Source organism: Perca fluviatilis, chromosome 6, assembly GCF_010015445.1.
Source record: "Perca fluviatilis chromosome 6, GENO_Pfluv_1.0, whole genome shotgun sequence".
Classification (NCBI taxonomy): Eukaryota; Metazoa; Chordata; class Actinopteri; order Perciformes; family Percidae; genus Perca; species Perca fluviatilis.
This window is the reverse complement of record NC_053117.1, coordinates 29,513,371-29,657,549: the sequence shown is the minus strand read 5'-3', so window position 1 is coordinate 29,657,549 and position 144,179 is coordinate 29,513,371. Positions and strand designations below refer to the sequence as shown.

Genomic DNA, 144,179 nt, shown 5'->3' with positions numbered 1-144,179 from the left:
CAATAAAGTGTCGGACGGCCTAAAGCCTTCACACATACCTTTTTATGGTGCATACAATACTAAGCTATTAAAAAAATAATTGTTGACATATTCATATATTTATGCATCATGTTTTAATGTTAAAATACGGCACAGTGAATCCTTAAGCTTAACTGTATCTGTGGATGGCTACCTTAGTGCTACATACTGTACCTATAGGCCAGTAAGCCTATCATCAATGTTGTGTAAATTTAAATAAAGATCTATCTTTACAAATAATGTGTTTGATTGAAGTTTATTTAATTTTTTTAACTATGGAATTGGTGGCCCCCCTGCAGCAACTGAAGATCTCTGCACTAACCCATTCAGCCTCTTTTTTTCTGTTAAACAGCTATTCTGTATATTGTTTCTGTATTTATTATTTCATGTTAATGTTTAATATGTTTGTTTTTTGTATGCACTAACCACCAGGGCAAATTCCTTGTGTTACTTACTTGGCAATACATCATTTTCTGATTCTGGTTTGTGCTTTATCAGTGTAATTATAAAACTTTTTCTTTTTTTTAAATTGCTAAATCTTTACTTACTCTCGTCTGTTTTTTTTCTGTCAGTGGAAGCCTCAGATAATGGTAAGATGTTTTCTTATGGTTTATTTTGCCCCCTGTGAGCATGTTTCAGTTTATTACACCCTCTGTAAACCAACAAACAATTACAGACATGCAGGCAGCTCAGCTCCCTATCAACCCCACATAACTGTACTCAACAGTGTGTATGAAAATGAAATGAGTTGTCATTCCTTCATCTATCTTTTTATTTCCCTTTTTTCAGGGCCTCTAAATGAAATGTTCTTTTACACAGCATTGTTTCAAATGTTCTGCTGTCACATCAGCCTACGTATGTCATGTGGAGGTGGCGTGTGAAATGTATTACTTTTATTACTACAGCTGCGGTACTTGTCGTTGGATCCCCAAGCAGCTCCCGCAGTCTAATAATACCAGCATACTTATCCTGTCTTATTCCGAGTTACTGACATTACAAAAAGAGACGGCCGAGTATTTTCTAAGATGACTTATGCACTTTCATGTTCCATCTGTAGGGGGGGAAATGATCTGCTACCGAAACTGATGGCCAGCGTGATATTTCAAAAGGTTACGCTGCATCTTGCTCAGCGATTGTTTTCCACGGATTTATATTTGTTTAAAGGGGGGTTGTGGTTGTCAGCAATAACAAATGCACTTACAAATAACTGGGCAGTGTGCCATTTAGAATTCATTTAGCAAGACAAGGTAGAGATAAAGGTGCCACCCCGACTGTCTGCGAGCGACACTTCGTAAATCAGAGAACAGCGTGGATAAATTACACTGGTGAGAAAGTCTCCCTTCTGACTCTCTTTGAACAAGCGACAATTAACAAAGCTGGATCAATTTAGATTTTTTTTTTTTTTTTTAGAAAATGTTGCACCAGCCCAAGATGCAGAGAGCGATGAAAGACAGAACATCAATTCAGAGTGTCACTTTACCTGCTTTAAGACCATTGTAAAGGCAGTATTTAGTGGCTTTGTCTGTGTCTTATCACTCCTTACTGTCTTGTGATTAGTATGCAAGAACTCTTAAATTAGACAGGCAATAAACTAGCAGAGGGTTGCTTAGCCGTATATATCTTTTAGTGATGGCTGCTAGAAATTATATCAGATTTATTATGTCCCAGGAAGTTATATGACACCTTCTTGTTGTAAAAAATGAATGAATGAATGAATTGTAATATTGTGGAATTGTTTTACAAAAGTGATATGTCTGAGTAATTATGAATCTCTCTCTGTGGATCTATCCTTAATCCATTCGAAGTATCATATTAAGGGACGAGACAGTGATATTCAAATGCATTATCTGTATTGGTGAATCTGTTTTTGAGAAAAGAGAATATGGTAAGTTTTTCCATTAATATATAAGAGAAAACAAACAGCTCAAGCTCAATTTTTCATAAATCAGTCTGCAGCTTTGATATTCTGATGAATAGAAAATATGTTGGTTTTTTTTAAGATACATTTTTTTATTAGCACCATTTATCATTCAGACATAAAGAACAAATTCCACAATATGTGCCAGGTAATATCAGATGGTGCACAGAACAGAGAAACACAACCCTCTGCGGTCTCGAGGAAAGCAAAACAAACAAACAGAAATCACACTCTCCTCTAGTTCTTGTGGCGCTGAGGTCATTAGATCTGATATTTGTGCTGCTGTGCTTTCCATAGGTTGATAGTTGATGATTTGGCTTTGTTAATCCTTGCTGTAGAGAGCTCAAGCATAACTATGTCTAGAAAATACGCTAACCACTGTTTTAAACAAAGCGAGTGGCCAGCGTTGAGCTATCATTTTCTTGGTTGCAGTTGAGCCTGTTAGCCAAATCTTCCTCTAGAGTCATCATTAAGTAACAAAACAATTTAGTCAGTAGGAATTAGATATCCTATCACATCAGATAGTATTGATGTTGTTTTATGCCAGAACTCATGCACCTGTTCACACTCCCAGACCATGTGCAGGAATGTTCCAGTTTGTTCAGGTTGACAGAACGTACAATAGGGAGTGGGAATGGCTTTCAAGACGTATCTCTTCTGAGGAATCCAATATGTCCTATGGCATATGTTGAAGTGGATATATTGGTGATTTGGGTTCTTGGAACAGGGTTCAGAAAGAAGCAGAAGGATGTCCTGGGGTCCTCAAAACTAGCTCTCAGGTCTTCAAAACTCAACATACCTTTCTCATTGAATAACTGGTCTAGAGTCTAAAAACCTCTGTCCCTCCACTGCTTACAAGCAAAAGGTTTGTTACCAGACATTAAGTGTGTATTGTGCCATATTGGGGTGTTCAAGTGCCACTCGTTGGTGTATTCAGGTGCTCCTCCACCTGTTTAAAGTTGGCCAATGTGTTGGTGATAATGGGGCCAAAGGTTAGCATACACTTTTTTGGACAGGTACTTGCAAAGGCCAGGTCTTGCAGTCTTAGATTTCCAATGAGGGGTCCATCCACACTCTGAGGGCCTGTAGCTGAAAGGCCAACATTTTAAAGTTGGGGAGGGCCAGGCCTCCAGTGTTTGTGGTACATTGTAAGGTAGAGTATTTTAGCCTAGGTTGTTTATTGTTCCAAATATACTGCCGAATTAAAATATCAAGTTTCTTCCAGAAATGTATTGGTGGGGGTAAGGGGATCATTGAACTTAAGAAATTCACACAGGGAGCTATGTTCATTTTAACAACAATACAAAATATGTTTAAAAGCCTTTTATAAAATATTTTTACATGAATAATACAAGTCACTATATGCAAATTGAAATATTTCAGGGACCAAAGAAATGCTCATCAAGACGTACATGGCAAAGACAGATACAATGAAGACTCATCTGCCCACTGAGCAATATTGATCATCTTTTTGTGTGCTTGGGCCAACTTAGTCTGAGCCAAATGGCCTGAAATAAATTATATTATTTTGATTATCTTTGTTGGACCAAGAGTTGAAATGGTGGTTGACATATTTTCATTTAACTCATCTTCTTCAGAATTCAGTGGGAAATAAGTTAAAGGGCAAGAAATTACTTCAGCTTTAAAGCCATTATCTTAACCTCATTGGCTTATATAGTCAATTGTCCTGTTTAGTTACCAAACTTGTTTAATACACTGATGCTGCTTTTTGGTCAATACGCCTAGGAGGCAGAAATGTGTTATGCAAATTGTTTAAATTAAAGCCACTGTGTGCAGAATATTTATGTGATTGAATCTTTCAAAAATATTCCGTTGGCAACATTTTTGTTTGTAGAAGACAATACTGGTGAAATGTGGTGGAGCTCAGTGTCCCCGGGTCAGATCTATTAGGGAACGTGTACCAGAGGGTATCAGCATTCTTACTTCTGCCTACTGAGCTCTAATTGGTCAAGTGTTTCGGAAAACAGTTGTCAGAGGGCACAACACCTGACATATTTCAAAATGCAAAATAAAGTTGGCATGTGTTTAAAATTATATGTTTTTTGTGTATATACTGTATCTATACAAAATATATAACATATACAGGAACTATTTACAGTTGAATGAGGGGTGGGGAAAAAACCAAGCTTCGGCTTCATCCCACTCATTTTCGGACAGATTTGTAACACTTCATAGAGATTGTTTTTCCTTTTGTTGTGTTGCTACGCACTTATTGTCTTTTTATATTTTATGTTAATGTTATTTTTTGTTTGAAATAAAAATAAAGATAAAGATAACTAACCAAATTTGAGGTACCGTATGAGTAGCGATTCAGAGGTCTAGATCCAGGCTCTAAAATAAGTTTAGGATTCAACAAATTGGTAATTGACTGATCTTCCACATTAAAATATCTGTATTACATTATACAAAAGTCTAATTTAAAATGCAGAATAAGCATCAGTCTACCTCAGTTATTAATTTATTTCGATGAGGAGTGTCTATTTGCCTTACAGGCCCAGGGGCCAGATGATGTGTCCAATCATCACCAGATTTCTGTTGCTTTAAACAGCCAGAGAATTTCAGAGAGCCTAAATCAATCCATAATAAATAAACAAATAAATACACAAATAAGTACATGAATGAATAAAATATGTGGCTGGAGGATTGTATGTGAAATACAGCCAGACATATTTACTAATGTAATGCTGATAGCCGTCGTGACATTGATTGGGGCAGTTTGTTTGGAAAATATAACTTCAACTTATGTAAGGTCAGATAAAATACGCAGATTATCATTCTCAGTGGTATTCAGTTCCATAGGCAGACAAACTGTCAGCTAAAAAGCCGTGAAAGAGTGAATACAGATGGGTATGACTGATCCATATTTCTCTCCGCTGTGTGTCTGTATTATGCATGCAGAGTCCAATATTTAACCATGCCAGAAAAGCTGAAATGTGCTGAGATATGCAAAAACTGCAGTGCAGCTTGTAATATTTGTGGCATGATTTATTTCAATGGAAGTCTTTAGGAAAATGACATGAGAAAAAAAAATGCATTTTTTTATCCATAAGAAAAATTGTAGTGTGGTGGAGATTTTCTTATCTTTTATCATTTTGCCGCCACTTTATACCCATCACGCTTGTTGTTTACAAAGCATGTTTTTATGTATTAATCAAAGTCACCTTACCCTTCGCTGTTTATAGAAGCCGACTTAGTTTGACACAGTTGTGCTATCGGTAACAACTTTGTCAGTATCATTGTAAATCATTGCTCATGATTTAGTTTCAAGAGATGTTTCTTGGTCCTTTTTTGTCCTTTTGATAATTGCTGGCAATTTCCCAGACATGAAGTGTTCAATTTGCTCAGTAGAAACCTCGTAATTTTTTATCTTTTACTTTATTGAAAGAATCAATTGAGATCAGCACTTGGCATTGAATGCCAACTGAAAAAGAAATGTTATTTTGCTTAAGGTCTTAAAGGTGACCTATTATATAGCATCTTCAGGTTCATACTTGTATTTTGTGTTTGTACTATAACATGTTTACATGCTTCAATGTTCAATAAATACTTTAGTTTTCTCTTACTGCCCATGGCTGCTGCTCCTGTATTCACCCTCTGTCTGAGATGCTCTGTTGAAGCGCCTGTCTCTTTAAGTCCCCCTCCCGGAAAAGCCCAGGCTGCTCTGATTGGTCAGCGGGTTTCCGCATCTCTGAGTCTCATGGAATCTCTGCTGTTGTTGCACTTGTTGCAGCTGGAGACTGACTGCAACGGAATATATAGCACGACTTTGTACCGTGAGAAATCACCAATGAAGGCTTTTAAACAAAATACTACATAACTGGAAATGTTTCAGGAATAATGTGACCCGAAAGATTACATCTTTCACTGCCAAGCTTGTAGCTACATGCAACCATGTTAACACCGTCTGCCTAGAGCAGATGACCAATCATAGAAGACCAGCTAGTTGCTTAATGCGTCATTTAGCCGAGAGTAGAAAAAACTTCAAACCGCAACATTCAGAACAGTTGCAAATCTGAATGTTTTAACTCACGGGGATTTATCTGAAATATGTTTACCTCATTATTTAAGACCTTTTGACTTCTCTAACCTGTTTGCACTCAGCCCCAAGCTGATATACCTTCACCCTTGAAAAAGGCTATGTTATTTCCTAAAACAAATTGTAGTTTTTAGCAAACAATACTCCTCCGAAATAGATTGGAATTTCAGGATTAATACACATTTGGTGTGCTAGTGAGTATTTGGGAGTAGGTAGGATTGACTCACATAAACTCCAGCTTCTATGTTCATCTTAATGAAGGAGCATGTCAACAATGTGGTTCATTGATGCGTTATATGGGTTTTAGACCACAATGGAGTACTAGTAGCACAAAGGAATAAACTGTATCAGGTTTTGGATTCACACACAATACTTGTTAGTACTATCAATTCATTGTTGGTTTTGGTATTTTCACGGAATTTGTTGACACTAACAAAAATATAGACTATCACCAGACGAATCCTTCCAGAAATGCACTGCAGCTGAACAAGACATCATCTGTCATTGAGGTTTCTTCCCATAAGCATATAAAAGCAAAGTCATGAAACAGGAAATGGCCAAATTGTAAAAGACACATGAGATAAAGGAAAAGATGCCAAATCTGACTATTATTTCATTAATGACAAAAGATAGCGCACATGAAAATAACAAAATGATTGAGAATCAGGTGAGTCATGTAGTCAGTTTATAACAACAGACTATTTGAAGGTTACCCTGAGTATTTCATGTAGGGCAGGGAAAGTGCCCGGCATTATTTCCTGAGCTGAGTGGCAGATACAGTACAACGCTTCAATGCACTCAGAACATTTTACTCTGGGCCCAAGCATGTGGCCTTGATTTAGGTGAATGAGCACAAACCATTTATATTCAAGCAATCAACAGTACACACACAATCACACTGACTCTCTCTCACTCTTTCTCTGTCCTCTGCTCTCTCAGCCAGCAGTGCTCATTACGCAGCTGAGACGAGTGAGAGAAAGAAAAGCAGAGACAGAGAGACCCCAGACACGGGGGAGATCTACTCCCACACTGCGCTGTTCACTCCACGCCAGCGGTCAGAGAGTCAGTGATCCTGGCACCAGCTGCGTGGTGCTCCTTCTCCTCTCTGCCAGGGAGGCCTGGAGTGACAGCCCTCCCATCCCCCGCACACACACACACACACAGCCCCCTACTCATGCAGTGCAGACAAGGTGCTGAGTGTTCCTGCGAGGGGCTTCAAAGGAGCAGGATGGAGGCAGTATCAAGAATTGTGGGGTACACAGGCAGGTAAGGACAGGCCAAAACTGACAAGTGAGGCTTCATCTTGTCTCAAGGTATTGTCCTGATTCATATTGTGCTTGTATACAAACATAAGTTAATGAAGCAACAGTGAAACTATATTATACAAATACTCTTAAGGAATAATGCAAGTAGGGAAGGATGGAAACATACCTCCTGCATAACAAACATAAGGATAATTCAATCCAATACCTTAGCCCTGCTGCAAATATTGTAAAACATATTTAAAGGAATACGCCACCGTTTGTTGAAATAGGGTTATTCACCGTCTCCTCTATATTTATATAGGTGGGCAAACGCATTTTTGTCTCACTGCGTGCATTGTCTTAGTCCGGCACCGCCGCCGCTAGCTTAGGCTCGGCGGGCTGCTGCCGTCCGGTAACCCTTTGCGCCGGCCGCAGAGCCCCATGGGCTGCCGATATCTCTGTACCCGAGTAGCAGTGCTTCGGCTGTAGCCTAATTCCTCCCAATATAGTCCCAAGTCAATATCTGCCTAGGAAATCGTCTAGTCCTAATCTGCATTGCTATTTTTACTCGTTGTGAATACGCAGGCCACAAGAAGTAATTAGGTTTTGTTTTTGTTGTTGGGGTCACTTTTACTTACGACATGCTAACGGCAACAAAGGATTCCATTCATTACACTAAGCTAAGCTAGCGGCGGCGCCACCGGACTAAGACAAAAATGCATTTGCCCACATATATAAATATAGAGGAGACGGTGAATAACCCTATTTCAACAAACGGTGGTGTATTCCTTTAACTCAATGGCAACAACCTTGAAGCAGCTTTAAATCAATATAGCACCAAACAGTAGACAGACAAAGTTAGTGACTAGCTGATGAACACAATTGAGCATGTTTTCGCTACAGAGACCGATATTTTCCTCAGGAGTTAGTGGAGACCAAAACCAGAGCTAAAAGAAGAGGCATATTTGACTTGCATTCACCATGTTCACACACACACACACACACACACACACACACACAGAACTCTTAATGAATGCTAATGTGGCTCTGTATCTGCTGGATTTCTAATTAGCAAATGTTTGCTAAGAAGTTTACCCATATCATCTTAAGAGGTAATAATATGTCAGTGTTATGTTCACACTTTGTTTCCACAGCCCCCATGAGGCCAAAAAAATTGTCATTGCAGGTTTAAATATGCAATTTAATTGTAGTTCAGTCTTGAGTTTGGAAACAGTAAGTGGACCTTAAGTTAAGATTTTTTTGTAAATCATGTGTTTCTGAACACAGTTTGAATGAAAGTCCAATATTGCCTGTAATTTTAGTGCCGTTTTAGTCTCCAATATATGGCTGTGCAGATGCTGCAGTAGGTGACTATACCAGCTAATTTATCAGCTTCTGTCATTTATTACAGCGGGCAAAGGAGATTTTTTTGCTGTGTGCTGCCTGCTGGAAATGGGGTTGATAAGAGTTGAGCCTGTGGGTCATAAAACCAAAATCAACTGGCTGAAAGAGGCAAAAAATCTCAGTGGTGCTGCAGAGTTTAGAGACATTCTAGTCTCAGCTGGTTTATCACTATGCACGACTCCATTCACATTTCTTATTAGAGCAGTAATTCGATCCATTGAATACAGAAAATAATTGTTAGGGGTACTTGAATATACAAATTATACAAATATAGGGGTGTTGTTTTGCATACATACACAGTAGGAGGCAGAAAAAACAACAAATGACTTCAGCTTGATTAATTTACACCTTTTTAACAGTCTCAACATTTGCACTGTAAGCTTCACAGAGGTGTTCATTGCAGTGCTGCTATATTAAATTGCATTACGCTGAGCAGGCGTTCATGACCAAGATGGTTGGTTTTTGCCAGATGTTAGAGTCGTGTGCTTTACCTTACAGATGTTGCAAAACATGGCTTTTGAACAAGCATAAGCGCCATGCTGCTGGCATTTTAACAAGAGTAAAGAAGTTGGACACAATGTCAAATCAGCTCTGTTGGAAAACAACAGGAATTAAACATGTCTGTGCTTCTGCAGTCATTGCTGCAATTATTTTTGGGTAGAATATGATAGCAGCAGTATAAGAAGCCATTTTTTATTCCTTTTCTTTTGACAAAACTCGCTCCAATTCCTGCAGCTGTCTCTCAAGATATGCACTTCACTCACATACACAGGATTATTATAGGGAGCTGTCAGCGTGGAGGATTACGTTAACATCTTAATTAGACCATTGCTTTGCTTGTAGTGTTGATAAGTCATTATTGTGCGTATGTAATTGTAGCCAATTATCAATTAAATCATCTATTATATTGTGAAATTGAATTACACTTAACAATCTGTATTTATTTTGAATCAGGATTCCTCCCATCTTAGATGTGTTCCATTGATATAATTTATATCACATCGGATATGGCAACGACTGCAATACACGATGCACTTCTTTTCCAACAGTTGCACAAATGAAAGCAATAAGCATGGTGTAGGATTTCTCGACAGGTGGGGATGGTGAGATGGGCAAGAGATGACAAGCCCAAACTTGAGGTTTGCAAGTGAAGCTCAGATGCCTCAGGGTCGTATCTAACCATCAATCTGTGCTTGTCCACACTGACATACAAAATTCACAGCAGCAATACCTGACAACAATGCAGTTAGTAATACATGACATACTAAATGAAAACTGGTTCAATGTGTGATATGATGTTCTCAGTGAGCAACACATTTAGAGTTCTTCTTGTAGTAGAAATTGTGTGATTTTTCCACTAATAATATACCATTATGCTAAATGCATGCCATGTGAGAGGAAGAACAGGATTACATCTTGTTGCTTCAGCTATTTAATTTGAACACTCAAGATGAGGATGGTAAGGTCATTTGTTGTTGACAAACTAGATTAAAATCAGCTGAAACAGATAGCAGTGAATTTCAGTAAGTGCACTTGATTGCATTAACAGATTATTTTGATTTGTATTGCCTTGGATGGCTGTCATCAATGAGATACAGAATGACCCCATCTGCAAAATTACATTGTGCAAGTATACAAATGACGCAAAGAAAGCATAGATTGATCCAGGTGCAGAGGGCATATGTTACTTAAAGAAGACCACAGACATCTGTAAAAAACAAAAAAAAATAAAAAAAAATATGGAAAAACACATCGGTAATGTTAAATCTATCATGTTGGGAGAAAACATGTATCCTCCACACATTTTAGTCCCTGCAGTGTTCCTGCTGTGGCTCATACAGGCATGCTAGAGATGTCTGGACCCCCACAGAGGACAGATGGGAACAAATGACATTTCCTGTCAACACTGTAACACATGTCACAGTGTCAGTAAAGGTTGGCAGCAGAGATACTACAGTCTCAGTGTGCTCTGATGAGTGTCAGAGGAATTGCAAAATATACTCAAGGGTTTTCTCACTCTGCATGCCTTAACAACCAGCAGCGCTGTTACTTGGCACACCGAGATAACAACGCTATAAAGAATCATTTTATTCACTCCCGTGCAGGAGCCTGTTTAAATAAAAATAAGACTCATTTTGAGAAGTCATGTGTTATGCTTTTGGCCCTGAAAAGTTAATGCAGGGTTTTGGAAAAAAACTTTCCTGCTAAGCTTCAAAACTGGAGTGCTGAAACTCTAATCTGCATTGTCACATCGATGTTTAGCCTGGAGCTGCTCCATTAACTATGATAACAGGGAGGAACAAACTCTTTTCTCTTGTTTCTGTCTATGGTAGACAGCACTCACTTTTCACTAATACCAGCTGAACTCTCCTAGGGCAACGAGATGACACAGTTTAAAGTGGCTCTCCTCTTCCTATTTCCACCCCCTCAGAGGTTTTAACACTTTCACATACTGTGAAATGTTGTTATTTTAAGAACAGGGCAAACATTTCCAGGGCAAGAAATTCTAGTAAATGCTTGAAATCTTTCAACGTGATTTTTTAATGAGCATGATTCAAAGTAAACTCTTCTACCCAGAGAGCCTCACTGGGAGCGTCCACAGTGAGATCTTGTATCAAATGTTCATTGAAATTCTCTGTCCCAGTTGCTCCTTGAAGAGAATGACTCAGCAATGCAACCCTTTCTTCAACTCTCTCCTAATTTCTCTTGTCTACCGTAATAGACACGAGGCGTTAGTCAAAGTTGTCTATCAGTTTTTTAACGTCTGTTTTATTATTAACTGCAATGGAATACGGTGCAATGCTGTATTTAAATAAGCTGTCATTTTGAACAATAGATATGTATACATGTCAGTCTATACATATATTCTAAGATAAAATATCATATGTACCCTTTTTCTCCAAATTGCTAATGAAAAATAAAAATGGTAAATCATAACATGTTTTTTAAACAGTAGATCTGAATGTATGAGAATCATGTCTTTCACCAAAACCCGGTCCCTATGTGTCTTCAACACAGCAGCCAGCTTAAACATGCTCTATGTGTCTGGATTTTTCACTTCCTCTTTCAAACTCAGCCTCTTTCTTCTCCCAACAGTCCCATCCTTCTGCTTTATCTTCTTTTCCCCCTAAATCTATCTCTCTCGGCTTGTTTTGCTGTTTCCTACTGCTCAAGCCTACTCTCTCTTTCTCTCCTTCTGTCTCTCATTCGTCCCTTATCTTCCTCTGTCTCCTCCCCTTTCCCTTTACCTCTGCTTTTCCAGTCTATCTCTCCCTCAATCCCTCCCTCTTTATGTCTTAAGCAAAAATCCTGGCTCCCATCTTATCTCCAGCCTCCATGTAGCGATGCCAACCATGACCAAAAAACAGAGGACTTACATTTCCTTGGCTGGCTGCCATGTTCTCTGCCTCTCTTCTTCCCCACGGCTTTGGCCGGGTCATGTATCTGCCTGCCAGCCAGCAGAGAGTTGCAGGAGGAGAAAAAAAAACAAACAGGCAAATGGCCTGCTCTACTTTGCCTTGAATTGGCAGAATAGCACCTTCAACATCTTATCTCTTAGGGCATTTAAGCAGTCGCCTCAGCTATCACACATGTTCATGTCTGTATACAGTGTGTGAATATTTGTATAGAAAGTGAATTCTCAGTTTTTGAGCGAGCTAGGCCAGATTCCCAAAAAGTATTTAATGTTACCCTCAAGAGTTCTTCAAAATAGCATTAAAACTTTATCAAAATGAGATTTCTCTTATTTATAGCACTGCTTATAATATGCAATGTGCCCAGTGGATTAATCAGACAAACAGCAGAAGTGTACATTTATTGTTATATAAATTAACCATTTAAATTAAAAAGAATCCCTCTCAGGCTGTACTAAAGGCAGGGGTAAACTCAAAATGAACTAGTTTGTGTGAAGCGTCGTTCAGCAACATCTGAAGGTAAAAGTGTTTATAGCTGTTTCAAATGGCCACGCTCAAAACCCTGCTGTCATAGAGATGGGCAAAATGTGATAATCTTTCAAATTGGGATATAAACACACTTGTGGCACAGTCTTTCCTTAAAAGCATTCATAGTTGTGTACTTAATTTTACATATAAAGTGACACAATTGTGTGAAGAATGAAAACGGAGAGATTAAGGGAGCTCAAACCCTGAGTCTCACCTCACAACACTTGGCCAATCACTGCATCCAGTGGGCGTAAATGGCAGTTTTGGAAGAAACTGTCGAACATAGACACCCCAATTCCCACATCCAAAATTAAGCATTGGGCAGTTTCAGATGCTCTTGGACCATCTGATAAACACTTTGGCATACCGACATCTTGGGGTACTGCAGTGCCTGGAGCTAAATGCTAATGTCAGCATGCTAGCATGCTGAGATTTGCTTGTTAGCACAGAATTGTACAGCTGAGGTTAATGGGAATGTCATTCTTTTTGCATGTTTTCCTTCATAAACTAAAGTACTGAAAGAAAAGTCGGTTACACTTTACTTGAATGTATCTACAGTGACATGACACTGTCATGAATGTGTCATAAACATTGTAAACAAGTCATAAACGTTTAGATTTTAGATTTCTTTATTTAAAAGGGACAGTGCACATTAATCAACATGAGTACATTGTCCAACATGTAAATGTGCCAGATTTAGCCATACAGGCTAATTTTCATCTGCAGTCCCTATTATGATATTATGATATAACGGTTCTTTTAGTAAGTGTCATTCGGTTTTTGTCATGACAAATTATGGTTAGGGTTAGGGTTATAGTTAGGGTTAGGGTTCATGTGTCATGACTGTGTCAAGACATTAGGCTCGTTCGAGATGAACTGCGCCTCGCCTGTAAAGTAGACGAGAGCAGGCGGCAGCAGCAGGGGGCGGTGACAAAAAGCCGCTCTCAAGTCGGACAGTTTCCAGCTGATTCCAGCAGCCTTCAGGTTGAACAGGAAGTGACACAAACACTGTGGTCCGTTCGGGTCCGATTCCTATTTAATAAAATTTTATCAGACCCATATATCCTACACAGTCTCCAGTTGGTTTTATTATGACAGAGTAGCTGTCAAAATTCTCTACATGCAATCTGTTGCTGATTTTAATTAACAACAGACTGTAGATGATCTGTAATCTGAACAGATTTAGTCTCTCTGACTTCTAAACATCACTATCAGCCTCACAACATGTGTTCTGTACAGAATAAGCCTTTAAATCAGACAAATAGCAGTTAAAATCCCTCCGATTCAAAATCAATAAAAAGTTTATATAAAACGTCATCATGTTGAGTCGATTCTGAACCAATCAGCTGTTCGATCAGCTGAGAGGCCGGCGTTTCCCAGCATGCCCTGGGTCCACCTGCGTCCGCCTGGCTCTTGCAGTTGGTGAAAAGCAACTGCGCTACCTGCGTCTCAGAACTGCGGCCGCCTTGGTCTCGTGAGATTATCGTTGCCCACGTGTGCATGACGTCAGAGCAAGTCGGGATCAAGTCGGACACAAATCTAAACGGCATGCATTGGGCGCCGATCGCCGGTAATCGATTCTGCGCAGATCTGGCTCATCTCGAACGAGCCTATTATCATGTGTTCATGACAGTGTCATGTGTTCATGACAGTGTCATGTCACGCTTATGTAGATACCTTCAAGTAAACTGTTACCGAAATCTACCGGTAAGTCTACCTCATAATGGCACTAGAGGTCAAGTCAGAGAGTCACCAAAGTCAGTAGAATGTATTCTCTGAGGACCATTAATGCCTGGACAAAATATTTCATTGCAATCCAGTCAGTAATTATTGAGTTCAGTCCTGAGCAAAGTGATGAACCAATGGACATCCCTGGAGCCACATCACTAGCGTGGCTAATTGAACGTATCAAATTAAAAACAAAAGAAAAGCTAAAATGTGAAAGTTTGCATTTCTTCATTTAAAGCTGCTGTAGGTAAGATTTTGAAGATCCAGGACTTTGCCAACAAATTTGAACATCGACAACTTCTCAGTCCCTCCTCCCTTTCTGCTGCAGCCCAAACCGTCTCCTAAGCCCCTCCCACACAACGGAGTTTGACAGAACTGCCGGCCGGCATGTCAGACAACTAAACACTAACACAATGTTTACTCACCAACCGTAAAACGATGCTAACTAGCAGGCTACCGTTAGCCATTTCAGCATCATATCAGACCGACCACTGTGCAAACGTTACTATCATCCTCACCAACATAGCTTTGTGGACTTTTGACTACTAATAACCAAGTGAAAGATAAATCATTTATGGTAATTATGTTACCTGTCGAGAAGAAATGTGGCTACATCTGCATCGTTCTTCAGATCTTTAAAATCCCGGAGCTCACGCCACCTCTGAAAAGCCACTCCAATATTCACTCGAGTTTAGGGAAACCTTTCTGCAGCTCGTGCGCAGGGAGGGTGGTGCGGGTATGCGTGTGCGTGCCCGAGCAGTTATTGACAGGCCGTGATTGGAGGCTGTAGGTGGTGCGAGAGGAGCTGGATTTTTTTTATATTACATAATTCATGTAGTTCTACTGGAGCATAGGGTCAGTTTCAGCAAATATGACAGAAAGTTGGTTTTATAAGACTTACCTACTGCATCTTTAACTGGTGTTTTAAATTACAAGATAACATCAAATAGTATATTTGAAGCACTTCCCCAGCAGTAGCCATGTTAGGTTATGCGTCAATATAATTGTTTCTTTTTTTTTGGATTGCCCTTGACTTCACAGATTAAGGAACTAGATGTTGGGCACCTGAATTATTCCCAGACCAAAAACTAGGATTCTGAACTGACTGATTGTCTTCTAAATCGACCAGTTAGAAGCTGTAAGCTTTTAAGAATTTCACCTAGAAAAAAAAAAGTTCCTAGCAAGACTAAAAGCTAACACAAAGCCTCTTAGCTCTCACGATGGCTCCTACGGTGAAAAACTTGTTAAGAGCAGGGAGAAGGATTCTTATGGAGCTTTAAAAGTTTTTTAAGCAAATGTCTACAGAAAGCATAGACGTAAGGAAAGTACTCCAAACTCTTAACAAGTTAGAGATGTCATTAGAGATGTATTTGGGAAACTGTCACTGTAGTAATCCTATCTTGTCTTGAATATTATTTCAGCCTCAAGCCAACAAAAGAGTATTAATGGATGCATGGTATGTCCCGGCTGTCATGTTGGGGGGTCACTGATGGGACACATTTGCATCCTCGCCAGCCTGCTTTAATTTAACAACCCTGTTAATATGTAGCCTTTTACTATGGCTGAGGACCATGTTCACTACATTCCAAATCTTTAATCATACTAAATATTTGATGAGAAAGGATTTTCATTTGTGAGGGAATCACAAAACCACAATTCAATGTAGACTAAATTGTGTTATAATGGATTCATGTGAGCGTTCATGATTGACTGAAGGAGGCTGCAGAGATTTTTTTGATCAACAGAGACTGAAAAAGAATACCTCCTCACTTAGATTTTGTCTCTTTCTTGCTCCGAGTCACTGCGAGAACGTTCCTAAATCACTCCTACGCTGACACACCTTAGGATTTTTTTGAGGCAATGTCGTGAGCTCTTTGTAAGCTTTCTCATAATGATTATGAATATTGCCTCCAAAAAATACTAATCATATCCGTAATGGTGAGAAACATTCTTTATGTTGTTTTTGGAAAGCATCATAAGTCAATGCATGTTCCGTGAAGATTCATGGTGAGCTGCGATCTTCGATAAATGTATTTACCATAGCTGCTGAGTGACTCACGAATTTAACACAAATGGAAATTCTTCCGGAGTCAATATGTCATTATGAATAATTCTTTGTATGGGAAATCTTCCTCATAGAAAAAAAAAAACATGAATGGAGAAAGAAAAATGATTTGTTGTGACTGTGGGAAGAGACATTGGATGATATATTGACAGATATCCATTCTAGGCCACAGACAGATATAGTATTTGAAAATCATGTTATTGGTGAAATAATGCAGTCTGCAGACGGTGTCTATCAGTGCCAAGACACAAGGCAAACAAACGCGTATGACTCGGCAGCACTGGGTACTGCAACACACGGCCAATACCTTTTCCTGTATGTTTGTAGCAGAACATAATTATGACACCCACGCACTGACTTTATTGCTACCCAGCTTTCTATTTTACCCAAACATTGTGAGCCTCAGCATTATAAATAATAAACAAAACTGGGAGAAAAAGAAGAGACATAGAAAAGCCAAACCATATTTGCACTAGAAATGATGAATAATTGAATCTGTGAGGCATACACACAGATACAGACACAGACGTGCTTGCATGCACACACACGCATTCACACGCACACACGTTCCACAGACACACACACACACACACACACACACAGGGACATAGTCCACTGGGTCTCCAGTGCCATCTAGAGTTGATTTGCAGAAATGTGCATAAACAACGCTAATATTCGGAGTATTAGGTTTTGGAGTCATGGTGACTCAAAGCAAGAAAGAAGGAGTTTGCATGCTTTCACCAAGTTCATATGTTTTTCCTCCCACTGCTCAGTGATAATCACTCATGTTATGAATATGAGTGGTTGTCAGTTGAAAGATCACACTCATATCCTGATACCACTCTGAAAAAAGGGCAGGTACAGAAAACTAAATGATTGATTGATTGATTGATTGATTGATTGATTGATTGATTGATTGATTGATTGATTGATTGATTGATTGATTGATTGATTGATTGTCCTTTTGGGCTGGATGTCAATAAAGCATGTTATGAGGAAATTAAGTCTTTTATGTTGCACCTATGAGTGCTCATGCTTTTTGCTCACCCTCAGCTGTGGGCCAGCAAACAACAGAGGGCTTGCCGAAAGCGGAAAGTTGTGTGGTCTCCCCATATGTTCTCCTCAATAATGAGTAGATATGTCATTCTTCCGGCTGGCCGCTGCTGACAAAGCGAGAGGCCATGCGTGACATTTTATCAGAGTGTCGACACCAGCAGAGTGATTATCCCTCAGTGCATCGCTGTTGTTACATGGATTGACTTTTTCTGCATTTTTTGAGGATGTTAAGAGCTTCCACCACCATCAGTTGACACTGACTAAGGGGGTTATCCTGATTGTCTCTTTTATCACTTCTCTGTGCAAAATTCTCCAGAATGTGCTTGTCTAATCAAAAAGCTGTTTTGTCTGGTAGTGACATGTCCTATTTCTATCAAACTGTACTTCAAATGTCATCTCATTGTAAGACAATACAGATCACCATTGTAAGACAATACAGATCACATTCTTTTTATTTTTGTATTGCTACAGTTGAATATAAAAAATGCCATGGGTCAAGTACATTTACTCAACTACTTTACCTAAGTAAAAATGTGAGGTACTTCCTACTTGAGTATTTCCAACACACTCCACTACATTTATTTAACAGCTACAGTTACCACTTGCTGAACATTTTAAATACAAAACATATGATCAGCTTACAATATCTGATGCATTTTAGAACCAAACAATATATAAAGTATATAATCAGCTCCACTTTGAGTCTAATATTGAAATGCTGCATTGCTTTTGTAGCTACAATCCAATGATATAACAAAATAATACTAGACCTTTAAAGGGACTATTCTGCATAAATAGTCAAAAGTAAATGGACTGAATTTACACAGCACCTTTCTACCATACCGGACAAAGCCCTTTAAAAATTGCCTCTCATTCAGCCATTCACACACACATTCATACACATACAAGGCTCTGGCCTGCCCATCGGGAGCAACTTGGGTTTCAGTGTCTTGCTTAAGGACACTTCAACATGCAGACAGGAGCAGCCAATAATGCACTTTTATTCAAGTACATTTTTGACTGCAGCACTAACCATGTAGTTGAGTTTTTTTTAAGTACATTCTGGTACTTATCTACCATTGAATAAGAATCACTATTCGGCAAATGCATCAGCAGACATATAGGAATTTGACATGTCGATCAATAACACAGAAGCTCGACAACAAACAGTATATGTGTATAGCTGCATAAAGCATGCTTAAAACAATTAAAAAGATAAAATAGTCCAAAGATGAAATAGTGAGGGGTGGGGGCAGTGGATCAGCTATTTTAGGAGGGAAATGGCTCTTGGGAAAAAAAGCTATTGAGGTGGCGTGAGGTCCTTGTCCTCATCGCACTGTACCTTCTTCCTGAGGGAAGCAGCCTAAAAATGTCACTTGCTGGATGGGACTGATCAGCAGTAATTTTAACTGCCCTCTTCCTGCCTGTGTCCAGTCAGCCTCTATGCTGTGCGCACAATGCACTGCAGTCTGTTCTTCGCCTGGGCCGATGCTGAGGCAAACCATACAGTAATGGATGTTGACAGAAGGCTTTCCACATTGGCTATGTAAAACCTAGACCGAACAAAGCTGGAGACGTTCAGTTTGGTTAACTACCTTAAGAAAAACATTTCACTGTGAGCCCTCTTGATAATGGAGGAACTGTTTTCCTCCAATTTCAGGTTGTTTGTGATGAACAACCTGCCTAGGAATTTGAATGACTCCACCTCCTTAACAACAGAGCTGTTGATGGTTAGGGGTTGGAGAGAGGAGGGGGCTCTGCGGAATTCTATCACCATTTCCACTGTCTTTTGTTGGTTACGCTCCAGAATGTTCTTGTCACACCACGCAACCACATGAGACACTTCCTGGCTATAAGCAGACTCGTCATTGCCCTTAATAAGGCCGACCAAGGTGGTATCGTCTGCAAATTTAATCAACTTGATGGAACTATTGTTGGAAGTGCAATCATTGGTGTACAGTGAGTAGAGAAATGGTGACAGCACGCACCCCTGAGGTTCTCCAATGTTGGTGAACCGGGGATCCGACATCCGTTGTCTGTTGCTGAGAAAATCCATAATCCAGATAGAGGGTTCCAACCCCATCAGTGGTGGAACCACAGATGGGCCGCTCATTAGGAGGGTGTTAAAGGCAGCACTGAAATCTACAAACAGCATCCTTACATAGGAGCCATGAGAGTCAAGGTGGTCCAGAGCATAGTGCAGGCCTAAGTTGACTGCATCATCCACTGAGCGGTTTGCCCTGTAAGAAAACTGCAGTGGATCAACATGGGGAGCTGTGATGGGTTTGAGATGGAACAGAACCAACCGCTTAAGACATTTCATGACCACTGATGTAAGGGCCACCGGTCCGTAGTCATTCAGGTCCACAGGACTGTTCTTCGGTACTGGAATAATGGTTGATGACTTAAAACAAACGGGAACCTTGCATAAGACAATCGACTGATTAAAAATGTCTGTAAAAACTGGAGCAAGCTGACTGGCGCAGTGCTTCAAGGGTGGCAGGATCCCATCGGCCCACCTGCTTTCCTTACATTCTGCAGGCTAAATAGCCGGTGCACGTCCTTCTCAATATCAAAGGGGACTTGATTTTGAGGGGCAGTGTTCTCCTCCTCCCTGAGTGTGACTTCATAATTATGAGGCTGTGTGGTGATGACACCCAGATCCCACCTGGAAGGTCAAGGGGAAGGGGGAGGGCAGGGAGATCTCTCAAATCTGGTATAAAATACATTAAACTCATTGGCCAGTTTAGCAGATGGAGTGACTTCTTGATGGAGTATTTTGTTTTTATAACCTGTCAAGTTGTTCAATGACCTTCAGGCTGAAGAGGAGTCATTAGTGCCAAAACAGCTTTTGCTTTCCTAATGGCTTTATTTAACTTTTGTCTGGCAAGCCTGTATTCATCTCCATTCCCCTCCCTGTAGGCCTGCTCTTTGGTCTTCCTAAGCAGCCTGAGGGATTTTGTGAACCAGGGTTTGTTGTTATTATATTTCACCACAGTTTTGGTGGGAATACAGTTTTGCTCACAAAAGGAAATATATGAACACACAGTGTCTGTATATGAATCCATTGCTGTTTATAATAGGTACATGTAGGAGCACACACAACCACATAGATGCCAGGAACTTCAAGAAACACACGTCATATCTGACAACCTTTTTCCCTATCGGCGCTGGCACAGGAACATACAACATAAGCATCTGTTGTTCCACCGCTATAGACGTTAATGTCGAGTTTCCCATTGGCAGCACTTCAGATGCTGTTTGCAGTGCCTGTGCTCAGAACATGGCACCACTCCAAAGGCTTTCCATCCCTTGCCATATAGTGCCTCTGCCTAAATTTGCAGGTCTGGGTCATTTTTTCCTCACAGGAGAGCGACTAGACTGGGTAAGAGTAGAAAAAAGGTACAGCAGGGCAATTTTAGTTAGTTATAAAATATCACTGATGCTGTGCTTTGGACGGTCTCCTCTATCTTTTGATCCTTTTTTTTGCACAGTAGAGTTGAAACTGAAAAAGAACAGCCAATACTGAGAGGAAAAGAGGTTGAAGGGAAACTTTTAATTGGCTACACAGAGCACAGCTGTGTTCTGTTTTTTCCTCCCAAATTCCATTTGTCACAAGTGCAGAGCACTGTAATAGGGAAGCAGCACCTGAAACTAATACTTACTGTAAACACTGTTGACAGGATTTACAGAGGGACGGTCACCTTCCAGAGTCATCCATCCGATGTCCTGTGTAAGCTAACTAACCAATATAATACCAGAGCATGTTATTCAAATTGTAAACTATCATATTTGTGAAAATGACAGGGGATATGTAACTACTGAATGTTTGAAGGAAGCTTCATCTGACCCAAAATATCTGCACAGGCAGCATTCCAGTGTAACATTTACTTTGATATGTTTTATTCATTCTCCTTGGATCCAGAGCGGGGAGGAGGGGAGGCGATGTTGGGAACCAGACTGTGTTTCCAATCAATGACAGTGTTGCCTCGTTTTTTCTAATCATTATTCAAATGAGAATGATTTGCTTCCCCACCCCTGCGCCTAGTTTCAGTGTAAAACAGTTGACAGCGGAGGGATTTGTATCGTACCCCACTCTCTGCTGAATTGCAGTTGAATGGTCCCCAAGTTCCTAACAATAAGCTCATGAATACTGAATTAGTATTTTATTTTTCCCTGGCTGGCTCGATTGTATTCACTGTCATGAAAGAAATGAAATCCACTTGAAAAGGAGGCGTTTTGGATCATTTGCATGCAAGCTCGGCCCCGTAATGGAATGAAATATGACAAACCAATTTAATTACTGCTTCAGAATTGTCTCGCCTCACAGTATAAATATTGATTCAAGCTTCTCTCTCCTCGGATTCCCTTTCATGTCTTCTTCTGCTGCTTTCATCTTTCTCATAAAGTATTCCAATCTCCTTTTTTCTAAAACACTCACTCTCTTTCTCTCACTGACAAACACTCATTGCTCCAGCCTCTTCCTCAATTTTCCATCTTTAGTCCATCCACCTCTCATCTCCCTTCCACAGCTGCCTGCTCCCCAGTCTGTTCATTCCTTATTCCGCTAGCATCAAGTGATGCATGTCATGTTGTAGGGGCAAAGACCGGCAAAGGAGCAACGAATATGAGATTCTGCCCTGGGTGCTCTTCTGCTCCAGTGTGATGATAGTAGCGCGCTATATGCATGCCTGCACTCTCGCCGTTAACGGCCCCTGAAATTACACACAATTTCCATAGCAATAGGCTTTATAGAAGGAAAATGTTTCCCTGAGGGGGGCCCGGCCTTGCCTTTACAGTGCAGGATAGAGCAGGGAAGGAGAAGATAGGCAGCACGCAAAAGCGCAGAGGAGGAACAGGAGGGGTACTTCTTTAAACTCTTTGGCCCTGCCGCTACTCCTCGAGTGTGTGATGGGTCAGCCTCATAGCACACCTCAGCTCTTTGTTGGAGGGATACCAGCCCAGAGATGTGGCCCTGACTGTGAATTCATTGGCTGTGTTGTGGCTCTCTGCGTGGCCAGCCACTGCCACGATGCTGCAGGAAAAAAAGGTAGAAAATGCTGCTAAAGTCAAACAAAAAGAAAGGCTTTAGACATTGAGCTAAAGAGGCCCTTTTAAGCATTTAAATGGAGAAGATCAGAGAGCGTTGCTCTAGCTCTTTGGACCTTTTTCCCCCCCAAAGCTTTTCTGACTCAAAGGGAAAAACACACGCAGCATCCGTAAAAGCCCAGGCGTTTTGTAAACAACAGATCCTTCCTCTCAAGGACTAAGTGTTTCTCATGTTTTCACAGAGCTCTTAACAGGCTGAATGCCTAACAGGGGTGTCCAAACAAGAGAACTGAATCCTTGTCAGAGTGTTTATCCATGAAAAGTGAAGCATCAACATCCTTCTGACAGCTCTTGTCTCATTTATGTTAAATGGATTATAGTTGTACAAATCACAATACATGAACTTTTTAAATAAGTTTTAATGAAGCCTAAAACCAATTAAGAAGACGGATCCATCAAAGTGTGTGTTCACCACATCTGCCTCACACACAAATGTGATGGTATATGGGCTATTAGTGTGCCTGCCTTTCAGAAAGCCTGCACTTTCAACCCACTCGCTTTCCCCCTTACAGGGTCAGGGAAACATCCATTTCGTAATGGCTTACTCGTGTGAATCATTGCAATGTAGCCTTAAGAAATAGTGACAGTGTTGCCATGACTGACGCATTTTTTAACACTTTATAGCTGGAGCAAAAAGGGAAGGCAGAGACATGACCTGCGGGCAAATGAATCCACCAAACAATGAAGTTAAGGTCAGCACTGCAGCCACGGACACCAGCGCAATACAGCAGTAATCACCAATGCTGAGAGGCAGAGAAAAATAATGTGACTAAATGTGAAATAACACAGTGGTGGAAATGCAAGGGGTGTTAAGAAAAGAAAAGAACGTGGAGAGAAAGCAGATGTTCTGTTTCTGTGATTAAAGATCTCTGTCTGCAGGGAGCTCACCAGCAGCGATTATGCAGCAACTGCAGTCTCAGATTTTTGTCTTCATGTCAGCTTAGGTCTCATGTTGAAACGTTGTGTTTGATCTTTCGTTTAGCTTTTGCAGTTCTGTTTGTGTAATTTGTATATAAAAGGAATTCAAGGATCATTTTAGGGAGAGATCAGAATTTTAGGAGGCAAATCTGATCAACCATAAAAGTACTTGCAATCCAATTAAAAACACTTGTATCAGTTTATCCCTATTAAAGGACTGGAAGTAGTAACATTTGGTAGCAATGCCACAACTCAGTTAAACAAAACAAAGTTTCACTCATCACAGCCAGCAACGTCAAGGTTTTTGGATGGACAGAAAAGACTTCCAGCACAAAACAACAAAACAGAGCGACTCAAGAGAGACCCCCAACTATCCCTTTAAGGGGCAATAACTATGGTTTTTACTGCCCCATAGCACAAAATTACTACAATATATCTGCAGAGGGTTGATGGGGTTATGCTCTAAAAACTCATTTTCTGCCTCATACTCTGTTTTAAAGCAAAATTCCCCAAAGTCCACTGGCATTTCAAGACATTGAAGACATTATAATGAGATTTATTCTTTTTTCTTGCCTTCATGACAAAGCACTATTTATATTAGCTATTATGCCATTTTTATGGGGATACATTACATCTTCACGTGGTGTTTCTGTGGGATCTCTGCTTTAATTACCTGGCTAACTTATCTCTAATTGGAAAATGTGACTTAATTGTTAGTCTATTCCAGTCGATGGTCCCTACAGAGTGTGAGATGGGTTTAGGAGGGAGGAGTGCTGCAGAGATTTGTCAGCAATGCTGTAATTCCTACTGCTCGTCTCCAGAGGTGGATTTAAGTCATCAAGTACTAGCACCTTTAATTTCTTAAGCAGCTTTTGAGATCTGATGAAATTCATGTCTGGGACATAGAAGGAAACCAATCAAAGCTCTGCAACTGTGCTTGTAACACTTCTGCATATGCAGGCACATATAGAAAGAGTTTGTTACAGATGCTGCCCTGTACCAGACATGTGTGTGTGTGTGTGTGTGTGTGTGTGTGTGTGTGTGTGTGTGTGTGTGTGTGTGTGTGTGTGTGTGTGTGTGTGTGTGTGTGTGTGTGTGTGTGTGTGTGAGGAAATGTACAAGTTTAACAGAGCCATTATATTGTACACAAAAGCATTTGGGACTCCATTTAGACCCTTTTTAGTAGGGGTGGTACGGTTCACAAAACCTACAGTTTGGTTCGTATCACGGTTTTAGGGTCACGGTTTTCGGTTCTGTACGGTTCTTGTTATTTTTTCTTTTAATCTTTAACACTCCAGAATATACTTTAGCATATGATATATAGCTAAAATTAGCATATTGAATGCATGTTGCACAATACATGCACACAGTGGCAGTTTTATATATTCTATATATGTTTTATTTCATCATAGGTAACGTGAAATCCAAAATGTTCCCACACACCGGACTATAAACGACGCTGGCGCATCCTCCAACTCCAGGCAGCCTCTCTCCCACTTGACATTTCTGCATGTGACGTGACGTGACCTGCAGCAGCAGCAGCACCCCACTCCACTTGAGGAGCGGTCGACTCGGTGCCTCTCAAAATCTGACGAAATTTTTTTAAACTGACCTTTGTCGATCTGAAATGAAGACAGATTCAGCAACTGCATGGCCTATTTCTCGCTTAAAATGTTTTCAGAAACACGTTTCGGTGAACTATTTTCGTAAAATACGAGATCGTATTCTGAACGAGCCGTCATTAAAGTCTGTTTTGAAATTCGGGAGCAGCAAGACCCATGTGATGCGATTGTCCAATCAGCTGCCATGGTTTGCGTTCGTCAAACTCATCCTGCTCGTCATTTCCAGTAAGTGTTTTAACATAGGTGTCGAAAGTGGGCACTACGGCAGTAAGTGGTTAGTGCACATTAACAGTGTACTGACGAACCGTGCGGCACACACACGCTCCGAACCGAGACTAGCGAACCGAGCGGTTCGGATGTTTTTTCATGAACCGTACCACCCCTACTCTTTAGGCGGGCTCAAGCTATTTTGGTGTTTTAAGTGAGAGGTTGTGAACTTGTCTGTTAGTGACAGAGGACAAACAATTACAGGTTCAAAGGGCTTGAAACAGATTTAATATCCTGTGTCACTGTCACCAATCCTACACCTGTAACCCAGTCAAGGAAAGGGTTAACAGAACCGCAGTTTTGGCCAATCGGAGGTGGTTGTGCCAGACTCCTGCCTTTGGCTGAGTCTCTAATCTAATCTAATCTGTTACAGGGAGAGCAGGAGTGTGGTTGTAAAGTTTAAAGTTGGCAGTCCCCAGAGAAGAAGTTGGTAATTTTATGGCGCAGATTACCCAAATTGAAATGTGAGCAACTGAAATTGCTGAATGTTAGAACATTGTGTCAAATTGGTCATTATTACTGTGACTTATAAAGTGTCAGGTTTAGTTCCATCATAGGGTTAATAGTGTCAAAAAACGTTAGCTGATGTTGTTGTTCAGTAGCTACCGCAGAGATTATCGGCTAATGAAATTACTGATTTAGCGGGGGGGGGTTAACACTTTTGCATGCACTATATCAGTGTCACATTCTCATTAGGGGCTGAGCCCCCCTTAAAGTTTGATCCTAGAATTGCCCCTGTGTGACTCCACTCTTAAAAACAACCAAATGAACATGAGTCATATATATATGCTGGCCAGCGATTAGTCAGGCCATTAGAAAAGTTTGTGTTCCTGTGTATACTGCACTCTATTAGTTGTTACAGTATGTAAAACCTAAATAAAGGCAATTATGTTATAATTGTGCATTGAGGGCACATTTGCAGTGAGAGAATGCTAATTTATGTGATTCCCATACATGTGAAAGTCCGTTGGGATGAAATTAATAAAGATATGTTTGATCATTTAAATCTTTACAGAGCGTAGGTGGGAGCTTGCGTCATTTTGTTTAACATCCCAGAAGAGCTGAAAGAGTAGAGAGCAAACATTTTGAATTCATAAACCAGAACAAATTATATTGTCTTGCATTCTCACAATGAGACATAGGGCCCCTTAACCTTGATGAATATTAAATATTTTATACTACATTATAACATTCTATTCAGATATATTGCCAAACTCTGCGCACTACAACTTGCCCTTGTGTGGTCACAAAACCTAGAAAATAAGAAGAACGAAACGACCACTTATTAGTATATCAGCATCCTGATGATTATGCTGCAAAACTGGACAACTTGCTGGTGGAATGAATAAATTACTTGGGCATTTATAGTAATTTAATACACACAGGACATACATTTAGCAGTATGTGGAATATCATAAGACCTGCTCTGCGTATTGCCAAATCATAGAAAATCCTCATCCTGATAGTGTTTGTCAGTCATACATGTAACATGGTTAATTAAATGTCACCAAGTTGACTCATGTAGCTTATTTCTCAGTTGCCTAGTAGTACATTTTATTTATTATGTATTCCCAAGTTTGACAAGGCATACCAACATCCCTTGTTTGACATTTAGGTTAAAAAAAAGTTTTTTTCATATTCCAAGTAACCAAAGCTTCAGTTTATTGTAATCCCTGTTAGATGCCGGGAAGTTGACAGCTAGTTTTCCCTAAGTAAACCCAGGTAGTGAATTTTTGCAGGTCTAGCAATTTTTCACACATGGAAAAACCAACCCTTTATCTCCATCCCTTAAAATACACATGGGCAGTGGGCAGGAAATATATTTTAGCTTGCAATTCAAAAAGCTTGTCTGGGACAAAATAAGGCAGGCAACATCCGTAAGCCTCCCAGTTACCAGTGCAGAGCATTTCTCTCTATCTGAGCAGCATGTTGTCCCACACAGGCTAATGTCAACTCCGCTGTTACATCTGCTCAGGCTCTTCAAATCCCCTCCTTAATTCCTCCAGCAGGCAGCTGGAATCAGACGAGGGGACATGCCAGAGATAAAGAAGCAGGTGGCGGCCTTGCAGCCATTTAGAACTCTTTGTATATTTTCAAAAAGTTACCATTGTGAAAATAAAACCATTTCTGTAATTCCTTTTTTAAGAAGTGCAAATGTATAACAGGTCGCTATCAGTGATTTTAATGGATATTGCGTCGCTATGCAAGAATGTGTGAATGATATGCTTGCACTTGCATTTGCTCTGCCAAGGGACCAACCAGTGTTAGAAAGTACATCAGCGAGTGGAACATTAAAGAGATTTAAGGGAGAGCTGTGAAGATAAGTAAAATGGCTGTAATTGTATACTAATCCGCTACAGCTATTCCATTACATTAAATTACAAAATTTCACTTAGAGTAATAAGGTAATACCATGGGAGGGGTCACGGTGCGGCTGGGTTTCCATGGCTACAGTCAGAAACCCACAGTTAAATGAACTATAGAGTGGAATATAACACCCACGCACACTACACAGCTTCAAGACTTCAAAATATTTCCCCCATCAACTGGCAAGTATTTGACAGACAGAAACAGAGTCACACTCGTCAATCCCACAGTACGAGTTCATGTAATCGATGGATACATAGAGGATGACATTTGTCTAAACAGGCATGCAGTAAATGTACAGGTAAGATAAAAGAAATGAGCACACATCTTTTAGATGTTCTGGTGGAGGGAGGGCTGCAGAGAGAAAAAGAGATCCATATGGAAACTCTGATAAGCCAGATGAGACGGTCTGCTGGGAAAAAATCATATTTCCCATGACCTGCACATTTTAAAAATGCTACTGCGATCTCACATAGGACCCAATGGAAACACACTGACAAACAACTCAGATACCTAGACCGTAAACACAAAGACCAGCTTTGTTTTCTTCATTCCCTATCACATGAATGACTTCCATTCAGCAGTTGTGTGTGTCCCTAACTACATTGCTCTTTGAGACCAATTATTATTATTAGACAGTATGCAAACATTGAGCTTATTACAGTATTTATTTTGACAAGTGGTCCAAAGAGGGTTTGTTTTTCATTATATATATATATATATATATATATATATATATATATATATATATATATATATATATATATATATATATATATATATATATATATCTGCTGTATTTTGGAGAGTAAATCAAATAAAAAAAATACCAATTAAATGGAGTATTCTTGGCAATTTTTCATCTTGACATATGGCTGAATTAAAATAATAACACCAGTGATTCTCAAATTAAGATTCCAATGTTTTCTACCAATAGATTCAATTGTGTGGAAGATAACAGTCATTAATTTCCATTTAGCATGGTGAAAAGGTGTTGTGTGAAAATCTGTGCAAAAGACAATATCCAGGAAAGCAGGACTACATTTTGAGCTGTCAAATGAAAAAGAATAAGATATCCTGAGGGTATTTTTTTACCTCTCAAGCAAGCCCCTTGAGAGGCCTTGAAGTAAACATCAAGTTTGTCCAAAAAAGCAAATGAAGTGGAGGTGGCGATATGTGGAACGACACCTGCTGAATGAGCTTTTTCTACTGCAGGTTTGACAAAATATAACGATGTCTTCTCTTCCCGGCTGAAACCTTTTGGATGCATGCTGGAATGAACTCCGCTAGCTTGAGAAGTGTCAACAGTTTTTGCTTAAGCAGCATGGAGCTGATCTGAGGACACAGTGAGCCAGCGCTGGCAAACAATCTTCAGTACTGCTCCATAACGAGCCTGAGATCAGCTGCACCTTCCTGACAACACAGTGGATAGAATAAACCTCCAAGCTAATGCTGACACCTCAGAATACAGGTCCTCACTCAAACAATGATGTAAAATATCACGTTTAGGAGTATGCAATTACATGTGTTGTCTTTTTTACACAAGCCTAATCACTGCAAAGATTGAGGGCCACAGAATGACAGGATACAAGCATCATCAATCTGTAACTGTCTCTGAACTCTTGCTCTCCTGGCAGAGATTCAGGCAGTGAATTAATCAAAGGAACCGTTATTGCCAAATTACTGACATGGGTTCAAAGATAAATGTCTCCTGGCTGACGCCAACTGACAGCCCCGAGAGTGATTAATTTCTCTCTACCCTGGTGATTGGCAAGAGATTCAAACTGAGGGTGGTGCATCATAATCGTGCCGCGCATCACCTCATGTCGAGTCTGGATTACAGCACCAATCCCTATTACTTTGCGAGCTGTGCTAAGGTGTACAACATATTCGTGGGTGATTTCAGCTGAAGAGGCACTGAGTGAAGCCCAAGGGTCAATGGCACAGCACTTTCTCAAAGGCCTCAATTTGAGCTGGTGAAAGGATTGAGGTATGTGTTCTCTGTCCTGTCAAATGCAATAAGGAAAGCAAGGCAGAGAAAAGCCCAAGGTTTTCTTCTGTGTGACTGGAGCTTCATATAACACACAGAGTTTCTGTTTGTATGTTTGTTTTATTTTCCTCAAGACCGCAGAGGGTGGGGGGGGTGGGAGAGTGTTTTTGTTCTTGTTCAATTTGTGCTTATCTGTTCTGTGCACCATCTGCTATTACCTGTCACACATTGTGTAATTTGTTTTGCATGTCTGATGGTGCCAATAAAAAAAGTTAATCACAAAAAAATATATAACACACAGAGCCAATCGCTGCTGCAGGCAAGCATGCGGCCGTGTTTTCATAACACAGAAAGGCAAGGCAATTTTTTCCTTCGAAAGACATTCAACTGGATATTAGCATGTGGTTGAATGTGACCTTCCTGCGATAGGTCCACATTGCCATGCACATTCAATACAATATGACATCTTAAGAAATCTAGTGATAATTCTAACAAACTTTTCCGAAATATCCAAATGCGGCACCTTTTTTAAGTGGAGCAAAAACCCTTTTTGATCTTTGCTTGTTAGCCTAAACAGCCCTATCAGTGTTGAGTATTGATATCATTCCCATGGAGAGAAGCAGGATCAATCAAATCTATTTTCTGGCTTCTGTGCTTATCACAAAAAGTTGCAGCAGGGGCTCACGTTGTCATAGAAACAACTGCAGTAGAAAAAGGTTAGCTTGTTGTTGAACTTAGTAGGATGCACGGAGTAACGAGAGTCATCATTATGTGAGATATTAGCAGCAGCACAAGCGGAGAGGGGACTGCTTCTTCTTTTGTCTGTTTGAAAAGCAAGGCCTTATAAATTAATGTGCGCCGGTGCTTGCAAATTTCCTTCCCCCCTGTATGAAAATGCAGGATAATTTGGTGAGACTCACGGACAATATTAAGTCAAGGCAATATACTGCCACAGGTGCACAGATTTGGCTGAAATCCTGCATAGTAATAAATCTCAATGATAGAATTTTTATTTTCAGAGCTCAGAATTGGTTTGTACTTGCCCCACAATGCAATCATCTTGTCTGGCCTTCCTTCAAAACTGAATCCTGTCTGGCCCACCTGCAGTAAAGCTGCGGCACGGTGTGATATCTCTTTACTTGAAGATTGCACATTAACATTCACACCAACTGGTGAGCTTACAGAGCGTCCCCCAATACTACTTACAATCTCTAAGACGTTAGGCTGTTTGTAACTAGTGTTTGCTCTTCCATTCAATTTTACAAAGATGTGACAGCGAGAGATCTGCGATTTGCAGAGTAATTTTCACACATGAAAACCACGTTATTGCCTTTGCCTGGTGCATTATCCAAGTAGGGGAGGACATTTTTTACTTGATGCAAAATAAAAATCATCTCCAGGTCTTGTTTCCAAATGAGCTCCATGTAATTGACAGTTAATTTTTTTATTTTATTTTTTTTTGGGGGCGGGGTGGGGAGGTAACCCTGACTCCGCCAGATGGATTGCTTTGCATTTGCTCGGCATATCCATCTGGGAACTTTTCGTTGGAGAACTTTTGGGAAGGGGTGAAAATACTGGTTAGCTGATTGGATAAACCATCTGTCTATCACCACCTATGTTGGTGATAGATGGGCCAAATCAACCAATCAGATCAAACTCTTGCCGAAACCATTCGGGAGAAGATCAAAAACATCTTTTCCTCCGAGAAAAGCCTCCAGTGACGTTTTTTGCTCAAACTTTCAATGAAGGAATACTTTCTAATTTGGATAAAACTTGCGCGATAGCTACGCTCATCTCATCCGTGGAAGCTGCCATGTTGTTTAGACTAACAGTCGCTTCTTGTTGCGTCACACCTAAACTATGAAGGTAAACCCGCCTCAAAACCAACGCTGATTGGTCGGCCGTTTGGCGAAAGGCTCCAAATTTTCTCTATCTCAAGATGCCAGACTGATCTGCGAGTAGAAAACTGGAGCTCGCAGGACGGTCTCACGAGGCTAGGGGGGAGGGGGGGTAGGGTTAAAGCTCCTGTAATCAATATTTTGATGATAATGGATCAAACAATTATGGAAAAGGGGCCACTTGTAGTGACAAACCCACAGTCCAAAAACCCACTGTATGTTACCTGCTTTAAGGCAACCAGGCTCAGCTCACAGTGTCAGTGACATTACAAATAGACAGACATCTAGATAATCGTAACATATTTCACAATATAGGGGCAGCATAACGATATGTTCGTCTCTGTTTCTTCTCTCCAAGTCACAGTTAGTGCATGGTGTTGATGTCTAGATTACTACTCTTCCAGAGACAAAGAAGTGCAGGAAGTACTAAAGTTAGTTGTCGAAGCTTTGTAAAAGTTTTTGCCTTTCGTGCCACAATGTCAGAGTGGAATCAAAGTAGAATCCAGTGATTCAGTGCTGTGCAAGGTATTTAGATGAGATGAGAAACAATCAGACCAGATCTGAACCGTGAACCAATGTGATTGCTGTAAGGCAGTATCTGCAGCACAGAAGAGAAGATAAGGTGAGGGGCGCAATCTCACCAGAGGCTAGTAGTATGCACTCAACTCAGCTGAAAGTTAATGGCTGATCTGTTTCCCTGCACACATACACCAAACCCCTGGTTCTTCGCCTTCAAAGGCTTTCCAAACTCAAGAACCACAAAGGAGCCTTTTGAAGCAATATTTCCTGGTGTTTCAATAGGACAGCCCAGTGCCTAAAAATCCCTCTTAACTTGCAGATCCCCCAGCAGCCCACTGCTTCACAGATGTTTAATTAAAACTGGACCCGTCTTTTTCCACAGGGATTATACCGTACTCCTCAGTACTGGGGAAATGTTGTAAACATTTCAGATATTTGTTTTTGGAGGCTCACAACATGTAGATGCAACATATAGATGCAAACAACAAATCAGTTTGCATTCACTGGGTCTGCTATTTTTGCATAGCCACACCTCGAGGTGAAAAGTTTGCAGCTCTAAAATATCAAGACCTTGCTCAGTTTGAAACAAAAAAACTTGCCACTTTCTGTTGACGATGTGAACCTCTGGACACGATTGCTAGACAACAGCTCCGTACAAATGCAATACAATTTGGAGCAATATATGTGACAAGAGGTTCCAGGAAAGGCAATTGATAAAGGGGTTACTTGACAACTGCTTTTTCGGAGGGCCGATTACTCATTCTGAGAAGTCAAAGGGATTTGAAGATACAGCAGCTCTCATTCTGGTCTGCACAAACACAAACAACCCACGTGTGAACAAACACACAAACATGTCGTGTCTAAATGCACCTGCCTTTTCCACATATCGCTGAGGAGAGCAGAGATTCCCCCTACAAATCTCTCAGCTGGGCCTATATCAAAAGCTTAGAGGAGCGGCTCATCTGCTGCAGTGAGAATCACCTCTGGGAATTCTCCCCTCAAACATATAGCCGAGAAGAAAGGCGGCTATTGTCAAAGTGTGATCTGATTTGACTTATAATTAAGTTCAATGAGGAAAAACAAAGTGATCTGGAGTTCTTGAAATATCACATCCATAGTTTTAATGAACTGATCCCCGGGTTAAAGTTGGAGATAGGATGTATACATAAAATGGAGACAATATTCAGAAAAACATTATGAATGCTTAGCTGCGTGTTTAAAGCCTGAAAAGGGAAAAATAGTAGTAATTGTTTGATGCTGACAGCTTGTATTTTCCGATATGTTTGCTGTATAAAAATCACATTAGCAGGCATATGGGACATGCCAGGTGTTGTGTTGTTGTACCTATAAAGCTCAACAGTGAACGCTCTTCACACTTTTTGAATGGTTCTGGCTCCGGAAGAGATTTTCCTCGTTTAATTGCTCCATTGTCGTTTCAGAAAATGCTTAAAGAAAGAGCTTAAAAACTGGAACCAAGCCAACCAGCCTCAAGATCAATCGTGACCATAAAACATTTGATTTGGCGCAAAAAAAAACATTTTGAAAATGGAAAAAAGGCAAAGGTACGTGGGTGCGGTAAACATTTCCATGGTAACAGTAAGTTCCACCAATCAGAGACATTGCTGTTATGTTTACAATTGTGGGTAGGTTAATACTTCTCCATGGCATGCGGCAAAACGTGTTTTTCTTAAAGCAATTTTGATTTCTTACAGACTTTTGGCTTTTGCAGGAGCATAAACCATCGTTTCACAATCTCGTAGCTTGTGGTCATTTTACCTTGGATGGTTAAGACATTATGGCTAATAATCAAAATCCTTGCAGAATATGAATGGGATTTTTCACTCCCTGAACCACACTGTTTGGTACTCTTGATCTTTTCGAAGACTGTCACATCCCTGTGTCTACAAGAATCATAGTGTCACCAAGTTGCAATGAGTGGGTTCAGACCGAAAACCGTATAAAAATATGCACATTCAAAAGCCTAAACCTAAGAAAAGGCAGGAGTCAAAAATTCAGGGAGCACATTTGAGCTTTGTGGGGAGGCATAGACACGGTTTGGTAAAGAGATGAGGCAAACAACATAAAAACATGGATTAAGGGCGGGAAAAAAGCCTAATAGTGGTAGATTATAATGGCATTACTACACACAGCAGGCTTGAGGTATCTGTGGGATGATGGGACTGACACTCAACAGCTGAGTCACACAGTAGCTGAGCGGAGGGGCGAGGATCATAAAGACTGCTGCTCGGCTGTGAGCAGAAAAGAGCTCAGCTCCAGTGAGTCATCCTCGACTGGTTTAGACTTTTGTCAATCAGACCATTCTTTGGCTACTGTTTATATCCATCGCTGAAGGTTTCTATATAGTTCAGTGGTGTTTGTACTGAAAAAAAGGTACAATCATAGGACAAATAGTCTATAATGAGGATTTTTTTCCCCATTAGGTTTCTGTCAAGAGTACTGCAGTTGTGCTTTAATGGGCCACCAACATTTTAGTCTTAATGGGAATAAGAGAACATTATGATTAAGACATGGGTAACAAGAACACATTAATCTTATTATGATATTTACGGTAAAGCCATATGGAGATAATTAATACTGCAATTATGCACTATTAGTCACCTTGTTGGAGGCTTTTTAGACACCTTAACTGGTCTGCAGTGATTTTCCAAGTTGCAACACTTGCCCACTATGCCTGAAATAATTTGATTTTTCGCAGGTACTATGGTGATATGCAGGCATGTAATGAGTCTTTTTGGCTTTGCAGGAAAACATCATCACTAATACAAAGGGGCCATTTGTGACTACTCTTTGTATGAAAACTGAAACACAAAATAACTATTACATATTTCCAAATCAATGAAAGGAAAATATTTTATTTAGGTATTAATGTAAGCAGACACTGTCATTATTATTTCCACAATGTTAAAGGAATGGTTTATAATTTTGGTAATGCACTTATTCGCTTTGTTGCAGAAATAAATACAAGATCAATACCACTTTCATATCTGTCCACTAAGTATTGAGCTACAGCCAGCAGCTGGTTAGCTTAGCTTAGCATAAAGACTTGAAACAAGTGGACATAGCTAGCTTGGTTCTGTTTAAAGGTAAAAAGTCACTGCACAGCAGGCAAAGAAAAGGTCCAGCACATAACACTCTGTAAAACTGCAAATTATTGTTTTTTTGCACTATGGTTTTAGTACAGATTAAACATATGAGATATACTTTAAAGTAGAGGTGCTGATGAGCTAATTGTGTTACCCTGGGACAGAGCCAGGCTAGCTATTTCCATATGTTTCCAGTCTTTATGCTAAGCTAAGATAACCAGCTGCAGTTTAATATTTAGTAGACAGATGTGAGAGTGGTATCGCTCTTCTCATCCAACTCTCAATAAGAAATTAAATACGCTAATTTCCCAAAATGTCAAACCAGTGCAATAACTCACATAACTAATGGGAGAACTAATAGGAATTCTATTGACTGGGTCATGTTAGCCGGTAGAGAAAGTTTGAATTAACCCAGTGCACCATGACTGGTGCATGGTGGTCGCATGTAGCTAGTTTATTTTCCCATCCAAGTCAATTTCACAGCCCAGCTGTAGTGAGTTTATTCCCTTTCGTCTCTTTCAAACTCAATTTGAAAGAGTTCTGGGAGACAGCAGTGGCCTCTGTGTTGGTCGATCACTTTTTCTCATTAATTCAAAGGCGCCGTAGATGCTTTCCGATTACGACATGAATAATAAATAGGCCTGTTAGTCTCCTCGTGGTGGGAGAAGCCCTGTTTAATTCAATGTCTATCCATGTGTATTAAGGAAACTGCTTCTCCACGGTAAAAAACCGAAACAGCCTCAGACACATGACATTGTTGCTCCAGACTTAATAAACAACCAGTCAGGATGTATTACAGTGGGTGTTCCAGTGAGGTGTGGGGCACAGAAAAACAGTGTCGGTGTAAAACCACTAATACACACAAAATGGTTTAGGTTGTGGTGTGTCTCAAATAACATTTTTCACATGATATGTGATTTGATGGTTTACTTTTTGCCATTAGATTAAGTGACAACCTTTTTATTTCAGTGTGATTACACCTGTATCAGTTTCTCAGAAAGCCCATGGTGTGACTGGAGCTCCAATTTGCAAAGCAGATTATGACTATGGTGTTGGAAAAAAAAAAAGAAAGAAGAAAACTAAAATGAGCGAGAAGATGGATGAATTAAAATTCTGATGCACCTATCAGTGTGCTGCACGCATAGGTGTACAGGGTCAATGTACAATCAATTTATGAGCTAGAACCTTACACAGATCATAGATCTTTGGCTCATCAAGTAATCGTCATTCAGTGAGGTTTTCCTGATTATCATAGTATTAATGCTGCATATGAAGCCACTATAAATAATTAAATAGGCTGTCTACCCCTATAAAGGACTTCCTTCTGGTCTCATATCCAGTTTGTACAATATGTACTGCTCCTCTGCATGATGATTGTCAAGGTGTTATGTCTCCACCTAAAGGTACCCTGAGGAACTGAGTGGGAGTCCCGTTTCTGTGTGTGAGCCCCACATGAGAAAATGCTGAACTGATAGGCAGGATAATCATATAAAACACTCTGAGCAGCGCATTTAATCAGAGACAATTATATATCTCTGTCACATTTAATGATACATTAGGTACAAGTGGATATGATTAGGCTTGTGAAATTAGTGGAATACTGTATGCATCCAGTTACACCCTCATATCTGTACTGTTTTAAATAAATAGCAGAGTACAATTCACGATTAATTCAGTTGTGTATTATGCATTAAAAGTAGTTTTATTATTCAACTTGAACAATAGATTTACATAATCCCAAAACAAATGTACAATGATGTGTGTGCTTATCTACAAAAAGTTTTTTAATTAGCTAAAAATATAAAATAAAGGGATACTAAACAGGGGGTAAATTACATGAATTCAGAAAGTTTTTCCTTCACTTTCTCTTCAATGTTTGCATGGTATTTCATTTGGGAAAGCAGGGCTTTGGCGGCTTGAAGCTCTCCTGAGAAAAAAAGAGAGTGCAAAAGGAAGTTCAATCACTGACTCACTCAGTGACTCTAGGAAAGCTTCAGAATAGATTACAAAACAAACACAGGAATGAGTGGGAGGAACAGAAAATGTTTTAATGCAACATCTGAATATAATACCTCTAAGAAGGGCAGCATCTATCTCCTCTGTCAAGACTGCCAGTTTCCCTGCAAGAGAGGAGGAGACACGTTCCAGTAATATATGTGTTAACAACACATGGCACATAGCACACAAAGCACACTCCCCTCTGAGAGTAACTGCTTTATTTTAGGTTAAATAAACCACATTAGAAAAATCTAAGACATATTTTGTTAACACAATTAAAGCTATAGTGCGTAGTTTCTGTCTCTCCCATGATGATAAGTAATGACAACAAAAATGTTGTTGCATCCACATGATACAAGCCTTCCGTGATCGCGCACCACCCCATACCTGCCAACACTCCCGTTTTTCCCGGGTTTCTCCCGTTTTTCAGCCCTATCTCCCGGACCGCTCCCGGTTTGTTATTTCACCCGGGAAACTCCTGTAATTTGCATGGCCCAACTCCTTTATAAATAATTGGACCAATATGTTTGTCTAATGTTGACAAGTTGCCAGATCTTGTGTGAAACGCAAAGAAATCGAAATATAGCCGTAACTTTCAACAGTGTTGGGCGCAATAATTTACATGCATCTTACCTAGTCATATCGACAACCTCCACGCTTTTTGTAAGGTGTGTCGCATTGATTTTAATGTAGTGCACGGCGGGGAAAAAATGACATTACCCAGCACATTAAAACTCTTACAGTACACTTACCATGAGATCATTTCTCATTTATTTATGGTCACCATTTTTTATGCATTAGCCATTCAGTGATACTGTAACTACCTTTCTATATATTAGTTTTCATTGTACATGGCCGAGTCCGCAATTCCCGCCCTGGATCCAAATTGCCTATATATGCCTACCAACAACGTGAGTTTGTTTTGTTGCACTGTGAACAGATACACCAGTTGCTCTTCTGTTGTATTCCTGACAAAGCAGCTGCTCGAGGAGTGCTGGAGTGCACTTGCTGTTACCATGGTAATCAGAGGTGTCACACCAAATCAACCAGAACTTAAATCTTAAGGATTACAACTTTAACCCCTAAAACAAAGAAATGCCTCAGCCAGTGAGCAGTTCAGCCATTAAGTGATTTTCATGTCTTACACGGTTTCATTTTAATAACGTTTTGAGGCCTGAAGAAGTAAAACTAGCCAAAAATCTTAAAGGGGTGATAGAATGCAAAACCGATTTTACCCTGTCATAGTTGAATAACGACAGTTTGGAGGGTAACTAGGACATACATAGAACCTCAAAATCCCATTGACACCCCTTTCCTCTGCAAATCTCACAATTTGAAACTGCCTCTGAAAACGGGCGAATCTGAACAAAGCTGGAAGTTGACGTCAGCCTCCCAAATCCTCCTCATTTGGCTCAACCTTCTATCTTTGTAACGCCCCCAAATTTACATAGGCCACTAACTGATCTGAGGTCAGTTAGTCTTCTAAATCTAGGTTGTGCAGATCTCTGCTATTCCATTACAAAATTCACTTCTTAGACTTTTTTATGTGAGAAATCAACTATGTAAAACTCAAATATGGGCCGTTTTATGAAAATTGATGGCTAATTGCAAATTTGGTAAGTCAGTGTCGGACTTCACAAGCTCCACAATCTGCCGAGACAGGCGGCGTCTGATGGCCGGGTTTGCTGCCTTCCCTGTCGGCCTCACCGCCTTCACAGACTCACTGAGCTGGAGCTGTGTCAGGATCTCCAACACGAGCTGCGCTGTGTACTTTAGAAAAGAAGAAAGTTTGGAGGTTTTGCAAGGATATTGAAAATGAACCATGGTCGTAAATGCAGTGTTCCAGACTGTACGACGGAATAGCCTACTGGCCCAGAGAAAAGGGTTTAGAACGAGTATATCGGACGAGAGGGAGTTGTGGATCTAACGCAGCGCTGCAGAGGCACTGGCAGAGGACAGGCTTGCAGGGGTTCACCCTCCTCTCCCCACGCTTACTAGCTACAAGGTGAGTTAATTCTTTGGTGGAGTTTTTTTTATGTCGCAAGAGTAACGTTAGAACAACACTAGTTATAATGAAAGTGTCGAAACGTTTTTATTTTGTCTCGGCTGTTTTCGCCACTGCGGCTCTCACCTGGGCATGTCTGGGCATGTAACAGACAGTGTGCCTGTGTGTGTGCGCTGTGCAGCGGAGTGTGTCAGTGTGTGTGTGTCTGTGTTTGTGTGTGTGCGGTATGCAGCGGTGTGTGAGTGTGTGTGTGTCTGTGTTTGTGTGTGTGCTGTGCGCAGGGCAGCAGTGTGTGTGTGTGTGTGTGTGTGTGTGTGTGTCTCTAACGTGTTTGTATTGGATTCGCTCAACAAATCAGCGCATGTCTCTAATGTGTGTGTATTGTGATTCTCCTCAACCAATCAGCGTGCAGCTCATCTAAATATTCACGAGCATACCATATTTGGAAGAAAAGCTGTCGTTCGAAATAGAGCCAGAAGACAGGGATGCATAAGGGCCAAAAAAAATAGCACCTGGGCCATTTTCAGCCCAACCAATGTTACATACCCCATTAGGAGACCATAAGGAACAGTGCGAAATACCGTATATAATCATTCTATCACCCCTTTAAACAGCTACACATCCGATGTGTCAGCAGCACCAATTAACCAGGTTCATGTACTCAACGTCCACCTGTGCTAAATTATCATCACTCAACTAGACGTTCGCTCAATACATTTTACAGGCACATTTATTTACCTTTTGTGTCTTGGCCTATCTTATTGGCTTCCTCTGGAGTCCTAGCTTTATCAAGGGCTTCATTGATCTCCATCAGCTCCATTAAAAACTCCAAATCAGCCCCGGAGTCGGTGCCCTCTTCTATACGCATCCCCTCCAGCTCCAGCTGAAACATAAGATGGGAGTTCATCAAACTCAACTGCTCCTTCAAATACATGTTACTACACATACATACATGTCATACTAAGATAGTAAGGATGTTTCTCTAGAACAAGCGATCAGACAGACAAAGCTTGCAGTTATAAAAAAATAAACTGTTCATTAAAAGGACTCACCATATAAAGACCACGACTCAAAGGCTTAAGCAGAGTCTGGTAGGCTTTGTTCACAAGAGCAGAGTGGCTTTCTGAATACTCCTGTTCTTTCTGCAAAAGAGGGTTCTATTAAGTTTGCTTCTAATCGTGCTCAGTTCATTCATTAAAAAGGGAAAGCAAATATGTGTTATTGTGATTTCTAACACATATTCACATTAACCAGAGTTACACGTCAAACTGTCACAAAAGGGAATGACATCTGAGCAATTTAACACCTTGTCATCCCAATCCATAAACCACTGTCTCTTTTTTTTAAACACCAAATCCTTGGTGATACTGACAATCAGGTGTATGACATACAGCTTCTCTTTTGTAGTCGAGCAGTTCGGGACACTTCAAGTGATCCAGGTGTAAGTTTGACATGACAGACGTGTGGAAACAAAAATATCTTGGAAATGGTTGGCAGATCCGTGTACATTTTGCAGCTATCAGGTCTGTCAACTCTTGTGAAAATCAATAGTGCCTAGCTCTGGCCCATGGGCCCATCATGGGAAGCTGTTTCTGTAATAACAACCAGTGCAGTAGGTGGCTGCCTTGTAGCCTTGTATAAGTAATGAGTTTTCTATATATGATGAAGACTGAGGCTGGAAGATGTCTAATTAAGAAAAAAATGGCCAGAGGTGCTAATAAATAAAACAGAGTCAGTACAGTATTGGACAGGTTGTGTGTGTAGAAACCATTTAGGCTACCTCTCCTCTCTCACATTCTGCTGAATATGAATAAGCTCTCATATCATATCTTGACAACATTTTGCATTGTGCTTTTGCACCTGCGTGTACAGAATAAATTATGTGCGCAGCAACACACTTCCTCTCCTCCTTGTACTCATAATGCTTATTCTTATGCCAGTCAACGTTTTTTAATAATCCACGAGGGGGAAACAGGATAATGTGAACATTTACCGCTTTGTAAAATAACCTATAAACACATTTAACTTAAAACTGCTCAAATGCATTTGGAAAAGTCTTATTTCTTTCATTGACATTTTTAAAGCTGCACTAGTCAAGGTTTTTATGTAAAATATTGGCCCACCTGTCTCACATCAGCCTAGCCTCAGGCTGAATGTGATTTACTTTATTTTTTTTAAGTACATCAAACCTACTTATCCTCACAAGATCTGGTGTTAGAAAGGTACACTTTTTCTGCCTATAATAAGTTAAATATCAAAAGTGAAGGTAAGAGAAGATCAAATGTATTTTCTAAACAGCAGCGAGGGAATGTTCCATCCAAAGTCAAGTGGGCATGTCAAAATTAGACCTTCTTCCTATCTTTTCTCTTTAATATCTGTCAGTATAAAGCACCATCATGAGTTGTCTGTGTGCATTTTATTGATGACATTCTATAGAATTTCTTCAAGGGGATCTCAAAGCAGCAGAGGTAGAGATATCATGACTTTTAGTCCCTAGTATGGGTCAAGCCCTAGTCTCGCATTGCCAGACCTTCCTCCACAGCGCTGCAGAGGAGGGTCTGGCGAGTTCACACAGCTTTCCGTGATGGGAGAAAAAAGTGCTCTGGTTTATTGGCATTTCTTTAAACCAATCACAATCGTCTTGGGTGGCGCAGCAACGGCGCCACTGCAAAATAGCCTCAGGGAGGAACTTGTTTGGGTGGAACGTGTACGTTCAAAGGTTGTTTTAAGGAGCTTGCACACTGCTCCAACAAATGACAACAAACTCCAACAAACACCAACAGTTGGGTCAGTGTGGGCAGGCCGTCTGTGTTTGTTGGCGTTTGTTGGATGGAGTTGTTAGAGTTTGACATGTCCAGTCTGGTCTGGTGGAGTTGTAGAATGTCGGACCAATGTAGCCCATTTTCCAACGACAACATTCTAACAGCTCGAAATGCTGTCTGAATGGGTGGTTTTTCTGGCAGTTCGATCAAACGCTTGAGGAGCAAAACGGGCAAAATTCGCAAAATTCGCAAAGTTCTTGACACAAGTTAGGATAGACACCCTGTTTTGCATGTTGCAATATCCAAGGTTTACACCACAGTCTCCCTGTGGCTCGTCTTGATTGCTGTCTCTCCTGTACACGGCTAGCATCTTTACGGGCCAGGTAGACCATAACTACTTTGGCCACACTCAACAAGGTCTCCACTTCATCCATGTTTTAGTAAACCAAAACTCAAATAAGAAAAGGTAGGACTAGGTGACAAAAGTCAGTCTTGTCTGTTACTGTCTGGGCAGTGTGGACTGGCAGTTGGTTTTATGAACATTCTAAAGACAACCAACTGACAACTTCCAACAGCTGCCAACTTTAGAATGTTGGAGTTTTTTGGTATTTGTTGGAGCAAGCTCCTAGTCGTGCATAGGGCTGGGTATCGTTCAGAATCTTTCGATTCTTATTGATGGCTCGCCATTAATATCACATCGCAGCAAACGCTGTCTGCGTCAAGTTTTAAAAAACTGTAACCACACTTGAAACCAACCGTGACTCTCTGTGACTTCAACAAAACTGCAAACAGTTTACTCCGTCCGCACCTCTCCGTGTGCGCGCGCGTGCGTGCGTGCGTGCGTGCGTGCGTGCGTGTCGGTCGGAGCTCCGGTCTGTGTCAATATGCAGAGAGGACAGATAAGCTTGGGCTTACGCGCTCAGACGCTTTTGGAACCGAAATTTGGCACCGAAAGATAAAGAATTTTTCGATACTCATAGGATTGGAGTATTTTTTTCGATACCATAAAAGTATCGACGTTCGGTACCCAGCCCTAGTCGTGCAACAGAAAATTCAGATTGGACAGATAGTCTAACTAGCTGTCTGGATTTACCCTGCATAGATCTGAGGAGCAGTTAACCATAGTCCTCATAAATCTACCGGAGTTTAAAGCAAAACGTCGACTTATTGGGACTTTAGCTTATTCGCCGTAACCCCCAGAGTTAGACAAGTCCATACATACCCTTCTCATCTCTGTGCGTGCTGTAATGCTGTCTGACGGCTCCAGCATTAGCTTAGCCTAGCACAGATCCTGCAGGTGAATGGTTCCAACTAGCCTACTGCTCCGAATAAGTGACTTAATAACGCCAACATGTATGAAGGTAAATATGGTGCAAAACGTGAGAGCTTGTAGAATACAATGTGAGAACTTGCAGAACAAAAAAATTGAACTTGTATGTTAAAATTTGCACTTGTAAAATAAAAATTTGCACTTGTAAAATAAAAATTTGCACTTGTAAAATAAAAATTTGCACTTATTCACATTTGAAGTCACAAAAAGAAAAAAAACATGAGAGCTTGTAAAAAAAATCTGAACTTGTAAATTGAAATTTGCACTTGTAGAAAAAATATTCACAAATGTGTAGATTGATATTTGCATGAACACAATGACAGCTGCAAACTTGTAATGCAACATTTACTCATGTACTTTTTTTTTTTTACTCAGGTTGATTTTCCATCACAACCACAACTCAGTGATTACAACCTCTCGAATCTGTCACTGTATGCGCTCTCTCGCATCACAAAGAGGCGAAGCCTCGACTTTGCAACACTTGTTGCGATACATTTGGTGCAAAACTAATTTGTACCTGTGGACTTAGGCTGTGGAGCTCTGAGCCAACAGAACGGGGAAAGCAGGGTTTCTATCGCCAGATGAGGGACAACTCTGTCCGGCTTATTTAGCTATGTCGCATGGAAGCCTGGTTGAATAGCAAGCTAGCGTTAGCTAACTAACCAACCAGCCTGATTCTAAATAAATACCTTTTAATTATCTTAACACTTTTTAACAGTCAAACTGAAACACTGGCGGTGAGCTCCAGGTCCTGCAGACGGACCGTCACCAGCGGGTATCGGCCAGCGGAGCAACATCGCTATTATTGCCAGAAAGCTTCGCTACCGACCTCGACCTGCAGTCGGAGCTCCAGCGGGACACGGAGAGCCCCGCACCCGGTAGCAGCTCACCGCTAGTGTTGGTGGAATAGCAAGCTAGCGTTAGCTAACTAACCAGCTTCTAAATAAATACCTTTTAGTTATCTAAACACTTTAACAGTCAAAATTAAACACTGGCGGTGAGCTCCAGGTCCTGCAGCCGCAGACGGACCGTCATCAGCGGGTAACACGTGCCAAGTTCTGCATCCCTGCCAAGACTTCCATCCATAAGGGGAAATAATGATTTTATAAGGCAAAGTAGCTACTGTTTAATTAAAATGTAGGCTATAAACATTCCTTTGTCATGTTCATCAATGATGATTATAATTTTACAACGTTTAGAGACATCAATGTTTTATCAGACTATCATTTCCTTGCTACCTGGGTGCAAATCTCGCAGCAACGAGGGTTAAGAGATGACACGCATTATTCGGCAAAAATGATTGCTGCTGCCAGCGAGGTGGATGTAATTCTGCAGAAGCTATTGTTGCCCCCAGCGGGTGCAATGATTGGCAGTGAGGCACAACATCAGCAAAGCAAGCTGTGGTCATGGCCGGGGATGTGCCGATGCTACCGGTGCGGGGCTCTCCGTGTCCGCTGGAGCTCCGACTGCAGGTCGAGTTCGGCAGCGAAGCTTTCTGGCAATAATAGCGATGTTGCTCCGCTGGCCGATACCCGCTGGTGACGGTCCGTCTGCAGGACCTGGAGCTCACCGCCAGTGTTTCAGTTTGACTGTTAAAATGTTAAGATAATTAAAAGGTATTTATTTAGAATCAGGCTGGTTGGTTAGTTAGCTAACGCTAGCTTGCTATTCAACCAGGCTCCCATGCGACATAGCTAAATAAGCCGGACAGAGTTGTCCCTCATCTGGCGATACAAACCCTGCTTTCCCCGTTCTGTTGGATCAGAGCTCCACAGCCTAAGTCCACAGGTACAAATTAGTTTTGCACCAAATGTATCGCAACAAGTGTTGCAAAAGTCAGCGCAGATTCGCCACTTTGTGATGGCGAGAAGCGCATACAGTGACAGATTCGAGGTTGTAATCACTGAGTTGTGGTTTTGATGGAAAATCAACCCGAGTAAAAAAAAGTACACAAGTAAATGTTGACAAGTTTGTAGCTGTCATTGTGTTCATGCAAATATCAATCTACACATTTGTGAATATTTTTCTACAAGTACAAATTTCAATTTACAAGTTCAGATTTTTTACAAGCTCTCATGTTTTTTTTCTTTTGTGACTTCAAATGTGAATAATTTTTCCAAGTGCAAATTTTATTTTACAAATCCTAATATTTTACAAGTGCAATTTTTATTTTACAAGTGCACATTTTTATTTTACAAGTGCAATTTTTATTTTACAAGTGCAAATTTTTATTTTACAAGTGCAAATTTTACTTTACAATGCAATTTTTTTGTTCTGCAAGTTCTCACATTGTATTCTACAAGCTCTCACGTTTTGCACCATATTTACCTTCATAAACATGTTCCTATTTACATGTTGTATTTGTCGCGCCGTTTTTGCGCACGCTCCAAATTTTCTATCTACAAATGCCACAATAATCTACGGTAAAATTGTAGCTGCGTACTTGTCTCATTAGCATAGGGAGCAGTAGGATTAACTGTAATCATGTTTTGATGTTGCTTTGATGTCGGCTTGGCGGCCAGACAGCCCTAACAGCACGCACTGAGATGAGAAGGGTATGCATCGACTTGTCTAACTCTGAGGGTTACGGTGAATAAGCTAAATTCCCAATAAGTCGGCGTGTTTCTTTAACATGCTAACACAAAGAAAGCAGAAAGTAACGGACATCCGGCCAAAATGAAAGACATCCGGTGGAATTTACGGCGGCACCTGAACAATCCTGGAAGTGGAATGTTGTGGATATAGACTAGTCAAGCCCTACAACACTGCATCCTACATTTCTCATGATGCAACTTGATAGCACATTTAATTGGACCCTCCCTGCCAGGTAAACATTTCAATAACTAATATCTACACAGAACAATTTAATTAAGAACACTTGCTGACACCACTTTCAGTGAAGTTTGTAAGTCTGTCACCTTTTCATTTATTCATGTTTTGTTTAAATTATTATTTTCCTATTTATTTTTCTTTTATTATTATGTCATATATATTTGTATATGTACAATGTAGGTTTACGAACTGAGATGAAAAAAAACAAACAGTCTATGGTAAACACCCATGTTAGGGACGCTAATTTAGATTTTTTTTTCTGACCGATAGCCGACCGATCATTAACCGTTAGCCGACAAGCAAGAAATTGAGCCCCAGTTCATGATGGACGTGGAAAAATGAAGTGGAAATCAGTGGAGTGCCTCTTTTAAATTACAGTTCAGTTAACAGTTTCCCTCTAAAAATATGAGGATTATATATTTTTCTTAGGATATGTTTGGATTTTTGTTGTCCATATTAAAGAAGCAATTTGAATATGTCACCTTGATTAAGAAAATAACTGGGGCATTAATTAATGACACAAATAGTAATTATTCCTGCCCTATATCCACAATTTTCCCTCCTCTGACCAAATATGCTTTTAAGTCAAAAGTTGAATTTCAGCTTTAACTGCACAGCTTATTTTAGACATGTAAGTCATTACTTTACCTTAAAAACTCTTCAAGGGGTGATAGAATGATTATACAGGGTATTTCACACTGCTCCTTATGGTCTCCTAATGGGGTATGTAACATTAGTTGGGCTGAAAATGCCCTGGTTGATATTTTATTGGCCCTTATGCATCCCTGTGTTTTGGCCCTATTTGTAACAAGAGCTTTTCTTCTAAATATTGTATGTTCATGAATATTTAGATGAGTTGCGTGCTGATTGGTTAAGCGAATTGCCATACGCACACATTAGAGACACGCACTGATTGGTTGAGCGAATTGCCATACACACACACATTAGAGACGCGCGCTGATTGGTTGAGCGAATTGCCATACACACACACATTAGAGACGCGACTGATTGGTATATTGAGCGAATCCTATGTTTTGTTACCAAATTCACTTCTGAAACTTTTTTTGCGAAAATCAACTATATAAAGCTCAAATATGGGCCGTTTTACGAAAATTTATGGCTAATTGCAAATTTGGTACGACGTGTCGGACTTTAGGAGCTCCACACAGTCTGACGAGAAAGCGGCAGCCTGCTGGGCTCCATACACAGCGCAAAGTCACCCGTTGTGGATTATTGCACTACGGGGCTCCGCGGCCGGCTGCCGGCATAACTATAATATATTTACAGTTTGAATTTCGTCACGGCACTGATATCACAGCTACCCCAAGGTCTTAAAAAGCTAACGTTGTGTCCGATTTGAATTTAAGATATTTTTATAAACTCGGTCTTGTTACGAGGAGCAGCTAGCTAACTAGCTATATGTCCCATTCAATGCAATGGGGAAATATCGCAGCTAGCTAGCTACACTTTTGGCATAACTATAATATATTTACAGTTTGAATTTCGTCACGGCACTGATATCACAGCTACCCCAAGGTCTTACAAAGCTAACGTTGTGTCCGATTTGAATTTAAGGTATTTTTATGAACTCAGGGTCTTGTTACGAGGAGCAGCTAGCTAACTAGCTATATGTCCCATTCAATACAATGGGGAAATGTCGCAGCTAGCTAGCTACAATTTCGGCATAACTATAGTATATTTACAGTTTGAATTTCGTCACGGCATGTATATTACAGGTTCCCCAAGGTCTTACAAAGCTTAGCTAACACTTGTCCGATTTCGGATTTCAATTGAATGCATTTTTGTGAATGTCAGAGTTAGGAGGAGTCTAGCTAGCTCTCATTAATGGACTCCAGCTCACCGCAGCTCTATCAATGAGACTCGCGGACAAGAGGCGTCAATTTCCCCGATTGTTTGTTTAAATAACTCAACACACATATCCATTATAAGATTAACTGGAACCTGCGGGCTGCGGTAAAAGATTGCGGGCGTAACAAGCTCACTGACTGCGCTCTCAGTCACTCACCGGCCGCTGGAGCTGCAGGCCCTGGAGCTCTGTCAGGGCAGCGCCGTGTGGTAGTTCCAGTCACCCAGAAAAGGGTGAGTTTGTGCGGGTATTGAGCACCGGGCCGCCGGCCGAGCTCAATCGAGCTCACAGCAGGCCGGGGTCTGTGACGGAGGACAGGCAGGGCGGCGATGTAGCAACCCAGGCAGCACCTGCCACTGAACTCCGACACACAGTTGGACACAATTTGCAATTAGCCATCCATTTTTGTAAAACGGCCCATATTTGAGCTTTACATGGTTGATTTCTCGCATAAAAAAGTTTCAGAAGGGAATTTTGTAATGGAATAGCAGAGATCTGCGTGACCTAGATTCAGAAGACTACCTGATCTCAGGTCAGTTGTGTAGCAACAACATAGTTGTGTATGTAAATGTTGGGGCGTGACTGTTCTCTTAATACACCCATGGGCGTGACAAAGGTACAGGTCTTGAGATGCTTACGTAAGCATCTAGCTTTGTTGAGATTTGCCCGTTTTCAGCAGCAGTTTCAAAATATGAGATTTTCATAGTAGAAGGGCCGTCAATGGGATTTTGAGCTTCTATGTATGTCCTATTTACCCACCGAACTGTCGTTATTCAACTATGACTATCGGTTTTGCATTCTATCACTCCTTTCAAGTAAATTAAGCTGTTAATACCACAGTTCCACTGTAGCAAGAGTTAGGAAATACATGACGAACAGAAGACTGCTCGCTTGCTTACTTAACATTTACTTGTAACGACTTTTACTTACTTAAAACTCAGCATTCAATTTGTTTCGCAAACTTTATTTGTCCCACATTTTTGGACTCTCATGCTTTTGCCTTTTAGTGTTTTTAATACTATTTGTGCTGACTTACTTATCTTTAATCATACTTTATTCTTTTCTAAAGATTATTCTTTTGGGCTCCTCCGCCTCCAATGGACAGGGCAGCCAGGTGAAAAGGGGAGAGAGAGGGGGAAGACATGCAGGAAATCGTCACAATTCGGACTCGAACCCTGGACCTCTGCGTCGAGGCACAAGCCCCGCAGTACATGTGCACCTGCTCCACCCACCCACCAACCCGGCCACAATCATACTTTATTCTTAATCTTTGAAATGGACATAATTTGCCCTTGTTTCGTTTTCTTCCTTTTAGATTTATAAGTTGCCTATATTTGTCAATGTCTTTCGAACTCAACTTGTGATTTTTGCCCAGAGTTATTCCCTTGATTAAATCACAATGAATCACACTAACAAAACAACAATGCACAGTCAGGTGGCCTAAAAGAGTCTAACCCAAATTTGTGTCTCACACTTGTACTAATACACCATGTAACTGAACTGATCTCTATTCAGATTCCCCTCACATCCCCCTGCCTACCACAGATTTCTGGCTGAAGTTGTCTGGATGTAGAGACCGCTGGAGCTGCAAGTATCTTTTCTGCAGTTTGTGTGTGTCCAGTGTGAATGTGTAGTCACTGAAAAGAGGCAACACATGGTAACATTAAATGTTTTGCTTTACAGGCTAACTTGATAAATAAAATGTTGAGGAGTAATAAAAAGATTAGTACTCACCAATTCATTATTTTAAAATAGGATGTCCCTTCTTCTGGGGGCTGGACTACTTTGCATGACATGCAGAAGAATGCAGGTGTTGTGTCAAGAGGCTGTCTGCAGTTCCAGCAGTTCTGTTGGACTTGACCTGTACAGTAATTCCTGGGTGAACTGACTGGGTTACTGTAGTAAATGAGCTTCCTTTCCTTTCCCAGTGATTTGAGGTGCATGTTGCTGTTCCATGTGTCCTTGAGAAAGCTGATAGACATAAAATGTGCTGAACATGTAACAGTTTTGTAAACAGACTGTCTGTTCGACATCGGCCAATTTGGGTGCACTAAAGCCCGGGATAAGCACACAATCCGCAAAGAGTTAAATGGCAACATCTCCGAAATTAAAATACACGATTTAGAGCCGTTGTGCAGTCAATCAAAACATGATCTTCCTCTTACTGTCCAAACATCAACAACTTTCTTCCAGAGAGATAGCCTTATGTCAATGGAGATGGCGGAAGAGCGTTCTTCTTCTACGTTTGTTAAAAGCACCACACTGCCATCCGTCGTCTTGGCGGAGTAAGCGGAGAACTGTCTCGGAGGTGCTGGAGACTCACTTGAAAAACAACAGCTAACGTTAGCAAGTGGAGTTGCTAGCAAACGCAATTTGTTAGCAACTGTTGTTAACATTAAAGTAGCGTTGGATTTAATCGCAACACACCAAACGTAGTAAGTTGAACATCATAGCAGTTTTAATACATGTTAGCAATTCATCACTGTCATATTAATTACAGCGGTTGCTATGGTGGAAACTTCTGAAGACACAGAGAGAAAGCCGGGGTGTAGCGTTAGCTGGGTTAGCGTACTAGCTAACGTGTTTCAACAGCAAACCATGTTATTGTTTGAGGTCACTTTATGTAGCTAGCTAAGTAGCGTGTTGTGAGATACCAGTGTGCTTCCGCACAGATAGCATGCCACATTATTTAATGGTACATTGAAAAAGAATCACCCATCTTTAACTCTCTGTTGAAAAGTGCCTGCTCAGCTAACGCTAACGTTACATAGCCAGATGACAAAGACACCCCTCCCATGCTAACGTTACGAGCGGTGAGTGATGGATAATAAGTACTGTAAGATTTTATTCTAAAATGTGACCGGTCTGGCCCTAAAAAGGCCAGACTTAAGCTTACTCCAATTCTATGGTCACTGAAGAGTGTTCGTTTACTGGTAGATCAGAGGAAAATACACGGGATTCAAATTAAGACTCAAGATTCGTCCAGTTAAAGTTAATAACAAGCTTTAGTGAATGATATTGCAAAATACAAAAGCGTATGCATACGGATCAGATTACTTTAAGACAAAACAGCCTATCGCTTTAACCTAGCAGACAGACAGAGATTCCCCCAGCATCTGATGCCGGCTAACCCAGAACCCTCACTTTTTATCCATTTTCTCTGCTTCATCCATGGTGCTGTTATCAGTTGGACGTAGTCCCGGTCTTCTGGCTGCAGCCGGCTCCTTAACGATATGTAACACACTGTATGAAAACATGACCCTGAGTTCTCTCATTCTCAGCTCAATAGAGACAAGGCGCTATTGTTGAGTCCGAACACCTGTATGTTTTAATCTCCTACAAACTAAGGAGTTTCCTGAGAGCCAGGTCATTTTCATACTCTGTCACAAATCACGCGCTTGCAGAACACTGACCATTGTTGTCTCACCCTGTTCATATGGGAAAGGAATCCTCCTTTTGGTTCAAGTTTGAATTATCTTTGTTGAGCAAATGCTGCATCTTCAATTTAATAAATCGTATCACTTCCCAAGACCAGATGGCTTCCTTGTGGCCAAGAAGAACAGAGAGAGAGAGAGAGAGAGAGATGTCAGGTCATGAAATCTGAGGCCTTATACTATACTCTTAACAAAATAATCCTACAGTACATCCATCTAAATTATCATATATCTGAAAACACAACACATATACCACGATATATTACACATTTGTTAATAAGAGCAACCGCCAACATAGTGTATTGAAATGTATTGTTGTTTAAACATAACTTGAATCAGTAATACGCATGCAAGTAACTTTATTTACGCTTTTTGCTTAGGTATGTCACTCCCAAGTATGTTAAAAAAAGAAAGAAAAAAACAGCTGAAACCAAATGTCTATCTCCCATTTTCTTTTTCAGGTCTTCTATTCAACCCCATAGCAGTGAGAAAGGCAATGGTCCATGAAGAGTTTTGGATACACGGAGAGTGGCTTGTCCACCAAGGTCATCATCAGACACTGGAGCACCGATAAAACACTCAAAACTGGTGAGTATTTTATTTACTTAGTGTGGTTGTTGTGCTGCTATGTATTCTACCTATACCAGGCTACAGCACTGCAAACAGTATGCAAAAGTTTCTATGAACTGGGGCCAGTGTAATAATTCTTATTTGGCCAAGGGTCAAACTAGGCGTCTTTACAGTTTCCTAACAAAGTGCAAGCTCTTATGAATGCCAACTCCGACTTCTTTTGTGTATGTGTAGGTGTGTGTTTTTGGAGGGTGTGGGAGAGCAAAAGGTGACGGTACAGTATTCCAGAGAGATACTAGTTGGAGACAGCAGCTTCTATAAGGTAAACAGGATCTCCTCCTGAAGGTCGCTTCTCAAGGCCCCCACAGACAATACTCTGGGTATTATTAACGGAAATGGCTAAGAATAGAGAGGAGGGGAGCAAGGTGGCTCCTCTGGCGGTTGTGTTGTTTGGGTTAAACAAGCCAAAACGGAACATCATCTTTAGAAGAGTGACTTCTCAAGCTTACATGCTGGGTGTGTCACACTCACACAAGGCTGGAGGTTGATATGAAGGGCTTTATCTGGCTCTTGTGTACAGCAGCGGCATAGGAGTAGTTGTGGTTCTCTCTTTGCTGTTTACGTATGGAGTTATTGAGCTTTACAGTTTGGATTTGTAAGTAGAAATATTTTTCAAGTGCATTACTAGCCTTTTTATCAATTCTTATGCACCGATTATGTTGTTCACATGTGCTTTTTTAAGTTTGGTTATATTTTATCCAACAACTTGGAGTAATAACTTAAATGGATCTTGCTGCCTGTGTGCCAGGTGTAAATATGAGGCTCATATAAGATTCATTGCTAATCAGGGGTGGGCGATATGGAAAACAGTCCTCTATCACGTTATATGTGATTCTTTTTCACATTATGATAATACATTTTCTGGAACATAAATTAAATATTGTTTATGGATAAAATAACCACATGGAAATATAATTATATTGCCCACTTCTTAGTGATGCATCTATGCAATACCATGGATCTGCACCATTACTGACACATAGGATATTGGCCAGTATGACTGATCTATGTTACCTTTTTCTTTATCACTGTTTATTGCATAACAAGGCCATTTTTAAGACATTTTTTCAATGTATACTTTACTTTAAGTATCAGAGTACTCTATACAGTTTGAAGCACTTAGTTTTGGTGTCATAGTCAGCATCAGAAAAGATAAAGTGGGCTCAATGCATCCCTGCTAATAATGCTGCCCTCCCAATGAAATTCAGGTGCATAGTTTTTTCTTGATTAAGCCAATCTGATAGTTAATTTACTCATTTATTTTATGTATAGTCTGCGTACACTTTCTAGGCAGCTGCCTGTGGGATATTTTTTTTTTTTCATGGGGACAACCCATTAATAATTCTCTTAAATCTTGAAGGGACTAAATTAAAATGCAGACACATTGACTTCATGTTTTATTGTTGGTTGCTTTGCCATTTGGCAACAACATTTGAAAATGCTATGTCCAGTATGACACTTCTTTTGAAAAGCAAGATTAATTGTGTCTGTTTAAAAATAGTTAAATCAATAACATGGTAGCCCACTCAGTAATGTCAATAAGGCATTTCTTTGTCACAACAAGTTCAATACTCCTTCAAATTAACGAATGTTCTGATGAATGACCTTGTTAGTTAGTATTGTAGTATTGATTTTTTTGGCTTGGTATTGTGTTGTGGTCCAGGTAAAGGCTGTTAAGGCATTAAGGTGGTGACACACCAAGGAGACGGTAATAGGCCATTGTTTCAACTTGGGCCGACAGTGAGTGTTCCGTTGCCTTAGTTTTTGCAGTCTGTCCCGCACTGTCACCCCTAGTTGACCCTCGTTGGCTTTTTTTCAACCTTTTCAATATGTTGAGTTGGCATCAGAGCCGGTCTGTTAGAGAAATCACTCTGATTGGCTGTTCAGCTTAAGCAATTAGTGCACGAGAAAAAAAACACAAGAAAGGTGAGCAAAAGCAAGCAAACAACTAAGTCAAGAGGGCATACACGGAAGGCTTTTCTCATTTTTCATCTTATCTGATCAATCCAATACACAATAGGGCTGTCAACACTGGCCAAAAATGAAATTTTTATGTTCCTTCTTAAAAACACCGGTTCGGGCGCCCTAGTAGCTCACCTGGTTGAGCATGCACCCCATTTTCTATGGCTCAGTTCTTACCGCAGTGGCACAGGGTCGATTCCGACCTGTGGCCCTTTGCTGCATGTCATCCCCCTCTCTCTCCCACTTTTCTATCTTAAGCTGTCCTATCCAAAAAAGCCCATAACAGCCCAAAAAATAATCTTAAAAAAAAAAGGGTTTAACCATTCAAATGTTTTTTTGCACATTATGTCCCTTAAGAGGGTAAATGTACATAGATACATAACTTATGATACATGTCTTTCTAAATGTCTACATACATACTACAAAAAAATTGAATAATGTCCGTAAAACTTTATTTAAAGACTGTAGACCTCTCTCCCTCTGCACCCAGGTTGGTGCTAGTTTGAGAATTGAGCCCCCTAGCAAGCAAGCTAGCTGACTAACCAGCCGGCTGGCCACTAACTTAGTACAATTTAACAACTTAATGGTACATTCACATCTTGTGACACTGTAGGAAAGAACATTGCTATCACAAGATGATTGACAATTTTGTATGGCTTATTTTCTGTAACCAGTATAGCATAAAAGCATGGTGGGTTAAATTAGCAAGCTAGCTAACTAGCCACCTATCTGCTGACATGCAGAGTTATTTCCTCTCACACAGGCGCAGAGCTTATGTGCTAGTTGGCCGTCGACTGTAGTCTTTGCGGTGTGTTCAATTGCAACTTTTTGGCCAAGACACAGGCGACGTGAGGCTACACCACAGTTGGCCTTCATCGCCACTAGTTCTTTGCCATCTGCCTAGTGTGTCAGGACCTTTAGGGGGAAGGAGATTTTTATTTTTTATTTTGAAAGTAGGGTTTTATATATAATTCAGTATATCACTGTACTCACTTATGATTGTCCTCAACTCTTATTTATTTATTTATTTTCACAGATAAACCATGATCCCCATCACTGAGTTGCGGTACTTTGTGGACACACAGCCGGCATACCGCATCCTGAAACCATGGTGGGATGTGTTCACAGACTACATCTCCATTGTTATGCTTATGATTTCTGTGTTTGGGGGGACACTGCAGGTCACCCAGGACAAGATGATCTGCCTGCCCTGCAAATGGGTGGTCAATCAGACCTGCAGGAAGAACTTCAATTCTACTCTCTCCCCATCATTGTTCTTGGAGCCCAAAGGGATCCAGTATGATCTGGACCGCCACCAGTACAACTATGTAGATGCTGTGTGCTATGAGAATAGATTGCACTGGTTTGCCAAGTATTTTCCTTACCTAGTATTACTTCACACCCTTATTTTCCTAGCTTGCAGCAACTTTTGGTTTAAGTTCCCACGGACTAGTTCCAAACTAGAGCACTTTGTATCCATCTTGCTGAAATGCTTTGACTCTCCATGGACAACTAGGGCACTGTCAGAGACGGTGGTCGAAGAGAGTGACCCAAAACCAATGAAAATGAACGGCTCAATGGACCACAAGGAGTCCGTTATCAGTGAGGATGTTGAAGCCAGTGTTCCTATGCTCCAAAGAACAAAGACACGCCTTGAGCAGGGCATTGTAGATAGAACAGAAACTGGGGTTTTGGACAAGAAAGAGGGTGAACAGGCAAAAGCACTCTTTGAAAAAGTCAAAAAGTTCCGTATACACGTTGAAGAAGGAGACATTGTATACAGACTGTATATCCGTCAGACTATCATCAAAGTCATCAAGTTTATTTTGATAATCTGCTATACAGGGTATTACGTGCATGATATTCAATTCAGTGTTGACTGTTCGGTGAATATAGAGAGCCTGACAGGTTACAGCATGTACCGATGTGCTCACCCCTTGGCTACACTTTTTAAAATATTAGCCTGTTTCTACATTAGCTTAGTAATGGTGTATGGTTTGATCTGCATGTACACACTTTCCTGGATGCTTCGGCGCTCTCTAAAGAAGTACTCCTTTGAGTCGATACGGGAAGAGAGCAGCTACAGTGACATACCCGATGTGAAGAATGACTTTGCATTCATGATGCACATGATAGATCAGTATGACCCGCTGTACTCCAAACGCTTCGCTGTGTTCCTCTCAGAAGTAAGCGAAAATAAGCTGAGGCAACTCAACCTCAACAATGAGTGGACGTTGGACAAGCTCAGGCAAAGGATTACCAAGAACTCTCAGGAGAAGTTGGAGTTGCACCTTTTTATGCTGAGTGGCATTCCAGACACAGTATTTGACCTGATGGAGCTGGAGGTTGTTAAACTGGAGCTTATCCCTGATGTCACCATCCCGCCGATCATCGCCCAATTGGTCAACCTGCGAGAGCTGTGGCTTTACCACACACCAGCCAAAATCGAAGCTCCTGCATTGGCTTTTTTGCGTGAGAACTTGAAGTCTCTGCACATCAAGTTCACTGACATCAAAGAGATTCCCTTATGGATCTACAGTTTGAAGAATCTTAGTGAGCTTCATCTCACAGGGAATCTCAGTGCGGAGAACAACCGTTACATTGTCATTGATGGGCTCCGGGAGCTCAAGAGGCTCAAAGTTCTTCGTCTGAAGAGCAATCTCACCAAGCTACCTCAGGTAGTGACTGATGTGGGCTTGCACCTCCAGAAGCTTTCCATCAATAATGAAGGCACCAAGCTGATGGTGCTCAACAGCCTGAAAAAGATGGTCAATCTGACTGAGCTAGAGCTCATTCGCTGTGATCTAGAACGCATACCACACTCAATCTTCAGCTTGCACAACTTGCAGGAGATTGATCTAAAAGACAACAATCTAAAGACCATCGAGGAGATCATCAGCTTCCAGCACCTTCATAGGCTGGTCTGCCTTAAGCTCTGGTACAACCAGATTGCCTATATTCCCATCCAGATTGGCACACTGACCAACCTGGAGAAACTGTACCTTAACAGAAACAAGATCGAGAAGATCCCCAGCCACTTGTTTTATTGCCGCAAGCTGCGCTTCCTGGACCTGAGCCATAACAACCTAACTGATATCCCTACAGACATAGGCTTCCTCCAGAATCTTCAGTACCTGGCAGTTACTGCCAACAGGGTGAGTACTTGAATAATTACTGTTTTCCATTATTTAAATCTTTTTGGATTGTACGTTGGATTTTTTTCTGAAAAGTGTTTGTTACAAATACTAATATCTCTCCGTTTGCCTCCCAACACAACACCCTCCCCACCTTGAAATAAAGATTGAGCTTCTGCCTAATGAGCTGTTCCACTGCAAAAAGCTTCGCACTTTGAACTTGGGGAACAATTGCCTGCATTCTCTGCCATCGCGGTTTGGAGAGCTGACCGGGCTGACACAGCTGGAGCTGAGAGGAAACAATCTGGAGTGTCTGCCTGTGGAGCTGGGCGAGTGCCGACAGCTAAAGAGAACGGGTCTCGTGGTAGAGGAGGACATCTTCAACACCCTGCCCACAGAGGTCAAGGAACAATTATGGAAAATGGACAAAGATCAGGCTTGAACAAGTCTGTGGCTGTGTGTTAAAAATACTGACCAACTGGGCGCTGACACAGAAGGAAGACCCACGCTGTCCTAGAAGGCTTGTTGAATCAGGCAGTAGTTCTGCTGCAGTGTACTGTCAGTAAGGGTAGGTATCGAGAACCAGTAACAGTTTGGTAGAACCAAAATACTGATAGATTCTGATAGATTTTCAGGCCTTTCCATTATAACCAATGAAGGATGCTTCTTTTAGCAACAATGTAGCAGTGCCATTGTGATCAGCAGCGTGCATTTCCATGTTAGGCTTCTCAGTTATGGTGGCGAAGTAAGCAAAACTGTGGAAATTAAGACAGAATACATTATTAAAATAATCTGTCCAGTAGTGTTAGTTTTACAAATTAGATAGGATGGTGATCGTTAAGACATCTGCCTCTTAATTTCTGTGTAGGGATTGTCAAATTCCGAACTCCCATTCTTATCGTAACATGCAAAGTAATTGATCATGGAATCGTTTTAGAGGAAAAAATGTGCAAACGTTCACTCACAATATTTGACAAGTCATCTGATTAAATTACCAAATGTTATATTGGTCTATAGGGAATGACCATACCAATTACAAGCAAACTACACAGTCAAGTCAGCAATCTTTGAGATAGAATAGTGGCTGTTCCATGTCTTTTTAATTTTCCATCTTGTTTGTCCAGCACTGACACAACCTAAACTAACTCCCTTGTCATTGTTTTTCTGCTGCAGAGGGAAGACCATGGCCCTCAAATACCTTCATGTGTGCTTGGTTTGAAAATGAACGTATAACAATAAATAACAAATCAGGGATAACTAATGATAAGTCATGTCAAGCAAGGTTATTGATTCTGAGATTCTTTTGTCTGAGAAGGTGTTGTGTAAGGGAGAGGGTCATTGAGGAGTGCCAGTGCTGTAGAGACTGATGAGTTGTCTGTGGTTGGCCTGAGTCTTGGTAGCAGTACAACATGTGGTATTAGACTAGAGAGTGCAATCCTTACATGGAGCCAGTTTGGCGGAGTGCAGGGTTAATTGGCATCTTATTATTAAGCAGATACCTCACCCGTACTGTCGGTATACTATTCAGTGCTGAAAAGGTTTTGAATGAGAGAAGTCATGTCTGCATCAAAATAATTAAACTGAAGCTTATACAGGAGAACACAATATTGACATTAAAATGGACCCTCGAGATATTAGTAAAGAGTTTAGATGAATACAGATGCTTACCTGAAACACTGGATTGGTTTATCCTTTCTGGGACTGGTATACAGTAAGCACTGGCCTACTTGTATGCCCTGATAGTTGAGTGTTATTGTCTGCAAATAACAAGTAAAACATACACGTAAAAATTCAACAATATATTTTCTAAACACCGGGCCTCGTGTTACTTTCAGTTTGTTATTATAACTTTGTAGGATTAATATTACTAGTGCGGTGCCCTTTAAAAAACGTGCCTGTTTTTAAACGGGTTGATTGTTCGATCTGTGGTATTGCTGCTTGCAGCTTTCTCGAGAACCGCTCATCTAAACATCCCAAAAAAAATTAACACTCGCCTCGGACTGCACTTCCTTTCTGTCCATTTCACATTAATGAGAAACACCGTGTTCTCCGGAGAGAAGAGGGGTGAATACCTCTATATATAGTTAAAATAATACTTGCTCTTTGGTGGATTATGTGCTTACCAAATTACAGGAGATGCTTGGACAGAATATTTTTTGCCCGGTACATCTGGCCAGTAATTGGAGCTGCGTTGTTATTTTTCTCCTTGTTGTCATTTTTCTCCTTGTTGTTATTTCATTGTTTTTCCTCGGAATTCTGCTGATAGAGACACCAGCTCAGAGCAGGACTTTGTGGCAAGCAAGTTTTTAAACTTTTTATCTTCTTTTCAACTTTTTGTTGACTCATCAGTTTGTTTTTACTTAGCTGTCCCCATGCACCAAAGACCAGAGCCCCGTTTCAGGAAGGAGGTTTAACAAACTCTGAGTCCAACCCTGAACTCTGAGTTTTCGGTTCCAGAAGAGCTGATTTGAGTTGGTTCAATCAACTCAGAGTAGGTTCACACGCGTGCACCACCACTATAAAAAGGCAACATGAATGGAGCAATGATACTACGATTCACCATGGCAACAACCACAAACAAACTGGTCGGCGGAAAAACTCATACGCACATACAGCGAGTGTGAACATAGGTTTCGTTAAAAAAGCAACACAGCTGCGGCTGCAAAAGAGAGAAAATTTGCGTGGGAGAAAATTGCTGCTAGAGTAAATGCATAATTTCCAATATTAATGTTATATTAATATCTTTAATCATAAGTATAATATTACTGGTGAAATGGTATTGAACCTATAATCTATTTCATTTAGGTGCAATCCTGCGGGCGAAAAGTACTAGGTACTAAGGCTGCAGCACTATCATTAACAGAATTATAATCCATAATCTTTTATTTCAAAGGGTTTACATCATTCACCTGCAATACTGTGGAACTCCTTTTTAATGGCTCTTACTGGTTTTGTGTCCAGGAAAAACGTAAAAAAAAAAAAAACGTTTCAGAGCAAGTGACTTCTGACGGCGCTTTGCTGGTGGCTTTACTAATATGCTCCGCATGACCAATGTTGTAAAGAAAATTGCTGTAACACAAAGAATGTGCAGGGATGTAGAGCATGTCCACGATGGGTGATGTTAGTGATATGAGGACGAATAAGGTTATGTAGGCTACATAACTGATAGAATGGGAAGAAAAACGATAGCGCTCAAATAGGTAGATTAGTATCTGGAGATGAAAATGCATCTATAGTTGGGGCCTCAATATCATCTCCCGACGCATGTTTAACTCCCTGCGAAGTAATACGGCTTCTTCATCAACGGGATCGTCGACAAAAGGAAATGCCACGTTTTGAGTATAGTTTAGTTAATAAACCAACCCTGTTTTTTTTTTGTTTTTTTTATTCATGCAGATAACAAACTGCGCTAAAATGTGCCTGATACAGACTGACTGAACGAATGAGGAAATGAGAAAGGGCTGTGTCAGAGGGAGGAGACTGAGAGAAACTCTAGGTTTATTGAAGAAAACCTGCTCCCGACCATGTTAGGTTCACAGGCTCAGTTACCATAGTAACTGACTCTGAAGTTAAGTTACCTCTCTTTCTGAAACGGGCTGGAGTTACCCCTCTCTCTCAGGTTTAATTAACCTCCCTTTCTGAAACAGAAAACCCAGAGTTTCCCTCATCTCAGGGTTAACAGACTCAAAGTTTTCACTAAACCTGCTTTCTGAAACGGACCCCTGCTCGAGTCAGTCCACAGAGCCCTGAAGCCCCGCCCCTGTTGCTGCAAGAGCACTCCCTATGCTTTATTAACAGTTTACACAATTAATATTGAACATGTCCTGTGTCCAAACTGCAACAAATTCGACACACCCTGTCATTATTTACAGAGCAATGCACCAGCCATGTGTGAAGTATATCTGATGAGCGGTTCTCAATATATTTTAATGACAGACAGCCGGACATACACACTTATGCAATGTTCAGTGTAAGTGTTGTTCACCTGTGCATGATATTACAGCCATCTTTAATCTAAAACTATTGAAATTACTCTATTGGATTCATTAAAGTGAAGAAAATAAGTAATGGAATCCAAGTTTTTTTTTTATGTGAAAGAACAATGCCTTAATTAATTAATGCCAATAACCTTAATTTCCCCACAGGGATAAATAAAGTTAACTATCAATGCAACAAGGTCCAAAATGGCCATTTCTTAAACTCCATCGTAGTAAAATTTTAGCTTTTACCTCCAAAAGTGTAAAGCTGCGTTCCATTGAATGTTAAGAAAAATTGCAATTCCTACAAATGATTTTGTCATTGGCAAGAAAGATTAAAGGTGCAATATGTAATACTGACAGCTAGTGTTTAAAATAGTTACTGCAGTACAAATTCAAAACCCTGGAGAGAGTCGTCTCCCCCGCCCCCTCCTCTCCAGACTCAAAGTTCACGTTGGTTGCCAGGCTGAGACCGCAGCATCCGTAGTCTTGCTTTGCCAGACCCTCCACCAAAGCGCACTGAAAGAGCATCCACAACAATGTTGCTAGACGCTTGTCTCTCGCATAGCCAGACATGACTTCACAACGGAGTAGCTAATGTAAGATACTGGCTATATATATATATATATATATATATATATATATATATATAGTCATAGAAGCCCGTGCTCATGCAGAGCTCTGTACCCAAGACACACTTCCTCTTCTTTAGAATTACGGTAGGAACCGCTAAAAATAACACTACCTTGCCGTCCTCTCCACCCGACTGAACAATTTATTGGCTTACAATTACGTCAACAATCGCTATACGCACTGCAAACTTGCGGTCCTCTGTTCCCAATTTCCAGCCCCCCTCTCTTGGCTTAAAATAACTCACCGTTGTCGGCTACGGCCGCTGAACAGGCTACACGTTGTAAACAGCTGTTGGCCCGCTTGCCTGGTCCTCTGTTAACGTTAGCAGGGTTAGCATGGCGGCATTTGCCAGGACCAGTCGGGATTACTTTACTGGCTGTTTGTTTTTGCGAGTAACCAAACTCGATGCTCTAGCTATATAATTCAGTGGGAGTACACAAATATTGAAAATCTCAAGTGAGATTAATGAGATATTATTTTTTGTTGTAGCCTCACATTGGCTGTGCTAACTTTATTCCTATTGCGGACAACTACTATTGTAAAAGTCAGAAGGGCATTAGCGTTATTATTAAAATAATCCAGAACATTTTCTACCACTTGTATTTTTTAAACGATATCAAGAAATTTAGCAGTTTATATTTTTATTTTATTAATTATGGAAGTGACAGGCTCATTTGGCGAATGGAAATGTTTTAGTTTTTTTAATTGTTTGATGAATTGTTTGCTCGTAGGAGATCTTCATTTCTCATCATTCTTAATTTTTTTTTCCTGTCATGAATGGGCCTCCATACTTTTCAGGACAGGTCATCTTAATTGTTATTTATTTCTCGGGTTTCAAAGTGTGTTAGTTTGTTGAGAAATGTTTAATACTTTTAGCCTGAGGGTGACTTTTCTGCTCTCGTGTTTTGCCACAGTAAGCAGCACCATGCTAAAAATGTGGAATTCAAAATCAATGCACAGCTCTGACACAGCACAACACACAATAGGGGCTCTCATGTTTACCCCGAGAACAAAAATATATCAGTGCTATATGTTTTTATAAATCTAACTGCAAAGAAACGTGGACACTAGCATTATACAGTACAGTAACTGGGTTGAAAGCGAATAGTTTGAGGTATGTACATTTATTTTAGTAACATGTTTAACTATGCTATATTGTGCAATATTGCCTTTATTTATACTATGTAAACGTTAGTAGTGATGTAGTTATCTAATGTGCATTGGCATTCTTTGTGTCACATTCAATTAACTAACATGAGGGGGAGAATTTCAAGTTAAGTAGATTAGAGGAAGATTTTTGCTCCCTGAGAATGCTTTTGCACTATAGCACCTCTCCCACAAGTTACATTTAGGTGAATGCAAATAATGATATACAACACATGTTTTGTATGTATTCTGTCTGGAAAGGTTTGACTGAATGACTGCTAGCCTTAAGATAAAAATGGTATCAGTATCAAGTATTTTAAAGCTACATTGTGTAAGAATTTCTCCCATCTAGCGGTGAAATTGTATATGACAACCAACTGAATATTACTTTCTAGCCCCTCCCATTCCGATCGCGTTTTAACTGCTACGGTGGCCGAACCCAAAATTAGCTCGTATTATCTCCATAGTTTACATGCAGCTGTTCTAGCCACCCCACGTCTTGTTGCTTTGCCGGTCACGTTGTCGTTTTCATTCTCTTTTTCGCTTCCCTGGCGAGTAATCTCCCCCTGGCATTCGTCACAGTGCCACTGAGTTTAAAAGCGCAAAAGGCGGAGGTATGTCCCTCTTTGGCTAATGTATTTTAAAGACGGATGCGCAAAATGGCGGCCGTCATTCGAGCGAGTCGCTCGTATGTATTCTAAATGATTCTGAATGGCAGATTCGACGCTTACGAGAATACTTTGATTGGTTAGTGGAAGTAATTACACACAAATGAGCACATATGTGTGTGAAAGAACAAAGGGGGGTTTTGCCAAGAATCAACTCAAAAAATTACACAATGTAGGTTTAAGTTTATTTTTTAGAACTACTCAGAAAAACAAATTATTTGACTTAAGGTAAATACTTTGTTTTTCTATGAGTAGTTCTAAAAAAAAAAAAAAAAAAAAAAAAAGATTTATCTTAAGTCCCATCTGGAACATTTTAAATGACATCCAGAACACCTCAGCAATACCCCACAGATTAGGACAATTAACTATCCTAATTAAGACTGACAGAGAACATGATGTCCAATGTGAAGTTTTTCAGTGAGCACTACAAATAAATGGTCAGTACGTTAAAAATGCAAAGTGTAGGTTGCTAGTAAAGTCGTATCAGTAAATGGAATAGCTTTTTGTATCTCAAAGTTATTGTTAATATTTTTGTTCTTTTTTTCTCCTTTTTTATAATTCTGACTAACTATTTTTTTCATTTTGACAGCTATTGTATTATTACAATATAACTACATTTCTCAGGAAACCAGCTAGTACTACTCACTTCTTTTTTTGAGTTGATTGCCTGTTTTTTATGACACCTAGTATTTTATTAATTTAAACAATTGTTTTTTACAGTTACAGTTTTATATGCATTTCTATACATTCTTTTCTAGTTTGGTGTGTTTAATATTAACTGCTGGTTTTAAAAGAAAATGTTTGTGTTTTTAAAGAAACCACTTGGTTTAACATTGATTCTGTGGTTTACTCAATGACCATGTAAGAATTGAGCTGAATTTCTCTTAAAATCATTATTTTTGGGTACAAATGATTTTCCCAGCTCAAATCCAATCATAGTTGATGGAAGTTGGCTTCATGCAGTGTTGGGTTGCCAAAGATTTTTTTTCTTCTTATTATTAATAAGGAAATCATCAGTGTATCAGTATTGACATGAATGATGTGGCAGTGAGTATTCCATTTGTCTGTCCCATCTTCCCCTGCACACAATCCACTAGAGGTAAAATAAAATAATCTTGGTTGACCTAATTTGTCTTTGTGTCTGTTGGGCAAGTGTTTAAATGTTCCAAATGACTCCGTTCTGTTGTATTTTGTTGTTTGGTTGAGAATCTGTTAACTGCCTAGCCCTGTGTTTGGGATTATGCACCGCTAAAGCACAAAATCAACTGACATGATGAGGGCTTTCAGGTGTTGCATGTATTTAATCAAATGACCCAATAACAAATCTGGTACACTCACACAGAGAAACCAAAAAAATCGGTGTACATTTTACAGAGAATGGGGGGGAAAAAGTGGGGGCTATAACGGCCTAGAATTTTTGACATGGGGCCCAAAAGTAGGTAAACTTGGCAAGTTTTAATTCTCCGCAGAGACTGCATGGTTCTTGCTGTTTCTATTGAGCTTTAACAGCTGTGTGCTCAGGTCACGTCTCCATAATGTCTGTCTATAGGGCAGAGTACAGCGTAACAGTATAATTCTAACTATGTCACTTTCATTTAGCCATGTGTGCCCTTTTTAAGTGACCGTACAGACCTTACGGAACCATTCATTGCTGTCCTACTGCACCTACACGGACATGTTTCTTCGGCACACTTGTTCGTAGACGCAACGTTTGAAATGGTAAATTTGATAGTTAACATTTACTGTAGATATCTGTCAACATGAAAATAACAAAACAGTTTAAGAAGCAATTAACTAATGATGTGTATTAACGCGAATCCGTTTTTATCGGAGCCAGTCCAGAAACTTTCTTTTTTGTGAACGTGCTTATTTTTTGCAGTCTGGCTAACAGGCTAACGTTAGGTAGCTAGTGAACAGAAATGAATGTGCCTCTTAAACGTTAACGTTAATGATTTTGTTTATTTTGTAAATGTTACAGGCTGTTACCTTTCATACAGATCTAGGAGAGATTAAAATCGAATTGTTTTGTGAACGGGCACCGAAATCATGCGAGGTGAGTCAACTTACGTTACAGTTAGCGTTACGTGCTCCAGCTCTTTGGCTGCTGGTTTCTGTTCTGTCAGAACGGGTATGAAAGTCTCTTTAAAAAAATGTCATGTTTGGGTACGATTTAGTAGAAAATGCATTGCAGACACCCTTTTGGGATAATAAGGCTAACGTGTGACAAATTTTAAAGGCTTATCTTTTACCCAAAAAAGTTATGGAATATCCTAACATTTTTTTATTATTATTTACAGAACTTCCTTGCTTTGTGTGCCAGTGGGTTCTACAACGGCTGCGTCTTTCACCGCAATATTAAAGGTTTCATGGTTCAAACTGGAGATCCTACAGGTACGGGATTGGTGCATCTGTTGCATTTCAACACTGAAATGTCAAAATTCACGTTCTCACTTTCTGTTCGTTGATACCTGTGTTTTGATAAAAAAAAAACATTCAGGGACAGGCAAAGGAGGAACAAGTATATGGGGCCGCAAATTTGAAGATGAGTACAGTGAACACCTAAAAGTAAGTAACTACTAACTCCCGCTTGTTTGCCTATGTCAGGAAGAAGTTTGACATAATATTTAATCAGGGGTCAGTCTTAAACATTGTAACTTGTGTTCTTTTGCTTTCTTTTATTTCAGCATAATGTAAGAGGAGTGGTCTCAATGGCAAACAATGGCCCCAACACAAATGGCTCCCAGTTTTTCTTCACATATGCCAAACAGCCCCATCTAGACATGAAGTACACAGTGTTTGGAAAGTACGTAACCTTTTATACAGATAAATGTTGCTTATGTGTTTTGACAGTTGGTTAGTGTGTGCTTAGTCTCTCAGACGTCCCTCCACAGCGCCGCATGGAGGGTCTGGCTAGTTCCCGCAGCATTCCCCGGATGGGAGAAAAAGATTCAATGGTTTATTGGCATTTCTTTAAACCAATCAGAGCCTCGGTGCCGCCTCAGGAAGGAACATGTTTGGTGGAACATGTGTACATTCAAAAGTTGTTTTACTCGTGCAACAGAAAACTCAGATTGGACAGATAGTCTAGCTAGTCCTCTGGATTTACCCTGCAGAGATCTGAGGAGCAGTTAACCACAGTCCTCATAAATCCACCGGAGTTTAGAATGCCAACACAAAGAAAGCGGAAGGTAATGGACATCCGGCCGAAAGGAGTGAAATCCAGCGGAATTTCCGGTGGCAACGGAGCAATCCCGGATGTGGAACGTCGTTGATTTAGACTAGTGTGTGCTTGACAGTCACCGCAACATGACATCATGACTTTGCGTAAACCTACACGCTACTTTCCTAAAGCCAAGTGGCGTGTTATCTGTACGCATTTCGAGCTGTCCGCGTGTATGTCTGCGCTGTATACAGCAGACGACAGTCTGCAACGTCACAGAGTAAACGTACACGCCACGTGGCGTGTTATTGCGAGGCTACATGTTATTGCGAGGCTACGGTTGGGTTTAGGAAACGTGACATGTGGGTTGGGTTTAGGAAAAGAAAAAACGTGGAAAGGAAATGTCACACGCCAGAACCGGTTGGGTTTAGGAAAAGAACAAGTGGGTTCCCGCTCTCCTGGGTGAAAGTCCTGTGTTTTACCCCTCCTCCACCCCGGCTAAACTCCCTACACGGATTTTCAGCCTTTTCATACACCTCGCTATGGCGTCAATTCACACACAATCGCAAGGTAATGTAAGTCAATGGAGGCAAAACGGCGTTGATAAACGCGCTAAAAAGCAAGTATGCGTCTTGATAACACGCCAATACTGGCTTATGAATTGGCGTGTCATACGTACGCCACTTCATGAGATCAGTCTGGTTACTGATTGATTCAAATATAATCTATAATTGCTGCTCAGCTGACCTCTTACTCTCTTCAACATGTAGGATTATAGATGGCCTGGAAACACTGGATGAACTGGAGAAACTGCCTGTCAATGAGAAGACATTCCGACCCCTGACTGAAACACGGATAAAGGATGTGACCATTCATGCAAACCCTTTTGCTGGATAGACGGATTCCTCTTCAAATGTGCGGATAGGCCTTTAACACAAAACTTGGACTGTGATATTTCCAATAAGCCTATTGATACAGTGTAATATAGCTTGCCGAAGTAAAACTGGATAACTTGTCAGAGGCTAGAAAGTTGTAAAGAAAGCCCACAGATGGCAACAATGAACAGGACACTGACTCTGAAACTGTAAAATGCGGATTTGTCTTAACAATGACGTTTTTATATCAGCATTTTCTGATAGTAATGACCCAGAATTTGAATGTAATTTGGGTGGAAAAATACTGGTTTAAAGAAGTAACACCTTAGTCTCTGTCCAAGGAGTAGTGCCAGTTTTTGCATCCCGTAGAAAGTTTCAGGGGTATGCTTTCTCCAGTTTGTAGCTAGGTATGGTAATGATTTTTAAACCTTGTGTGGTCCTTTGGGTCCTGGTGACCCGAAGGACAAAACGAGGGTTAATACAGCACTTTAGTGCTTGTTTGTACAGCATTTTGGTTAGCTTAAACTGTGTTTAAATGTGCTCTAGAAACAAACTTTACTTACTTTACAAGAAACAGGGTTTAGAGCGCAATTCTCAACAAAATAAACAGAAGTACATAACCCTTGTGTTGTCCTTTGGGTCCCTGTGACCCGAAGGACCACACAAGGTTAAGACCTGTTTTGCGTCCCCTTTAGACCCATCTTGATGTGACAAAACCCTTGTGAATGATGAATTATAGGTTATTATTCTCTTTATCTTTACATTCACAATCCAGTCCAAAAAAAAAACACGCCTGACTTTCTACAGCACTGCTATAAATATTCTGATCCTTTTATTTCTTTTCTTGATAGGCTATGTAAATAAATTGTCAATGTTTTGTATTAAATACAACTTTTATAACTCTGTTTTTAGTGTTCTTTCAAAACGTTTTCTGTTTGCAAAAATGGATATTTTCAAATTTCACCACCTAAAAAGACAAAGTTCTCAACGCTTGGTTGGAGGTCCAAAAGAAGGTGCAGAGTTGTCGTATGTGAACTACAAATCAGTAAATACGTACTACGTCATCAGCGGTGGACGAAGCATGTCGGAACAGCATTGACCTATATAAAAGCGGAACAGTAGCCCTGCTTTTAGCAGTTTCATGTTCATGCAAACTACATGAAAAGCCCACAGAAAGCATGGCTTCAGACGATGCATTCAAAGTAAGTCCATGTGGTTTAATGTTTCCGGGCATTTTATCATTGCTTTTTTACTTTTTCCAGTATGAGCTAAATTACAGTTAATTTATTTAAGGCAGCGTTACTGTGCGGGCACCTGACTGTGACTATGTGTTCCAGGTGTCTTCTCTGAGGGGGAAAGTGACCCTGATAACGGGTGCCAGCTCGGGCATTGGGGCAGGCACGAGCGTCCTGTTCGCCAAACTCGGAGCTCTGCTGGCCCTTAACGGCCGCGACGTGGAAAACCTCAACAAAATAGCCAAACAGTGCACTGACTGTGGAGCTGCCGAGGTAACTCTTATATAGTGAGCTGTACACTAGCTATATAGATACAATTTAACATGCTGACAATGCCAAAGTTCCGTTGAATGTAGTGTCGTGTGGACCGGTAGAAGCCTGAATATGAAGAGAGTTTGGCGTGGCGTAGCGTTTGTATAAATATAATAAGTAAACTAACAAACAAACAATTACCAGAGCCTTACGCAAAATTACGAATCCCACTATTGTCACGCCAAGACCCGCCCTACGAAGCAGCTCGATTGGCTGTGGTTAGGCATTTGACCTCGAGTGGTTACGGTTAGGGGTTAGGGGATTGGTCAGGAGATAGGGCCATGGACGACTGGCCAATAGTAGTGTGTGAATGCTATTGAAGGGCGGGTCTTGGCGTGGCCATAGTGGGGGGAAAAATATCGCGATCCTCACACATTCAGTTACCAGGGGATACTGAATGTGTCCGAATGTGTATGATACATTGACATATATAAAAGATATGATAGGCCTGCAATCAATATGTTTGTCCCCAATGCATTGTGGGATGAGCATATAGCATATTTTAATAATTTTTTTTAATGTAATATTAAGCATAATTGGAAACACTGTACCTTAGGATCAAACTAAATTACATTTCATGTCAAATATGCAGGATGTAAATACATGTACACGATATAAAGTATACATGTAAGACATACAATTGCAATTGAAGACTAGCAATCAAGCTTAATTTATCATCCACACATTACTGCCTTTAACAAAGCCATTTGTTCTGTATTGTGTGAATACATTTTGGAAACAAAATTGCCATTGTGGACGGAACATAATGAAACAATGAACGTCTACGTGTTTACCAGCCTTTGCTTGTTCCCGGAGACCTTACTGATGAGGAGACCGTGAAGAAGACGGTGGAGCAAACTATCGCTCACTTCGGCCGGCTGGACGTCCTCGTCAACAGCGCTGGTATCCTGGCCATGGGCAGCATAGAGACAACGGACCTGGCTCAGTATGACAGGATCATGAACATCAATGTCAGGTAGGATTTCAAACACCTGGCGTCACCGCAGAGACGCATTACTGCTGAGTCGACAGTAGGAGAACGGTTGCAGTGGCGGGGATATGTCAGGTGAGATGGCTCTTAAATGTAGCATTCAACTGGAAGTTGGCTGAAGTGATTTACTGTATATCAAAAAGGACTTGGGATAGATGCATGTTATATTTTCATTTTTTTAGTTACGTCAGCACCTGAACAAAACTGAAATCTTTTTGGTTTTATTTTAATATTTGAGCGAAAACAACCAAATGTTTTGAGTGCCACGATAATAAGGGAGATAGAAATTACGAAAAAGAGCATTTTTATTTAAAAAAATTATTCATATGTGCTGTTAGTTTTTTATGAATCTCACTGTATGCACAGTATGTGTAACATACTTGACTGAATCTAGATTGGCTGTTATACACTATATATGTATGCATGAATGTGAAGGGGCATGACTGCAAGACACTCATAAAGACAAAGACATAGTGTCCATTTGAAGTGGAATCTGTAGTTTTGTAGTTCATAAAATCTCATAAAGGACATCTCAAATGTATCACTGCATTTTATGTTATGTGTTGCATTCAGATGTGCTGCTAACAAATGTGAACATTAATAATACAGAATTGCATCTCAGAAGTGAAATATAATTAATGTTGTGCTCACCCACTAGATCAATCTCTGACCAACTAATCTAAATGTGTGAATGTAGGCGTGATACTGCTGTTATCCTGCTGGTGAATCCCATCACAGATGTTAGGAAGTAATTGTCCTTTAACAGCCTCGAGCAGGAGAGGACACAAGACTAGTGGCGCTTTTCCATTACATGGTACCGGCTCGACTCGCCTCGACTCTACTCGCCTTTTTTGGTTTTCCATTACGAAAAAAAGTACCTGGTACCTGCTAACAGATACTTTTTTTAGTACCTCCTCAGTCGAGGTTCCAAGCGAGCTGAGGCGAGCCGAGAAGGTGACGTGAAAACCTGCAGGCTGCTGACTGGTCGGAAAGAATCGTCACTGATCACTGCATTGCTAGCGACAGACGGCATTTTTAAATAGTTTAGCCAGCGGTGTTTTTTTGCTGCCGGAGGCTCCACGCAGAGCTTTCTCCGTAGCATACCATAAGTGGCCTGATGTTTATACTTGTGCGCTGGTGTGTGCATGTGTGATGTGTGTGTGTGTGGGGAGCTGGTGAGCGAGGGAGAAGTGAGAGAGTGACGGCGATTATCTCCGCAGCGAGTAGCGACTCTAGAGTCAAATATATGTGAGAGAAACAAAGTGTCTCCCCTGTTCTTTCTGACCACGGTGGGAAATCTGGAGCAGTAAACGTTAGCTATCTCTTTGATATCATGTTGTTTACGGAGACGGAGAACCAGGAAATGAGTCGGGGGGAAAGCCGACGCTACTAAGCCACGCCCACGGCAGTCGCTATGACGACCAGCCACGCTGAGGCGGTACTAAAATCTGCAATGGAAAACGGACGCACAGCGCTTCGAGTAGAGTAGAGTCGAGGCGAGTCGAGCAGGTACCATGTAATGGAAAAACGCCATAGTATTACTTACTCCCCAACTTGAGTTAGAATGTCCCCTAACTGTTGTTTCATATTGCAGAACTGTGTACCACCTGACTCACCTATGTGTTCCCCACCTGATCAAGACCAAAGGCTCCATCGTCAATGTCTCCAGTGTCAATGGACAGAGATCAGTGGGTATTAAGCAGCTGGCCACATACTGTATTTTCCTCTACGTGTTGCCCCACACTGTTTTCTCTCTGTAGTTCCCCGGTGTGCTGGCCTATTGCATGTCCAAGTCTGCCATTGATCAGTTCACACGTTGTACAGCGCTTGGTGAGCGAGCCATTTTGTCTCTTCATATTGTATGTTCAGCATTTTAAAAGTTTACAATATGAATAACATAAATCATTTTTTTATTTCAGAGCTGGCATCAAAGCAAGTTAGAGTGAACTCTGTCTGGTAAGTTTTTTCAGTGAAAAATCTTGACCTCATTCATATTTCCCTGCCCATTCATATTTTGGATATGTACAATTAGTTAACACACATCCTATGAATTAATACTAATTTTAAAAAGCATTGATATCAGTTTCTGTTTGAAATGAAATGTGTGATGCACCATATGTTGTGTCCTTGCTCCTGCTGCATCTCTTCAGCCCCGGTGTGATCATCACAGATGTCCACAAGAGAGCAGGACTAGATGAGGACCAGTATGCCCAGGTAACACATCATGTCAATAAAACATACTGTAGGGATTCCTTCATCCTGGCATCTGATAGCACAGAAGACAATAGCCTTGTGTCAAAGTAGTCCATGTCCACGACGTTCCACTTCCTGGGATTGCTCCGGTGCCGCCCGAAATTCTGCCTTTTCGGTCGGATGTCCATTACCTTCCGGTTTCTTTGTGTTAGCGTTCTAAACTCCGGTCGATTTTTGGGGACTATGGCTAACTGCTCCTCAAATCTCCGCAGCGCAAATCGAGACAGCTAGCTAGACTCTCTGTCGAATTTGAGTTTTCTGTTGCACGACTAAAACAGCTTGAACGTACACACGTTCCACCAAAAACAACTTCGTCCCCGAGGCTATTTTGCAGCGGCAGCGGGGCTCCATCCGGCCCATAGCGCCGCCGATGACGATTGCGATCGGTTTAAAGACATGCCATTTAACGAGAGCACGTTTTCTCTCCCGTCCCGGAATGCCGTGTGGACTAGCCAGACCCTCCTCCGCAGCGCTGCGGAGGAGGGTCTGGCTATGCGAGATTAGTGTCAAAGTTACATTGAGTGTCTTTCACCGCCAGTTTCTCACAAAGTGTAAGCAGACCCATGCCCTCGGTCGACCAGGCGAGGTGGAGGAAGTGGCCCACAGCATCGCCTTCCTGGCGTCTGATGCTGCCAGCTTCATTACTGGAGTCAGCCTACCCGTCGATGGGGGCCGCCATGCCATGTGCCCAAGATAAGATCATGCATGTAAAGATACAGCAGTCTGCTAATATAGTGCTTTCAACCTCTAAGTCTTCCTGTGTTTTTGTATCACAAATCCATCCCCCTATTGCCACTAAAAGTGGGGGGAGTTGATAGGACACCATTTTTCTCCATGTTTACAGTGGTGGCAGCTGTCAGGATTTGACCCTTCCAGGTGTGAAATGAAGCTAAAAATGCACCGCCAGAAATAGGCATAGTTTAAAATGCATTTTCTTTTCTCGCTTTGTTACGAAATTTTCTTTAAAAATAATCTGCTTATCAACAAAGGTTTCAGACTTTTATTGAATTACCTGTTGAGTCATTAGACTTCATTTTCGCAGCATAAAATGTCTGTACAGACCAAACACTGTAAGCTCATTTGCTGGGGTAGTGTCGTGTCGTGCACTGTAAGAAATCCTCTGAGTTTATAGACTGGCAGGACCAACCGCCATTTCTGCACCTTTTGAGTGTCAAATGCATAAACAGTAAATAATAAGGATGGTAATGTCCTAAAATACAGTTGATTGTCTAGCACAGAAAAAAACACTTACAGACTAGAATCCTTCAAAAAATGACTCAAAAATGTGATTAAAATGTGACGTGGGTGACTGGTTTTTGAACTGAAAAGCCAAACAGAATTTAAATAGAATCCACTGTAGATAATAAAGGTTGTATGACTAGGAATGTACATTTTGACAGATTAACAAAAAAAAAAAAAACTAAACTTATAGTGTCAGACTCTGTGTCAGACAGTACAAAGAATATTGAAAACGTTAAAAATACTAGCTTGAAAATATAATTTAATGAATTTGGCCCGTGTGTATATTTTACAACCTTCCCTTTTTTTTTTGTAAAGCACAGACATAGCTTTAGTGAGAGCTGACAAGAGTTTATCAGACGAGTGTCAACTGTTGCAGCACCAGGTGTCACCTCTGTGTCATCCCAGATTCTATCCGGTAACGTCTTTGTTTGCTGCGAGATGAAGAGGTGCAGTTCGAGGTAGCATCTTGACACACTTGTCTCGGTTCACACTGTGGAAAGCTTCGATCCATTTTAACATGGAAAGTACCACACAGCAGTTTGTGTAAGGATATCGGTATAAAGTCAGCACTAGACAGTTTATTAAGAGGCTCAAAAAAAAAGATTTACCTGGAGACAGTGCACCTGTGTGTCTGAGGCACACTGTATACCTGAATGAGTGATATGATGTTGATACTGTATATGCCTGAAGGCTGTGGAACAATAACTATTGCACTTTATATTACAATATACAGTACATACACATGTATAAATAATACTTCAACATTACAATAGGAATTATTGCATTTGCAGATGTAACTGTTCCATATTTCTGTACAGATCACTTTTGAACGTTTTAGGTTTTTGCAAAATCGGGTTAGCAGACCGTGAAGAAAATATGATACAACATGGTCCGAGAGATGACAGAGTGAGACGTTCATATTACTTTCTTCCAAAGGGGGGGGGGGGCTGTTCAGGTCTTGTATCACACAAACAAGTCTCTGAAAGAGAAGCTAATAATTGTTTTCCATAGGCTGATTAGTGCTAAAAGTCTTATCTCTGCATTTTCAATGGGCCTTCTTTCTCTGGCGCCCCCTCCTGTTTCTGCAGTCCCAGCATATTTTGCAGAGAGAAAATAGGGGGGGGGGGGGGGTTCTGTTGTTCTGGAAACCACAGAAGCAAGACCCCCTCGTCCACCCTCCTCCATGCAGTCACTCCTTTTGAGGATTGTTCCCGGCCCTTCCTCAGGGCCCTATAAGAAGCACACGGGTCCAACCTCGAGGTGATAGCGTGCGCCAGGTTCTGTGGTCGGCAGGTTGTACACATCGACGATGGGGAGTAAGTTTGGGTCCTGGGTCTGAAAGACGAAGTGGGTCTGATGCCAGCGGCCGTCTTTGATCTGAAAGTGAAGGATGTGTTAGGTTTTGAGAGAGTTTTATGGAGTTACATGTAAGACCCCACAAACTCTTTACGTCTGGCTAAGAAAGTGTTACAGCACGTAACTCTAAAATCCTAAATTGTTGTTTACGTTTCTTGCTGTGTACAAAGTAAACAAGATAGAATGTGTTAATTGTAATTAGTGAGCTTTAGAGGTGCTGCTGGTTGGTGGACCTTTTTCAAATTTGGACCAAGCCAGGCTAGCTGTTTCCTCTTGCTTCCAGTCTTTTTTTGACAGGACAGCTAGGTGAGAAAGGGGAGAGAGAGGGGGAGGACATGCAGGAAATTGTCACAGGTCGGACTCGAACCCTGGACCTCTGCGTCGGGGCATAAACCTCTCAGTACATGTGCGCCTGCTCCCTCACTGAACCAACCCGGTCACGTTCCCTGTGACGTTTTTGACCTCTAGTAGCATAATGGAGTTGTTTTTCTATGTATGGGTTTTGTTACTGCTCTCAAGTAAACATGGATGTAAACAATGCTGGATTTTGAATGTAAAAAAGGATTATGAGAAAGAAAATGCCTTTGAATATGTTTGTTAGACCTTGTTTTGGTGGGTAACACTGAATGTAGACTTAACTTTGTTCACAAGAAAACTCCACAGGGCATGACATGAGATTGGTATTGGTCTTCTCATCTAACTCTCAGCAAGAAAACAAATGTATTTCCCCAAATGTTGAACTATTCCTTTAAGGATATGTAGATTTTGGATGAAAGGGTTGAGTTCTGCATAACCCTTCACATAAAAGTTCTACTTTGAATCCATGCCAAAAAAGTAGCGGAGCTTACCCAGCAGTCGTCCCTGGGTATGAGCGGCTCCAGGAGGTCTCCTGGCTGAATCTTCTCTCCTCTCCAGGCCCTGAAGCTCACGGCCCCCGCTGAATGCTGCAGGGAGGGTCCTGCTGCCCACACTGGTGTGTTGAGGCAATGGATGGTGATGTGCTGCACAGCCTCAGTGCTCAAAAGGTGGATGAAGTTCATCTGGATACGACCCACTCCTATCTCCAACTATAAAGCGAGAATTTGTGTTTCTCAGATATTCATAATTTAGAAATAATAATAATAATAAATTTATATAGCGCATACCAAAACCATCTAGATTGATAAATAGCACTACAGGTAAGAGGAAAAAAATGGATTTTCAATTTTTGGGGTGAACTGTCCCTTTTAAGATTCCGTGCAATAATTAAAAAGAGCTCCATTTTATAGTATGGAGCCAGAAAATGAACAGCTGTGTCCCTTACATTTTAACATGAACAACATTAAATTCTAAGCTTCTCTACTTGAGAAATCCTTTGAGAACTTTCTCCACTTGCACACACAAGCAGTCATGCATTTGATATTCATCCACATAACAAGCTCCTGAAGTGATATGAATTTACATTTCACTGGGGGGTTTGTCTAGGTGAAGCAAATGGCTAGATATAGAAGTGATCCGAACCTTGGATACTGTGATAGGTTTCAGGCAAGTCTGTCCTCCACCAGTGAAGTTGCACAACACCTCAATAGTGTCAGCAGGGCAGCCGAGGTTAGGGTCGATCCAGTAGGTGCCTGTCAGAGAGTAGCAGCAGAGGAGGAAACGGCTCTTAACTAAGATTAGATTAGAATGGATATGTGCACAGAAATGACCAAGCAGTTTAAATGTCTCCTCACCATCGTACATCCTCTGTTCACAGTTGTACAGGTCTCGGCAGATTCGTGCAGGGTTATCACGGGTTCCCAGCGGGTTCTTGAGACTCTGGATCAGAGTGCTGAGATGCTGCAAGGTCTTGAAGATCTCTGTGCTCTGGTCTAACATTGGCAGGTCCATGCTCTGATAGTTCTGCTTTGGACATAAATATTGGCTTAAAGTGATGGTTCGGAGTAATTTCACCCTAGGGTCCTTTGCACCATGACCTCGAGCCAAACACCCCCCCAGAAGCTTTTTTCACCTGGGTCTAACATTGGGAGAGTTAGCGTAGAGTAGCGTTATCAGCTGAATAGCTTAGCGCAGAGGCTAATGGACCCACGTTTGTATCTCGTAAATGACCCCACTAATAATGCCCGAAATGATACCAAACTACACTAGTACAAACAGGTTATGCTCTCATAAAACGATGGATTGGAAAGTTTGTAAGTACACCAGAAGTTTATGAACACTTGCCTGCTCTCTTCTGCTCTCTGTTGTTGCTGCTGCTGCTGCTACCTGCAGTTAGACGAGTGCTTAAGGCCGTCTACAAATTACTACACCGAAAAGAGATACAACAAAAATATTTATTAATTTAATGATTAAATAAGGTAATGTCTCCAAACTTACCTCAATTATTAATTGTCTCCTGCTAGTTATACTACAGCACTTGCTTAAAAAAAAAGTTAAATTAAAAAATATTTTTGTTGCATCTCTTTTCGGTGTTGTAATTTGTAGACGGCCCTAAGCACTCGGCTTACAGTAGCAGCAACAACAGCAGAGAGCAGAAGCCAGCAGGCAAGTGTTATTTACATAAACTTCTAGTGTACTTACAAACTTTCCAATCCATCGTGAGATATACTAGTGTAGAAGTTTGGTATCATTTTGGACGTATGAGGAATGTTAGTGCTACAAACGCATTCAATGGCTCGCATAAGCTATTCAATGTTAGACGGGTAACATTAGTGTTTGGCTTCGAAAGTCCTCAAAAATATCCAATTTAATACTCAGGTGAAAAATTGCTTTTGTGTGTGTCGAGGTCATGGTGCAAAGGACCCTAGGGTGAAATTACTCCGAACAATCACTTTAATTGAACCCAATTTATTTTGTATTCTCTTTTAGATTAGAAAACTTTTTTTGACAGACTTAAGTTGGATCTCTAACTTGCTCAAGTTCATACAGACTCGGTGAGATTAATAATACCCACTAGGACCCAACAATCAACAGTGAATATTTGCAATGAGCATAGTTTCCTTCAAAACTAACCTCTGGCCTGAGTGAAGCATGGGAATCGATGAGGACTTGAAAGGCAGCACCAAGAGCCTCATTTCTCTACCAAAAGAAGACAGCAAGGCAATAAGGTAACCCCAGCCATGGTCATTTTTTACTTTTCAGTTGTTACTATATCATCATTCCCAAAACCCTGACTTGACAATAAAGAGAAACATACTTACAAGTGAGAGGGCAGAGCTGGGAAGACCCTGAAACCCAAAGAGAGAAGCGTGTATTACATGCACCAAGTATACTGACAAACCTTTGTTTGTTTTTCTTGTTGGCACTTTTGTAGCAACAGCCACTCGGTGTATTCAGAAAACAGTTCTGTACATCCTAATATCCACTGTTGGTGGTGGGTTCTTTCATTCTCATTTAATATGCATAGAAACAATCATGAATGCACAGGAAATGAGGCATGAACGCACAGGAAATAATGCAGAGAAGAAGAGCCGCTGGCTAACATTTGTTTGAATCAGATCACAGTGGAAAACAAGCAGAACTGTAACTTGTTACATTCTCTAAATAACACACTTGATATGCTCACAGTGTAACTAAGAGGGAGTTTTTGCTCTTCAAATGATTTTCCTGCAGACTAGATGCTGCACTCACAGCTGATGAATGAACAATATCAAACACTTTTTTTGCATTAGTACATTTTTACTTTTATGAATACTCCGTAGAGTCAAAACACTTCTGTTCTGTGCATTCTAAATCAGTGTCTCCAGTCTTTTTTTTTTTCTTTTGTCTGAAAGTTTGCTCTCCTTGATCTTGATTTCTGGAAAGTGCCTAAAGAACGCTTTTTTAACATGCATAATTATGTGTTTAGACACTGACATCTAGATTGAATTAGGACAAAAAGGGAAATGTGTCACTTATACAACATGACAACTTACTGGTGGTCCAGGTGGTCCACGAGGGCCACGAAGTCCCTGAAAAATGTAATCACCACATTAGTCTTCAAATTATTTAGAACTTGGCCTTTATAGAAGAAGATAAAGGAGTTAATTCATTTTCTAGTACTGGGCAGACCACAGGCCTGTGCAAAGAAGAATGATTAAGCTACAGAGAGAGGTGAATAATTACTCACCCTTGGTCCTTGTAACCCCTGTTGGAGATGAAAGAAAAAGTAATCAATATTCACGACAGGACAATTCCCCAATAATAGAACGAGTTTGAGAGCAGACCACACCACCATCTTTGTGCTACCAACTCAATAGACGGTCTTTATGTACTGTATGTTGAATTGCCCTCTTGCTTCTATGCAAGCCTACACTCAGAAATCTTATTTTTACACAGCAAATCCTATTTTCACACAGCAAACTCATACATAAATGTTGGCATTTTAGGAGTGAGCTTGTGAAATATGCCTGTGTATGAGTGCTCAACAAACCTCTTAAAAAGCTTGAGATGAGCATGCAGCCAACATTTATCACCCTGACAAGAATTCCACAGCAGCTAAGTGTCACTGTGAGTGGAACAACAAACAATGGAGCACAATAGGAAATGAAAAGTGCTGAGGGCAAAGGAGGCTGAGTGGTATGCCGTCTCCATACTAAGTATCCTATTCTGTGCTCACAGTACAGACAGAAAAGGATTCATCAAAACAGCGCCACGCACCGTCTCCCCCCGACTTCCTTTGTCACCCCGGGGTCCCTGATGGAAAGAAAGGAGACAGCGAATCACTCCATCAGTGCCAAAAAGCAGAGAGAAGTCACATAAAGCCTGGCAGATAGGATGAGATATGAGGTACATACAGGATGACCGCTGGGGCCAATGATGCCAATGGGGCCCGAAGCTCCCTCCATACCCTGGAAAGTAAAGACATGTTAGGGACTGATGACACATATGATGGAGCACTACTTATTTTTCATTGGAAGTGTCCACTTTGGGAGATTTCAGTGTACTGGCATTGGCTGAAAGACTGCACCAAGTTACTAAACAATCATTAATCTTCATCTTACCAACAAACCACGTGGTCCTTTTGGTCCCTGTATCCCTGCTGGGCCAATGTCTCCCAGGGGTCCCTAGAAAGACAAATATTTGTAATTTATAATGGTAATTATATGGTAGGTTTAAAGGCTAAACCGGTATTGAATACTTAATTACTTTTGTTGACCGCTATTAGTAACAATTTCAACCCATTTCTCTGCAGTTAGCCAGTGGCACCCATCATCTTAAATGCTAAAATAGAGCACAGTACCACACAATAGTACCATAACAGAAACTCACATCTGAAGTTTGATTAATGTAATAATTCCAAGTGGAAAAGTTTGATAAGAAACTACTGTAAACAACTTCATCTCTCCTCTTATTTGGAAATAGGTCAGTATTGTTGCCGTTACGCGATTACAGCCATATAACATCACTCCAGGACTTGAGATGTTTGAACACTTTGTTTCAGAGCCTGCACTTTGATCTGATGACTTAACTCTGATTATCCTTATTCATTACTTCCGAGTTAGAACAATTACTCTAAACTCCACTGAAACCTGACACAAAGCTCATCTGCTTCACACTCTCGTTCAACTCCCGCAGTAGGAAAATATCCAAGATCACCCTCAGGGTTTTAAATTAAAGAGTGAGACTCCAGGAAAGCCTGTTCTGTTTCTTCAGCTGGCAATAATCTATAGTGCAGCAGTGCTGTAAGTAAAGCAGACTTATGGTGTAGCAGATGTCATCCTGGGGCATGTTACAGTAATACATAACAGCTTTTATATACATTTTTTACTGAAGACAATATAATGTAATGTACCTCCAGATAATTTTAGACATTCAAACTTCACAAAAGTACTTCAACCAAAAGGTGAGTTAAACCCAGAAATGACTTTTTGGGTCATTTTACCTTTCTCAGAGTTATATCATTAGTCTGGCCTAAGAGATAAGAACTTTGTTCAGGCTGGAAAACTTTAACCTTATAGGTCTGACAGTCATCATTTTGGTTGTGAATGGAGCTTGATAGGTGCACACATACCTTTGGTCCAAACAGGCCCAACACCCCTGGAAATCCTTGTTCACCAGTATCCCCCTGGTAAACAAAGGGCAGAAAGTATGGTAATCTTCATCACTGAACAAGCAAAAAAGTTGTCATGTAAAGTAAATGTATTTGACAAATCAGTGCTCACTGGTTGCCCTTTAAGTCCCTGGTCGCCTCTTTTTCCTGGCAATCCCATCCCGCCGATCCAGCCTTTTTCCCCTGATGCACCAGTTTGGCCTGGAAGACCCCTCTCACCCTGGAGAACACACACAAACACACGTAAACACATGCACCTCCTCCACACATTCCACCCAGTAACCTCTGAACAGACACCCAAACAGACCAATAGAAGCCATATGGTCCCTCACTGGCTTCCCACCAACAGACACTTCTAATTGCATTTAGTAGGAAGCACCACTGCAAAGAACTGAACCCGGATCTCAACTGTGCTGGTGCCTTTTCCCCTACATGACTATGGTGACCCTTAAAATCTGTTTTGAAAGTTTCATTATCACAAGATGCAGTAGAACTACAGTTTACCTTATAACAAACTGTCCAAATCCAATAAATGTTTGGGTGTAGATGACCAACATATGACCAAATCAGAATGCAACTTTATTCCCTAACCATGAGCAGTGAGGTGACAAATTGCCTGATATCAACAAATAAAGCCTCTGTGTTGCTCACAGTCATGCACATGTGAATTTAATCTTATATTGGCAAAGCCATGCAAATTAAGACCGTGCCAACTCATATAATATTTACAACACTAACTTCCTAAAAGTATTTATTTGAATATGAGGTCTTTAGAGATGTGGTTTAAATACTCTATGCAGAGTTTGGCATTTGAGATCAGAAAACACTCCAAACATTAAGGCAGCACTGTGGCGCCAAGGGAGACAACCCTGGCAGATTAAAGCTGAGCTGGCAATTTCCACTTGATATTGGCAATAAAATTGCCCGCATTTTGAGATATAAAAAGAGCTTGTGCTATAGACTAACATTAAGTTCTTTGTGAATAAGATCAAGACTTTCTAAGCTTACTCTCTAAGCTCAAGCAAGTTAAGTGAAGAAGAAACATTACAAATTGTCCACCCATTATTCTTACCTTTTGTCCAAAGGAGCCTTGACTTCCAGGAAGCCCTGTCACACCAGTTGTACCCTGCTGCCCAGGTTTGCCAGGTAAGCCCACTTCTCCATCTTCTCCCTGCTCCCCCTAAACACACAATATGGTTGGTGAACAATAATGAGAGCTGGTTTTGGGATCGTTGGATTTTGTATTTGACCGGTGCACCACTGACAGCGTCCTCACCTTGACACCTTTATTTCCATCTTTACCAGGCAGCCCATCCATGCCAGGTAGGCCCTCAATTCCCTCCCTGCCAACAACTCCCCGTGGGCCAAGAGGACCCTCTGGACCCTTGGAAAAGACAATCGGAAATGTTTACGTCAAAGCTTGCATTGGTTTTAAATAGTATCATGTAGCTCGACTGTGAGTTATGTCTGATTTTATAGTAAGACAAGTAATGCATCCAACTCACTGGTGGTCCTTTGGTCCCAGATGTGCCTCTCGCCCCTGATTTTCCTATCTGACCCTGGCGCATAAAGAGTTCATGTTCCACAGTTCTGACATGGTTGCACGGCAGAAAATACAGTCCAATAATATTGCGTGAAGTAATTGAGTTTTCTAATACAAAAAAACAATCATGCCACTATTTTTATGTCCTTACTTGGTCACCTTTGGATCCTTTCAGCCCTGCTTGTCCCTTTGGCCCAGGATGTCCCTAAAACGATCATTACTGTTTGATTTGAATTACACCGATTGTGTTTGGACAATTTGACAACCTGTCTATACATCGGAGTTTTACATTTTAAGAGACATAAATAAGATACTTACAGGAAGCCCTGGGGCACCAGCTTCACCTCTCTTTCCATCAACACCTATTTGACCCTGAAAAACATAATTTTCTGCATTTCAATCTAAAGAACATCACTTAAACCTAATTGACACTATACCTGAAGAACAGAGCAAACAATGTGCTGGTTTTCTAAAGTGACTTACAATGTGTCCGAGGTCACCTGGCTCTCCTCTCTCTCCTCTGTTTCCAGGAGGACCCTGGGTTCACATGGAAACAAAATGATGAAACAATCCCGACCACCACTAACAAACGACACAGGACAAACGGGTAGGTGTAAGAAACTCACTCTGTCACCTTGGGGACCTGGCTGACCTTCTACCTTGCTGTCGTCTCCCTGTTCACCCTAAACAAGCGATATATAGACACAGACAAACAACCACAATCAATGGAGTTTCCCTTGAAACCCAATGGTCTGTGCAAAACCAATGCATGTTTTGGTTGAAAGAGTACAACAATGGAAATTCTCTTTATGAATGGCAAATCATTTCATGCGCTATTAGCCAGAATGATCCCATTTCACATAAATGGAGCCAATGTCTGTTTCAGGGTCTATGGGAATCATTAAACAATAACCACGGATGTGTGTATGATTTTAATAGTCATGTGTGGTGCATGTGTCAAATAAAATACATAAATGAAGAGCCCAACAGGCATCTAAAAGAATAATAATAATTAGTGATGGCCAGGGGCCGAGCAAAACTGACACTTACAGGAATGCAAGCAATATAATGTAGCATCCATGCTTTTAATATACCTGTGATAAAGATCTGTATTTATCCGCAGCATGTTTTAGTGCCAGGGTTACCTGGCTCTATCAATTGACAATCATACATATTTCAACGACCCGTGTGATAGCATGAAACTGTTTTAATTAGAAAGCAAGCACAGCCATTATTTTGTGGATATTGGCAAAGAGAAAATAACAAATATCCACATCCCAGATGGCTCCTGCCCAGGGACTACAAAAAATGTGAATTAGCGCCTCACTAAACTCTAGTGCAGTGTGTTCTATTGTGTGCTGTTATGTCAAATAAACACAAATGATGTAGCTAATATGCCCCAAATCATAAGCAGACCAGTTGCTTGGCTAATTATATGCATTTGACAGCACTGAGTTAATTGAATGTGTCCTAGTTCACATCATGGATCTATTAGATCTAATTAGGGTGACTTTAGGAATACTGGAAGGACAACAAGACAGACAGAGGATGCACTAATTAGGGACACAACTGAAGTACCAATGCAAAAACGGACCACTAAGACAACGAGTTGCCTGATAGTTTTACATTGTTAAATAATGCAACCATTACAGGCCTGCAGAGATCTAGACACAATCAAAGTGCAGACAGCTATTAGGGACAGCATGTAAATGTGGTAATGTACCTTTTCACCTTTTGGCCCAGGAGGTCCCAGGGGGCCCTGCATTCCCATGTGACCCTATAACAAAAAAAGAGTTTGTGACTGTAACCTTCACCCCCAATTTACTGTGTGAAATATTACGTTTGTGATGTAGAGAAACACATGGAGGTGAGGTAGTCCAGGTCATCGCTTCATCTTTTATTGCCATGGAGAATGCAATTTTGTGATTCATTAGTCAAGTTGTAGTTATGTGTGTCAGCAATTTGATTACACACTCTACAGTCGTCTTAAATCTGCAATGAACAATTTTTTATCCTCAATCTACTATGTGCATACACAGGTAATGACCAGTAAGATTGCTATTCATCATCAGTTTTGTACAAGCAATAAGAGAAAGTTTGTTTTAAAAAAATGAAAAGCTTCTTCACCACCCCAATCCTTTAACTGGCACGTCTTCTTCGTTGGTATGGGTAGTTAGAAGAGAGGTACATATAGGTAGCTGCTAGCATAAAAGGCTTGCTAGAAAATGCTGCATCACTCTATCATCACTATTTGTTTGCTTTTATTTGTTTGTATGGCCTCCAGAGAACATTAATAAGTTGTTTTGATGTCTACTTTTTGCCTTGTATTGGTCAAAGATAAGACAAAAAAATCATTAAAAAATTATAAGGTTATACCTCTATCCACAATGCCATTAATCAAGATAATTAAATTGTAACCCTGGTGTATTTATCACACAGACAGACAGACAGAACTACACAATAGAGTAGAGGATTCCCCCGACTGTGGAGTGAAGAGGAAGAACAAAATACCAACAAATGAGATTCAGCCTGTGATTCATCAACACCAGAACAATGCAAGCACAGTATCTACTCGCAAGCCAATAGTGTCATTCAATAATGTTCTGTATGAAATATAAACCCTGATGAAACACCTTACAAAAATCAATCCAGGCTTGGTTGTGAGTAACTAAGCATTTCTTGGTGTAAAAATTTAGAAATAATATCAAGAGAAAATCCCACACACTAAATGGACCCCAAACTGATTCACTGAAAACAGCTATGATGTTTTCACATTGTGGGCCCTATCTTGCACTCAGCGCAATTGCCTTTGTACACCGACGCATGTATCATTCCTATTTTGCACCCGACGCACAGCGGACTTTTCCCTCCACAGACGCACGTCGGTAAATTAGGGAATGTATTTGCGCTCCCGGGGGGGCGGTTCAGCGAAAAGAGGAGGCATGTTCAGGCGCAAACGTTCCCTGGTGCTATTTCGCTGTTTCAGAAAACAATTCCACCACAGACCAGGAAAAATCTGGTCTAAAGTCAGTGGCGCTAGTCTAAAGTCTAAAACCATACATAATTACAAGGAAAAATATTCCTGAAAATGCGCTTCAGGTGTTTGGATAGGTCAGGAGACACTTACAGTACAGTCCTCAAAAAGTCGCAGCATTCTTTGTGGCTTGTTGTGTTTTATACAACATTTCCATGAATCATGGATGTGTTGATGACATAAATGAGGAAATATTAGAGGACTTAACGTCCAGGAACCTAAGGCCATTTTTACAATTCCTTTTCCGTCTGGTTTTATTTTCTAAAAAAGCTTGTAAAACATCAACCCTGTTGTCTATAGTCAATCAATGTACATCATTTCTTTCAGGAAAAACTGGGCTATTAGAATATTTGAGCTGTAGTGAGGTCAATTGAAAGTAAAAAAAGGTTGTATGACCTTAAAAACAAATATATAAATAAAACGGAAAATGAATCTCACAGATATTTATTGATATCACACACAGAACAATAAAAGCTAAGCCAATCTCCTGTCTAAATCAGTTCCCATATGTCTTGGGTGTCAAACTGTGAAGAAATAAACATTATAACTTATATAGTTGACAAAATATATAAAATTTTTCAAAGAAAGTCAAGACGCTTTTGCCAATAATCAAAATAATAATGTTCAAATGTATGTTGATACACACACACAGCAAGCATTTGTGTTGTCTAAAACAGTTATCCTATATATTTGGAGTCATCCAGTGCAAAAATAAACATAATGAACATTATAACTCACATAAATGACAAACTATTTACATTTCTTCAAAAAAGGCCCAAATGTATCCCAAATATCTAAACAGTGACGCCATTCTTCTCTGTAGAACGGTCATAGACCGTAGTTATCTCTTCTTCACTTTACTCTTTGTTCTCGCTCCTATTTCCTGGAGTGAACTCTCTTTTCGACTATATACTCTTTGTGTGATGGACCTGCCTTCCCATTGGTTGAAAAACGTCAAAACAGTCTTGCAAAGCATCATGGGAGATTTATACTAGACTGTAGCAGCCGATAGCACAGAGCTAGCGGCAGAAATGATGGAAAATTGATAAATTACGGACATCGAGTGGATAAATCTTGGATGTAAGTTTGGATTTATTGCTGAACAACTCTGAAAAAAGGCACAAGTTCCAGGCTGGATAGAAAACCTTCTGCAAAGGCTACGAAGACAACAAAGACACCCCCATGACGGCTAGCTTCTTAGCTTCTAGCTGGAAAAAACGGTAAGAAGATCGATAAAAGTTTCATTAAATAATCTAAATATTAATTGGAGGTGCCGTGTGACGTCGTGGATGATCCCGTAGGGCTCTGAGGGTTTTAAGGAGACGTGATGTTGAACTATGGTGGGATTGGACACTCCGGTGGGATCTGGTCCGGGAGTGGCAATGCGCTCCTGGAGTAGACGGAGATGGAGTGGGGGGAGGAGGAAGGGGCACAACAGGAGCAGGTGGTGCGTTTGGAGGCCCACGCTCCATGGCTGCAGCAATCCTCTCCAGACTTGATGATATGCGCCCGAGAGGCTGCAGCAACATCGCCACCCGCTCAAGACGGGCATTTATTACTTTGCCGCATCCCGGACAGCTCCCGCTGGCGTGCGCCAGGCAAATCCGCCGTCATAATAGCAATCCGCCATGGAACAAGCGCGCCTGCTCTTAAAGGGAATGTGAGATGATGCTCTCATTGGTTTATTGCACGATACGCCCAAACCACACCTAGCTACTTCAGACCAACCCATTTTAGATTTGCGTCGGTCGCAAGAGTCATTTATCCCGCCGGTATAATAGCAACAGCGCCCGAGATCCGCCCACAAAGCTACTTGCGTTTCACATTTGATACTTGCGTTTCAGATCGTTAAAACAAGGCCCTACATCTTCATCAGGTAACGTACCTGACCTGTCAACAAGGCAACCTACTTGTATTTGTTTTTTTACCTACACACCCCTGATTATATTGTGCATAGACTACTATGTGGCATAAAAATAGAAATATAAAAAGCTTTCTTTCCATACAATAAATTAAATATAAATAGAGAAAGAAGGCCTTTCTTTTAAATGCTTAATAATGTTGATTGTCACTGTTTTTAACATTTATGAATAGACAGTTAGATTAAAGCCTTTTGTAAGGTTTTGGAAGTGCTGTAGGCCCCTCACTTTCATAACATCCTGCAATGAAATTGCATTATGTCATCACTGTGCTTACCTCGTAACCTGATATGCCTGGATCTCCTTGTTGGCCCATTCTCCCCGGGGCACCCTGGGGAAATGTATGTATTTAGCACACATCCACCAACAACCAAGCAAGTCCTTTAAACCATCTGTGGATGTCTTACCACTGGCCCGATGGTTCCTCTCGTCCCCTTCTGTCCGACAAACCCCATTACTCCCTGCTCACCAATTGACCCCGTCTCACCCAGGTGGCCTTGGTGACCCTTGCTCCCCTGGAGAGAGGCCATCAATGATCAGGTATGCAGTGAGAGTGCAAACTTCCCCAAACAGTTGTATGGGTAGTTTGACAATTCAAACATTTAACACTGAAAGTCAATTTGATGAGCACTTCCAATGTCAAGCGTATGTAGGTTACGGACCACTGCAGCAGAGAACCACTTGTACAAGGCAGTAAATTGAGAGACATCCCAGAGTAAAAGGTCTACTGAAGCCCAAAGTAAGCGAACTGACAAACCTTTTCTCCTAGTTTTCCTCTTTCACCAATTTTGCCAGGTTTACCCTCCTGACCCTGGTAGAAGAAAATCGAACAGGGTTGTAAGTTGACAAAAAAGAACCGTCTTTGTTTGGGAATTGAATTAAATTTGGAGTTGGCTGCTGAGACACTCACCCTTACACCAACCAGTCCGGGAGATCCAAGAGGTCCTTCTTTTCCTTTTACACCGATTTCCCCCCTGTCTCCTATAGTGCCTTCTTGACCAGCATCCCCCTTGTCCCCCTGAGAAGAGTAGTACAAGTCCAGTTAAAAAGGTGATCGCAGAGTTGCGGTAGCATAGCCAGGATTTTGGCCTGTTAAATAAAATATTCAGACTGTAACAATCATTATTTATATCTAATAAAAACTGTTCACAAGTCAAAAATAGTAAATACATAAATGACAAACAACCTTCACTAAATGTAATATATCAATGTAAGGTCTGTCTGTGCTTCAGGTTTCCATGATATTCCACATTATCAACTGGCCCACTGTCTGCAGAAAGGTTATTGCAAAGCCTGGGGTTCCACAACGATGAAGCAACGGAGCTCGGCCCCCCATATTCCCCCATGAATTTTGATAGTGGAACAGTCAGTAAAGGCCTGATCCGATGATTGTAGAGTCCTGCCTGTCGAGTATGGTGTTAAGAGTCTACCAATTTGAGCAGCAGCAGTAGGTTGTGAATAAAAACTTAAATGTGATCTAGTATTCACGCGCCGCAAAGACATGAGGCCAGACCAGTGGAGATCTGAGCTCTACAGCAGGCTTCACATAAAAGTCTTGATGCAGCATTCTGAACTAGCTGCAGTTCATACAGTGGCAGCTTAGACATGTAAACAGAGAGTTACAGTAGTTTAGACAGTGTTAGACAAAAGCATTTATTAGTGAGACACAACAAGCTGTAGTTTGGAAATATTTCTAAGATGGAAAAAAAAGAATGTTGGCCAAACAACACTTCATAGCAGACAAGCAGTTTTGTATACGGCTAACATGTCCAACTGACATAGATTAGTTCAAGGGAAATGTATAGCAAGGCCCGTCTGTGTAACACAAGAGTAGGAAACAAGACCCAAAAGGATAATGGTCTGTCCAAGTGGAAATATTTGAATAAAAAAAACAAGACTGGACAGAGAATTCAGCCCTTTGGAACATGAATGCATGACTAAAAGGAGCAGAAGTAGAAAGATAATTCCATACAGAAGCTGAGAAACACCTGTCGGGAAGACAGGATAAAGACCAGCGCAATGTGGTCCCACCTACTGAATATTCTAGTGAACAGCATGAAGTATACAACACACAGACAAACCTGTAGTTCGATTTTCTGTTAAGATATGGTTTTAGTTTTGACTTCACATTAAATTCTCAGTAGCCTCTGCTGTATTTCAAGTCCTGTATCCAAAATCCACCTTGTTTCTTCAACTTGTTCTCCCTCTTTCTCCCCATTTCCTGGTCACCCTGCTTAACCTAGGCAGCCTAATGATACGATCCCAATAAACAAATATGGCTTCTCTCTGAAGCAGCTGATAATGCAGATATACAGTAAAACAGGATTTTGCTATTTGGTAAGACCCACTTGACACTATGCCTGGAAACAAGAATTAGGTATTGAATTAGCTACAGACTGCTGAGAGGAGGCAGTCAAAATAATGTTAAAATCCTCCAATTATTTGTTGAATTTCTATTTTAAATTGCACAGAGTAATAAAACAATGAACCATGACAATGCACTGATTTTCATTTCCCTAATAGTTAACAACACAAGCTGCAAATCCCTTTTGAGCTGCCCTTTTCCATCAATGAGCTGCACTGTGGCCAAGCACCCCTCAAAGTAGTTTACTCTCCAAACTAACAGAAAACGTCCTGTAGAGCTGAACAGACTCTCAGGTTGAGTCTATTCTAATCCTCAGTGTTCTCTGTGCTCACAGTTTACCACTTTCTCTAAGCCAAACAGTGTTTGTGGGTCTGTCAGCCATACATTCAGTAGTCTGGTTCTGCTGAATAGGCGGACACTCTGTGCTCTCCATCTTGTTTTTCTGTCACAGTACTTGCCAGAATTTAGAGCTTTTAAAATAGCCCCACTATCTGTTTCACTAAGCGCCAACACAATGCGGCTCCAACTGTACAAAGGCCAATACCTCACAAACAATAGACGACTGGCCCTAATTACAATAAGCTGCTACAGTAAACTGGAGAGTTCGCTGGGTTCACAGACATATAGGAATCAGGAGAGAATTAATCCATAGTTATTGACAGCAATTTGATTACAGGCCAAAGTCTTGAAGCAATGTTTTACATTTACTGTGGGCCTTCACACTAAAAAAACCATTTGGCTTGTTAAAGTTATGAATAAATCAAATTTTAAGTTACAGTATGTCTTATATTTTTTAACTTGCCTTGGCTCCATCAGATCCACTCTGTCCAGGGTCCCCATCAATGCCTGGCTCACCCTGATAGACACATCATAAAGATATTATGGCTGCAATATATTTCAGTGTTATGAGGACAGTGATCACATGAAACAAAAACAAATGCGTAGCAAGCCAAACTGGCAAATTGGCAAAACTGTATTTAAGTACAATTTGAAAAAGAAAGGAACCACTTGGTTTACTCTGTGTTGCAGGTTACATATCTACTTACATATTTTTGAGGGCTTGCCGAAATAAATCAAGTGCACTTTAACTCATGAAGACTCTACAGAAAGAAAACATGGGATACTCACTCTCTGGCCAATCAAACCCTGCTCCCCGATGTTGCCAGGTAGACCGATTGCACCCTGTCAGGAAAAAGAAGCATGATGGTTATGTCATTGGTGAAGTGTTCACCAATGACATCTCTTGATGTATAGCCTTTGCTTCCACCATGGTTGTTTTTTGAGTAACATTTTTTTTATTAGTAAGCACATTAATCACATTTTGTAGTTTTTATTTGATTTCCACATAGGTAGGTAAGAATAACCTTTCTCAGTTTTACATTGCCAAGATTTCAGGCAATTGCAAAACTGGAGAAGTTGATTTCTGATTACCTGTTTTGTTTCCAATACAACTGCTAATAGGAGTTCCAATGCCTAGGTAAGTAGAAGCAGTGGGCGAATGGCATTAAAGAGCTCATATTATGCTAATTTTCAGGTTCATAATTGCATTTAGATGTTTTACCAGAATAGTTTTACATGGTTTAATTTTCAAAAAACACCGACTTTTTGTAGTACTGCACATTTCTGCAACTCCTCTTTTCATCCTGGGTGTTGAGCTCTCTGCTTTAGCTACCGAGTGAGGCATTTCACTTCTGTTCCATCTTTGTTTGGAGTCGCACATGCGCAATACCTAGGTAAGGACTACTAGCCAGTCAGAAGCAGAGTAGGGCAGGGCCTGACCATCAAGCTAGTGTGATCCAAAACATACCGCTTCAGCTGGTAACCTATGACTTTGGCTCAGCCGTACAACCTAGACTGGAGCAAGACGTTGCAGGGTAAGTTATTTCAATTTTAACAAAGTGTTTCAAACGTAACGTTTTAATTCTGCACTGTCTCCTGGACGTGGCGATACAACTATCTGAACTCTTCGTGCCTCTGCTCTAACTAACTTAGTTTGAGGACGTGCCACACTAGCAGCTAGGTGAACATTATAACGTGCGTTACCTAGTGACGCAGCATTTGTCACGAAAGTAAATGCCAGACTACAATAGAGCTGTTTGGAGCAGTTCATGAAAAAAACATTTGTGTGGGAGATGGTAAACTCCCTTTAAGGGGGACTTTGGGCTTTTTCACTTTGTAAACCTATTACATGCACACACACAAAAAAATAACACAATAAAGGAAAGGGAAAAAGCCAGAAAGCATAATATGAGCACTTTAAGGCATACCACAGCCACACGTAAGTAGTTTATACAGTTTTGGTCACATACCTAGTTTCATGAACCTTCATGCAATTTAACTTAGCTATCTTGTTAGTTAGGTACCTAACTTCTAAGCCAACCTGCTTAGTAAACAGTAGTTACATATCACTCTCCCAATGCCAGTAACAAATAATCCTGCTAATAATTTCTGTACAAAACATAATTTCTGTGCGTTCTTTTCTTCTTTGACCCCCGCCCCCCCCAAATGGCATAACCATTTCCTGCAGAAAAGGCTATTGTGATGTCATCATCTCACACACATGTTCATGGTGTGAAACACAATCACAGGTACACTTTCACCAGCCCGATATCTCAATAATCAACAGCATATCATCATCTTCACCTTCTCTCCAGGTTCACCAGACAGTCCTCTCTCTCCATCCTTCCCTGGCAGCCCCTGTCAACAACAATTACAGCCTTTAGTATTCTGTGCTAACGTAAAAGTCAGTAGGAGTTTACACCAGCTGTGTGATCAAACTCACCCTCGGCCCCATCTCCCCCAGTGGCCCAATCGTTCCTGGTGGCCCTGTTGGTCCCTGCAGCGACAAAACAAAAGCACCAATAAAAAGGTTAGGAGTACTTTCTAATCTTGGACAAATGCTTCTGAAAGTGACAGTAAAGGAGGAAAATGTGAAAAGAAATAAGAATCAGGCAGAAAGTGTGGATTTGTGGAGATAAGTTAATCTGCAGGGCTAAGAGCCTTCAAAACACTGAGCCAAAGATTCTGTAAATGATGGAAACAGGCCTGCTGTTATAGAGACCCATTCAGGCTACAATAAAGCTGCCTTTCCAGGAAGGGAATGCTGTAAATCAAATTGTCTCGGATTGACTACTCTGCTTGTGTCTGTGAGACTTGGACAGAATGAGAGAGAGAGGATTAGGTTGTAAAGGGCTTTTTGACCAGGATATAGGGTTTCTAGGAAGCACTGAATAAAAGGGGAAAATCAGTGTTTGTATGCAAAGGGAAAGAAGAAAGAATAGATCACAGTAGGTGCTGGAGAGCCACAGGTCATTATACATAATGAGATACTATGGTGTCTGCCTATAAAGGAACACGCCAACTTATTGGGAATTTAGCTTATTCACCGTAACCCCCAGAGTTAGACAAGTCGATACATACCCTTCTCATCTCCGTGCATGCTGTAAGGCTGTCTGACGGCTCCAGCGGCATCAGCCCATCACAGAACAGGCAGGTGAATGGTTCCAGTAATCCTACTGCTCGACGAAGTGACAAATAACTGCTCAACATGTTCCTATTTACCTGTTGTGATTTGTACAGTGGCGTGTACAAAAACAACGTAACATGAGACACCACCACCTTCTATCCGAAAACAAACCGGGAACTATATTCTGCGGGCGGAAGAATATAGTACTTGGCGGAGTGATATGCTCGCAGCAAGCCTGTCTGAGAGTATATTCGGTTTGTTTACGGTTGCAGAAGACGGCTGTGTCTCATGTTACGTGTTTTGTTTATTGTGCAGATGCGACAAATCACAACATGTAAACAGGAACATGTTGGCATTATTTTGTCACTTATTCGGAGCAGTAGACTAGTTGGAACCATTCACCTGCAGGATCTGTGCTAAGCTAAGCTAATGCTGGAGCCGTCAGACAGCATTACAGCACGCACGGAGATGAGAAGGGTATGTATCGACTTGTCTAACTCTGGGGGTTACGGTGAATAAGCTAAAGTCCCAATAAGTCGGCGTGTTCCTTTAACATATGCTGTAACTTCTGCAACCATATTTTTACATAATTGAACCAGATGGAGTGAAAAAACACAGAGAAAAAACATTAGCATAGAAGGTATTTGATAATGGGGTTGATTCTCAAATATGTAACCAAAATTAATGTAAATAAATAATAAACTCACTGGCTCTCCTGCAATTCCTTTGGCCCCTGGAGGTCCCGAGGGTCCGTGAACACCCTGAAAACAGCACGGCCAATTATAACACATACACTAGTATTCATGCACATGTTGAAATTCAACAACACCCACTAGAGTAACAGTTTGCCACACGCCTCACTCATCCACCAGTGTTCCCCAAAATGAGTCCACCCCAAAAATCAAGACTGACCTAAAAGAGACCTCTGTTAGCCCCAATCACTTACTGGAAATCCCTTAGGCCCAGCTTCACCTGGCTCGCCAAGCTTTCCCTGCAGCAAAATGACACATGGAAAAATAAGTTCTACTCTCAGAGGATAACATTGAGTTAGATTTAAATGGTGTTGTTTGTTATTACAACAACATGTCAAAACCACAAGGGGATAACCAGGCACAGTCAGCATAAGACTGGGGCTCAGTTCACTTTCTTGTGTGTTCGATTGGATTGGAGGAGCACCATAAACAACAGCACAGTTGTACCAGATGGAGATGTGCATCCTACATGATTATGTATTATTATGTAACATCAAGAACACAGTTTATACCAAACTGTATGAATGCTTCTCTGTGCATGCGTTCATGAGACTATTGTACTCTTCACTAGGACAAGCGTATCAACATCACTCTATTTATCCTGGATACTAATTCCTCGAGAACTTCAAAAGGCCAAATGTAACCCTGATTGTGCTAATACTGCTAATAATGTCATTACTGTTAAGAGGGGAAAGTAAAGTAGTTCAATTTTTCCTACCATCTCCCCGGGGAGGCCCAATTTTCCTGGTGGACCATCAGGGCCCTGCAAAGAAAACATCCAACTCAGTTAACTGAGCTCTCTGAAATCCCCTAGAGTTAAAATGTTCCCCACTGCCAAGCACAACCAGCACCATCAATATGTTAGTACTCTTTGATTTAAGGTTCTGTTGTTAGATTTGCAGCTAACAGAGAGCGTCCTCTAAAGATTCTTCAGATGTTAAAAATAGTTGCTTGTTAAAGTTCTCATGCTTTTGTTTATCCTAGCTTTCAATGGGACATATTTGATGTGTGCAATTAGGAAGTTGAAGCACAGACATTTCTCTAAGGCAGTTTCGGCATGTAAAGTAACATTATCAATAAAAGAGCCACAAACTGGAACTAAATCTGAGACTCTGAACATGGTTTATTAACCGCTCTCGACTTTGACTTTCTGACCATGTGCTCACCTTTACTCCAGTGGACCCTTTCTCCCCCACTGGGCCATCAGGACCCCTCAGACCCTGTAGAAAAAAATTTAAATTTTCACTAATGGAAAGCTTGGGCAAATCTGGCCTTTAACCGACCTAAGGCACACGTTGTTTAACATATTAAGTCAATGAATTTGGGCTCTTAATCTCCATTTTTGTCATCCCTATTGAGTGGAGCCTGGGAGGCAGTTCTCTTGGTTTCATTGTGGTTTAGCCCACATAGAAGAGACGTGAATTAGCTCCGAAGCATGCCCTATCCACAATGTGTAGACTTTGTCCCCATTTTTCCACGATCACACACAGTGGCAGCGCCTGCACACTGCCATTATTGTAAAGACGCCTTGGGAAAAGGTCAAATCCTGCAGCTGATTCATCCTCGCCTATAAAATTCAACCAAAATATTCACTGTCAGAAAACATTAAAGGACTGACTGTGTCTTTTGCTGGTTGTTCATGTAAGCATCTTATATAAAAGTGATTTAAACCGAGTCAAAGCAGAATACGGCTCCTACCTATACAAAGCCTTGACATTTTCAGTGCTGCTTGGTAATAACCAGACTGTAAATATTAATTATTATTAATATTAACAGTCTATGGTAATAACAGACAGATTTGTTCAAGACTGTTGTTAAGAGACTGAAACGTAGATGTGTTTACTTAGGAGGGACACTATTATATATTTTTTTGTGGCTGTGTACGATTGATGACAGTTATCAGAATTGTGAAATGTGTTAAAATATGAAGTAAAGATATTAATTACATCTAATAAGCTTTCTGATCATCCAAACAAGTATTTTGAAATATTACATAAAAAACTGACCTTTTGTGCTAGCTTTTTTTTTTTCTTCTTTTTTTAAGATTTTGTAATGGCATTTTAGGCATTTATTAGATAGGACAGCTTAAGACATGAAAGGGGAGAGAGAGTGGGAACGACATGCAGCAAAGGGTCAGAATCGAACCCGTGACTGCTGCGTCGAGGATTAAGCCTCTTTATATGGGCGCACGCTCTACCAGGTAAGATACCCAGACGCTCTCTGCCGGCATTTCAATAACTTTTGTTGTTATACAAAGACATCAAAATTAAACTGAAATTGGTAACTTCCCTGAAAAAGTCATTCTAGTTCATAGAATGACCCGTTTTGTCTAATAATGAATTACATTTGCCCATAAGAGGGATAGTGTTACTTTTTTCAAGTGCAATTAAAATGTTCTCTTATCAAGACACACCTTTATTGTACTAGGGGAGTCATCTGTCACTGTCACCTAAACTCAAAATAATCTTTAAAAAGCACATACGTTTTTGGAGGGGAAAACAATATGGACTATATGACTTATAAGAACAACATGTTTTATAGTGCAGAGACATGTACCATCCATCCATCCTTCCACAATCAGTTTTTCAGATTAATTCAACCCCAACAGACACATTAGCTGGACACTTACTTACTTTCCCCCATGCTTTTTTTTTTTTTTTTTATAAAGTGCACCAATTTAAAGGCGTTTTACTGAAGAGTTCAGTAAAACGTACAGTTTCAGTCAGTTTGGATGGGGACGTAGGAATTTTTAAACAAAATTGAATGACATGGGTGACATGATGCTTAAGTATGACTGAAGTATGACTAAACCCTCTTACGGTAAAAATTAAAACCATAACAAGATATAGGAGCAAACTAGAAGTAACAGGATTGGATACATCAATACATCCAAGTAGCTGTCACTACTTTTCTTGGAATCCTATGATTAATTTATTGTGCTGCAGTGCACATATTGCTTTCACTCAGACCACATCTTTTACATGTGTGCCCTGAGGAATAAAGCTATTATCTTCTTTTTATCTTTTTGTTTTGTTCTTAGATTTCTTTATTTAAAAGGGACAACGCACATTAATCAACATGAGCACAAAATCCAACATGTAAATATGCCAGATTTAGCCATGCAGGCTAATTTTAATCTGCAGTCCCTATATCACAATTTTAATAACAAATCATTAGGCACAGGAATAGTTTGTTACTGTTGTTTTCACAATTCTTGTTGACTGGGAATTATTTCAGACAGTGTTATAAGGAGACTGGAGTATAATTGTGCTGGTATTAATTCTATTTCCCAAAGCCTTAATGTAATTTTAAGCTATTATAGTTATTAATATTACATTTGTGACTGCTTGTGATGTCAGGAACGCCATGTTAAACCAATCAAAATGAAATGTCTTAATTATACCACTTATTCATGTTAGATCAATTATTCATTCAGTCCAATAATCCTGCTGTGCAACTATGGGCTATTTTCCCAAAGTAGAAAACTAAATTATGGAAAAGCCAGTGAACACAGGAATCATCCTGAAATAATGGCAGACACAGCAACACACATTTCCTGTACAGAAACTTCAGGGTGTTTTGTAGAGCTTCTTAGCATGTCTGACTTGTTAACCACATGTTCAGAATCAACTTGTTGTTACTATGTACACATACAGTATATAGTAATTTATGTTTATTTTATGTTTTAAGTCTCTTTTCTTTGGATAAGTTTGCTAAGCAATCCTTGCTGTGGTGTTTTTGCTCAGCACTTCTAAGAGATTTAATTATCTGTGGATTTTATTAGTGAAGTTTAGAGCTCCTCTGCTTTGTGCTCTTTCATGGTCTGTTTTTCTCATCTTACCTACTGTAACGTTACACAGTTCTTCCCTTTATTTCAAATAAAATATTGTTGCTGCTGCTGGGGATGAAAAATACATGATTTCCTATACAGGAAAATGTAATCTTTCTTGGGTAACACCTACCAGCAAATATAAAACAGGACTTAAAACAGTACAGACAGGCAACGCGTTCACAATGACAATTCTATCATGCAGATGTTTAGCAGGCATGTTCAACATCTTGGTTTACCGTGTTAGCATGCCAACATTTGCCAATTAGCACTGAACACAAAGTAAGCTGAGGCTGGGGATCACGAATGTCTTGATAAAATGTCATGGCGATCCATAAGATAGCTGTTGACATATTTTAGTTTGGATCAGAGTGGCCATCCCTAGAGCGTTGATGCTAATTTAACGAACTGAATTGATTTGTTGCGTCATATTATTTGGTAACAAACATGAGTTATGTGTCACCTAATGGGAATATAATATTATAACCAATTTGAGACACTTACCCTCCTGCCTTTGGGTCCTCTGATGCCAATGGATCCCTGTGAACCAAGAGGCCCCTGAATGTGTGTGAAAAAATAGTCTTTGAGTTTGACTATAGCAAACTATGGAAACTAAGATACAAGAGACAGCCTTCTAAGTAAGTGGTTCCCAAAGTGGGGTCTGGAGACCCCCAGGGGTCCTTGAGGGACCTATAATTCTAACCATAAATAAAACAATGACAGAATGTATGGCTATGTTGGTGATGGGTTTTATACACTTTTTGTAATAAAACGTCTAAAAGCAAAAATCCTATCAGATGGGGCACCCTGGGACAAAATCTTATTGAATAGGGGTCCGTGGTCTAATTTGTGTCAGTTTAGGGGTCCTTGACATGAAAAAGTTTGGGAACCACACAACAGGCCAGTGTAGTCTCTGGTTTACATTCAGTGCACATACAGCTGGGACAATGATAACAGTAAACTTACTGGAATCCCTTGCAGTCCAGGTGGCCCCGTCACTCCAGGTATACCAGTGTGACCCTGATGGACACAACATTACTCAAATGACATCTATATGATTTATTTTACAGATTTCCGACAAAACTGAATGGCCTTATATTATCTGCCTATTAGATGATTCTTATCGATTCTTATTCTTAACTTGAATCAGTCCCCAAACATATCACACCCCCAGCCCTTACGTATGTACAGTACAACTAAATTCCCCCTGGTACGAGAGACAGCGTCCAGACTTACTCCTTACCATCGGCCCCGTGTCACCTGGCGGCCCTGGGGCGCCTGTTTTGCCTCGATCCCCCTGGAGAGACAAAAGCCACAATTAGGGAAACATTGATTGTTTATTGATAGATTAAAAGATTAAGTGTTCAGTCTACAAAATAGTTTATATAAGATTAGCTGTGTATGACTTCTTGTTTCAGCACTAATCACGTTACATAAACAGAGAGTAATTTCACAGATTAAAATAGACGTTGGTAAGCAACAACTTGTGATGTTAGCAAAGTGTGACGACGTGAGACCATGCTAACCTTTTCACCTGTGATGCCAGTCTCTCCAACAAGCCCGACAAAACCAGGTAGACCCTGAAGGAAAGAACATGTGCGGTCTTAACTTTTTTTTCTTATTTCTCTTAGCTCTATTGAAGTTATATTTCTCACAATAGGCTGCACAGCTTTGGGATCCGAACAAAACAGACACACGGTGAGCATCAAACAGAAATCAGCAGAAAGAGGAGAGAAAAGCCGTTACCCTCTCGCCAAGCTTTCCGACCTCGCCAGTTATCCCGGTCTCGCCCTACAGCAAAGCAGCCAATTAGCATATCACAAACGTATTCATGCCTTTCATTTTTAGTTCAAATCAGTTTAAATGTGCTTGGAGGACCATTCCCCTGTGGTAACGGATAATTAACATCTAATTTACACATATTCAGATGCTATTCTATGATAAAAGAAAGCCGGGGAGAGGATGTTCATTTAAGGATGACAGTGGTTCGGCGGTGGATGTGAGACTATTGGGTCTGACCTTAAGTCCATCTGGGCCTGTCAGTCCAGGGTATCCCTGCCTCCCAGGCCTGCCCTGAACAGAAAACAAAAATGACACAGAGAAGTGTACTGCAGCTCCTCACAACAAACAATAAACTCTCTGTATCTCCTGTAAAAGGTGCAGTCTGTGAGTCTGCTGTCCCTCGAGAGGCCGTGGCACAAAACAAACCAAACAATTGATGCCAAAAACAAAAGCATCCCTTAAAACAACTTAATGATCCATAAAACACAGAGCCATTTGCAGCATCAAAGGCTTCTTATTGCTCACAGAAGTCGTTGGGTCATTTGTGTTTGTTTGCAGTATTCACTTGTGGGTTTAACTTTTGGGAGATGGCAGACTGGAATCAACCATTGCAAAATTAGAAAGTTTCATTGGAAAGGTCTACTCTATTGTTTAGCCTGGGATGACTCCAATTTCACATTTGTTTTTGGACCCAAGATAGTCACTGTGGATTTTAGTCATGCTGCAGAATGGTTCAAAGCCATCCTATTTGCCATATCATATTTTATATATATATATACACAAACAAACTATTCATTTTGGTTTGACAGTTGCTTTTGTTTGTGATTGTGTGTGATTTTTATGATAGAAAAGAGCATAGCAATTTGCTGACCAATCTGGTAATGAGTACACATCGTCCAATAGGAAGTCTTTCAAAACAGCTTAAGAACAATACAAACATCAGTCAGCCAAAGGACTTAGTGTCCATAACAGGTCATAGCTGTTTCTCTGAAGCTACATTTAGGCAGAGACACATGGTGCACTTGTGTGTGGATCCTAAACTTCTACTGTTATTTTTATTTTTTTTTACTGATTTTGAGTCACAGGGCTTATCCAATCAGCACTCACCTCGAGTCCAGCGGGTCCAGTGGGCCCAACTGGTCCCTCATCACCCTGACAAAAGAATTGTCACTAAAGGTCAGAGAATTAAAAAAAAAAATCTTTTATTCATTTTCAAGATATAATAAGTCAATGCCACCTGAAGTCCAGGTGTTCCTCTTGGACCTGGCAAACCTTGGATGCCTTGCTTTCCCTGTGGATGAAACACAGAGAGTGAACTTTCACTTTATTTCTACTCACTCAAAATTCATATCTAAAGAGTTAATGACACTCTGACCTTAGGTCCTTCGGGGCCATTTTGTCCTGGTGGGCCAATGTCACCTGGAAATCCCTGTGAAAAGGACAGGAAATGAACCACAGCTTCATCACCACACAGTGGCACACAACATTGTATCAACAATGATAGAATAACATAAATATAATGCATATAGTCAAAATATAATAGTAAATAGAATATATCCTACCTCTGGGCCAGGAGGGCCAGGTAAACCATCAGGGCCATTTTCACCAGGTTTGCCCTAAGAATTGTCACAAATGATCTAATTAGTTACTTAATAGTTATTACACAGATCAGAAACCTCAAAATAACTTGAACAAAATGCCATAGGCTAAATTAACTAAATGGTTTGACCAAGGAACATCATGTATGTTACCAAAACAATCTTATATAACCCTGAAACCCTTATATAACCTTATTTTTCACACTTTGTGCATTTCTAGGTCATGTACTGTATGCAAGTTTTATGGAAATGCATGTTTTCCATGCTAGAATCTCAAATCAGATCAGAGAGTATTCAAAATATTAAGGACACTTCATAACGCAAAAGTGCCAACGTTGGTGGATTAGTCTTAAGGCTAAGGCAGCATGTTCTCCTACATGCATGAGTGCCTGAAGTTTGCTTTTGTATACATTTGAAGATTTCCATCCATTTTCTTCAAAGGCAGCAGCATTTTTTCTTTAGTGCATCCTAAGACATACTTTGCCCTTTTAACACATCATCATGCTTTCAGAACAAAATTCTTATCAGATGCAGCTAAGGAAAAAAAAATCGAATCATAACAACTACTAGAGTACCCCATTTCATTTATTAGTCACCCACTGAGAACATACAAGCAAGAAAGCATGACAATAAATCACTTAATGAAAGAAATAAGTATAATCTCAATATAAAGTAATACTGTGCAATGTAAAGATAAACTGTCTTATCACCAATGACAGAATAACTTTTAATTTAATAATTTAATCAGAAATATCCCAACTCTGTGCTGAGGCTATGAACTACATCACTTGGCTCCTGTTACCTAGTCTACATGTAGAGTCAATTATGTTGTAATGGGTGGGATGTACATGCATTTTTGTATGTGATTTCCATGCCAGAACTTTTCTTGAATGTGAGATAGAAAATACCTGTGGCCCAGGTTTTCCACAAGGACCCGGCAACCCAGGTGAGCCACGCGTACCCTGTAAAATAAAAGCCAGCTCATTGTTAACAAGTCAACAAGACAAGTAGGACAAATGTAATGCTGCTTGGATACAGAAACACACCAACTACATTTCTATGATAGGATTCAAAGAAATGGTAAATGGACTGCACTTCCTTAGCGCTTTTAGAGATCAGAACAAGGCGGTTTCCATTCATTAACCAATACACACAAACACATCGATGGTGGTGGAGATGCCATGCTAAAGGACACTTTGACGTGAAGATAGGAGAAGCCATGCATTAAACAACTGATCCTATTATTTCTGGATGGCCCATCGTGCCACCTGAGCACAAACAAACATACACTTACCTTGTCCCCTTGGAATCCACACTCCCCTGGCTCTCCTGGTAAGCCAACATCCCCCTGAGAAAACACAAAGCAACATGAAAAAAAATTCAAAAATTCATTCAACATGCTCCACAGGAGTGCTTGGTTACACAAGTTGGCATAATAGCTTTGTATTATCTGTTAGCTTTCTCAGGAGTCAGAAATACAAATTTTGTGATTTGTCGTCTATAGCATTCTTGTATATAGTAGGTTAGTAGTGAGAAAGACGTATGCAGATCACCTTATCACCTTTCAGTCCTGGTTCCCCTGGGTTTCCAGGTACTCCCTTGGAAGCACAATTTAAAAAAGAAAACAAAAGAAAACATGATTAACGATTCAACATGATTAATGAGCAGTCCTGGCGTTTCCCTGTTCACTAAGGTTTACACATTCAGGCCGTGGAACATTTTAATCACCAACCACTCTTCACTTTGTCTCGTCAAAGTGAGCTCAACAGCTACTTGGAGAAATTCTGGTTAACCAATCAAATTGCCAAAATATACCCTATTTATGATGGATCCATACCAAAACCAGACAGACATTTGTATAAAACCGCATAATTTACCTTGAGTCCTGGCGCTCCTGGTAAGCCCATTATTCCGACAGGGCCCATGTCTCCCTGCACACATCAACACACACAAAACACATACAGTACTTACAACGCTGAATGTCCAGAATACTTAAGTCTTAAGGACCGATGCTCATAATGCACAACAAACACATACACATACTTTCTGAGCTAAATGGCTCAACAGAAAGATGTGGAAGAGATATAAGAATAGTGAGTAAGGAATCAAATGCTTTTATATAATAGATATAAAGAGGGACCTAAAGAGAAAGAAAACACAATATATGTATAAAACAACAAGGTACCAAAGTGTTTAAAATCACAAAACATAAAGTTATAAAATCAGTGAGAAGGACACAAGAACACTCACGATAAGACCAGGGACTCCACATGGGCCAGGAGATCCCAGTTCACCCTAAGAGGAAGGGAGAGGACAAAGAAAGAGGGATAAAGAAGAGATGCAACACAAGCACACAGTCAGACAGAGGTGTAGAGATGCAGGGGGAGGATACACATGATAGCAAACGTTTGAACGTTTCTATATTTTGTTTGTTTACTAGTGTTTTCCTCCCTCACTATCCTGAGTAATGTGTTTCTCCACTCATTTTAGCATAGTGAGTGAGCACTTGGCACTTGACACACAGACCGACTTGTTCCAAATGATCTACCCCGCAGCCACATGCCATGCCTACATCCTCTCCAAGCTACGCATCCAATGGACAGATGGATGACACTCAGCCCAGTGTGGCCTTCCTGTCGCCTCCTCTATTCCTCTATGAATGAAAAGAGATGAATTCAGCCAAATGGAGCACCCCCCTCTTCCCTCTGGAGGCAGAGGAAATGAGGTCTGGAGGAGGCTTTCAGAGGTCAGCCAATCACAATCTAACACTGACCCTGTCAATCATGAGCAGTGAGGGTCAAACTAAAGTAAAGGAGAGGCAAGTGAAACTGCTGATGCTGCCCTCATATATGTATCAGTATGGATTACGATGAGTGAGTGAGCTACTGAATGACTGCACAGACCTGCCTCACAGTCAGTCGTGCTGTAAAACAATGTGCAAGTAAGCTCCGACTCTGTAACTGTGTAATGTGTCTACTTTTGCATCTCCCTTCATGAGTGAATTTTTTAATTTCTTGTAAAGCACACTGTACTGCATTTGTATATGACATGTGCTACATTACATCTGAAACCTGGTGAAATCTCAGTTGTGTGTAATTTTTAAAGATTTGTACTGTGCCAAGAGTTAGTAAATTGTGCATTAATCTACATAATTTCACTTACTGGGTTCCCATCAGGGCCAGGAGGTCCCCTCTCTCCAAAGTCACCAGGAAACCCCTGAGCACACAAACAAACAGGACGGTCATGTATGTAACCAGAGGGGAAATCGAGCGGCTTTATCATGTTCATACCTTCAAAACACTGGAATTTGGATATCACATGGTTTGTCAGTGAAGTTAGCACACCAGTTAGCACACCATGCACAGAGGATCAACTAAGTGTTTCCCAAAACAGACGTTTGCAGAGCAAAGCCCAAGCAAATCCCCTAAATTGTGCTCCCAGCGCTTCATTCCTGGGAGACCGGCAGGAAATTCCACGGCTGAGTGTTTCCGAGCGACCGAGTGTCTGTTTGTGCATGCGCTGGCAGGCAGTGCTCGGCAGCCCGCGAACCAAACCCCCAGGACTTGCCTAAATGGCCGAATAAAGCTGCTTGGCCCAGAAACTGATGACTGTGTCCTTTTTTTTCCCTTGGTGCTCGTAATTCCATTATAGAGGGAGAACAACAGACGTGATGCAGCGACGAGGCCACATGCTCAACGTGTGCTTGTCAATGTGCCAAGGTCAACATGCAACCAACCGCACGTCACGGCTCAGCACTCGCCTACAGAAGGCTATGCTTAGATTAATGAGAAATGGCAGAGATCTCTCATTGTCTGTCTGCAGACAGAGAAGAAAAAAGATTAAATGAAAGTATGAAGACCTCAAGAGATGGCAGTGATAGGACTTTTTGTGTGGCAGACTGCTGATTTAGAACATTAGGCAAATGTGGATAAAGTAATGAGCAGTAATTGGTGCAACATGAAGCCCACAAAAAAATTTGGAAAAATTTGCCTCTTTCCAAAAATGTCAATAATTGGATTCATCAGAAACACATGCAAGTCTTTGTTCTCAACAACTTTCAGCGTGGCTGGCGAAACACTTTTCATTATGTGATGGGCCCGATGGAAATCATGTCATTGTGTTTTGTACAAACTATGGCATTTATTAGATAAAAAAGTTTGAAAGACCACTTTCCCATTTTCAATCCATAAGAATAAAACAGGAGGAAGGGAGCTGTTAAACACCATAAAATACAAACAGTCTCAGCTTTTTGTGGCTCGTGTTGTTTTGGGCTTTGGGACATGTGGATCAAACATGCAAACTCCTTCTCTTGTGTGTCTTTCCAGATTTTGCTAAACAGCATTACTGCTGACTCAGGACTGAAAAAACTCCTTGCGTAAAGTGACTGACCTCACTTTTTACCACAGAGGATGGGAAATGGCTTGCTCATGACTTGGCTATTATGAGCATATTTTTTGGTCTCAGTTTATGTCACTGACCGCTTCTGCTAAATAATATTTTCAACAAAAAAACGCATTACAACCAGACTAGGCCTGGGAAAATAGAAGATTTACACAAGTGGTTATTTGCAGTATTACTATTTTCCATGTAAGCCTGGAAGGATGGGAAATTTACTTCCAGGCGCCAATGACGATAGACTTCCCTGATCTGTGGATAGAGACTCCAGAGATCCAAACCCACAACTGAGACATCACATTATTATATCAGTCACATGAAACAAGCACAGTAATAAGCACACTCTTAAACATACAATTTTTACTAATCAACTTCAGCCAGAGAAAATTAATCATAAAAGATGTATAGATGACGAGTCACTGACTAACATTGGGCCAGGATTTTTTGATTGTAAAAAGGGATCTAAGTGAGAATTTAAATACAATCTGCTGACACATGAACATTTGTGTTTCCAACACATTCAGTTACACGATGTATGGTGCATATTCTCCCCTTATAACAATCCCTATAGTAATCCCTAGCATCACTGTGCCAGTGTGGAAGTTGCCGGAACTTTTTTTAGCAGATTTACGACTAAAGCCAGGAGGGGCTTCACACTGAACTAGAGTCTCTGTCAGAGTAATGCACTTTAAATTAGCTCTGCACTACAGTAATAGCCCATAGATCAACACAAACACCCTCACTTTCACGAGGCTGCATTAAAAATGTTCTCTGAGAAGTATGTTGAGAGAAAACTTTACCGGCCTACCCATCTTGCCCTTCTTCCCATGAACGCCAGGAATTCCCTGGAAACAGGAAAGAAAACAAGAGTTGAGAGACAGAGAGAGAAAAATGGATAAGGAGCTAAAGGAGATAAAAGTGCATAATGCAAAAACACAGACGATGATAAGGCTATGCCATTAGCTACACTAGAAGCCCTGTGAGGCTATGATGCTCCTTACACAACAGAAAACAAAATTGTTGTATGGACCAAAAATGGAGAAACAAATGTTCTATTCTCAGATCATTATCACATGTTGAAAAATAGAAATATTGAGCTTCAAAGTTCAAGAGCTTGGCAACAGCAGGTCCATTTACAGGTAATATGTGTTCTTGAGCTTTCAATAATATAATCTTCATCGAAAAAATGGATGAAAGGTCCTTAAAGTCCTAAAATGGAAATCTACAATTCCATCACAATTAGCAAATGTCATCTGCTGATGAAGATTATGCCATATGGTCGAAAGATCAGCTACTAAATGCTCCTTTGTTTGATCAACTAAATCATAATAGTTTATCTTCTGTAGGATGGTCATTTTAGGACAAATCAGACTCAGCTTGTCAGGTTCAGGTTCAAGTTCTACATTGTGGCTCAACTTTCAGACTGAAGTGTACTTTGTCATCCTCAGCTGCACTTCAGCTTAGCTGAGCTTTGAGCTGAATGCTACATTAGCATGCTAATTTGCTAAATGAAACCTTAGCATGTTAGCTTTTTAGCATGCCATGTCAGCATTCATCTCAAAGCACAGGCTGACAGAATTCAGTCATCCTGTTATAGCGAAAAGCAGATGATATTCATCCTCTCAGGACCATGCTGTAAGTATCAAGTATCAATCCCAATCTTTGTGACATGTTCTATTTAAAGTGTTGTATCACTCACTTACACGCTGAAGGGCCAACAGTGGCATAACCTCACTTGGCTAAAGTAGCTAAAAACAATTAAAAGCAGATATCAAAATTCCCGAGACATTTGGTGCCACTGTTTTGATCCACAGCTCTGGGGGTTAATGGGAATCTGAGTCTTGGTTGATTTAAAATAAATTTAAATCCACCTCCTACATTCTGACCTTATCCAAGACAGTAGGAGAGGTTGGGGTGTAGGTTGTTATTGGCCCTAGGCTCAATCCAATACAATATGAAGGAGCCTGTGCTACTCTGGGCTTATAATAGTGATTTGGTTAAGCGTTCCTGCACTCCTTCAACAATAAAATCTATTACTATTACTATTTTATCATTTCGGTCCATGGGCAGTCATATAATGCAACCCAGTAGGCATTTTTTTCTCACAGCCACTAATACTCACTCTCTCTCCATCAGGACCAGGAAGGCCAAAAAGCCCAGGGATGCCAATGTGACCCTAGAGAGATGAATAAAAGATGGAGTGGAGGAACAGATAAAGCAAAGATAGATAGAAAAGCAAAAGAAGGTGGACAATGAGACTTTACAGAGATGATGGACATTGTGAAGAACGGTTTGATGTCAACAACACTAACAAGTCTAAAAATATCTACAAAGACTTCAGCTGTGATGCTTTCTTCTGTTACAGCACCACAGGCTTTTTGCTACGGTGGAGTGGTCTTGTAGAGCCAAGCCTTGAGGCAAGTGTATATGCCCATGGACTGCATGGTGCTGGCTTCCACGATGTAGTCCAAGGGCACATACCCTCACATCAGGGATCTCTGAAGAACTCGCTGCTAAACCTGCTCAATGGAAGAAGAGGAAAAAGTGGCAAACAGGGCAGAAACACAAATTACAATGACATTTAACGAGAAGCTGACATTCAAACTGATTATGGTTATGCTTGACAGGAGAGCAATATAGTTTTATGGATATTTGCCTAACATAAACAAGCACAGCAAGCACGGAAGGGATTTAAAGAAAGCCAGAGTTAATTGCTCTTACAGTACTTTAAATATACTAACAAAACCATATGTCGTTATCATCGTGGAGTTAACAAGGGCAGGAGAGTGGCGTTTATGACATTGGCCTTTTGATGTACCCACACTGGTTAGGTAATTCATTTAGCAGGCATTTCACAGTTCGTTTAAGAAAGTGAAAGTTCAGAAGCTTTACTACTAGGAGAGCCATGCCTCTCTCCCCTGTGGCCTTCAGTGGAAGGTGAGTTAGGGTGCATGACAAGAACATGAAATACAGGTAAACAGAGAAATTAATTCTGAGGGTGCTTTAAGACTTTAGGCCTTACAGTGATATATATACAGTATTTACTTTCAAAGCACCTTTTTATTACCAAACATACTGCCTTAAAGAGTTTAATAACACAAATCCATGCCAAAGCTGTAATTTTTCCAACATCTACTTACCCTGACTCCTTTTGGCCCCATTGTCCCTACAGGCCCAGGTAAACCCTAAATGTAATACATGACAAAACAAATTTCTGTGGTTACAAACAGTGGCAGAACTTTATTTGTGTTGCTGTCAAAGTAGTACTTAAGTGGAAATACTAAGAAAAAAAATCTCACTACTTCATGATAAGCACATTCATCCAGATGTTTGCATTTGTGGTGTCAAAACTGAAAGCAGCATTCACATTCATTTCTCAGAGACACAAATCCGCCAGCGCAGAAAATCTTCCCCCGCAACTTTAAAGATCAACTCTCAGCTCAGAAGAACACCCCACAGCAAAGTACAACGCCTTGACATAAACATACAGCAGTGGTGATTCACAGCCCACAGATGGTAGGGGGTGCTAAAACCTAATCCATCACACACAACCAAGTGTCTATAGAGATCAGAGTTCATACATAGTAAGTGCGCAAAAGCACAGAGGCAAACACTGACAAACATTCGGGAAAGGACATGTGAGCAAGCAGCAGTTTAAGTTTTCTTAAAGCTAAGAGGAAACCGATTTTAAATGCAGAGAAACCCTAATGCTCCCCAGCTTTAAAGTTAAACACTATTCCTAGAAGTGGAGCAAGGAATGACGCTCACTGTTTGGCAGGACAGAGGAAGCTTATTTGTAGCCGGAAACCTGTGGCATTCGTCACACTTTTATTACCTTTTCTGTCTTCAGAGCAGTGCTTACAATGGAAACCTTTGGACATTTTATTTCCTCGCTAGACCGGAGGCATCCGTCGCTTAAATTCAACCACAGGTGCTTCTCAACAGCTTAGAGCCTTTTTCCTTTCATTCAGCTGCAACAAACTTTTTATTTGGATTGACCAAATTTGATTCTTTGAGGCTGACACTGAGATGCCGATGGCCGAGGTTCTTTGCCGGCATCCGATATCTTTAAATTTGATTATTTTGTAGGTACAGAAAACATACAAGGATTGGGTGTTTCACCAATATATCCCGTTTTATTCATCATTCTGACAGTGAGCAAAACTTACTAGCTGTAATTTGATTTATTAAAAGGCCATAATATTTTCAAAAAGCTGAATTCATAATAGAGATGATAGCCTAGCCTCCATTTATTATTTTATCTTCTTCTGCGTGTGTGTGTGTGTGTGTGTGTGTGTGTGTGTGTGTCTGTGTGTGTGTGTGTGTGCGTGTGCGTGTGTGTGTGTGTGTGTCTGTGTGTGTGTGTATGGGTGTGTGTGTGTGTGTGTGTGTGTGCGTGTGTGTCTGTGTCTGTGTCTGTGTGTGTGTGTGGCCCTGCTCAACCAGCACAGCAACACTAGATTTACTGCACCTGCCTGCCAGGATAGCCTTTGGCCCCAGGGCTTCCATCATCTCCCCGTTTACCCTGTGGAGAGAGAGAGACAGAAGAGAAATCAGCACTAAAGGGACTAAAGAAGGAAAAGGAAGGGAAAAAGCATTGAAGGATGGAGGGAGGCAAGCTGTATTATATAGGAAATAAGGTTTCTTTTATGCACACATGGTTTCTATTGGAGCCTCACTGATTGTAATGATTATAAGCTAAGAAAGACTGATCAAAATGGAAAACAAGCCCTTTATTCATGAAGCCGTTTATTTATGAAGTAATAAACAACAGCCAATTGGTCCTACAGAGGAATTTACATCTCTCAGCTTTTCAATAAAGACCTTTTGTTTAGTCGAGTCAGTGTTGCCTAAAGAAGAAGGCGCCACTATAGACATTACCACTCAAACCATTTCATTAATTCAACAGTAAGTGCTGTTATAATGTAGTCGAGCCACATGCTGTTACAGCAAGACTACTGTGAGCACAGTTTTGTCTTAATATGATTATCCTCATCAACGTAAAGTATAATACATGAGTCATTCCTTCCTTGTGGTGAGACCAAACCAAATGCATCCCCCCGGGAGGAATGTTAAATTCTACATGTATGGGGAGAGTAAAACGGGATTAGTTAGTGAAGGCATGCAAGAAATTATAGGCTGCTTGCACAGTATACTGAAAGTTCATCACAGTCATTATACACTGCCGACAGTTGTGTTTCTGCCAAAAAACGATAATTTATGTGTTATGAGAGATCAAAAAGTGAATGTATTATTACAAATTATATGAGAAATCTTGTAAATGGCCACAGAGAAACAGTAGTCATAGCAGCAGCAGTAAACGTTGTAGCACTAATGGAAGCATTGTTGCATCAAAAGGAATATTGTACAGCAGGAAGGTTATTATTGAAAAACAAGCCCAGAGAGTAAGGTAATTCAAGACCCTGGCAAATAAACACATTATTATCTGGTTTATTAAAAGTCTGATAACCAAGTACATCAAATCATTTGACCATAAGGGGAACTTAAAATGTTGTTTTTTGTCTTTTTTGATAGGTAGTTACATGTTTTGATCCTATCTTATATTGTACTAGTACAAGGACACACAAGTATGTGCATGAGGTGATGCTTTACACAAACCTGCTGACTGCAGAGGGTGTTTTGTGCATGCAAACCACGCTATTCCACTGATCGACAATTGGTGGCAGTAGCACGCAAAGAAACGTAGAAATGTTCTAGTCGAAGGCAGGGAAGAAGACTGCCAAACGCCGCGAACATGGGCCATGTCCAAAATCACACCCTCGTTTACACATTCACTTCTCCCTATATAACAGACACTCAATAATTTACTTTTTAGATTTGGACACTTAATCATCACTGACAGGTGTAGAGTTGCATAAGAGCAATAATTGCATCCATAAAAAATGCAACACATTGCATTGTGGGATTGTTAGGAAAAGGTAGTGCACATGCCATGAAAATTGTATCCACTGTGAGCGTTTTTGAAAGCACCATATAGTCCATGAATGTCACTCTCATCAATACATTTTAGGGTAAATATGGTGCACTATATGGTGCGGTTGTAGTTTTTAAAATTATGTATGAGAAATAAAATGCATTTAACACTTTTGTTGCATACAATGCATTTTGTTGGGAGAGTAACGTTTGTTCACAAGAAAGCTACACAGGAAACCTTTGAGTAATATACAAGTTCCACTAAATTAAAAGTCATTCAGGAGTTTCTTTAGTAACCAAGAAGTAATGTCTTTCTGGCACAAGGTGTTACCCGTTATCTTCAACTAGCTTGAAAAACAATGAAACCGACATTACTAAAAAAAAAATGAACAAGGCTTAGAATGCATTTCAAGGCCAATCATAACTGACTGTTCTGCATGTTAAACCATGTGCTATTACATTTTCCACAGAAAAGAGTGCATCGTCTCAAGAGAGAGAGCACTGGAGGAGACAGGAAAAGTTTTCTTAGTTTTCCGTTGTGACACAGCACATTCTTCTCAAAGATAGTACACAGGATCTGGACTCAGGAGGAGGGGAGATAGGGAGAATTAATGACCTAGGGGTGTCCAAACTATTTAGCCTACTTGTACCTCTGCCAAAAATCTTTCCTTCTCTTTTCCCGCCAAGATTCCCGAACAACTCATGGCTCTTCTCTCGAACCAATCCCCCACCACTCCACACTTCTTTTTGTAACGTCCCGATGTGTCTGTATTAATATGTTCTCCTGTTTTGTAACTATAAATGGAAAGACTTGCTGGAGTGTTATGGGAACTGTCTCTGGAGACTCTTGGCTCTTCTATTCGATAGGTAAACATACATTGACATACAGCTAACAGTGCGGCCAGCAGACAGACAAACAGCATGCAGTGGATTTAGTCAGCATGATAACACTTCAAAGAGACGGAGGAGGGATTGTGTCTGTGAAACCAGAGAAATCACATTTTAGTTGTTTTCAGATGCCTCTCCCGCTGTTCAGAAACTCCTCTTTGGTTGATTGTTTTTTTACATCTCAATAAAATTCACACTCTCAACTCACATCCTGTTGATCAAATTTTAAAAAAGGGGCAATGATGCATCTTATCTCAGAGTTTACTGTATGTATTAGAAATTGTTATTTATTATTGCATTCTAGCACTTTCCCGTGATATGTATTGACCTAAGGGGGCGCTACAATTAGAAACATTGGAATTACTGATGTGTCTATTACTGAGTAGCCCAAAGGGGAGCTACATTACAACTTGGTAAACTGGTGAGGATATTGAGAGAGACATTCTACATAGTGTACAAGTACTCACAGGTTCACCTGGGAGACCAGAAGGACCAGGATGGCCTTTTTGTCCCTGTTGAAAGAGAAACAACATGTTAAGAGTGTGTTAAATCAATGGTCAAACTCCATCTAATTTTTGTTGTTGGAAAGTTTATTACATTGTGTTCAAGAGCATCTCGGTCAACACCACAGAGTCTGACATTGTGTTATTTTCAAATGCCTTAGAGAGGAACTGACTTTGTTTCCTTATAAAATAAAATAAATTAATAAAGACCCTGAAGGTTTAGTTTAAAAGGGTTCACAAAGACATACTTAATAGCTGTGAAACTACTAGACCACTTATCGGCAACATTGGCTGGTTAACCCTGAATAAAACATTTCTTTACGATTTCTACACAAGACCAATGCCATTTGTATCTACTGTTGCAGCACAACTGCTTGGTCGTTTGTCTAATCCTTGCCACCAATGCACTGTGACAAAACAATTTAGAACAATCTTGCATTAATTAAACCAGTAAACCAATTATACAGAAACAAGTGAAACCCAACAGGGTAATTAATGGTCACGTTCATGCCCTGTGGTCTCAAATGAGCATGCCAGCTGGTTACAAAATGTATTAATCTTTTCACAATCAAGGCCTACAGTAGAGTAGATAGAGTCATGTGCAGTTGTCTATGAGGAAAGAACATCGTCTATTCCCCTCAAGTGTGAAGTCATTAACCACAAACTGTGTTGACCCGTCGGTAGCAGAACAAGTAAACCAGAGGCGGTCAGAGGCCAATGAAAAAAAGTTTTAAAAAAGAGTATCAGTGTAAACAAACAAGTCACCATGAAGAGAGCCATACTGACTGACTACACTCTCAAGCCTGCAGCCACAGTGTACAAATGAGGATTAAAATCTCTCTATGCAAACGTCCTGAGAGAAATTTGGTAGAATTGATGTAAAGCAGGGTTTACAGCCTACTTTACTGAGTTTATGCAGGCCTGATTGACAATGATGAAGAATGGGAATCCAACAAATTGTAAAAACTTTTATCAGGATTGGGGTAGTCTCGCTTTGCTAGACCCTCCTCCAAAGCACGCTGAAGGAGAGTCTGGCTACTCCACATAGCATTCGGGGATGGGAGGAAAACGTGCTCTGGTTTAATGGCATTTCTTTAAACCAATCAGAATTGTCATGGGCGGTGCTAAACTCTGCACAGAGCCGCTGCTAAATAGTTGTGCGAAAGAAAATTCAGATTGGACAGATAGTCTAGCTAGCTGTCTTATTTTACCATGCAAAGATCTGAGTAGCAAAGGAAACAGAAAATACATGCATCTGGGGGGCGGGGGGGTGGTAGTTTAGTTTAGCACATAGACTGGAAACATAGCTAGCTGGCTCTGTCCATGTTTTAAAAAGTACCAGTACCTTATTATGACTGGTTTGTTTTGTCCATGCAAAAACTTAAGATTGTTTCCAATGTTTCCTGTTCCCATTCTTAATGCTAACCATCTCCGACTGTAGGTTCATATTTACTGTACAGAGTGTTATCGATCTAACTCTCGGCAAGAAAGCAAATATTTCCCAAAATGTTTAACTATTCCTTTAAACATGGGCTGGTGCTCTTTTAAACTGTTAATGCCCTGTGAATCATCTGACATATATTTAATGGAGCCGACATGTTCGTTGGCTTTGGGAATGTTGAACTCTTGATCAGAATTTAAAATTAGGTTTGAAAATCATTTGGCTGCACAACATGAGCTCATAATGATGGACCCACCATGGGTCAGGCACGGTTGAGAGGCTGAGGCAGAGTGAGACTGACATGCCTGAAGCTCTGAAGTAAAATCATACTGGCAGCCTGACGTCCCATGTTGATCAAAAGGCTAATATTGGTCCCATGTATCAACTTAACTCAGAAGAGTACATTCATAACATGCCATTGGAACATTTCAGAAAATATATCACAACTATCCCACAGCTACAAACCAATCAACTGAGACTGAGGACTCTGATGTCATCATGATGTGAGAACTGATCATTAAACTATCAGCAGGAAGTAGGGCTGTGGAATTAATCGAAATTTTAATCGTGATTACGATTTCGGCTCCTGATGATGACAAACACGAATAATCGGGGAAAAAACTTTTATTTTACACATTACGTTTTGCAAGTAAACTCTTATTTTGTCTTGTGTTCTGAATGAAAAAAAAGGCTCAAATGGCAAAAGCCTGAAGAGAAATGTCACAGTACAAGGTGTTTTCACTGTTGATATGTTTAACTGTTTCACCTTTTTTAAGTTTAATAAATGCAACATCCTTCCAAAAGACAATGAGAAATCGTGTTAAATACACATGATTTCAATATTGACCAAAATAATCCTGACTATGTTTTATTTCCATAATAGAGCAGCCCTAGCAGGAAGCTAAGCTTGTGCATTCTCAGAAGTATGTAACAGAGACAAAAACCACTCTTCTAAGAGAGAAACTAATCTTTTACAAATGGCCAGACCTTGTTCCTGAGTCCAATAAAAAGTCATGACAAAGAAAGAAAGAAATCAACAAACTTTGAAAGGCAACTATTTTTTAAGATTAAAATTCTCTGTCACATCTCCTGCAGATTTTGGACGCGGAGTGAAGCCAGATGCTGGTCTATCGGCCACAGTAATTCTATCAGACCCTTTTATACTTCAGTTCTGTCAAACTCTTTATTGATGATTACTTGTCTGTTTATCTACTGACAGACAGCACTGTGCTTCAAGTTGGAAATATCTGACAGTACTTTTGGGAGTAGAGGAGTCTCCGGCAGGAGCCAAAGCACTGCAGCCACAAAAAGACAAAAGAATGTGGCTGAGCGTTCCAGCGAGGCCAATACAGCGGAGTACAGTAAAAGTAAAACAAAAATAAATGTGTGCGTGCGTGCGTGCGTGCGTGCTTGCGTGCATTGTATATATGGACAAAGGATCACATTCTTCATTAGTTCTTCCTCTTTATGAAGAGCAAACAGTTTAAATTAGTGTACTGTAACTCAAACCAGATCAACCCTGCAGCCAACCAGCAAAGTGCAGCAGCAGCAGCAGTATCGCCCCTGCTTACAGAATAAGTAACAGACTTTCATTGGCACAAAAAAAATGTTGTTCTTTCCATAGATTTTTATTTTTATTATTACACAAAAAGCTACTCCCACCTGGCAAGCTCCACACTCCTTTCTTGGATAAATCAGACTCAGCAAATTTAGGTACAGTACGAGAATGTTATTATACAAAGCTGAGGCGCAGGTCAGGAAAAAATCTTGAGGGCTGCACAGCTAATAAAAAGTTGAGCGCTGTTCCAGTGTGCCATGATCAGAGCTGGCTGTGGTGTTGTGGTTTTGACACGCGCACACACACATACACACACACACACACACACACACACACACACAAACACACACACACAAACACACACATAAACACCAGCCTCTTCTTACTTTACAGTGCAGACCGTTGACTGACTCCCAGGCAACCTCCCCATTACATCTCTACACATTTCCCACAGTGAGAAAGGCTTTCTCTGGCAGCGGGCCAAGGACTGAGCACAAAACTCAGCAAAGAGGGTCCATAAAGCTGCGGCAGGTCATGGTTTTACTGGCTGGTTGGACAAGAGCAGGCAAGAGAAGGAACCTCGAGCTCCATCTGTGGCAGATTATGGAATTTCGGTGTAATTTGAATATAAAAGTGCACTGTAAGGAGTTTTGGCTTCCAGTGCCAGTGAGTTAAGAACAGCTGCAAGCAATGAGGTGTCTGGTGGCTTTCAGAAGAGCCAAGCTGATTGCCTTGCTTTTATTAGCTGGATACAAACTGCCTTTAATACTTTGTATGGCTGTAAGCAGTTACTTCTGGGGATCCGAGTGTCTTTTAGGTTAACACAGACCTGATCAGAGGGATAGAATCCCACCTGAACTGATTATCAGAACAGAAAAGGGATTTGTTAACCACTTGACCTCAGCCAGGAGGCTGGTCCACGCCCAGCAAAGATTCTCAATTTCCATAAATCAGCAGGAAGAATTTCAGCTTTTTCCCATGACTCCACGTTCCATGACTCACAAGGCGAGAAGAGGTCTTCCTCTTTCGAGCTGGAGTCCTCCCCATTATTACACTGAATGGAGGATCCTTGAGAGCACCAGATGGTTTTTCACAGTAAGCGCTGTCCAATTGCATAATAGATTTTAAGAGCTCCCGCCAACGCATTATAACACTCTAGCTATTGTGTCTCAAATGAGGACAGGAGTGTGTATATGTGTATTAGTCTAAGAAACAAAGTTGCTTACAAAAGGTTTTCTCACATTGTGTGTAACAGTTGTTTTCTAATTAGCATTCTTCTGGCATTCAAAACCTGACCTTACTTTGACACCTTACTGTACTGACGCACAGTTTTTGTTTCTCATCTCTCATCTTCTTCATCATAATTCTGACAGCAGACTGCAAAATGAGTAGTGTGATGACAAACTGCAGAGCATAATAAAAAAAAGAAGCTGCCTGAGGATTTCTTTCAACAAGCTTTTATTTTTCTAAACAGATGGTGCTGCACTCTCAGACAGAAAACTCAGCAGTGATTCCCTTTGCAAAGCTTGTCTGTAACCTGCAATTCAATTTACATTTATTTGAACACCATATTAATTCAATTCCTATCTAAATCTTGGAGATTCCCTGCCACAAAGTAAGTAGAGTGGGTCCCCCTGCTTGAAAAGCTGATAAGCCTTAATGAATTTCATACCTTTTGGGTTTCAGTGGAGAGTTGTTGTGTCCCACAATGGTGTAAGTGCTGTTTATGAGGTTTTCCCCCCGTGCTAACAAGATAAATCTGGGGTAATGCTGAATTTGTAAAAAAAAAAAAAGCTTACATGGCAATTAACTGCGCACATTGTTGCCCTCTCCAGTGTTGGCAGGTAATTGATAGCAAAGATGGCAGAGTTGTTGTGGACGATTTTGTGAGGCCTGCTATTTATTAGAATCAGCCATAGCTAAAGACAGCTAGAAAACATTCTGCTAGATTTGTGCTGTTAATTACAGGAGGGAAAATAGACTTGGATGACTTACACAGAAGCATTTAATGAAATCTTGATCGAGGAGACTAAGGATAAGCAGCACAGTTTAACAACAATGTGGTGTTGTGTAGTGCCATCCTAACTCTGAGGCACTCTCCATCTCCAAGACGCATTCATCTCATCCTGAACATATGTCAGGTTTGGGTTATGCAAAGATATTAATGGCGCCATATTCGAAAGGAGACGGTCCTGGAACACAACATTCCCTTATCATGAAGCAGCCCAGACTCCCTGAATCTCTAGCAACACATGCATTGACCACAGGACAGGTTTAGTGAAGGAGTAGGACGAATACATCTTCTCGGCCCCTGACCTGTGACCAAGGAGTAAACTAATGTTAACTAAGTTTCTCATCTTACCACAACGTGGTTGTGGTGTTTTGTAAAAGTATTTTAAGTACGAGCAGAGAGACATGTATCACGCTACTTCCAACTTTATTCTTCTTCCCTTCTCTGCACGTACCATTTCTTCATCTACGCACATAACATTCACGTGTCTCCTCACTATGCACTCTAGCCCCCCCAGTGTTCACTAACCGTATAAACAATGGTGTTTTCAGTAGAAGGCACATTATCCTGTATAAGTTGTGGCAAGTTGTGTTTCCCTAAAAGTTCTGAGAAAAAGAAAAAACCTTGTAGCATACAGCTAACTCTTGCAGGAAGTGAAAGAAATATCCCAAAGTTATAGTTCATGCAAGGTATCATGGAGCTAGGAATAACGTTGATGAGCCATATGTTACACTGAAGAACATGTTCCATTGTTAAGATGAACATAGAACACTTTGAGTAATTACCACCACCATCCTGCTGCTGTGAATACTCACTACATCATCAAGTGTGTGCACTATTTACTCCTGTTTGAGAAATGTTTGAGCCCTTTAAAAAAATATAAAGTTATTAAGTTATTAAGAAAATATATAAAGTATCTGTGAGCTGTTTTAATGTTTTCCATCTTCAGTAGGAACCACTGGGTTTAATGCCACACAAAGATGGCAAAAGTACTCACTTCCCGTACTCAAGTAGAAGTACAGATAATTGTGTTAAAAAATACTCAGGTAAAAGTAGAAGTACTGATTTAACTTATTTACTCAAGTAAAAGAAACAAAGTACAGGCTTGGAAAATTACTTAAAGTATAAAAGTTAAAGTAGCCATGCCAATGACAACCATTTTTTATGCAAAGCTACCTGGACCACACAAATGTTAATAGAGTGCAAGCTGACAAACTTCAGTGGACATGGAAAAAAACCTCTTTATATGCTATTTCCTACATTTTAAATGGATGTCACATATATGATTACTGTGACAGAGACTGGGACTCCAGGTTAATAAGATTCTGACTGAGTAGCAAGATATGAATTCAATTGTGATTCTGTGAGAATTCACAGATCCAGGAGTCATTCTTGATGCCTACTACCTCAAACATCTCTCTCAGATAAGACCAAGGATGACTGGGAATGTCTTGCTGCTTGTCTGCCGAATCTCTGGGATCTCAGTTTTCTTCATTTTCAATACTACTATGTGCTAACGTTACCGCTATCAAGCCGCAATGATTTGCCACGAAGGAAATGAAATCTGAAAAATCTACTTGAGTACAGTAACAAAGTATTTGCACTTTGTTACTTCCCATCTCTGATACCACAAGCAGGGTAACGAAGTTGGGAAGTATTGAGAGTAGGTTTGGGTATCGTTTCGGTTTTTTCTGATACCGGTGCTAAAGCAATACTGTTAAAACGGTGCCGGTGCCTAAACGGTGCCTGAACCGATACTTTTTAATAAAGTAAAAAAAACAAAAAAGAGAAAAAAACAACAGTCAGCAACATTAAAGAACAGCTTGTTTATTGCTACGGCCATATGGTCAAAATCAAAGATTTAATAATAATGTAATAACTATAACATAACAAGAACTTATTTCACCAGTAAATTGCTGTTGAACAACAAAAACAACCACCAGATGGGAAAAGGGTATTTTACAATAACTCTGAATGCACCACAAGGCTACCTGTTTCAAGTGAACGCATCGTCTGTGTTGTTTTTCCGACAACGGCAGCTGCAGAGCAGACTGTTAGGTCCGGGGACAGGGAAATACAGTCACACTTTACCCTGTTTAACGTTAGCTGTCAGCATTTTAACCGTGTTTAATCCAGCTGCTAGCTAAAGGTAGGCTAACGTTACCTGCTGTCGAGTGTAGTGTTAAGTCAGGCACCGAAATGAGGCACCAAAATTTTCGTTCTTATTCGGTCTCGTTACTACCGTTAACGTCGGCACCGGTGCCCTATTCGCACCGCATTTCAGTACCCAACCCTAATTGAGAGATAGACTACCACATTGCTGCCTATGGTCTTTTCATTGCATCTGTTCTGATAATAACAAAATACTGCCAGCTTTATTCGTTAATGGAAGCAGGTATTATGTTTTACAATACTCCACCAAAATGAAAAATATTCATATTGTCTTAAACAATATGGAAAAACAAAGTCAGTCAGTTGCAGAGTACTATGTTATTTGCACACTCTGCATTGCATCTCATTTGAGATGTGTAATTACTGTGGGGTGAATAACAGGATAAAATGCACAAGGCCATGGAGAAAACGCTCTGCTGCTTCCCGTTACTCCTTGTCAAGATAACGCATATCAGATTACATAACATGTAAACATGTAATAAAGTCAAATCATGTAGACTAACAATCCAGTGCAGGACCAGATCACACAACTAATCATAACTTGGCCTACTTTTAAGAAAAACTGTTCTCCAGAGAGTGAATGACATAACATGCATTTGGAGGAAGTATGTGAAGCTTAAATTTCACTCCGTAAACTTTAGCTCTGCTCAAATGCCTTCATCTTTTTGGAGGCCTGTGATACTGATGATGTAAAAGCCCAGACATTCAAACCTTTAGTATTTCGACCCGCAGGGGAGCCTGATCACAGGTGTTCTCCTTGACGCCTGCGTTATGTTAGGCTGCTTTCCAAACAAGAGCTCAAACATCCATGTTTGGCTGGAGTTTCTAAACACTTTCACAGATATCCCCCCACAAAGGCAGTTCAGGGTGTGTCAGGGTTGAGAGGATGTACGTTTGATTTAGTGGCCCTCGATATACACAACTCCACTCATTCAGTCGCTCATTCATTCAGAGTGTCTGATTTATGTCGGAAAACATTTTGAGAACAGTAAAACAAAAAGGGCACACACACAAAGTACAATGTGAACTGTTACATATAGCCTATGGGACAAGGCCAATGAAATCTTACGGATATCAGTTACTTTCTTGTCGAATTACACAAACCAACACACAGTTTAAGCTTGTGACACAAATCAGATTTTCTACCTTTCGTCCATCTTGGCCATGCAGTCCAGGGGGGCCCATGACACCAGGCTCTCCCTAGAAGGACAATTTGGGTTAAATTCAATACACCAACATAATTTGCATTACTGTCTGCTAATAATTGAGTAGTTCTATGAAAGGAAAGAGGACAATATGCATACTTTTAGTCCTTTTGGGGCTTGACCAGGTGACAGTCCATAATCTCCTTTTTGGCCCTAAAACGTAAAAACACAGAACATTTTCTTATTCATACTTTTAGAGACACTTTTCCTCCAGTGGGTACGAGATGTTTCCTGTTCTGCACCAACGGTCGCTGCATATTTTCTGCATTGCCACAGCACTCCACTTCACAAGGCGCAGAGGAGTTCACTGTTTGCATTTAACCTACCAAAGAGTAATGAGTTCATCCTACTTATTGGTGAGTCTAGCAGTTGTATTTACAACGTGCAATCCATTTATGCCCTCCAGTGACTCGGTTTACACCAAGCCAGCAAGAAGTGATGGGGAGTGAACGTGTACATTCTTCTCCCTTTTCGGGCAGTGGGAATCCTGTCAGTGCTTTCTGGGTCAGCATTCAACATCCAATCCCACTGTTGAAAGATCAGCCCAGAAATCTACGCAATTATAATGTAAGAGGTCCATGGAGACATAGATAATTTCTTGTGTTAGCGCTTATTGTATAATAAAACAAGGAAATGTTGCAGCACTGAGTTGGTTGGACCGTAACCAAACAGCAGCCTGTTATCGGCTGATTGCACATGTTCTGACACATTTCATTTAGCAAATAAAAAGTTTTGGCATGGAGAGAAATCATGTTTTGTGCCTCACTTTGGTGCGATCCTGAAGCTAAGACTTCATTTTTAAGGAGTATTGGGGGTATTTCTTTCCAGACCTCTTAGTGCAGTACTGCAGTCATAGTGGAAAGACATGCACTGCTTCAAAAGGAGAATCTTTTATTTTACAGGGTTAATGGTGAGAGTACGATAGGAGTTCCCATCTATAGTGTATCGGCCCATTTAAACCTACATGTTCGTGACAGCTACAACTTGGCATTGAAAAGTCTTTGTGGGAATTTTCTCTGGACTGATTTCTTAACAGAGCCAGGAGTGCAACTCCAGCCAAGAGCTACCTACACAAACTGAACACTGTGTCTTTTCACTGTCTAAAGGTTTTTACCTTAACTACATCATCTGAAGTTCCAATTCAAAGAGAAGCTAAATGAGGTAATTTCTTCTAAAAGCTGAAGACCCTAATAAGCACTTGTACTTTCCACTGATTATATTGCATATTTTAGGCCATCATTCATTACATTTTTAAGTCTACTGGTAGGCTACTTACAGCAGTTGGTAATTGGTCATCATCTCATCTCAATTTATCATCATTACATCCAGATAAAGTGACATATTCAAAACAAAATTCAGCTAACACAGTATGTTTTCATCCAGCTTGTTCATTTTTCTTAAAGCAGCGAACTGTGCCAGACCAGGCTGTCTGCTGTTTGAGGTTTGTGTGCAAACTGAGCTGGGTCAGGTTTGGTTAGGCTCCAGTAACACATATGTGCAATATAGGAGTTATGGTTTTTCCCTGGTTGAAGGAGGCCAAAGCATGGTATCAATTATGTTTTTTTTTTATGTTTAAAGACAGTGTGGAAAATACTGAAATTCAATCCATTGTTATGAATTAGGTGCAGACTTGAAATATGAGCAATTTTCCATTTTATTCCAGCATGGTTTAACAAACAGACTCCTTTGTGATACAAGACTGACACATTATGGAGCTAAGCAGCCCTCTGTGTTGACAATTCAAATCAGCTGGAACACAGACTCATGTCAAGTACTTGCAAATTAGTGAGTCAGGAAGACTTAAAACTGCTGTTCTCTCCTGAAGGGAAACAAATGGCTTTTTAAGAGGCTAGAAGAAATGTACTGTGAACCTCAGATATGCAAACTAAGTGAAATCACAAACAAAACATTGGATGAAGAAAAACCCACAAGAAATACTCGTTCTTCAAATTTACATTGTCGTTTCATCAGTTAGATATGGACCAATGAATGAGGTTGAGAATGAAGAGTATTAAGGCTGTATGTACCATAAAACGCTCTGCCATACATTTCATTTTACTTTATTTACATCATCTCTTGCATCCCTAAGAGGTTGTCTCATATCTCGTCCTAGATCCACTTTAAGGATCCAGCAGTGTATTGACAAGGCAGACAGTATAGGCTGAAAGATACAGCCACGTCAAAATGTATAGTAACTTATTTAAAAGGCCTACTCTGTCAATTTCTGACCATATAAATTACGGGAATATGCAATTATACATATTTTATATAAACATGAAAAAGCATTTTGTTGATCGTCAGATTATCATAACTGAGATCCAAATCTGTGTTCTTGATGTAAACAAACCACTAACAGCATCAGAAAAATCTGCTGTATTTAAGACCAAAACAAACCGTTAGTCCATTTCTCAATACTTTCAGACTTCCCTACTCTGTCTATGGCCTGAAACAACTGCACACTGTACTTTTCTAAATTGTGTATTTGATAGGTACTCCTTTCCAACAGATTAATACACATTTGGTGCATTTGTGATTTACAGCACCAGAACAGTGTACAGTATGTGTGGTTTTTCTTAATGGGGTTTGCTGACATGTTACTATTACATATTACAAGATGAGCCTTTTTTCGCTTCCTTAATACAGATAGGTAGCATTTGACATAAAATTATTGATTTGTACCTTTACTCCAGGAGTTCCGGGACGACCAGGGTTTCCATGGGGGCCAGGAGGACCCTGAAAACAGAGACACGCATGACTGAGGAAGACACTGAGTAAAGGTGATCATCAGGGTCATTGAACAGGCCTCTGTTTCAGCAGCAAAGGGGGGTGAGTTTGTACTATATGTGAGGTTTTCACAGATGTATGCACATATTGTTCCCTTTCCACTGGCTGTCTGTGTTATGGGACAGGTCAGATGTGCCCCGAGGTCCCTTTGTGTTTGTGTATAGGTGCTCTGTGAGTCGTACTGCATCTCCTGCCTGCCTTGCCTGTCTGCCTGCCCGTCCAAGTTATGACATATGGATGTGATTTTCCTCATCCCTAAACTTTTCCACTGGTTACAAGGGTCCCACAAAGTTAAGGCCACTCATCTATCACATCATATTCCCCAATGGCTTTGTGCCACAATCTGTAGGTATATATGATATATAACGTGCTTAGATGTAATTCATTGAGCCATCTGTGCCAAATGCTTTATCAAAATGGACTATCTCCTGCAAACATGTTCAGATGGCCTGAACAGGAAGCTACTGTATCTACAGCCCAATCTTTGAGTTGTTCAGATTTTCCATCGGTTGTGAAGAGAGTCGTTTCCCCCCGAGCTGGAGGTGAAAGTGAGGGATAGGATTACTCTGAGTCAAACAAACGGAGGAGGCCAAGAGGTGTAAGTGTACAGTTGGATGATCCAGCCCGTCCCTGTTATCTATCTGCACTAAATTATCAGACTGTGGTGAGGAGTCAAACAGCTCGAGCAGCTCCTCTCCCCTCAAACTGGCTCGCTGCTGGACATATGGAGACACTTAACAGAAGCTCATCTACAGATTTCCTCCTCCTCTTCTATTCAGAGCATTCCCCTTTTCAATCGCTTGATATTAAATCGTATGGTAGTCGTTATCCCCGGATGGGAAGCAAAGGGAGGAGGAAACGCAGAGAAAAAGGGAGGTCTGGACGGAATATTACAAATTGCATTCTCGCAGTACATAAGATGAGGTGGTGCGGCGCTGATGACAAGACGGGTGGGTGTTGTGAGGGAGAATGAGTCCCTTTATCCATCTATCTTCGTGTGGGTGAGAAAAGGAATGAAGAACCTCTTTGCCTAATTATTGAAAAGAACTCTGGACAAGAAACCATTTCGAGACCAACAGCAAATAAAACATGCACATGAGCGCTAATGTAAACCCAGGTCAGCACGCACACAAACATACACACACACCTGAGGCCTGCGGTTGAAGGGCACCTGTATGCCAGAGCTGTGACCAGGTTTACGATATGGCTGAATGACTTTACAGGACTGACACGTAGAGTGCTACTGTTTTTATAGGCCATTAACCCTGAACAGACCTACTAACACCTTCACTGGACTGCACATAAGGAAACCGTATGTCTTTAGCCAGAGGATTATTCAATATAATGTATATAGTAAAGGATCTTAACTATTATTTATTTTACCTTGGCAAAACCCTTGGTGCTAACTAAGTGCTAATTGCTTCCCTAAGATCAGAAATTCTCTTCTCAGAGAAACAGTGCGGCCAGTAGTGAGACTGGGGTTGCAACAAGCCAGGTTTTTCTTTAAGCTGTCATTATTATTTTTTTATATATATTTTTTATTTTAAGTCTATTATATGTCACAAAATTGTGAAAAATCCAACAGTCCAAAACATACAAGTATTTAAATGCTCATATTTGAAAATCTTTAACCAGCAACTGTCCTTTCTGCTTAATAAGGGACTGATTATTAAAATTGATGGTTAATTTTCTGAAGATCAGATTATTGGCAAAACTTTTCAGTGCAGAGTGCATCTGTCTTTTCTTTTTTTCTTAAATATTCTGTTGATGAATCACATGTATGTTGTTGAAGCTGGTGCTCTTTTATGTTATGCACTTATTTCAAAACAGACTAATATTGCTGCAGTTGGAAATATAAAATGCATCTCCTTTGCACCAGAATGTAATGCAGTGCAATGTAGTGCAATGTGTGGGGTAATGGTTAAATGACTGGTGTGTTACAGTACATTAACATTTAAGTAATACATGGAAAACTGTTTAGATTAAAGGTCGACAAATCTAAAGATTTACAAACACAGTTTTACTGTCAATACTCTGGAACAATTCAACGATGAAGTACAAACTGACTGCTGGCATCTTCTGTGAACCTGTTGCCACTTAATTTTAACTCTCTAAACGTGCTCCCTAAGCAGTAGCTGTAGTGGAAACCGTCAGTGTTACCAATAATGACAGAGAATAAGTTAATCAAGCCTCTGAGACTGCTCATTTGTGCCTACACATGTACTTCATTTCAGAAGAATCTAAAAATTTTACAACATTCATAAATCTGTTCAGTTTTCTGCACCAATCTACCACTGGCAAAAGCAGAGCTTCCACTGCTTAAGTCTCCATAGACTCCTTATTAATGTCATAATAGTGTCAACCATTCTTTAAGAAATTATGCAAATGTTTTCAATTTCACAGAAACCCAGCTTCACAGACTGACTGAACACTGGCAGGTCCGTTTCTCTGCACAAAGCCCTCTTTGATCCGCTCTCAAGCCTCTCCTTCAGGGCTGAGTGAACTCCGGCGCTCTGCCGGGGTTATGGCTGTGTCGAGGAACGTGGACGCTCTCACGTGTAAGAGATTCTGCTCAGTAGAGACATGACACCTTACTGTCAGAGACGTAAAGCCCTAATGGTGCGGTGTCACCCCAACTGCTGTTTTGTGATGAGTAAGAATCCCCCGCACAGGTCGCATTGTTTACACTTTCTGTGCAATAGCAACAGTTACTAATTTCAGATCATATCTTGGTGCAGCTTTTTCTACATCTGATTTGAAAGGTGAAAGTGAAATGAGACAAGGGCATTCCAAAGATTAGAGTTGCTCATTGCAATACATTTATTGCAATCCAACGCTACCAAGTCTTGTACTGGTCTTAGCAGTCTTTCCAGTAAATTTCTTTAAACTAAAACATAGTCTGGTTTACTGGATGTACAGTGCTGGCATAAAGCCTAACATCCGGCGCAAAGTCTCCCCCTTCCGCTATTTCCGCTATCTATTTTGCAAAGGCAAATTAAATTATATGACGAATAGACAGACATTGGGGCAAAAAATGGCACAGCATAATCTGTAAGTTTAGCCTTCATAACTTGGCAACACATAGAGGACTACACGTAACATTATTTTGGTGCTTTTCAGTGTGAATCCAACCATCAACCAAGAGCAGTTCCAAAGATTTCACATTCAAACTTTTTTCCAGTGTAAAATTATTTTCAACTAAAAAAATCAATCTTTATCTACACAAGTTTCTACTTAATTTTCCTGAAAAAATGACGTTGACAAATAGAGACAAAAATGTCACAACTATGTTGCAAGTTTAAGCTTCATAATTTCACAAATAAAGATGACATGTTGTACTACCTAAAAAAGGTATTTGGCGCTGTGACATTTCAATATAAGTAAATATATTACCCACTAGCAGTACTTAGGATTGAGAGTCACATCCAGCCTTCTTTCTAGTAAATATCTTTCAAACAAACCTTGATTTAAAAGTTTCAACATGTCTTCCTTGAAAAATTGACACAAACTGTACAACAGTGTTCTATGTTGTATTACAGTAGGACTTTACTTTAAGGCATAAAACTTAAAGCAACCTTTCAAGACAAAGTATCGGAGGAAATAAGCAAGAAACAAAGTGTGACAACTTCTTGAGCAGTTTGGGAGTTACTGTTCATCAACTCTCTGCATATGAAAGTATGATATGTTTAAAATATAAAATCCTCTACTATAGTGAACGTAGCTTTTATTCCTACTGTTTGTACAAGCAATGCCCAGACCAGAGTCCACTTTAGAGCTTTGTGTAGATCATGTGTGTAGCTGTGTGGTATTTCTTGCTAATCACGTGAACTATCCAGAGAAAATTCTCATGGTTCAAGAAAACAATCAATAAAAACCAGAACTGTACCCTCAGGTTCTTTTTTTTCTTTTCTTTTTTGTTGCTCTGAGTCGGTGTGGCCTACAGTTGGGTCTCAAGAGCTTGATGATGAATGAACTCTATAGAGGTTGGTGTACTACTGCATAGAGCTGCTGAGCTCCAGACAGGGTCTTAAATGCCTTTAATAAGATGGGGACAAAGCCCTCTTTCTTCCTTGTTTAAAGAGATTGGGTTCCCACAGCCCGCCCCTCTGATGCCTGATCGCAAGGCCCAGTCTCAAGGGCTGTGGCAGGTAGCTCGTACGCACGCTCCTCAGGAGCACAAGTACTCTGCAGGAGTACTTCAGCAGGAGCTCTGCAAAAGAGCAACCAAAACATGTATCTCTTCAGTATTTCACTGCCTTAAGTTCTAGCATATTTATTTTAGCTTAGGACTCACTGTGATGCCAAATTCAACTTCTGCTTTGTTCATTTTCATATATGGGATGTGAAGAGGTAGTTTAAAGGGCAGCCACTACATACTGAACCATTAGTTATACAGTCTTAGAAAGGAATTAAAATAACAAACCATCCCTTGGGACAAATTATCTCCCAGTGTTTTCTCTCTTCTTATATTTCTTCTGAAAACATGATCTTAAAATAACATCTGCACTCAGTCTGTTTGGTTCCATCAGGAGCTCACAGTTTTAGACTGACAGAGATATGGCACCGGAGGACTCAGTCTAATACACTAGAAGCATTCACCGATGGTAACGTAGGAGCTATGCCTAATTGAAGTGCCGGAACTGTTTGTGTATGGGATAAAAATGACTTTTTCTATACACTAACAAAAGTTACCTTATTTTTTCATGTCCATCTAATACCTACCATATGTGTTCAATTAATTTAACATAGGCAACCAACAGATTTGTAGCGTAAGGTTGTGTGCTCTCCAGCTTAACAAATGGACCTTGGCAGCAGAGACGCACAGCTTGATCAAACCCAGAGCCAAAGCAAACTAAAGTCTGGCTGAATAATGCTCCGTAATCCAAAGATGTCACTGTGTGCTTTATCAAAATGCATAAAGGTCTTCCATCTTAGTGCACTCCTAATGATGTAATCTCACTACAATGCAGATTAGACATGATTAAGGCATCATTAAGATACAGTGAAATACATTATGGAAGATTTTGGAGGGGAAATGAAAAGTGGAAAAGGAAAAAAAGAGGAACTGTAGGAAGGTAAATGGGAAACTTGTCACTGGTTGGGAGAAACTCACTCTTGGACCCCTCTTCCCTGGCTTTCCTGGCAACCCTGGAAGTCCTTGGAGGCCCTTAAAAGAAAATACAAAATATGTCAAGGATAGAGTGAAGCAAGTCTATAAATACAAAAGAAGCAAATAAGAGTTGCTGCCTTTTGTCGTGTCATTTCAAGGAAGTCATGAACAGCTTGAAAAGTAAAAGAGAGTTTCAAGTGTTCAGAGTCAAAAAAGAATCATGTAAAAGTCTCTCAAGCTGGATAATAAGTCAATACATCTTGAGCTATTTTCTGATTATACGTTAACGGGAAGTTAGCTGAGAGTTGCAAAGCAACTCAGTGAGTGAGATGCTGGCAGGCATAAGGATGTCTTGTTAGAGGCTAGAGCAGTCCTGTCCTGTTGCAGCCAATATAATTTGAGCCCAAAACCACTACAGTACACAGACTGCAAGTCTGACTCATTGCACTGGCAGGGAGGTCGGCATTGGTTCCAGCCACAGCCAATCACATTAATTATGGGCATCAGCTAGCTTTAAAACAATTTCATACATGGATTAGCAAAGCTCCGAAAGGTCAAACCTAATGAGGGGTCAATCTGAAGAGCCTGAGTTTGTTTGAGGATTGTAACTTATTTTCCCATGACTTCAGAAGGTTGAAGAAAGAGGAAAAGGAAATGGGCCTAAAAACAGCTTGAGGCAGTCCAGCTGAAATTGGGCTACTGTAATAATGTCAGATGTAGGCTATAGAGCACTTTTGTTTGACTCGGACAGGACCAACAGCTATAACTATACTCTTTCAGCCAGTACACATTAAGAAAAGCCAAAAGGCTTTCAGCAACCTTTAGATTCTTTAGACTGCAACCAGCAGGCTGTCCACACATGATAAACTGTTTAAGCTGGGGTGGGCGGAATAGCAGTGCTGGAGCTCAAGTCTTTATAGATAGATTATAATACCTCAGCTCCGGGTATTTGCCGATACAGAGTAACGAACCAATACAGGTGCTCTGTTTTAGCCAAATTGTAAGCCTGTATACCTCACTGCTTGAAGTATTGGAATCATCTTCATGTAAGGTAACATGGGATTGCTGTGGCACTAAGATGTCTGTGGCTAGCCATGACTGAATAGATGTGTCTGAAAACTGAATTTTATAATGGCATAACACAGAAACTGTATTTACTTGTGGATTGGTCACATCTGGCCGATATCAGATCTGGTTGTCGGCGAATATAACGATCCGGCGTATCGTATTTGTGCATCCCTACACAATAGAGCACAAGCATGCAGCTGATCATGTGTTGACAGCCTACAGAAACCCCTAAATGTTTTCTTTGAAGAACCCCTCCATTAGACTTAAGACCTTACTTGATTATCTAGGCATCAATTTTTCTTTTGATGCTTTCTTCTGCAGAGCTTAGGCCTGTTGAAGAATTCATCAGCACTTCTGTTATTTATCAGATCTGACAAGCTATGTTTAAAAAAGGTTGCAGTAGACTCATTTACTTTCAAAGACATCCCTGCTCTTGTGAGCACTTGAAACCTATGCCTTCTTAAACAGACCATGGCCCACTAATGTCAATCCCAATCCCAGTGGAGGGGGATGAAAAACTCAACAATGTGCTTCTAGTCATCACTAAAATGATTCAGAAGACACTATTATAACATTGCCTCAACATAATTTAGAATCTATACCTGACTCAGCAATCTGTTTAGACTTTATACTAAAACATTAACAAGCAATACAATGGCGAAAGCCCTCAGGAAGGTAACCTTTACCATACCCCAGGGACTGATGAGCATCAGTTACAGTACTTCTCTTTCATAAAATAGTGGGCTTCACGGCCATGCAGAGCTGTGGTTTCCCTCACTGCCAAAGCAGCAAAGCTTTACTTAAAACATTCTTTTGGTCAAACATGACCCAATACAAGACAGAGAAGTCCTTTAAACAATGAAAAAATTTAGGTAACGTTGTGTTAGAGCTGGGCAATATATTGATATTATATCGATATCGTGATATGAGACTAGATATCGTCTTAGATTTTGGATATCGTAATATGGCATAAGTGGTGTCTTTTCCTGGTTTTAAAGGCTGCATTACATTAAAGTGATGTCATTTTCTGAACTTACCAGACTGTTGTAACTGTTCTATTATTTGCCTTTACCCACTTAGTCATTATATCCACATTACTGATGATTATTTATCAAAAATCTCATTGTGTAAATATTTTGTGAAAGCACCAATAGTCAACACTACAATATCGTTTCTGTATCGATATCGAAGTATTTGGTCAAAAACATTGTGATGTTTGATTTTCTCCATATCGCCCAGCCCTACTTTGTGTTCAACAAAGGACCGGTGCCTGACAGGACCACATGGTCAATATAAATGGATACAGTCTACGGCCAACACTGGTTGATGAATGACTAGATGAAATACTCCCAACTACATTCATCCCGCTTTGCTCTGAAAGGTCAGTCTTACTCAGCAGTCTTAAGATGATCTAATGAATTTCTCTTTATTAGTAATGTTTCAGTTGTAGCATTTTAACACTGACGCTTGTAGTGTGATGTGAGCAGTTGTCTAACAGGTCTAACATGTCTTTTCATGTCTACCATCACAACAATAATACTGTAATGTAATACTCCATGTCATGGGTCTGACACACACTTAACACTCAAGCCTGTTATAGTTATAGTGAAATATTTTTAATAAACTATACATTTTATTACATTTTTATTAACTACACACACACACATACATATATATATATATATATATATATACACACACATATATACATATGTACACGTACACACACACACACCTATATACATTTTATTTGATTTCTTTAAAAAAATTGTAAAGTCTGTATTTTAAAGAACAGAAAAGACACTTTTCCATGTCCTACACTCCCACCAAAAAAGTCTATGGTGCTTAAGATGGGAAAAATAATATAGCTCTAAATAATGGGAATAAAGCACTACCTTTATATTGTATAACCCTTTATATTCTTACTCTAAATGGTTAATTGTGCACAAGTGCTTTATCCTTTTTTACTTTTGACCCTACTTTAAGTATCCATTCTCTGAGCAGTCACACTCCCTCTCAGAGGAATCTAACACCTCACTGCCAGCCCCTCCACTCAGACAAACACTAACTGGCAAAGGCCAGCTATGAACCTGACTATTTCTACCACTGCTGCTAAAAAGGAAATCACACATTAGATAGCAACAATTGGACAGGGATAGAAAGTCTTTAACAGCACATGCGCAAGTATTTCATGCAAGACAGGGAATGGAGCAATCCTGAATCATTAACACCAATCCAATAAGCAAACATTTCAGAGATGCAATGCCTGGTGACTGCTCGATTCACAAAACCACGCAACCGCTCGTCAGCATCTACGTCAGCAGCAGTTCTGGACATCAAAGAAGGCAAACCGACATTTAAACAACAAACTGTCATACTCAAACGTTGTCATTGTGATCCAAACGTTTGTTCGGAAGTTGGCCCAAAGCATAGGAAAATTGCAGCCAAGAGTTGAAAGTTGCATCTATTACAATTCAAATGACCTATTTCATTAGTTATTCATTCATAAAATAAACAACAAAAGTCTATACTGTAAACAAGTTATAAGATAAACAGATATTACTGCAGTGCATCCAAAGAAGCGCTTGCTGTGGCTCAAAGTTGTGAGAAACATCCACGTACTCATGCATGGGTTTCAGGGGCAAGTGTGTGTTGTGTTTGTTTAATGCTTGCACACTCACCGGCGGTCCTGGTTCTCCCTTTTGTCCAGGTGGTCCAGCCAGCAGTGAGAACTGGGTCGGTGCCAGGTCAAATGTTTGGAAGCCATCTGTTGCAGCTGGAGTGACTGGAATAAGTGAGGTGGGCTTGACATTCTGCACACTGGTCACTTTTGGCTCAGGTTTCTTTGGAGCTACTGTGGTCAAGTGATTTTTCTGGGGAAGGTGGGCGTTTGAAGGAGACCCCTGCGTAAAAGCAGCTGCGATGTGGAGGTTTGGCTTTATCTCGGATGGTCGGGTGGAAGCAGGTAAATCCATTCTTTCGACAGAAGGTTTCTGAGAAATAGTATCGCCTTGCTTTGTGTTCTTTCCAGCACTGCCATGTGAAGTTGGTTTAGGGTTTGGTGGTGTCATGCTGATCCTAAGAGATGTAGTAGCAGTTTGAGTCGGAAACTTAAACGGAATTTCCAACCCTGGATGAAACGGTGGAGAAACAGACACAGCACCAGGTTTTGGAGTGCTCACAGTCTGATACACAGATGTTTTGTTCAGCATCAGCGAGCGGTCAGTTGGGACAAGAATCGTAGTCCTGGTGCTTTCCTCAGTCAAGGCCAAAGTAGGTCTCCTGGCCTTTTTGGATATCTCTGTCAATGACAGTGGAGTTATATGAGTGAAAGTGATGTTTGGGTCTGTGGAAAATAGAGGTAGCAAGGGTGGAAACATGGGCCGATACGTGTCGGCTTCTCTGCAATGTTTCTTAATGTAATCACAATAGTTATGAGCTGCCTTAGCAGAGGGATAAATGTCAAACTGACAGATGGCACCTTCAAACGGCACCGAGTTGTGGTTCATTTTGCCCAGCAGGAAAGAGCCCTCTGCATCCAGAGCCACCTCTTTTTTTGAATGCAAATCTGCATGTGCACTTCTCTTTCCACAAGAAGTGTGTAAGAGCACCTGGTGGCCTTGGATATCCAAAGCCAGACTATGCCACTGGCCATCGTGGACATCATAGTCTAAGCTCACAGAGCTCCTCTGCCCCACGTGTACCACCACCTTCCCTGGTACAAACTGCACTCCGAGCTGCAGTTTCCTTTTTTTAGACAGAATTGAGAAAAGAAAAGCGCTGTTGATGCGATGAACAGACAAACTGAGGATCAGGGAGAGATTGGTGGAGCTGTAGGTAGCAGGGATAACAGTACGCAGAGGCACCTGGATACGTGCCCTGGGAGTGAGGATAACTCCAGACTTGAAGGGGATAATGCCATTAGGGATGGATCGAGCGCCTGAAGATGACGACCCGTCTGATCTTCGCCCAGAAAACCCAAGCTGCTGCAGGACATCCACATCTTCAGAGAAACAAGAAAGAGATGTCAGGGACTCTTAACTTTGTTTTCTTAAAGCGCCTTAAGATACTGAACAAGAACTATCTTTTTTTTTTGACAATATGAAAACATTTCTATGATTGACTTCTAAGTTGATATAACATAACAGATCAAAAGAATTTCGGCTATTTTTCCCAAATAACTTTAATAACTTAACACTTTGGTAAAGGCACAGACACAAAGGGTTTTGCAGAATTGTATAAAAGAAAATTACATTACTACTTTCAAAATTAAAAGTAAAAAAGAAAAAGTAATTGTATAACATTTCACTTTATATGTGCACTTAATAAGCTACTGTATTTGAAAGAAGATACTGTATTAATTTGCACAAGACACCTATTAACACCCTCCCACCTGAGTGCAATGATCTGCATCAAACTATAAAATGAAGAAACAAAAGTGCAGTAATATAAGTGATAAATATATTGTAATGCCAAACTGGGAGTTCAAAAGTTTAAAGTTAGACTAATGGCAATCCTGCGGCAAAACAACTTAAAAAGGCTGCATATAATTTGCCCACATCAACATCCAGTTTTAGAGATTGCCGCAAATTACATAATTGTTACATCAGTCTCAATTAGAACAGTCTTGGGTAACGGAAGCTGAACGGGTCTTTGGAGAGGACATTTTGGGGTTTATTAATGCAGACACAGAAAAGCCATCTCACTTTATCTGGTAATGTTTGTTGATTAAAGATGGTCATTCGGACGGGGGCCCAAGCTCATGACAACATACTACAGTGTTTTCCTCACGTTTAAATTGCTAAGTCTTGTGTGTTCTGTGTTTTGCTCCTTAAGCTAAGTTCCCACTACAAGACTTTCAAAGTCGCCATTTTGCTGTGCTGTTCACAATACACAACGTGCTGTCTTGTTGTCTTGATTTCACACTACCTGACTGACCGGCGACAAGGGGTCACACACTACTAGATCTTTCCCCAGGAGGAATCCCCACGTCTGGTCTCCAAATTATGTTTTGTCCCAAAACACACAAGAGAAGTGACACGGGACATGACCAACGCTGATTTGCCTCCGATCCGGGGCTTTTGTCGGGAAGCTGTAAGTGGAAAATCAGGGCTAAAGTCCTGTAGTGGGAATTTCCCATTACTGGATCCACAGCTTTGTGTTATGGTTTTTAATTGAAGCCACATTTCACTGTAGCAAGAAACAGCCTTTATTCAAAGAGTATTCTTTACAACATGTGCAATATACATATATATACATACATATACACACACACACATATATATATAAATAAATAGATAGATAGATAGATAGATAGATAGATAGATAGATAGATAGATAGATAGATAGATAGATAGATAGATAGATAGATAGATATAGCAACAGTGATTATCAGCCTTTTCAACTTCAGCATCTCATTGTCTGCTGGTGACCACCCATTACAGTACACATAGAGAAGGATAACATACTGGTTGGGATACTGAATTGTTACAATTAAGTATTTTTCAAGAAGTAAAGCTAAAATTAGTGGGGAAAAAGCATGATTTTTAACTCTAAATCATCTCTCAACTCCAAAAAAATGACGTCCTTTGCAACCCCAAAATCCAACATGTTGGTCCCAAACCCCAAACCGAGAACCACTGAAATATCAACACCAAGGTTATGTTAAATCTAGGATATTACTTTTGAAAGCATGCTCCCAAAATTCAAATCTGTTTTTGGTACGAACATCAAAACAGACTGGAAATGTTTCCATTATCATACTATTGTTAGGGACCGTTCAAGTTCAGGAAAAGTTCAGGAAATTTCAAACAAAAGCTTTTTGTTTAGTTTAAGGTTGAAAAATAAAGAAAAATTGATCATCCCCAGCCAATCAGCGTATCCTGATTACAGTACATTAATCCTCGCAGTACATGCAATGTAAAAACTAAAAGCTTACATATAGATCTCAAATATACCGTCCTCTTCCGGACTAATACAAAACAAATGTGGGCAAGACTGAAATAAACCGCTAAATGATTCATTACAGCTCAGCGGATGAGAAACAAGTATAGACACTAGACATGTTAGGGAGGGAAACCCTGCTCAGTGTGTGCAGGCAGTGGGAGGTCAACTCGATTGAAAAACCCACACATGGAAAAGAAACATCAAACAGAAACTGAAAAAGACAAAGATTTTCTTGAGCTGAATTTCCCATATAGCACTCATTTGAATTGTTAATATGGTATGATGAAAGCAAAATTGTTCTCTCATAATGTGATTTGTGATCTACTCTCAGGGCTTATCCTGCACATCTAAATCTTAGCAGGCAGGCAGGCAGCCTAAGGCCTTTTGTGACCTCCTGATGAGCTGGGGAAAAAAACTGCTTATGTCACATCCTGAAGACAAAGCAATGCTAGAGAAGGAAACAACTTTTCTCAGAAAGCAGGGACATGCACTGACTTACAGTTTGCATTTCCACTCTACATTCCAGCAGCTTTAACTTTTACACCGTATTTGTTTATTCAGAAAAAGCGCTAGCACTAAGACAACTGGTTCTTAAAGGAGACATAAAATGCTATTTTTCAGGTTTATACTTTTATTTTTGGGCTAGAACATTTCTACATGCTTTAATGTTCAAACATTACATTATTTTTCACATGTCTGTCTGAATATACCTGTATTCACCCTCTGTCTAGAATGCTCCATTGCCGTTTTAGCACCTGTCTCTTTAAGCCCCTCACCCCAAAAGACCAGCCTGCACTGATTGGCTTGCGAGGAAAATATGGCGCACCTTTGCAGTGAGGTATTTCTCAAGCCGTGGGTGGAGATACTCAGATGGAGGGGCAGTATATTCTAATGAGAATGCAAGTGAAATCGGAAGGGGAGCTGTTGAATCCCATGTTTTCTGATCTAGGCAGCCCATTGTCTTATTTCACATTTTGTGGTTAGAAACTCTAGATACCCAAATTAACAAGATCTCTGCATCCAAAGATGTTTTGGGGTTAAACTGTGTTTCTCAAGAAACAGGGAGTGAATTGCTGGCCTCTGACTCAGCACATTAATGCATCCACCAGCCACAGCCAGATACTGTATTACAAAAATTCTGAAACTCAGTCAAAAGTTTTCTCAAGTATACTTTCCCCATGTCACATTACAAATGGGATGTTTTTTTTAAAGGATCTGAGTGACCAATGCGACACAATCAAAATTCCTTACATCAGTGAGTGTATCCGCGTGGTTATTATCTTTTTACATATGAGTTATTTACTATCATCAAATGGATGCATAGATGGCATTAAGGTGGAATGAGAGGGTGCCAACCAGTGTGCCAACCCCAGGGTTGCTGGTTTGATTCCTAGCACTGACATGTGAGCCATCATCTGGAAGCAGGCTGGTATTACATCTACAATGACATACTGAGCCCTCAAATCTGCTCCAAGGGTGCTGCACTGTGGCTGACCTTGATGAGTAGGCAGCTTATGCATGTGTAGCTATGGTAACTGTGCAAAAAGACAAAATTTAAAGGCCTGTGCATATTGACAGTTAAGTTTCCTTCTGGTGTCTGAGGTAAAAATGTAGACGCAGCGACCCATGTGGTAGAAATGACTGCAGTACACCAACAATGGAGTATGGCCAGCACCACTTAAAAAAGAATCAATAGCTTATGATTGCAGTCACTTTCCATATGCATGACTTTTACTACTTCTTATGAAATGAGTAGACAACATAGATGCAAATGATGCAGAACAGTGTGCAGGTTTTTTGTTTTTTTCCCAGTGTACCCTGCTTTATTAAGGGCCACATTTCATTAGAATCCGAGAGATTGCAAATTAACACATCCTTATATATAAATCGGGTGTCTCTAAACACTCAGCAGTCATCATTTCAATTGCCAGAACTAGTTATCATTGAGAGCAGTAGCTTCTAGAAACTGAGGTGAGCTCAGATTGAATAATATCAGGCAGATTTTTGATTGACAGCAAAATCAGACAAAAGCATGCTTATAAGGCTCTTAAATGATGTAACAGAAAGCTGACGGCATCAGACTTCAAGACGTAGCTGAATGTGTGTCAACATGAGAAAGAGTGCACTTCAACATAGCAGAGAATACTTTGGGTAACAGGGGAGACGGATCATGTAACACCTTGGAAACCTTTATTATATATATATATATATATATATAAGTGAGGAGTAAGAGGCTTGTTTGGGCTAAGAGACTTTTTTTGGGCCATTTCCAATTAAATCCAACAAAATACATGTCCAAAACATTTTTTTTAAATTGCACATTATAAAAAATCTACATGTTTTCATTGTGTGGTATACACAGTGAATGCCCTACTTTCAGATAGTTTTTAATGTTTCTACTGAGAGTATGGGATGTAGTGAGAGCAGAGTGTGATGTGTCTTATGCTCATGTTGCACAAAAAACAATTCCATGAATGGGAACCAATATTCTGAGGGGCGTCTGCAGTTTTAAACTAATCCAGTTCAAGTGTTCAGTACACAACATCCACTTTACGGGACAAGGGCGGCAAAGAGCTCTAACAAAGACTTACAATATTTTCTAGGGAAGAGTAAACATAATGAATCAGAGTTTTTGGCCTTCATAGATGAAACAGTGATGCTGACAGAGGTAGCTTACCAAGCTGTTAATGGAAAATGTAGATGCTGATCACATTGGTCATAGATAATCTCTGGATAAACATCAGCACAACAAGGGGCCCGTGTTGGGATAATTACTAGCAGTGGTTATATTCACTTTCTTTATCCATTTTGTGTCCTATAGCTATTCAACTTCATATAATGAAAATATTACCTAGTTTATCTGAACAGCCTCACTGAAGTATATTGCACAAGGCATACCTGAAAGTGTCAGTAACCTCCAATTAGGGTTGGGTAACGAACCCTGTACTTTTACCAGTATCGACTGAATTGGTTCACGTAAAATCAGACGGTGCCAAATATGGTGTTTGGTGTTTTTAGCCCCCAACGTCGCCTTCCAGGCAGCGCGGCAATGGTTATAGTAAGGGTTAAGGTGAGGGTTAGCTGCCTGGAAGGCGACGTTGGAGGCTTAAAACACCATTGAGCGCCAAATTTCGGTACCTGAGAGCACGTAAGCGCAAGCTTATCTGTCCTCTCTGCATGTTGACAGAGAGCGGCGCTCCGACACACACACACGCAGAGGTGCAGACTTCAACAAAACTACGTCGGCTCTGCAGTTTTGTTGAAGTCACAGTGAGTCACAGCAATGCCGATACAGTGGTTTCAAGTGTGGTTACAGTTTTTCAAAACAGACAGTTTGCTGCGATATGATATTAATAGTGAGCCGAAAGCAGTCGCGGTGCTGTTGACGTTACACTTCCTGTGAGACAAGCAGGCGCAACAGTGGTTTCTATGCCCTGGGGACTGACTGACAGGCTGAGGTTGTAAGTAGGGATGCACCGAATATTCGGCCACAGAAAACTTTCGAAAATGTTGTGATGACGCAAACAGAAACCGCGAAATCCGTTCCACCTGCAAAGCGTCTCCTAAGCAAAGAGGTTGAGACGGACCACGGAGTGAAAACAATGAAAAGTACGCTCTTAGAGTCTGTCAGTACACGTTTCAGTGAGATCTATTCGGATCCTCTGCACTTCATCGCGACTGTACTTGATCCGCGTTATAAAGACCATTACTTGGATGCGGAAATAAAGCAGGGCGCACGAGAAATGATCCAGGCCGCGATGGATGCGGAGAACCCGCGTGGAGACGGAGACGGAGCAGCGCACGGAGCAGCGCCCAGCGCAGGAGGAGATCAGAGCGCAGAAAAAAAGACTCGTCTCTCTGCACCAGATGAGGGGCATGCACCCTCGTTGTCTGATATGTTCAGTGAAATCCTGCAAGAAAGTGCCTCAAATAATAATATTAATAATAACAATAGGTAAGCTATTCTGTTCTTAGGCTACTATATACTGTATGTGACTATCAGATTGTAGCCATATTTCTGCTAGATATTTTTTTAATTAAACTTTAATATTAATTGATACAATTGCAATGCCTTGATTTTAGTAAAGTTAGTACACAGTCATAGCCATAAATGCAATGGTACTAATAATTGGCCGAATTTCTTTCGGTGTTTCGGTTTTGTTTTCCTCTTTTCGGTGCATCCCTAGTTGTAAGGCAAGGCAACTTTACTTCTACAGCACCTTTCAGCAACAAGGCTTTATATGAAACATTAAAGAGCAATTAAAAATGGTCATGATGAAAATAAAACAGGCTAAAAAGAATAATATACAAATACAAGAATAAAAGTTGAATAATTATTCAATTTAATAGGTTGTAGGGACGGGTTTGGGAAGAGAGAGGGAGGGGTTTTATTTGTATTTAATTTCTGTCAGTGTAACATATTCTAAATAAATAACATAATGTTCTAATTAAGTAGGATAAATAGGTTTGGAATTATTTTTACAACTGAAATAATCTTTTTGTAATTACAGAGGGAAAGTACCGAAAAAAGTACCATTGGGTACCAGGAACCGAATTTCAGGTACCGGTACTGATATTGGTTCAGATGCGAAAGGTACCAAACCCTACCTCCAATGAATCAATTTCAATTTCCTCTTTCCCACACTAGCTGTGATGCACATTTGTAACACTACCGGCTGCAACACAATATTATTCACCCATCCTTGTCCTAAAGTTGCTTACCTTGTGCTTGTGCTAACTTTAGAGAGCAGGTGCAACAGAGTATAGTCCAAAGAATCAGAACTCTCCTAAAGAGAAAGACAAAAAAGTTAGAAATTACAAATTATTATAGTCAAGGTACAGATAAACTGTAATGTCAGGGTCTACATCAATGGCAGGATTTACCTAGCATGCATGTCTTTATGGTGGAAGGAAACCAAAGTCACCTGCGCAAACATGGGGAGAACATGCAAACTCAAGACAGAAAGGCCCTGCCCGGACCAGGGATTGAACCCAGTACTTAGCGGTGCCTACTTGCTGTAAGGCAGCTCGGCTATTTTAATCAACTAATAGTTTCAGCTCCTAATTAATCCCTGATTCGCAATACTGAATCAGAAGTTGCCAAATTTAGAACAAGTCTAAGTTAGAACATCGAAAGATAAAATTATTTCATTTGCCATTAACTCCTGTACTTGCACCTGCTGCTGCTGCCGAAGAGCAGCAGCAGCATCTCTGCTTTGTTCAAAGAGTCCAACATCTGTTTTAGGACAGCAAGCTTTGTCTTATCTTGCGGCCTGAGCAGATAAGCTACTGCTCAGCAGGGCTAAGTGAATGCTCCAACAGGACCACCTCTGACAAACCTACAAAACACTGCATCACCTTAAAACCTATGATTCCAAGTGAAAGATATTGTCTAATGTAACATAATTCATATAGCAACGCTTCATTATATCTCTAACACATGAACCTTTCAATAACTGAGGAAAACTGCCTTGATTATAACTTGTATTATGCACTTTTTGATTGCAGATTTTGAAATAGATCTAAAAAAAAAAATTAGATTTTTCTCAACCCATAAAAGACCATGTAGTCCTTCAACTGGAATGGCATCAACTGTGTCGGTATCATCTCATCAGCCAATAAGCAGATTATTTTACACCACTGATTTTTCTGCAACATTTCTTTCTCAAGACAAGCGATAACAGGAGTGTTGACTGCTCACACAGAGATGGCATGCCTCTAAAGGTGTTAAATTAGCTCTGATACATATTTACACTCTTGGAGCTAAGGATTTGGTCGTATGCTGTACGTAAAGCTGGATGGAACAGGTGATGTTTGAAGTGAACTGAGCTCAGTGACAAGTGCCATAATGAACGAACTTACAGGAAATCTATTATAATGGTGGTTTTCCAGAGAGCCACAGGAAACCACTGGTCAACCACTGACACACTGACTGGTTGGAACTTTAAAAAGTATTCCTCCCTCCTCTTTACATCCCATTCAACAACAACAAAATGGGGGGGGGGGGGAGTGTAGTTTGTGACCCATATGGCCAGCAGTGGTTATATGATGCAACATTTTGACTTTTATTTCCCCTCCCATTGGGACAGCTGGCCAACCAGCTGAGTGAGATGCACAGCTGGGAGGAGAGAAAAGGGGGAGGAGAGGACTGTCTCCTCCTCTCATACATCTCTCTCAAATCAGTCCCAGATCGTTTGGCAGCTCATTCTGGTACAAGCTGCAAAGATACAACTTCAAGAACAGTACAGCAGGCTGCCTAAACTTGCTCCCACTGACCTGTCTGAAGAGCAGAGAAAAATTGTTTCCATATAAGCTATCCTGCTACCTATTACCACCTGTTCAAGTGTATAACTGCTTAATACTTTCAAATATGAATATTAAATTTGTGTTATTTCTCAGGATATATTAAACAGTTCTGCAACAGACTACTTTTGTAAACTATCACAACTTATACCAATGCTACTAGCAACTTAACACGACTAGCATTAGTTTTGACGCAGGTAATGTCCACGAGCACATGAATGACTAATGATAACCTATTTAAAAAAACAGAGGGGGAAAAAAAGGCTATTTAAGTAAGACTTTAAAATGTATTGACTTACCCCCCGACTCCAGTGCTTTTGTGTTTGGAGTACGGGGCATTGTCCGGCTCCATTGCGGTTACTTCATTCTTTCTTGGGAGTTTTTACAGTCCAGACGAGCCAGATGAAGTTTTTCCATTCCAGGTGTTCCTTGAGGTTCGCGCGAGGAGTAAACGTGCAAGGAAGCAAAAACAAAAACAACTAATCAAACACTGCGGGATTAGCCAGCTGTCAAAAGGCTGCTTTCTGTCATTGTCTTGTCTCTTCTTGTCCCAGTAGTCTCCTGCTTCTAGAAGATGACACCAGACTTTAAAAGACCCTCCGGAGAGCTCCACCTGTGCGCTTCCTATATGTTTGTTAGTTCCTTCTTCCTTTCGCGCGTTTTGTAAATACAATGAACATCGTCAAGTCGAGTCTAGTCCACCTTTTCCGGGGAACCGTTGCAGGACAAGATGACGACCGCCGTTGTGTGTATGTGTTTGTCCACTTTCCAAAATGAAAGTTTATTGTGGACTGAGGAAAATCTTGAGAACCGGGAAAAGGGGGGAACACCTCCCTCTGTCGCCCTCAGCTGACATCGAGGGAAAAGAGATTTGTAGCAGAGACGGTGCAGCCTCAGCTCCTTCCAGCTGAAGGTGTGTCTTTTGGGGAAGCAGGAACCCTCCCGGATTGAACATGTGTGTTGTTGGTCAGTTAACTGGTAAACATGCTGTAGGTTAACACGTGTGGTTCTCTTAATACATCCATGGTGGTAATACATGAATGAATGTGCGTCTGTCAGCCTCAAGCAGATTGTTGCATTTGGAGTCTTTTCAGGGCTGCAGCAAGAATTTTCAAAAATACTGCTTGCCCAAGCCCCCTCAGTCCCCCCACCATATGTCACAAGACATTTTTGACATCTCACGTCACAGTAGAAAAAGCACAGGTGTAAATCTGACTGTATGATGGATGAGCCATCTCGACTTCCTCCCACTGTACAAAAGTAAAGCCTAAATATTCCGGCTACGGCGCTGCCATCTTGTAAATCTGGAGCCAGAGTCTGCACAGTAGTGATCAGCGGTGGAGCCGCTATATCGAAGTCCCGCCCACACACCCACCTGACCAATCTCAGCAATTTTCATGTTTCACCCTGTTTTTATAGCATCAAATAACTTGTTAAAACCAAAACGACACTTGAATCAGCGTGATAAAAACTACATAAAATGACAGAAACCATTTTTGGGAAAAGATTGTTTGACTTTTCTTTTCTTATTCTTTA

The 144,179-nt window shown here is 40.5% G+C and overlaps 5 protein-coding genes across 9 annotated transcripts; 3 read left to right on the top strand and 2 right to left on the bottom strand.

The window, feature by feature from the left end:
* Window positions 1-36,891: 36,891 nt before the first annotated feature.
* hscb (HscB mitochondrial iron-sulfur cluster cochaperone) lies at window positions 36,892-50,312 on the bottom strand. Its single transcript, XM_039802108.1, has 6 exons — window positions 49,754-50,312; window positions 49,560-49,656; window positions 40,281-40,370; window positions 39,967-40,111; window positions 37,298-37,345; window positions 36,892-37,152 (listed from the first exon to the last, which is right to left on the bottom strand). Exons 1-6 carry the CDS (start codon window positions 50,116-50,118, stop codon window positions 37,058-37,060), a joined length of 840 nt encoding a protein of 279 aa, XP_039658042.1. The 5' UTR covers window positions 50,119-50,312; the 3' UTR covers window positions 36,892-37,057.
* On the top strand, window positions 50,302-58,446 carry lrrc8ab (leucine rich repeat containing 8 VRAC subunit Ab). 4 transcript variants are annotated; one of them, XR_005639404.1, is made up of 5 exons: window positions 50,302-50,454; window positions 51,915-52,041; window positions 55,082-57,200; window positions 57,346-57,747; window positions 58,353-58,440. XR_005639404.1 is itself a non-coding variant. In XM_039802106.1 (5 exons), the coding sequence occupies exons 4-5, from the start codon at window positions 55,089-55,091 to the stop codon at window positions 57,619-57,621; spliced, it is 2,388 nt and encodes a 795-aa protein (XP_039658040.1). In that variant the 5' UTR covers window positions 50,302-50,454; window positions 51,915-52,041; window positions 52,258-52,345; window positions 55,082-55,088; the 3' UTR covers window positions 57,622-58,446. The 4 variants fall into 4 exon arrangements, 3 of the variants coding, with proteins under 3 accessions (XP_039658040.1, XP_039658039.1, XP_039658041.1); XM_039802106.1 differs by adding an exon at window positions 52,258-52,345 and having other exon boundaries at window positions 57,346-58,446; XM_039802105.1 differs by having other exon boundaries at window positions 57,346-58,446.
* Window positions 58,447-65,206: 6,760 nt separating this feature from the next.
* On the top strand, window positions 65,207-68,183 carry ppil3 (peptidylprolyl isomerase (cyclophilin)-like 3). The gene is made up of 6 exons (XM_039802103.1): window positions 65,207-65,322; window positions 65,582-65,656; window positions 65,901-65,994; window positions 66,101-66,168; window positions 66,288-66,406; window positions 67,534-68,183. The coding sequence occupies exons 1-6, from the start codon at window positions 65,320-65,322 to the stop codon at window positions 67,658-67,660; spliced, it is 486 nt and encodes a 161-aa protein (XP_039658037.1). The 5' UTR covers window positions 65,207-65,319; the 3' UTR covers window positions 67,661-68,183.
* A 502-nt stretch (window positions 68,184-68,685) lies between these two features.
* On the top strand, window positions 68,686-73,180 carry zgc:101858 (uncharacterized protein LOC449555 homolog). The gene is made up of 8 exons (XM_039802102.1): window positions 68,686-68,840; window positions 68,976-69,146; window positions 69,983-70,161; window positions 71,771-71,864; window positions 71,937-72,006; window positions 72,096-72,132; window positions 72,327-72,390; window positions 72,968-73,180. Exons 1-8 carry the CDS (start codon window positions 68,817-68,819, stop codon window positions 73,124-73,126), a joined length of 798 nt encoding a protein of 265 aa, XP_039658036.1. The 5' UTR covers window positions 68,686-68,816; the 3' UTR covers window positions 73,127-73,180.
* Window positions 73,181-73,980: 800 nt separating this feature from the next.
* col27a1b (collagen, type XXVII, alpha 1b) lies at window positions 73,981-143,524 on the bottom strand. Of its 2 annotated transcripts, none has more exons than XM_039802101.1 (61): window positions 142,943-143,524; window positions 141,063-141,127; window positions 133,076-134,397; window positions 129,330-129,383; window positions 124,112-124,165; window positions 121,532-121,585; window positions 121,374-121,427; window positions 113,010-113,054; window positions 110,192-110,245; window positions 108,861-108,905; window positions 107,843-107,896; window positions 106,521-106,565; window positions 104,488-104,541; window positions 103,576-103,620; window positions 103,203-103,256; window positions 102,879-102,923; window positions 102,620-102,673; window positions 102,234-102,287; window positions 101,290-101,343; window positions 101,103-101,156; window positions 100,965-101,018; window positions 100,835-100,879; window positions 99,965-100,018; window positions 99,692-99,736; window positions 99,472-99,525; window positions 99,189-99,242; window positions 98,912-98,965; window positions 98,450-98,503; window positions 95,283-95,336; window positions 94,835-94,879; window positions 94,311-94,355; window positions 94,072-94,125; window positions 92,681-92,734; window positions 92,542-92,595; window positions 91,027-91,080; window positions 90,701-90,754; window positions 88,444-88,551; window positions 88,291-88,344; window positions 87,941-88,048; window positions 87,811-87,864; window positions 84,304-84,357; window positions 83,207-83,263; window positions 83,064-83,117; window positions 82,899-82,952; window positions 82,732-82,785; window positions 82,543-82,596; window positions 82,314-82,421; window positions 82,110-82,217; window positions 81,150-81,257; window positions 80,999-81,052; window positions 79,989-80,051; window positions 79,782-79,835; window positions 79,645-79,680; window positions 79,115-79,132; window positions 78,921-78,956; window positions 78,207-78,233; window positions 78,019-78,084; window positions 76,740-76,908; window positions 76,528-76,637; window positions 75,876-76,094; window positions 73,981-75,048 (listed from the first exon to the last, which is right to left on the bottom strand). In XM_039802101.1, the coding sequence occupies exons 1-61, from the start codon at window positions 142,993-142,995 to the stop codon at window positions 74,902-74,904; spliced, it is 5,115 nt and encodes a 1,704-aa protein (XP_039658035.1). In that variant the 5' UTR covers window positions 142,996-143,524; the 3' UTR covers window positions 73,981-74,901. The 2 variants fall into 2 exon arrangements, with proteins under 2 accessions (XP_039658035.1, XP_039658034.1); XM_039802100.1 differs by having other exon boundaries at window positions 76,740-76,911; window positions 142,943-143,523.
* Window positions 143,525-144,179: the final 655 nt, after the last annotated feature.

Bases quoted from the DNA above. Each gene is read 5' to 3' on its own strand.
- ppil3 (XM_039802103.1), top strand. The intron at 66,169-66,287 runs GTAAGTAACTAC...CTTTTATTTCAG, and splicing joins AGTACAGTGAACACCTAAAA to CATAATGTAAGAGGAGTGGT. The intron at 66,407-67,533 runs GTACGTAACCTT...TTCAACATGTAG, and splicing joins AAGTACACAGTGTTTGGAAA to GATTATAGATGGCCTGGAAA.
- hscb (XM_039802108.1), bottom strand. From the start codon at position 50,118: ATGTTGCCATTTAACTCTTTGCGGATTGTGTGCTTATCCCGGGCTTTA. The intron at 49,657-49,753 runs GTGAGTACTAAT...GCCTCTTTTCAG, and splicing joins TATTTTAAAATAATGAATTG to TGACTACACATTCACACTGG. The intron at 37,153-37,297 runs GTATTATATTCA...TTTTTTTCTCAG, and splicing joins AGATGCTGCCCTTCTTAGAG to GAGAGCTTCAAGCCGCCAAA.
- zgc:101858 (XM_039802102.1), top strand. From the start codon at position 68,817: ATGGCTTCAGACGATGCATTCAAA. The intron at 69,147-69,982 runs GTAACTCTTATA...CGTGTTTACCAG, and splicing joins CTGACTGTGGAGCTGCCGAG to CCTTTGCTTGTTCCCGGAGA. The intron at 72,391-72,967 runs GTAACACATCAT...TTTCACCGCCAG, and splicing joins ATGAGGACCAGTATGCCCAG to TTTCTCACAAAGTGTAAGCA.
- lrrc8ab (XM_039802105.1), top strand. From the start codon at position 55,089: ATGATCCCCATCACTGAGTTGCGGTACTTTGTGGACACACAGCCGGCA. The intron at 57,201-57,345 runs GTGAGTACTTGA...CTTGAAATAAAG, and splicing joins TGGCAGTTACTGCCAACAGG to ATTGAGCTTCTGCCTAATGA.
- col27a1b (XM_039802100.1), bottom strand. From the start codon at position 142,995: ATGGAGCCGGACAATGCCCCGTACTCCAAACACAAAAGCACTGGAGTC. The intron at 94,126-94,310 runs GTAAGTGATTGG...TGCTGTTTTCAG, and splicing joins CTGGGCCTAAGGGATTTCCA to GGTGTTCACGGACCCTCGGG. The intron at 78,234-78,920 runs GTAAGTTGTCAT...TTTGGGTTTCAG, and splicing joins GTGGACCACCTGGACCACCA to GGTCTTCCCAGCTCTGCCCT.